This window comes from Durio zibethinus, chromosome 1 (assembly GCF_047325235.1).
Source record: "Durio zibethinus cultivar Kanyao isolate XHJ-2024 chromosome 1, ASM4732523v1, whole genome shotgun sequence".
NCBI lineage: Eukaryota > Viridiplantae > Streptophyta > Magnoliopsida > Malvales > Malvaceae > Durio > Durio zibethinus.
This window is the reverse complement of record NC_143162.1, coordinates 1,058,829-1,198,390: the sequence shown is the minus strand read 5'-3', so window position 1 is coordinate 1,198,390 and position 139,562 is coordinate 1,058,829. Positions and strand designations below refer to the sequence as shown.

General features: G+C 29.8%; 1 protein-coding gene across 8 annotated transcripts; it reads left to right on the top strand.

The window, feature by feature from the left end:
• The first annotated feature begins 46,494 nt into the window (after positions 1-46,494).
• Positions 46,495-99,603, top strand: LOC111311511 (insulin-degrading enzyme-like 1, peroxisomal). Of its 8 annotated transcripts, none has more exons than XM_022910941.2 (27): positions 46,495-46,717; positions 46,821-46,896; positions 48,451-48,518; positions 50,586-50,677; positions 50,787-50,860; positions 50,955-50,998; positions 56,480-56,531; positions 56,926-57,048; positions 58,000-58,112; positions 58,873-59,035; positions 60,523-60,612; positions 70,810-70,902; positions 71,074-71,159; positions 72,142-72,228; positions 72,508-72,611; positions 74,063-74,165; positions 74,325-74,420; positions 74,543-74,732; positions 74,882-74,943; positions 75,578-75,682; positions 77,888-78,089; positions 94,412-94,620; positions 95,683-95,807; positions 96,117-96,168; positions 97,397-97,483; positions 98,836-98,958; positions 99,065-99,603. In XM_022910941.2, exons 1-27 carry the CDS (start codon positions 46,589-46,591, stop codon positions 99,314-99,316), a joined length of 3,000 nt encoding a protein of 999 aa, XP_022766676.2. In that variant the 5' UTR covers positions 46,495-46,588; the 3' UTR covers positions 99,317-99,603. The 8 variants fall into 8 exon arrangements, with proteins under 8 accessions (XP_022766676.2, XP_089611759.1, XP_089611934.1 ...); XM_089755633.1 differs by having other exon boundaries at positions 46,495-46,738; XM_089755808.1 differs by lacking the exon at positions 48,451-48,518.
• The last annotated feature ends 39,959 nt before the right edge of the window (positions 99,604-139,562 follow it).

Below are 139,562 nucleotides of genomic sequence, written 5' to 3'. Positions count from 1 at the left end.
AAGAAGTAAAAAAGTAAAATATTTGGCAAAGAAAATAAAAATTAGAAATTAAATTGTAAACATTCTATTTTGTCGGAATATGTTTTTGAAATTCATTTGGTTTTGAATTTTGATTTTGATTGTACAATAGGGTTTTAATTGAAAAAAATGAGTTTTGGGCACAAAAATTAAACTCTAAATTTTATTTGTAATTTTTTTTTAGTTTAATTTTTTGTTTAATTTTTTTAGTTAAAAGAGTCAAAGTCAATTGGTATAAAAAATTTTAAAAAATGGTAAAAATAAAAAATGTGAGATTTTGCATGAAAAATTTTTGATTCAATTCAACTCTTGAATTTTATTTTAGATTTTAACTTTAATAGTTGAATAATTTTGAAAAAACTTGAGGCTCAATATATTGAAAAAAGAAAGATTACAATGATAATAAAATTTGAAGAGAAATATTAGATTCAGTTAAATTAATTTCTTTCAAATCAAAAGGGATTCAATTCCTATATAAAGACCTTAAATCTAAAATCAAAATGGAGGCATCATAGCAATTCACTTCAAAATCAAACAAAAGTCATTAAAAAAGAGAAAATTTAGGCAAGATTTTGAATCAATAAGGAAGAAACAATCAAGCAAAAAATTACAAGAAGTTTCAGATTGAGTTTTTGGAAAAAAAGCTAAGATTTATAATAAGAAGTATAAGTTTTTTAAAGGTTAAAAATTATTGGAACCTGTGATTCATTGAGGTAATATTTACTTTCATTTTTTTTTTTATTTTTACATAACTTTTATAATACTTAATTATTTAATTTTATTTTTATATTTATTACATGATATTAATTTTTGCATTACTAATATTATATTTATATGATTAATATTATATTTACATGATAATTTATTTGCCTAATATTTTATTTACATGATTAATATATTTGCATGACCATTAATATGTTTGCATGATTTTTAATTTATCTGCATGATTATTAATTTATCCGTATGATTATCAATTTATTTATTTGTGTGATTGCATGATTATTATTATTATATATTTAATTGGATGTGTATATTATTATTATTTGTATTATTATATATTTAATTACATGTTTATTTACATGATTTATATTATTATTTGCATGATTATATATTTAATTGCATGTCTATTTGCGTGGTTATTAATTTATTTATTTATGTGATTGTATGATTATTAATATATTTATTTGCATGGTTATTTATTTATTAATATTATTGTATGATTTTATATTTATTGTGTGATATGATATTATATGTTATTGCATGATTAATATTATATTTGAATGATATTTAATTGTATGTTTCTGTATTTATTGTGTGCATAATTGCATGATTATACATCATTACTATTATATTTGTGTGATTATATTTGATTGCATGGTTATATTTAATTGCACAATTCTTAATATATTTACATGATATTATATATTTATATGATTATTATTATTATTGCATGATAATTAATATATTTGCATGACATTCTTGCATGATCTAGGTATGATATTATTACATGATATTTGATATGATTTATAATATATTTGCATGATATTCTTGATAGAATTTTTGCATCACCGTGTTATGATTTGATTTGCATGATAAAAACCATCTTTGTTAAAACTTAGATAAGATAGCACATAATTAATTTGGTACTAATTTAAGGTATAAAGGGGTGCTAATACTTTCCCTGCATGTAACTAACTCTTAAACCTTAGTTCTAATAATGTAGACCAGAACCTATTCTTTTTAAAAACTCTTAATTTATACTTAGAACAACCTTAAAAATGATAGATTTATATAAGTGGTTAATCACACCTAAATAAAAAATATTTGTGGTAACTTCATAGTTTTTATGTCTAATGGGTAAGTTCTTTCAACCTATACGTTATGACATGAATAATTAGAAAATAAAACGATTTTAGGATTTTTTTAATGAAAAACAAAATAAATTTGACGATCTGAGTCTTTTTAAGAAAACAAACAAGTTTTCCTTAATAGCTTAAAGATGAAAAGTTTTCTAAGGTACTTTGCTAGAATGTTGGAGGAAAACTAAGAAAGTTTTCAATATTTAAATTATGAGATTTAATTAAGGATAAAAGATCATTCAATTATAATAATATTAGATTAACTGATACCTATTTGGATGAGCATTTATGTGGTTCTAATACTCTTTTCACATATAACAAATTCTTGAACCTAATTCTAAGATCCAAATTAGAAACTATTATTTTTAAGAAGGGTCAAATTATACAATTAGTCTATATACTTATATGGCATTTAAACTTCAGTTCTTATCTAATAATTTACAAAAATTAGATCCTCGTACTAATTTATCAAATAATGTTGGTCGAATTGATAACACCGCTACTTCATCTCCATTAAATAGTTGACATGGCCATTAAACCATGTTGATGTAGTTGTTGACCATGTTAACATGACCATTGACCATATTGACGTGTCATTGACTTATTGACGTGATAATTAGGATTGATGAAATCAGTAGTTAAATTATGCAAATGGTCCTTATACGAAATTTGATATTTAGTCTTTCTACTTACATCAAATTTAAAATTTGTCCCTATACTCACATGAAATTTGAAATTTAATCCCTCTAATATAAAAAATATTTTGAATTTTTTAGTTTTTTCAAAATATTAAAATTTAAAAATATTTTAGTTCCTCTAATATGTTAGTTTTTATTATATATAATTAATTATTAATAATATCATATTAATAATACTATTATCATTTATACTAATCAATTATAATATTAATAATTTAAATTAATATATCAAAGTTAATATTATTTTAATTAGTATAAATATATCATAATGAAAACTTTCAATGTTTTTGATCTTCACAAATAAAAAGTTATTTAAACAATTAAGTATGATCTAATTTAATAGTCTTTTAACAAGACTAATAATGTAAAATTAATATAGTAAAAATATATTTAAATAAGTAAAAATTTATAAAAAAAATAATGTAACTAAAATTTATATAATTTATAACTAAACACATCAAAAATTTATTGACAATAATTTTTAAAATAATTAAAAATATTTTCTTAATTATGAAATTTTGCATTTTGTGAATATTTGGTTTACTTTGAATCATAAAATATCTAGCATCTTATAGTGATAAAAGAAAGCACAAATTTAAAGTAAAAATGTCTATAACTTAGAATTTTATTTTGGCAAAAATGATTTCTAGAAATTTAAGTTTCGGAGGTCAAAACTTTATAAATCATCACAAACAGTACATATTAGTTTAGATTTTATTTTTGATGATTAGCAAAGTTTTGACCTTCAAAACTTAGACTTATGAAAATCATTTTTGTCGAAACAAAATCTAAATTGTAGTATTATATTTCTACTTTAAATATGTACTTTCTTTATCACTAGAAATTGTGGGATGTTTGAGATTTCATGGCTCAAAATAAATCAAATGCTCACAAAATGCGAAAATTTCAGAATTAAAAATTTTTTTAATTATTTTAAATTATTTTCAACAAATATTTAATGTATTTTTTTATAAATTATATAAATTTTAGTTATATTATTTTTAATAAAATTTTACTTATTTTAATATATTTTTACTATATTAATTTCATATTATTAGTATTATTAAAAGACTATTAAGTTAGATTTAAACTTAATTATTTAAATAAGCTTTTTTTTGTGAAGACCAAAAAATTTGAAAATTCTTATTATGATATATTTATACAATTAAAATAATATTAATTTTATATATTAATTTAAATTATTAATATTATAATTGATTAATATAAATGATAATAATATTATTAATATGATATTATTAATAATTAATTATGTAAAATAAAAACTAATATATTGTAAAAACTAAAATATTTTTAAAATTTAATATTTTAAAAAAATATTTAAAATTCAAAAAAAAATTTATATTAGAGGGATTAAATTTCAAATTTCACACAAAAACAGGAACTAAATTTCAAATTTCATACGAGTATAAGAACAATTTCAAATTTCGTATGAGTATAGATACCATTTGCATAATTTAACAACTGATTTCATCAGTCTTAATAGTCATGTCACTATGGTCAACAGCCACATTAACTATTTAACGAAAATAAAATAATGATGTTATCAATTGGAACAATATTATTAAATTAAACCAATACGAAAATCTAATTTTTGCAAATTATTATATAGGGACTAAAGTTCAAATTTCATATAAATATAGGGACTAATTGTATAATTTGGCCTTTAAAAAGTCTTATTCAAATTTCAAATTTTTTAAAAAAATGAATTCAATTAAGTAATCAATCTTACTTAAACAAAAAAATCGATGGTAGATCCTTGCATCTACTGATCAAGTTCTCAAGCTTACACATTATGATATATTTTATTTATATAATAAATTTTTTTAATTTATTGATTAATTTAAATTTTTAATGTGAAAATCTCATCACCAATTGAATTTAAGAAACTTAATCTTGCCCCTAGAGTAAATATTGAGTGGAAACATAAGATTAAATAAACTTAATTCTTGCCCGCAGAGTAATTAGGGTAGAAATAATGTAAAATTTTTTAGTTTCGTATTTTTTAATTAATTGATTTTAATAAATTTAAAAAATGAGATTAAATTATTTTTTATTTGTCTTTTTCGTTTTTTAGGTTTATTAAAATTCATATTTAAAAAAATATAAAATTAAAAATTTTACACTAATATAAAATGATCTTATATATATAGGGAATAATAAAAATGCCATAAAAAGCAAAGTATAAAAATAGTGTAACAAAAAAGCAGTGTAATAATATAGCTAAGAAATAAAGTTAGAAAAAATGCATCAATAATATGCAAAACATATCAATCATGCATGACACAGAAAAAAGATAAGAAAATTTTCAAGGATAGAAAGCCAAGTAACAAAGTCCAAAATGCTTTTGAAAAATTGAAAAGTATCAAAGATAATATGATCAAGACCATGCAAAATTAAATTATTGCTATGCGCCAAAAATAAAGTTAAATTATTGCTTATCTATTCTCGTGACGGGATCCAAGATAATCACATTTCTCATCATGAAAAGCCCACTATTAGTGGTCAAATTTCTTTATCCACATAAACCAGGGATATTTGGAAAATATTATATTAGTTCATTAAAACGAAAATAATTTCTAATATAGCTAGGCAATAAAGTTAGAAAAACTGGATCAATAATATCCAAAATATACCTATCATGCATGACAAAGAAAAAAGAGATAAGAATCTTTTTTAAAGATAAAAAGCCAAGTAACAAAGGACAAAGGTGCTTTTAAAAAGTTGAAAAGTATAAAAGATAATATGAACAAGACACATGCAAAATCAAATTATTGCTATGCGCCAAAAATGAAATCAAATTATTGCTTATCGATTCTCATGTTGGGGTCCAAAATAATGACATTTTCATCATTGAAAAACCCATTATTATTGGCCGAATTTCTTTATCCACGTAAATCAGGGATATTTGGAAAATATTATGTTCGTTCATTAAAATGAAAATAATTTCTAATATAGTTAGACAATAAAGTTAGAAAAACTGCATCAATAATATCCTAAATATAACAATCATGCATGTCATAGAAAAAGATATGAGAATCTTTTTTAAAGATAAAAAGCCAAGTAAACAAAAGACAAAGGTACTTTTAAAAAGTTGAAAAATATCAAAGATAATATGAACAAGACACATGCAAAATCAAATTATTGCTATGCGCCAAAAATGAAATCAAATTATTGCTTATCGATTCTCATGTTGGGGTCCAAAATAATGACATTTTTCATCGTTGAAAAACCCATTATTATTGGTCAAATTTCTTTATCCACATCAGGCATATTTTGAAAATATTATGTTCGTTCATTAAAATGAAAATAATTTCTAATAAGTGATGTGAGATATAGAGAGATATACACGACCTTGAAAGGAAAAACAAACACGTCCATAAAAAGCAAAAATATATATATATATATATGTAGTATTTATTCTGTTTCAAATTGTTGATTTTTTTATCAAATTAACTCAATTTTGATCGATATTTTTAATTAAATTAAAAAATTTAAAATTTTAAAATAAAATTTTAAATTTTTTAAAATTTTAATTTAATATAATATATGAATAAATGAAGGTTAAAGTTGAATTGATTTGAAAAATAAAAATAAAAAATAATTATTTTGGGGTTGAGGGATCGAGTAATAAATAAAATTTTTTTTTAAGTACGATTGATCACATACTAAAACATATCATTTTAATAAAGTTTTAAAATTAATTAAAATTTATTAAAAAGATAATTTTATGGTCTGCGAAACAGTCTGAGTTTATGAGTCGGTTACACGTGGGAAATGATTAGCATCTTTATAGCGCCCATTAAAAACGGTACCAATTAACAACATGTTATTCTTTGATTTTGATAAAAATAGTCCAATTTTTTATGTTCGAAAAATAATTTTCTTGATTTTTTATTTATTGAAAAAAATTATTCTCGAGAAAAATAAATTAAAACCTTTTTATTGAAATAATTCTTAAAATGTTTCAGTATATTGGTAACATTAGAAGAACTTTTTCTCATCGAAAGATTTCTTAAGCATTGCTTCTCGGAATACCTTAGAATCTCATCATTGGAGACTCAAATTTACTTTTCGAAAAAAAAGTTATGCACGCAATGCAAAATGTTACCATGTTGATGCATACATTTTATTCTCTTTTGTTAGAAATTTTATTAATTATTTTACTAATATTTATTTAAAATTTTGAATAAAAATGAAAATTTCATTATATTAAAGATTTTTAATAAATATTTCAATACACTGGTAATATTTTACAAAAAATCTTCTCACCTAGAGATTTCTTAAAGCATCTCTACTCGGAATACTTTTAGAATCTCATCATCGTATAAAATTTCTTTTCTTCTCATTTTTATTATTTATATTTTTAATATATTAATCAATTTTTATTTATTACTTTAAAAAGAAAATTTTTATTGTATTAAAATTTTTTTATAAATACTCCAATACACTGGTAGTATTTTAAAAAAAATCTTCTAACCTAGAGATTTTGTAGGCATCACTACTCAGAATACCTTTGAATCTCATTGTCGGATAAAAATTTCCTTTTCCTATATTTTTTATTAGTTTAGTATTATTATTAAATTTATTTTTATATTATTTTATTTTTAAAGTTTATTTTAAAAATTAACAAAATTATAAAAAAAATTAACCACATATTTCATCATTTAATTTAATAAATATAAATATTTTAATATGCATAAATATTAATAAAATAATATATAAAAAATAAGAAAAATTAAAAAAAAATTTTTACCTGAACCGGATCAGTCAACGGTCTGGTCAACGCGTGGTTCGGTTCGACAGTTCGGTCTGGCGGTTCGGGTGCAGTTCGACTTAGTCTGGTTGGTTCAACGGTTCTGTACCGGTTCGGTTCAGGTTTAGCAGTTCGGCTCCGGTCCAGTCAGACCGGTCAAAGACTGATGGAGAAATGGGTCGCGGGTCGGGTGCGCAGACCCCGGGTCAGATCGTGGGTTGACAATTGGATCCTAGGTGCTTAAAATGACGTCGTTTTCGGCATTTATTGAAACAACGTCGTTTTTGACGTTTATTGAAATGACGTCGTTTTCGGCGTTTATTGAAACGACGTCGTTTTCGACGTTTATTGAAACGACGTCGTTTTGGTTTTCACCATTTATATAAAAGGTTCAATTTTTTTTTCAATCAATTTTCCTTTCCTCTCCAAAAAAAATGCATGTTTTTTTCTCTTTTTTTTATTCGGTCGACCTGGGGCCGGTGGTCATCCATCGTGACGGTCGTCGTAGTCTTCACCAGCAATGAATTTTGACCACCGTCGACGGCGCCGAAAAATTTTAAAAAACACCCACAAACTCCTTTCGACCTCTTTAACACAGATTCGACCTCTTTTTCACCAAAAAGAGTCTCCACTTCCCTAGATCTGTTTTCAAAGTTTCGATGAAACTATGTTTTTTTTGTAACTGACTCTTTTTTTTTTAAACTGACATTTTTTTCTTCTTTGTACAGGAAGCTTGACGCTGCGTTCCTCTTTACGGGAAGGACTGTGTATTTTTTTTTACGGTGTTTTTTTCTTTTTTTTTACAGCGTCTCCTCTTTCTATATTTCTTTTTTGGTTTGTCTAAGAGCTCTATTTATAGAGCTCCGACTGTGCGTGTGCTTGAGGAAAGGGTATAGGGCTCGGCATGGGGTCTAAGCACGAGCCCCATGCCTCTTTTTTTTTTGGCAACATCTGCCAGTGGTAGGGTTAGGTGATCAAAGGGGTAGGGGTAGGGCATGGTGAGGGATGGGTGGTAGGGTATGGTGGCAATGGTGCCGGAGAAAGCACCACTGCCATCCCCCATTTTTTTTTATTTTTTTTGTATTTTTTTGGTATTTTATATTATTTAATTTTTTTTGTATTTAATAATAATAATATTATTATTATTATTTTTTGGGACAAATTTGATGTCCACAGCTACCTCTCTTTGTACATTACTGAAAATCATAATAGGTCAAAGACAAAGACAAAAATTTTGTCTGGAATCCAAATGGATCAAATAAAAAAATACTCCTCTCACTTGAGGCTCGACAACTTTAAAATCTCTTTTGAAAAAGCTTCTTTCAGCAGAGACTCAACAACTTTAAAAATCATCTTGAAAAAGGCTCCTCTCAGCAGAGGCTTAACAACTTTAAAAATTCTCATTTTGAAAAAACTTCTCTTAGCAAATACTCAATAACTTTAAAAATCTCATCTTGAAAAGGGCTCCTCTCAATAAAGGCTCAACGACTTTAAAATCTCATTTGGAAAAGGGCTCATCTCAGCAGAGGCTCAACAACTTTAAAAAAATTCTCATTTTGAAAAGGGCTCATATCAGCAGAAGCTCAACGACTTTAAAAATCATCTTAAAAAGGGCTCCTCTCAGTAGAAGCTCAACAACTTTAAAAATTATCTTGAAAAAGGCTCTTCTCAGCAGAGGCTTAACAACTTTAAAAATTCTCATCTTGAAAAAGCTCCTCTTAGTGAGACTCAACAATTTTAAAATCTCATATGTTTTTCAAATCGAGTTCTCATATTTGAACAAGTAAATTTCTCTCTTTTGAAATTCTTTGTTTGATATTATTTTTCATTAGGAAATAGAAAGTTTCTGTCCTTATTAAAACTGTTCATGGATGCATGTACTGAGTGCTCTAAATGCAATACATATAATGCAATCGAAATTTTTCATTGTAGTAAAATGGTTATCAAAATCTCTTATTTTTGGCTTCTTTTATCAGAATTCTTATACAACTAATATGTTCTTAACATCTGACCACAATATTTTTCTTCTTCAAAAGTCTGCAACATCAATGTCTTGTCATGCTTTTCTCATCCTTTTTCATTTGCCTTTGTTAACTTTTAAAAAGTAATGCTAAGATCTTTCATGTTTGTTTTTCTTTTCATCATTTAAGTCTAAGACCAATAAAATGCAATCACACATTTCTTCATTCATATGGTGGACAAAAATGAGAATAAAAGAATGGATAGGTGTTATTTCCAAAAGAAAGATAGCATATTTTATTAGACTGGTAACAAGTGCATGGCAAAGTATTTGAGTTAAAACAAAGGTGCCTAAATGATGATCATAAGATAATCATGAACAAAATATTCCCAGATTCTTTTTCTAAAACTAAATTAGATAACTTCCTTGATCCTTTAGAGTTCATCAAACTACACTTATCCCTGTAGTGTGGAATGATGTTTCTTCTTCACATCCAAGCTGCATTTTTTCAAGTTTTCAGTTTAGATGAGTCATTATTTTTTATTTTTTTCTTTTTTTTTTCAAGTAAAATATTTTTTCGCAGCATATAAGTTTATCGGAGTAAGTAAATCACTTCCGTCCATCTCTACCAAAATCAATGCCCCATAAGAAAAGGTTTTTTTCACCACACACGGGCCTTCCCAATTTGGTGTTTATTTTTCTCGATTATCATGTTAATTTGAAAGGATCTTTTTCAGCACTAAATCTCCTTCCCTAAAGCAACGAGGATGAATTTTGAACCCATTCTGCTTTTTTTAATTCTACCTCCATCAGGACTTTTAGCGAGGGAATTTCTACTTCGACCAGTAACACAACTTTCATTCCATATACTAAAGAGAATGGAGTGGCCCCAGTAGATGTTCGGACTGATGTTCTATAAGCATACAAATTAAAAGAGAACTTTTTATGCCAATCTTTATAAGTATCAGTCATTTTTTTCAAGATTCTTTTGATATTCTTATTTACAGCTTTTACTGCCTTATTCATCTTTGGATGATATGGTGCCGAATTACAGTGACGAATCTTGAACTGAGTGCAAACTTCATTCATCATCTTGTTATTTAAATTTTTGGCATTATCAAAAATAATTATCTCTGGAAGCCCATATCTGCATATTATCTCTCTTTTATGAATTTGTATACCATAGATTGGGTCACACTAGCATATGATGCAGTTTCTACCCATTTTGTAAAGTAATTAATCATCACAAAGATGAATTTATGTCCATTTAAAGCTTTTAGAGTGATGGAACCGATAACATCCATACCCCACATAGAGAATGGTCATGGAGGAGCCAAAACATACAATGCTATTGGAGGAGTATAGATCTTGTCAGCATAGATATGATATTTATGACATTTTTTGGTATAATCAATACAGTCACTCTCTATTGTCAACCAATAGTATCTAGCCCTCATAATTTGTCTAGCCATCATATAACCATTTACATGTGCCTCACAAACTCCATCATGCATTTCTTCAATAATCTTCTTCGCTTCAGCTGCACTCACACACCTTAAGAGTACTTGATCTCGACTTTTTTTGTAGAAGATGTCTTCATCAAGAAAGAAACTCATAGCCAACCTTCTAATAGTTCTCTTATAATTTTTTGTTACATGTTTTGGGTATTGCTAGCTTTTAATGTATTGTATGATGTCATGATACCATGGCTTCCCATTAACTTATTCTTCAACACTTGAACAATGTGCTGGTTCATCCTTCACATCCAGTTTGATGGGTTAAATTTTAGTATTTGCATCTATTTAAATCATTACAGCTAGAGTAACCAGTGTATCAACAATTTGGTTTTCCTCTCTAGGCAAATGCTTAAATTGAACTTCTTCGAATTGTTTGACCAACTGAGAGATGTACTTATGGTACCGTATCAACTTGGAATCTCTGATTTCTCATTCTCCTCGTAACTAATAGATGACTATAGCTGAATCTCTAAACACATCTAATACTTTGATTTTCTTTTCAATTGCTGCTTGCAAACCCATAACACAAGCCTCATACTCAGCCACATTATTTGTGCAATTAAAATTTAACCTGGCTGTAATAAGATAATAGTGCCTATCATGAGATATTAAAATTACCCCAATACCATGACCTAAAGCATTAGCAGCTCTATCAAAATACATCTTCAAAAACTCTTCAACAAGTTCATTTTCTTCAATGGCCATCACATCTTCATCAGGGAACTCCAGGTTCATTGGTTCATAATTTTTGACAGCACGATCAGCAAGGAACTTAGCTATGGCACTTTTTTTTATAGCTTTTTGAGTCACATAAATGATATCATATTCTGAAAGCATAACTTGCTATCACACTATTCTTCCTGTCAATGAGGGCTTTTCAAAGATATACTTAATAGGATCTAGCTTTGCTATGAGCCAAGTAGTGTGATAAAGTATATATTGTCTAAGCCTTCGAGTTGTCTAGTCTAATGCACAACATATCTTCTTTAATGGTGAATACTTGGACTCATAATCAGTGAATTTTTGCTCAAGTAGTATATTGCTCATTCTTTCCTATCAGTTTCATCTCTTTGCCCTATCACATATCCCTTTAAATTTTCATACACTGTTAAGTACAAGATCAAAGATTTTTTTGGGATTGGTGGTGCCAACACAGGTAGATTTGACAAGTATTCTTTGATTTTATCAAAAGCTTCTTCGCATTCATCATTCCATTCTCCTGGATCATGTTTTTTAAGAAGTTTAAAAATAAGATTGCACTTATAGGTGAGTTGAGATATGAAACAAGCAATATAGTTCAATCTCTCTAGAAAACCTCACACTTCTTTTGGGGTATGAAGAAGAGATAAGTTTTGGATCGCTTGTATCTTATCCGGGTCCACTTCGATTCCTCTTTCACTGACCACAAAGCCTAATAGTTTTCTTGACTTAGCACCAAATGTACATTTAGCGAGATTCAACTTCAGCTAAAATCTTCTCAACTTGTTAAATAGTTTTTTAAGATTAACTATATGATCTTCTCTTTCATAAGATTTCGTAATCATATCATCCACATATACCTCTATTTCTTTATACATCATGTCATGAAAGAGAGTTATCATTGCTCTTTGATAAGTGGCACTAGTATTTTTTAACCCAAAAGGCATGACTTTGTAATAGAATGTCCCTCACATGGTCACAAATATAATTTTTTTCATATCATCTTGAGCCATCTTGATCTGATTATAACCTAAGAAACCATTCATAAAGGAAAATATAGAATCCCTAACAGTATTATCCACTAGAGTATCGATGTGAGGTAGAGAAAAGTTATCCTTAGGGCTTGCCCTATTCAAATCTCGATAATCGACACACATTCTCACTTTTTTATCCTTATTAGAAACTGGCACTATGTTGGTTACCTATTCAGGATATTTTATCACTTTCAAAAATCTAGCATCGAATTGTTTCTTCACTTCTTCTTTAATTTTCAGTAGCATCTCTAGTTTCATGTGCCTTAGCTTTTGCTGCATCGGTTTACATTTTAGTTTTAAAGGTAACTTGTGCTCTATAATATCAGTGTTGAGTCCTAGCATATTGTGGTAAGTCCACGCGAACATATCTACATATTTTCGAATTAGCTTTTCTAGCTTCTGTCTTTCAGTTGGTAAAAGAGATATACCAACTTTAACTTCTTTTTTATTTTCACCATCTCTCAAATTCACTAATTCGATAATTTTTTGATGGGGTTTAATTGGCTTATCTTTATGTTCTATTAATTTTAACAAATCAAGAGGTAGTGTGTAGTTATCTAGATCTTCTTTATTATCAAGTTCATCGACAATAATTAAGTTTTCAAAATCAAATCCAAGATTATTGCTATAATTATCTTCGTGTTCATTATTTGGGACCCTGCAAAGGGTAAGATGAAGAGAATATTGGCACACAAAAATGGAACGGCAAGAAAATGATGAAAAAAAAAGAGAATGAAAAGTAAAATGAAGATGAAAACAATAGAAAAAATACGGATGCATCTTTTAAGTTTTTTATTAAAATGACAAACATAAACACACCATAAAAGATCTCCTAATACTCGTAGAAAGTAATTAGGGATTTAAAGTTTCACAGTACATTACTTTTCTAAAGTTTTAAAGATAACAAACAGCTCTGTAACTTTTTAATTATCTAGCTCAAAATTTGGAAGATAAGGGTACATGAACAACTCTTCACTTCGACTCTTCTTTTTTTCATCATTCACCATTTGAATGGCCAGCTCTAAAAATTCTTCCATGAATCCTGCACTTAGGGTTCCCGATAAATCTGGATAAATATATCCTCCTGAGTAAAAAAATCATAAAAGTATGGAATGACCATAGACTCTGACTTCGACTCATATCCCCTAAGATTAGCTATCCTCTTATCTCTTTTCTCATTCACCATTCTTATTCTGTCCCCTCTTGTTGGCTTATATCCCAAGCCAAATATGTCTCTCTTTTTATATATGACCGATGGCTTCGTGATTTCTTGCAGGTTCTTCTCAAGTTCGGCTTCAGGTCACCATCCCATCTTGGTAAGTTGTTTGATTATCATTTTAATTATCGTAGCCAAGTGTGGCAAATACAATTTAGATCCTTCAGCTATATATGTTGCATTGGCAGTCTCAAAGGATCTATAAGAACTTTCCAAAGCTTCATCTGTTGATTCCACATAAATAATATTTATTGGTTGAGTTACCAATAAATCTTATTTTCCTGCCACACATGTTAGCTTCTCTTCAACAATGAATTTGACTTTTTGATGTAATGAGGATGGAACAACACCTACCATATGGATCTACGACCTACCCAATAAATAACTGTATGAAAGAAAGATGTCCATAACTTAAAATTTCACGTTGAAAGTGCATGGGCCAATTTGTAATGACACTTTTATATCTCCCAGCACCTCTCTTCTGGTTCCATCAAAGGCTCTCACTATCATATTATTAGGTTTCATATAAGATCTATCAACAGAAAGTTTTATCAGAGTTGTCAGAGTTGTTACAGGCATAAAATTGATGGATGAGCCATTATCAATCAAAATTTTAGCCATTATATGACCTTTACATTTTACAGTAATGTGAAGAGCCTTGGTACTTCCTCTACCTTCAGGAGAAATCTCTTCATCATTGAAAGAGATATAGTTTGAAATCGTTAGATTACCAACAAGCTATTTCACATATTCAACAGAAGCATTGTGAGACACATATACTTAATTTAGCACCTTCAGTAAAATATTACGGTGTGACTCTGAACTGAACAATAATGATAATAGTGAAATTCTAGCTAACATCTTGTTAAGCTGTTCTACCACTATATACTCGCTATGTTTTATTAACTTTAAAAATTCACATGTTTCACTTTCAGATACTAACTTTTGACATTTTTTTTCTGGGGTTGCGTCAAGATCACTTTGACTTTCATTTTTTTCTCCTACCTTGGCTTTCTCTTTTTTAGTTTTTTTTAGAGCCTCTGGGGTATAACACTTGTCACTTTGAGTTATGCCTCCTACATCCATTATGTTGATAGTATCTGGGTTGACTACGACATCATAATCATACTTTCAAGATACTGCTTTATCATTCTGATATGAAAAAAGGTCAGAAACTTTAATTGTCATCACTGGTCGAGAGACGGGTTTTTCTAGCTTCGATTTTGGCTTCTCATCATAATAGATAGTTATCGATTTACGCATAAACTTATTATTTGAATCAATGATAGACACTTCAGCTTTCACCAACTCTTTTCTCTCTTGGTAAAACTCTATTCAACCCATTTCCATCAACTTTTGCACCTCTTAACAAAATTGGTGATAATTCTTGATAGAATGCCCCAGAAAACCTCTGTGATAATTGTAGCTTTCAGTTGAGTTAATCACTTCAGAGTAATTTTGAGGTTCTATTGGCTTCAATATGTCAGCTTTGACCAAGACTTTGAATACCTTAACCATCGAAATCTTAACTTCATTTATTTTTTTCTTCACGTGGCTTCTTTGCCCATCAATTAAGGCATTTATTAATGATTTGGTATGATTTGGTAAAGGGTTCCTATTAACATTTGGAGTCCCTTGTTGGTTGGTATCAAAGTTTAATATCCCTTCATTGATTAACCCTTGTACTTTACATTTCAAAACAGTACAATTCTCAGTGGAATGACCTAAATTCTTATAGTGATAATCACAATGTGTATTAGGGTTATATCATTTGAAAAATGAAGGTTTCAAGGGTTCAACGATAACAAAAGCAAGCAGATATTTCTCAATAAGTCGAGGATACAAATCTATGTATGTCATAAAAATATCATCAAAAGTGATTTTTTCTTAGGTATTTCTCGGGGTTTTCAAACCACTATTAGGATTGGATCTTCATTCTGGTTTGATAGGTACAGTAGGACGATTATAGGTGGGTGTCTGAAAAGATGACTGAAAACGAGATAGATAAACTAGTTGTGGTAATGATTGGTATGGTTAATATGAATGAGGGATGGATGTAACATGGTTTATAGAAGGGTAATGGGTTTGGTAGACTGGTGTAAGATAAGGTGTGAAACCTTTGAATTGTTACCCTATATAGTTCACTACTTGAGCTTCATTCTCTTTCTTTTAGGAGCTCCACCTTTTCTTGCTCTACTTGTCTCTTCTGCATCGAGCTTACCATTCTTTATGGCATTTTTAATGATCTCACCTGATATCACCATATCTGTAAAGTTTTTTGTTGCATTGTCTATCAATCTCTCATAGTACGGTACTTTCAAAGTGTTCACAAATAAAATAGTTATTTTTTTCTCAGTGAGAGAAGGTTAAATTTATGCAGCCACGTCTCTCCATCTCTGTGCATACTTCTTAAAGTTTTCAGTTACTTTCTTTTTCATACCTTGTAGAGATAGACGATCTAGAACCAGATCCGTGACATACTGATATTATGTAAGAAATGTCTTTGTAAGCTCTTGTCAAGAATAAATATGAGTCCTATCTAATTGAACATACCATTTAGTTACAGAACCCGTAAGATTATCTTGAAATATATGCATAACAACTTCTCATCATGAGCATGTGCTGCCATTTTTTTGATAATATATGGTGATATGGGTCATCGAACATTTTGTGCCATCATATTTTTTAAATTCAGAAACCTTGAATTTAGGTGAAATTACCACATCTGAAACTAAACAAAGGTCAGCCGTATCTGTTGAGCCATAAAAATTTATTTCTTCTACAACCCTAAGCTTTTCTTTCAATAACTTCATATTCTCTCGAGCACTGGTATCTTCTACTTTTTTAGGTGTCTGTATCTCTAACTTTTCTCTTTCCTTGGGATCATCCAAATCAGGAACTAAGATTGGCTCAGGTGATTTTTTCATCATAACAGAATTAACAAAATTTTAAAATTATCCTGGAACAAGTGTGGATGTTATTCCTAGATAAGGATTGAGATATCTACCGAAAGTAAGAATTGGTACTCTAGTTCTTTGAGAAGGTTAGGTCGATCGTGGCTTAAATCATGAAGGGTAAACAAGATCTACCATATTTGACGATTGCTCTTGAAAGCTAGGATTTTCTTCCACTACTTTTTTCTTATCAAGTTTTTTGAGCATATCCATTATTGTACTGAGATCCCCTATTAGTTTTTCTTAAACTTTTTTTATTCTCTCAAATCGACTGGCCTGCTTTTGCTTCATGATTCTTGTCTGAGTCTTGGTATTGTATGAATGACAAATAGGTTGGGTTAAAATTTTTGATGGCGAGCTATTTTTGAACCTTTATTACCATAAAGTTTTTTTTTAAAAAAGAAAAAAAAATTAGAATGCTATGTGTTGAAATTTTTATTTTTTATTTATTTTATGAAAAATGATGTATATGATGCATGAATGCAAGTGAAAGATATTTGCTTTTGGACGAACTTCAACATTAGAAATTTTTATTGATTCTATACAACTTTTATTACATAAGATTTACCATCCTAGAGTTATATCCATAGAAGCATTTGACTTGCTTATAATAGTCTTTTACCTCATCTAAAAAGTTCACTAGGTGCTATCAATATTCTCTTATGGGATTGACTTCTCTTCTTAATGCTTCTATCTTTTCAATCATCTCACATGCTTTTTTTACTGCTTTACAAACTTGATTAATCAAGTGCTCTATGTACTGTTGCCTCCCTAAACTTTCTGCTTTCCATCTTATGTGAGCATCCTTTTTTGAATCACATGTGAAGATCTAATCTTTTTTTCTTCTATGCCACTCATCTATTATTACTGAAATATGACTCTTGTGGTCTTGTAGTTGTATCTCTAACCTTTAGATCACCTGGTGAAGTGATTCTTTTTCATTCAATACTTTGAAGTGTTTTTTTCTCTCTTTTATGAGCATGACTTTCAACATTTTCTTTTCGTTTTGGCATTCCACCAATCTTGCTGAAGTTGTAGAGTATAATCCCTTCAAATTCTGACATTCTTGAGAAATTCTAGTGGTCTCCTCTTACTTTTCTTGAGCTTTGTTCTTCCATTGGTTTATTCTCTTTCGGAGCTCAACCATTTCACATTGTCGACTAAGGTAAGATTTGGTGACTTTTTCAGTTTTGAATTAAACTCATAACCTCTTATTTTCTTAGTGTAGATCTTTCAAATCACTATTAGCTAGATCTCATTCTTTTATATGTTTTCTAATCTGCTCTCTTGTATCTCTGCTTCATATTTCAGTTGCCTTACTTTCTCACGAAGTCTCAAATTTTCTCTTCTTATTTCTTTTTTTCAGCTTCTAATTCTTTCTTGACAAGCTCAACTTATGATAATTGCACCTCTTCTGAAAGATTAACTAATTGATATGAACTATCATCAGGAGAAAGTACTATGTCTCTAGGTCATCTTATTTTCCAAATCTGGTAATCAAAAGTGACTTTATCTATGAGAGGCCCTAACCTCATTCTTCGTGTTCTCTTCTATGCTTGGATCAACTGCTCTGAGGTTCTCGATGGATTTGGTTCCCCATAAATGAATTCTACTTGGACCAGGCCATGAGTAGCAGGAACAAACTATTTTACACCAAATTGCCTGAGCACCATTAATGGAGCATAACTTATAACGCCCCATAGCCCTAATAACGATATCCATGGCTCATTTTCTTCACGATACAACAAGGGCACATGAGGTATCCAAGGCGCCATCCATTCGATTTCATTCCTAGTAAGCCTTCGCAAGAAAAAGACCCATTCTTCCTTAGTCTTTAATGTTAGCCATTGACTTTTGCAAAACTCTTCGATTGGTGCCTTATTTCGAAGATATGGTTTCAAAAATGCACTCTTTCCACACTTGAAATGACTTTTAACCCATACGTATAATAGAGATGCACATCATATGAATCATTCTTTTATATTTCGTCGATAGAAATTCAATCGGTTAGGATTGCTGGAGCAGGATTAATTGTTTGAATTTTAATTTGCTCGAAAAAGTCTACTACAGTTATCTCAATGTAACCTAAAGTCTTCGAAAAGATTACCATGCCATACAATGCTAGAGCAAACACAGCCATACCTTGATCATCATTTAAATGCTCCAAAATGAAATTTCAGAGAAAGTCTCAATGAATGTTGAGATGTTCACCTTTAGACTTCGCAAAGGAATCAATGGTTTCTACTTTAACCCTCATAAGCTTGGCTAACTTTTTACGATAACCTGATTTTGGCTTTCGGGTAAATACTTTATCTGGACATTGTAGTTCTATCCTGAGTAAAATTGAATACTCCTCGATAGTTGGCACCAAATCTTTCTAATTAAAAATAAAGCATCTATAGGATGGATCTCAAAATTGTATAACTGCCTTGACCAACTGTTCATCGATCACTACTAAAATGAAAGATGCAATCTGCCCATACTTTTTACAAAAACTTTTTTTTCTTTCTTCACTTAACTGACCCCAGACAGCAGCTAACTCTTTTAAATCATTCTGTGTGAGATCTAAATGCACTTTTTTGGGTAATTCAGACACATAATCGGTAGGTAAATAATCTCTGTTCTTTTGTTGAGCTTCTTTCGACTAAACATGTACTTCATTATATGACTTACATGGTACACTGACTAAGGATGAACAAATTTATAGTTCTATGGGATCCATGAAAACTTCTTAGAAAAAATTTGTCCTAGAGCAAATATCTCGATGCAGAACTGTATGATATGATTAATGTAAAAAGAAAATGAAACAAAATTGAGTTAGTATGGTTTGAAAAAAATGTTTTATTTTTGTTTTGTTTTGTATTACACATAATTTTTCTTTTCAGGTACTTCTTACAATAAGGTGGACGGGGTTTTACCTAAGGCTGGTTTTCTAGGCTTATTATATGCTGAGTTTGGATTGACAAGGTCTAAAGGTTCCTAAATTGTTTTTCACTGTCGTCTATGTTGGACTAGTAAGGCACTCATATCCTCACCCATTATAGGCTACGAATAAAAAGGGTTCAATTCGAGTGAAAGTATTTCGCTTGCCATTGCGGAAGTTATCACCTCACGAGAGCATAGGTACTTTACTTCTTTCTATAAAAGATGAAGCCTGGGTATAGAGCTCATGCATGAGATGTATTGTACTATTATGTGCAATTATATCCTAATTTATTGAGAATAAATATATACAGAAAAATAAAACATAATAGGCATAATAAAAGAAATGTGTGTGAATTTTTTTACTTTTTATTTTTGACTTGTTTTGTTTTGTTTTTTTTACCTTTTTACTAAAAATGAAAAATAAAAATTTAAGAAATTGATTAAGACTGTTTAAATCAAAATTTGAGGATAATAAGTAGTTAATTTTGGCCTGACTCTTTAAAACAAAAGGCTTCTCCAGTGGAGTCGCCAAGCTGTCGTAATGATTTTGTGTCCATCCGACGAATTTGGAAACGAAATAAAAAATAACGGAGTGCCACCAATCTTTTTTTTGGCTAGGTGCGATTGGCCACCTACTAAAACATATCCTTTTAATAAAGTTTTAAAATTTATTAGAAAGATAACGGTCTGTAAAACAGTCTGAGTTCTGGAGTTGGTTATGCGTGGGAAATGATTAGTACCCCCACAGTGCCCGTTAAAAATGGTATCAATTAATAACGTGTTATCTTTTGATTTTGATAAAAATAATCCAAATTTCGGTGTTCAAAAAATAATTTTCTTGGTTTTTTATTTATTAAAAAAATTTTATTCTCGAGAAAAATAAATAAAAACTTTTTTATTAAAATAATTCTTAAAATGTTCCAGTACATTGGTAACATTAGAAGAACTTTTTTTCACATAGAGATTTCTTAGGCATCGCTTCTCGGAATACCGTAGAATCTTATCCTTGGAGGCTCAAATTTACTTTTCGTAAAAAATGTCATGCATGCAATGTAAAATGTTATCATGTTGATGCACACATTTTATTCTCCTTTGTTAGAAATTTTATTAATTATTTTACTAATATTTATTTAAAATTTTGAAGAAAAATGAAATTTTCATTATATTGAAGATTTTTTATAAATATTTCAATACATTGGTAATATTTTACAAAAAATCTTCTCACCTAGAGATTTTTTAAAGCATTTCTACTCGAAATACTTTTAGAATCCCATCATCGGATAATTTTTTTTTCTTCTCATTGTTATTATTTATATTTTTAATATATTAATCAATTTTTATTTATTACTTTAAAAAGAAAATTTTTATTGTATTGAAAATTTTTTATAAATACTCTAATATACTGGTAGTATTTAAAAAAAAATCTTCTCACCTAGAGATTTCGTAGGCATCACTATTCGAAATACCTTTAAATCTCATCATCGGATAAAAATTTCCTTTTCCTACATTTTTATTAGTTTAGTATTATTATTAAATTTATTTTTATATTATATTATTTTAAAGTTTATTTTAAAAATTAACAAAATTATAAAAAAATTAACCACATATTTCATCATTTAATCTAACAAATATAAATATTTTAATATGCATAAATATTAATAAAATAATATATAAAAAATTTAAAAAATTTAAAAAATTTTTTTTACTTGAATCGAACTGTTGACGAGCGGTTCGGTTCGGCGGTTCGATCCGACGGTTTGAGTGCGATTTCGGCTCGGTCTGGTTGGTTCAGTAGTTCGGTACTGGTTCGATATCGGTTCGGTTTGGGTTTAGCGGTTCAGCTCCGGTCCAGTCAGACCGGTCAGAGGTTGATGGAGGAACGGGTCGCGGGTCGGGTGTGCGAACTCCGAGTCAGGTCACGGGTTGACGCGTGGATCTTGGGTACTTAAAACGATATCGTTTTGGACGTTTATTGAAATGACGTCGTTTTGATTTTCACCGTTTATATAAAATGTTCAATTTTTTTCAGTCATTTTTCCTTTCCTCTAAAAAAAAATGCCTATTTTTTTTCTCTTTTCTTTGGCCGACCTGGGGCCGGTGGTGAACTCCGGCCACCGTCGATGGTGCCAAAAAATACCCATAAACTCCTTTCGACCTCCTTAACACAGATTCGACCTCTTTTTCACCAAAAAGAATCCTCACTTGCTTAGATCTGCTTTCAAAGTTTCGGTGAAACTATATTTTTTTTGTAAGTGACTTTTTTTTTTGAAACTGACTTTTTTTTTCTTCTTTATGCTGGAAGCTCAGCGTTGGGTTCCTTCCTACGGGAAGGACTGTGTATTTTTTTTGTTTTTTTTACAGTATTTTTTTTGTTCTTTTTGCAGCATCTTCTCCTCCTCTGTTTTTTTTTTGGTGCGTGTGCTTGAGAGAAGGGCACAGGGCTCGGCATGAGGTGTAAGCACGAGCCTCATGCCTCTTTTATTATTTTTTTGGCAACATTTGACAGTGATAGGGTTAAGTGATCAAAGGGGTAAGGGGTAGGGCATGGTGAGGGATAGGTGGTAGTGGTGCCAAAAAAGGCACCACTGCCATCCCCCATTTTTTCTTTTTTTTTGTTTTTGTTTTTTTTTGGTATTTTGTATTATTTGATATTTGTTTTGTATTTCGTATTTTGTATTTAATAATAATATTATTATTATTATTTGGGACAAATTTGATGTCCACAATTTAAATTTGACATGATTCCCATTTCAATTAATTTAAATTTAATATAATTAAAATTCAAAATAATTTATCTTTAAAATTAAAATTAATAATAAATATTTAAATATCATAAATAATGGTCAAACTATTATATTAGGATAAAAATATAATTATTTTTCAATAATACCGGGGTTACATCTTTTTGGGCCGAGTTAAACATAAATATTCAATTTTAGGATGCATTCATCTCTGTCTAACCATAAACAAAATTTTAAAAGAGCTAACCTAAAATTATTGTTATAACCAGTCAATTAAGTAATCAATACCAACAATACTTTTTTTTCTAACATTATCAAATTCTTTGATTATAATTCTATGTTGAGTCTTCTAAAAATTATCTAATTATTTATTCATTTTCATTTCATTATTAATAAGTAATTTAAACAAATATGATTATATGAAATATAAATATGAATTAATAATAATAAATTAGTAATTAATGTATGAAATATTAATAATAAATATTAAAAAACAATTAACAAAAATCATTAATAAATTTTTTATCATGAATAAAGTTAATGTTATATTTAACTCAACATAATTTGATTTTATTAGCAAATTACTTTTAAATTGTTTAATTTTAACATTTTAATCTTTATATATTTTTTATATTTATTTAATTTTAGAAATTTACAAATTAACACATGAATAACCTAAATGTTACATCAAATGATCCAGGAGTCAACTCCTAAAAATCTTAAACAAAAATTATTCAAAATTGAAATAACCTAAATTTAATTAATTCAAATTTAAAATAATTCAAATTTAAATTAATTTGAATCGAATTGACTTAACTTAAAATACTTAAAGCCCTTTTTTTCTTTAATGTGAATTCAATTTGACCTTAAACTAAAAACAACCAATTTTTTTCTTGATCAAGATTTATTTAAAATTCATTTGGATGAATAATGAGAGCGGTTCTAATGATATTGAAAATAGCATTGAGGTGAGATTTGTTATTTTAGTTGTGAGATTAAAATTAATTATGAGATATATGTTTAGATTAGGGATGGCAATGGGTCGGGTCGGGGCGGATTTTTGCTCGCCCCGAATTCGACCAGACCTGATAATTTTTTATTATTTTTATATCCGAATCCGATCCGATCCGATCCGATTGAATTAATAAAATATTATTTTTAATATAAATATAAAATTATATATATAAAAAATATAAAAATAATTATAAAATTAAAAAAATAATTAAAAAAATTATTTATATATATATCGGGTCGGGTATGCCTAAAACCCGACCCGACCCTGATTTTTTTTCATGCCATCTGATCCGACCCAACCCGATACCCGATTTAAAAAAAAATCGACCCTAAAAGGTTGGGTCGAAACCCGTCGATTTTGAATTTTTTTGCCTTCTCTAGTTTAGATGCATTAAAAAATAATGGTGATGATGAGATAAATTGTAGTGAAAAAAGAAAATGCTCATTAAAGCTATTAGACTAAAATTTATACATAATAAAAAATTTAAAAAATTTAATATTTATAAAATTCATAACTAATTAAAATATAATTTTTATGATAAATAATAAAAAATTAATAATAAGAATATATCAAATAACATTTTTATTATATTAAATTAAAAAATTATTTAAAAAGTTTTAAGTAAAAAAATAAAAGAAAATATAAAAAAGAAAAAAAATTAAATTGTAGGATATTTTTGTATTTATAATATGAATAAGGGGCAAAAAAGAGAAAAAAATAAAAGAAATGAATCTTCAATTAAGCACTGGACCAACAATGACCAGTGAGAAATCGACAGCAATCACGCTGCTCGATTAAAACCAAATGCACAGTGCGGTATAATGCAAAAATGCATTGTACCGCACTGTACGGTGTAAAACTTTGCATTTGGTTTTAATGTCAATTTCTCACTGGTTATTGTTGGTCCACTGTTTCACTAGAGATTCATTTCTTTTGTTTTTCTATTTTTTGCATCTTAATTCTTTTTACAAATACCAAAATATCCTACAATTTAATTCCTTTCTTTTTTATTTTTTCTTTATATTTTTTTATTTAAAAATTTTGAAATAATTTTTTAATTTAATATAATAAAAATACTATTTGATACATTATTAATAATTTTAAAATTATATATGAATTTTACAAATATTAAATAATTTAAAATTTTTATTATATACAAATTTTAATGTAATACATTTAATGGACATTTTTATTACAATTTATCTAATTGTTACCCCTATTTTTACATCTAAGCATATATCCCACTACTAATTTTAATCTCATCATTATAATAACAAATCTTACCTTCGTCATTATTTTTAATCTCATTAAAATCAATTTCATTACCTATTTAAATAGAACATTAATATAAATATGAATTAATCCTATCCAAATGCGACTAAAGCCCTATTTGGATATAACTATATCTCCAATGAGGTGCAATTAGCATCCAAAAAATCAATAATTGTATCCAAATCCTATTTCAGTGAGGCACGATGCAGCTAATCCACCGCACCATACCCATATTTTGCCACTGACCTTTTAGGTCCGATGGATACTTTTTGTCTCCATCATACTTTAATTTTCAAATTTACCCCTGTTTTTACTTTTTTTAAAAAAAAACTCTTGAAACAGAGACCACTTATTTTTCCTTTTGTTTTTTTTTATCCAAAAAATTTTAAATAACTAATCTTGATGGATAAAATAATTTAACAATTTTTTAATTATTTACTAATTTTATAAATATTAAATAATTAAATATTTTTATTGATACATATTTTAATGTAATGTTTGTAATGGTCATTTTATCATTTCAATGTAATTTTTTTCATTACAATTGTTGTTTTTATTTTTAAACACATTGTATTACTGATTTTAATTTTATTATTACGATAACTAATCTTACATTTATTATTATTTTTAATTTTATTAAAATTAATCTCAACGTCTATTTAAGTAAACCTTAAAATGTGCATTTGCTGCCTCACGGTACTCCGCTGAATTAGGGTATAAGATATGCAAAATCAAATTATTGCTTATCGTATCGATTCTCATGCTCCACTGAGGCTTCATTTAGATCCTAGTTGGCTGTGGTGCGGTGGGCAACCTTCAATAATGTTGGAATCTCATTTGGATCACTTTGACTATGGTGTGGTGAAGCTATTTTCACTATGCTGCTCTCGCAATTTTTCATTAGAGCTCAAAGGTCCAGTGAAGATTTTGAATCTTCAACTGCAGCTTCTATTTCCATTATATCCACGCTTTCTCTTTTTTTTTTTTTTAATTTAATTTTTGCCCTCATAACAATAGTGTAGAGACAAAAATGCATGTACCACATCTTTTTTTATTTTTATTTAACATTTTTTAAATAAATTTTTAATTTAATATAATAAAGAATTTTTTTATAATTATAGGATAAATTAATTAATAAAAAATAGAAATTAAATAAATATGTAAAATAAATAAATAATTTTAAGGATTTTCTATTACTTATTAAGTTAAAAAATATTAAATAATTTAAATTTTCTTTTATATAAAAATTTTAATATAATATCTTTAATAATTATTTTTTATCATTATTATTATATTTACGTTTAAATATATATCTCATTATTAATATTAATCTTTTTATTATAATACTCAATTTCATTATTATAATAATTAATTTCATCCTCATGCTATTTTTTATTTGATGAAAATTAATCTCACCTACCCTAAATTTGAAGCAAGACTTGCAAAATCAAATTATTACTTGTCGATTCTCATGGTTAGATCCAATTGGGGCATTCCTTGTCAGTGAAAAGGAAAAACATTTGCCTTTGTTTAAAAGAGAAAAGGCCCTTTTCTGCCATTATGGGTCAAATTCCTTTGTCCACGTACACGAGGGAAATTTGGGAAATATCATATTAGTTCATCAAAATGAAAATAATGTCTAATGAGTGGTGTGAGATAATTTATTGAGCGGTAATAGCCCTTCGCATAAAGATGAAAAGAAAGTTATCTCATTCATTCGAATTTTACCGGTAATTATTTATTGAGTTCATTTTTAATGCACGATCTGTAATTATTTATTTTAGATTGTCAAGTATAATATATCTTACCATAATATGAGAGATTAAACAATCTATCTACTTTCAAATTTTACGACCCAAAAAAAGTTATCTCATTCATGGTCAAAATAGTGATGGATTTAAGGTTTAATTTTGAGTAGATCAAAATAATAGTTTATAATAATAAATAATTTTATTTGTTTAATATAAAAGATTTATTAAAAAATAAAAGATATTTTAATGTAATATAAAATAAAATTTTTAATTATAAGTACATTAATATATGAATATATATAATAAAATAAATATATAAAACATATGATTTTATGATATTTAGTTATAAATCACTAGCAATATTCATAATTAAAATAAATTTATTATTTTTATGTTACTAACATATTATCTTATCATATTTAATATTTTAAGTATTAAAGTAAAAAATCATATATTTTATAAATAAAAAAATAAATTTTAGAATAATAGAGTAGAGTTTCTAATAGTATAAGTAAAAACCTTCTAATAATTTACATGATATTTTTAAATTTTGAAAAATTAGAAGGTACTTCAACTAATCATGTTAATTATTTTGACAAGTAATAATTTTTTTTTTTAAAAAATGTAGATATAGAAAAAAGCTTGATTGAAAAATAATCATAACTGGATATTTGTTAATTTGATTTTAATTATCATAATATATATATATATATATATTAAAGTAAATCCATATGTTTGTGAAAATATAATGATGACAAATTTATTTATTTCAAATTAAACATTATTTATAGTAAATAAATCTAAATTAAAAAATTCTAATGTTTAAATGCAGATAATTTTTTAAATATATATTCAATATATATAATAAAGAATAATATAAATAAACACAGTAAATTTAAGTTTGAAGAGTCTTAACTAATTTATTTATAAAAATTTTTGAAATTATTAAAAAGTAACATAGGTATAAAAATATTTTCAAAATTTTTGAGAAACCATAAACCCTAAGCTCTTATATAGATTTGTCAATGGGCCAAAGTTTGAAATTTTTGTTAATGGGATTTGAGGGTGATCACATATTTATTATAATATGTTAAAAATAATTTATATAAAAATCATAAAATGTGTGGTAATATTTTAATATTATTTATAAAAGTTAAAATTTGTTATTTATAATATTATTGCAAAGAAAGGTGTAGGATCAAATGGAATTTCGATTGAAATTTGGAAATATTTGGGTTAAACAAGGATAAGATGGTTGATAATCTTTTTAATAAAATTTAACGCACTCAAAAAAAGTTAAAAAATAGAAAAAGAGTACTTTTGTGCCTTTATACAAGATTAAACATGATATATAAAATTATTCAACTATCGAAGAATTAAACTTATGAGTCACACTATAAAACTTTGGAAAAGAGTAATTGAATATAGGTTGCAACGTGAGTTTATTATTTCCAAAAACTAATTTGGGTTTACACCAAGACGTTTTATAATAAAGGCAATTCACCTATTGAGGCTTTTGTTGGATGTTCACCTATTGAAAAAAATATTTATATTGATGTTTATTGACTTAGAAAAACATATGATAGAGTTACTTGAGAGGTGCTTTAGTGAGCTTTAATAAAGAAAGGAGTTTCTTTAAAATACACTAACATAGTTAAAGATATGTATGAAGGAGTTATAACTAATGTGAAGATGTTTGGGGGCATAACTGATAGCTTTCTCATTACATTGGGATTGCATTAAGGCTTAGCACGAAATCCATTTCTTTTTGCATTAGTTATAGATAAGCTTACTGGACATATCGAAGACAATGTGCTATAGTGTATGTAATTTACCAATGATATGTTTTAGTTGCTGAAACTAATGATGATCTTAATGAGAAATTGGAATTATGGAGGCATACATTAGAATCTTGAGACTTTAAATTTAGTGGATCTAAAATTGAACATATGGAATGTAAATTTAGAAATCACAAGAAAACGAGTGCTAATATGATTAAGTTGGATGGTAAGATAGTACAAAAAAGTAGTCATTTTTTATATTTGAGATTACTTTTTTAGAGTGATATTGAGATAAAAAGGGATATATATCATAGGATCCAAGCAAAATGGGTTAGGTGGTGAAGTATATCATATGTGTTGTGTGATCGAGACATGTCTTTAAAGTTAAAAGTGAAGCTGTATAAAATAACTGTAAGATCTGCATTGTTACATGAAATTAAATGTTAGATCATTTAAAAACAACACAAGAAAAAAATAAGTGTAGCTGAGATGAGGATTTTTATATAGATGTGTGGTAAGACTAAAAGAGGCAAAACAAGAAATGAAGAAATTTGAGAAAAAATAGGGAGCAATCTAACTTGAGGAAAAGATGAGAGAGGACCATTTGAGATAGTTTAGATCTATGAAACATATGCCTATCGTGCACTAGTTAAAAGAAATAAGGTTATAGATTTAAGAAAGACTAAAACTTTTAAAAGTAGACCATGAAAGACATAGATGCAAGTAATAAGTAAGATATAAGGGTTAAGAAAATAAATGAAAAGATTGTTGTTGATAGATGTTGTAATAGCTTTGGGATCGCCAGACATAAAAAATTTTAAAATCCAAAAAAATGAGAAGAGTCACTACTAATCTTTTTTAAGGTGTGATTGATCACCCAAAAATTTATCTTTTTAATAAAACTATAAAAGTGAGTTTAAATTTTATCAAAAAGATAAATATTGATCTACAAAAATAGATTTTGAGTTCAGAAGTCAATTACGTGTAAAAAAAGATTAACACTCCCACAATGCCCATAAATTAATACCAGTTAATTCTGCACTATTTTCAGTATTGGATGAAATGATTTTAATTTAAATTTAATAATAATTCTCTTCATTTAAAAAATAAAATTTTGCTAAAACTCTTTATTTAGGAATATTGAGAAAATCTTTAAGTTAAAAAATTATCTTTAAATTCTCCAACATTTAGGTAAAATTTAAAAATAACTATTTTCACTTAAGATTTAACACAATATTTCTTAAAATGAAATAACACTTTTTATAGAAGATAATTATTGGTGACTCTCCAACATCTAGGCAGAGTATCAAGAATTATTTCCTTCAGAATGTTATTTTTGTTTTATTTTATAATGTCATAATTTAAAAAAAAATGTATTACTTTTTTTTATAAAACATTTTATCATCAAGTAGTAAATTAAAGACAGAGAATGCAAACAATTGCTAACAGAACAAGATAATGTATGTATGCCAATGAATGTTATGTAAAGTGATGAAATGCAATTTTAAAGTTGGGTTCTTAAGTATAATGGACCACTCAGACTCTTTAACATTTAGGCAGAGCTTAGGTGCGACTGTTTATATTTAAGATTCTAACGTACTATTATTTTTTTTTATTTATTAATCCCATTATTAATGTGAATTAAGGATTCTTATGAAAATTTTAATGAAATAAAGTTTCCTAAATGCCCCATCGTCTAGGTAGTATTTGAGAACAAATTATTTCATGTAAAATTTTCACACGTATCCTTGAAGTTTGAAAATAAATTTGGGCATAGGTTTTGGTCGAGGTTTTAAAGTTTGGTGACTTTTTAATGATTTGGGATTGTATATCGAATTTGGGGTTTTAAGTTTTGAATTTTAGAATTTAGGGTTTTAGGTTTTGGATTTTAAGATTTAAGGTTTTTAGGGTTTGGAGGGCTTAAAGATTTTTATTCTAGGGTTTAAAAGGGTTTTTAAGGTTCGGGGTTTAAGGTAAGGTTCGGGGTTTAAGGTTTTGATTCTAGGTTTTAAAGCCTTTAGGGTTTTAGTTTTAGTGTTTGAAGGGTTTAGGGTTTCGATTTTAGAGTTAAAGGGTTTAGGGTTTTGATTTTAGGGTTTGAAAGGTTAGGGTTTTGATTTTAGGATTTCAAAGGTTTAAGGTTTTGATTTTAAAGTTTGAAGGGTTTAGGGTTTTAATTCTAGAATTAAAGGTTTAGAGTTTAGTTTTAATGTTTAGGGGTTTTAGGGTTTTGATTTTAGGGTTTGAGGTTTATGGTTTTGTTTTAAGGTTTAAATTTTTTTAAAAAAATTTATGGTTTAAATTTAAAAAAAAAACATGAATATCTCTAAAAATTTTCAACATTTAGGCAAACTTTCGAAACAAGTTCGATTTTTATAATTTTTTAAAATTAGTTAAAAAATCACACATATTTTCTTTTTATAATAACTTATTATTAATGAAATTACTAATTTATTTAGTGTTGTTATTTTTTTTATTTTTTTATCTAATAATAATTCTTCAACATCTAACAGAATTATCATTATTTAAAATATGATTAAGTTCCCTCTAATATCTAGGTAAGGAGAATTTTCTTATTACGAATTTATTTTATAATCATTTTATTATTATTATTTAATATTTGGGTTATTATTATTAAAAAAAATAAAATTTTGAAATCATTTTTTATTATTGTTGTCATTGTAATTTAATATTAATAATAATAATTATTATTGTAAAACAAAAAATGTTTATTCTAATAAATTTTAAAATTTTTAAAACATGCATAAATAACAATAATAATAAAGTTAAAAAGGATATAAATAATATATAAAAATAAAAAAATAAAAAATATTTTACTTGAATCGGATCGATAAATGATTCGATCAATGTTGGTTTGGTTGGACTAAAAAAATGGTCGATTCGGTGAGTGGTTTGGTTGAACCGGATAAGTGGCAGTTCAACGCGCGATTTAGTTGAACTAGTTCAGAATTGGTTAAAGGACGGGTCACTGGGTCGGGTCGCGCAGATTCCAGGTCAAGTTTGACCTAAAACAACATTGTTTTACTTCATAGTCTTCTATATAAAAGTCTCTTTTTTTAGCGCATTTTCTTCTTCCTTTAAAAAAAAAAACATTTTTTTTCGCTCAACTTTCGTCGGCCAAAAACTAATAAAACAGTCATGCGTTGCCGACTGTCGTTTACCACTGATGGTCGTTGGTGATCAAAAAATAGTGAAAGACCTCCAAAAATTTCTCCTCAACATCTTCTTTCCAGACCTGATCTCCTTTTTGTGAGAAACAACCTTGATAAGTGTAAATCAAGGTTTGGAGTTTTAAGTTCTTTTTTTAAAAAAACTTAAACTAATGATCTCTTTTTTTTTTTGTTGTAGGAGGGCTTTGGCGCTAAGGTTCCTCATTATAAGAAGGACTATTTGTTTTTTTTTTTTTATGTTTTTCGATAGGTATTGTGATATTTAGGTGTGTCATCTGAGGCTAAGCTAGGGTCGAGGGTACTTGGCAGAGTACATAGAGGCTTGGGTTTCTGGGCGTGCAAAGACTGGATTGTTTGGGCTGAGAGCTTAGGGTTTCTAGGCAAGGGAGACTTGGGGTTTTTAGGTATCTAAGAGCAAGGTATCTATGTATGTGTCTATGTTTTTTTATGTGTCTGAGAGAGCTAAAAAGGGAAGAAAATGGGTGCTTTATAAGGTTAAGTCTATGTTTGGGATAATGGGTGATCTATGGGGTGTAGAGGTGGCTGTAGGAGTAGCAGGAGCTATGGCTAGGGTAGGCTATAAGAGGTGGCTGGTCTAGGGTGCATGGTGGTGGTTAGAAGGCTACAATAGTGGCTGGACATGCTAGTGGCAGGGTGATTAGACATGGGGTGACAGTGGTGCCGTGTACGACATCCACTTACACCAACCCCTCTGTTTTCTTTCTTTTTGTATTTTTTTGTTTGTTTAATTATTATTTTTTGTTGTATTTTTTGTTTTAATTAATAAATTAATATATGAAGAATTAATATAAAAATAAAAATGAAACAAAAATAACGAACTTGGGCCCGAAAGAAAAATCAAACTTTGGCCTGTGAGTTTGATAAAACCCATAGAATTAAACCGAGACCCGAATAAATTTGGTATCTATAGCTGCCTTTCTTTGCCCATTGCTGAGAATCAGGAATAAAGGAAAGATAAAGATGCCAATTTTGTTTGAAGCTAACTCGATGATTTTTTTTTTTGTTTTTTTATCATGGGTTAGAAAATAAAGATGACCAAGATTAAACCGCAAGTTGGTAGATATGAGAGCGGGATTGAATTGTAAATCATAAAATAAAGAGATCAAAATTAAACCATGAGATAAAAAATAAAGAGATCAAGATTAAACCATGCATTGGAAAAACTAAAATGATTAGGATTTAATTGTAAGTCAAAAAATAAAGAGACCGAGATTGAATCTCAAGTCATAAAATAAAAATGACTAGAATTAAATCCCAAGTCAGAGAACAAAGAGACCGAGATTGAACTGCAAGTTAGAAAATAAAAATGAATAAGATTAAATAGTGAGTCAGAGAATAATGAGACTGAAATTGAACCGTAAGTCATAAAATAAAGATGACTGGGATTAAACCATGAGTTGGATAATAAAAAAATCGAGATTGAATCGCACGTCAGAGAATAAAGAGACCATGATTGAACAGTGAATCAAAAAATAAAGAGATCAGGATTAAACCATAAGTCATAAAATAAAGTGACTAGAATTGAACCACAGGTCAGAGAATAAAAACGATTGAGATTAAACTATGAATCAAAGAATAATAATGATGACTAGGATCGAATCGTAAGTTAACAACTAGGATTAAACCACGAGTCGAAGGATAAATATGACCAAGACCGAGCTGTGAGTCAAAAAAATAAAGGATTGGGTATTTTCCAAATTGATGTCTCGATTTTGAAAGTCATACTCAAGGTAATATTTCATCTTTATGACCATCATCCTTATTTCAAACATGTTGATTTTTCCTGACGTATCATAGAAAGACCTTCAATGCAACTTATTATAAGAGGTATGTGATGTATGCATGATTGTGATGAATGAAAAAATAAAGATGCAAAGATTATGATGAAGATACAATGAATTATATCATGCACATTCATTCATGTTAATTCAACTTTTAATTCGATCCTTTCAAACTTTAAAAGCTGTTTTCAGTATTCTCATCTTTCTGAATCTTTTGATTTTCATCTAGCTATTTTTTCCCTATTATTTTGGAATCTTCAACTTTTGATGGACCTGTTTGACTTTTGCTTACCCTACAATCTTCTCTGAATTTTTTTTATATTCTTTTCCTTTTTCTTTTTTCTTGTTTTTAGTGATCAATCAATTTTTTTTCATTTTTTATCTTGTATTATTATTTCTATCATCCTTACATTCTCTTTTTGAGTGATGCATTGGTCTATTATGAACTTTATTAGTCATTATCTTAATTTTAAATGACAAATGCAATGATTTTAGGTTCAATGTTAGATATGAAACATAGTCAACAATGAGGTATTTTGGGTTTAGAAAGATAAAGATAAACTTTTTGGGACACAAAAAACAATTAACTCAAAAGCATTTCAAGAATTAAATATCAATTCTCTAGATAATGAACATTTGAATGACCTTGACCTACTTAAACTAGGTTTTTTCCCAAACACTTATTACATTTGCAATCTTGTCACATTTGATTTCATATAACTAATCCTTGCCTCATATCCGTAACTAATGAAAACTTGCCCTTAAAAGTTCTATCTCTTAATTTTGGTGTCGATTGATTCAGTTTGTGCCACTCATTCATTCTTTGAAGGATTTTCTCTTAGCTTTACCTGTATTTAAATTGTTTTTTTAGGTTTTCAACTTAAACGATCCTCATTTTAGTTCAAACAACCCTTTTTAGGTTTTCAATATGAATCGTCTCTCTTTTTTCTTTTTTTTCTTTTTATTTGTATTTAGTTGTATTTTATTCCTTTTTTATCTTTTTTTAAGCAAAATATTTCTTAACAGTGTCTGAATTCACAAGGTTTGACAATTCATCACCATCTATTTTTGCAAAGATTAGAGCTCTATCAGAGATTGCCTTTTTTACCACGTATGGACCTTCTCAATTAGGTATCCATTTTCTTTTATTGTCATGCTAATATGGTAAAATCCTTCTCAAAACCAATTCATCTCCATGAAAGCATCGATGTTGTACTTTTTGTTACGTGCTCGCATAATTCTTCTTTAGTATATTTGCCCATGGTTAAGTGCTAAGAGCCTCTTCTCTTTAATAAAATTCAATTGCTCGAAATGTATCAAACCCATTCTGCTTCATCCAATTTTGCCTCTATCAAAACTTTCAAGGAAGGAATTTTCACTTTGATTGGTAGTACAACCTCTATCCCGTACACTAGCAAAAATGGGGTGGCCCTCATAGAGGTTCGAATTGATGTTCTATAGGCAAGTATAGTGAAGGGTAATTTTTTATGCTAGTCTCTATATGTATCAGTCATTTTTCTCAATATTCTTTTAATGTTCTTGTTTACAGCTTCTACAACATCATTTATTTTTGGACGATATGATGCTGAATGATTATGCTTTATCTTAAACTGTGCACAAAATTTTTTTATTATTTTATTAAAGTTGCTGGCATTATCAAAGATAATCTTTTTTGAGAGCCCTTACCGACATATTATCTCTTTTTTATGAATTTGCATACCATTGATCACATATACGAAGTTGCTATAACCACTTTATGAAGTAAGCAATTATTACAAAAATAAAATGATGCCCATTTGAAGCTTTTGAGGTTATAGGTCCAATCACATCCATTTTTTACATAGAGCAAGGCCATGGTAATGCCAAAACATGTAGTGGGACTGAAGGGGAATGAAATTTATCTGTATAAATTTGATATTTATGGTACTTTTTGGCATAACTTATGCAATCATTTTTCATTGTAAACCAATATTAACCTACTTTCATAATCTATTTGACCATCGTATACCTATTAGCATGTGTTCTACAAATTCCTTATGTACTTCTTCAAGTATCCTTCTTGCTTTAATGGTGTCTACACATCTTAGCAAGATCTGGTCTTGGCTCTTCTTATATAGGATTTTTCCATCAAGCATGAACCCTATTATTAATCTTCGAATGATCCTCTTATCATTTTTTGAGGCTTGCTCTGGATAGTTTTGACTATTGATATACTGTACAATGTCATAATACCACAATTATTGGTTTACCTCTGCTTTTACATTCGAACAGTAGGCTGATGAATCTTTTATTTGTACTCTGATGGGCTGAATTCCTATACTATCATTTAGCTTAAACATTGCTGCTAAAGTAGCCTAGGCATTAGCAATTTGATTTTCTTCTCAAGGAACATGCTAAAATTAGATCTCTTTAAACTGTTTTATCAAGCTAGTTATATATCTTTGGTATAACATTAATTTTAGTTCCCTAGTCTCCCATTCACCTTTTAGTTGATAAATTACCAAGGCTGAATCCTTATAAACTTTTAGTGTTTCAATCTTCTTTTCAATGGCCATTTGTAAACCCATGAAACATACTTCATATTCAGCGACATTGTTTATGCAATTGAAATCTAACATCGTAATACAGAAGTAATAATTTTCTTTTAGGGATATTAGCACTGCCCCAATGCCATACCCCATTATATTGATGCTCTATCAAAAAACATTTTCCACACTTTTCTTATGGGTTTTTCGTCTTCATCCTACAAGATTGCCATCAAATCTTCATCTGAAAACTTGAACTTCATTGACTCATAATCTTCTATAGTTCAATTAACAAGAAAATCATTTATTGCACTTTTTTTTTTATGAATTTTTATGTCACATACATAATATCATATTTTGAAAGCATGACCTACCATCTCACCATCCTGCCTGATAGAGACAATTTTTTAAAATGTACTTGATGGGATCTAACTTTGATATCAACCAAGCTGTATGATAGAGCATATACTACTGAGTCTGCAGGTAGTCCAAGCCAAGGCATAACATATTTTTTCTATTTGGGGGTACTTAGCCTCATACTCTGTAAACTTTTTACTCAAATAGTAGATAGCATGCTTTTTTTTTACCAATTTCATCTCTTTGTCCTAATACATATCCCATTAATTTTTCCTGTACTGTTAAATATAAAATTAATGGGCTTCCTATAACTAGTAGTACTAAACCTAATGGGTTTGTCAAATGCTCTTTAATCTTTTCAAAGGCATTTTGGCATTCTTCATCCCATTCATCAAGATTACTTTTTTGAAGCAACCTAAAGATTAAATCGTATTTCGTGGTCAATTGAAATATGAAGCAAAAAATATAATTCAATTACCCCAAAATGCCTCTGCTTCCTTCTACATATGTGGCACTAACAACTCTTGAATGGCATAAATCTTATCAAGGTCTACTTTTATACCTCTTTCACAACTATAAACCCTAACAATTTTTTAGATTTAACACCAAAGGTGCATTGGGTTGGATTCAACTTAAGTTATTATTTTTGCAACATTTCAAAGAGTTTTTTGAGAATAGCAACATGATTTTCACCTTCTTAAGATTTAGCTATCATATCGTTGACATACACCTCTATCTCCTTATGCATCATATTATGAAAAAGAATGACCATCACCTTTTGATATGTGACACTGACATTCTTTAGCCCAAAAGGCATGACTTTATAGCAAAATATGCCTCACATAGTTATAAATGTGATTTTTTCCATATCTTCACGAGCCATTTTGATTTGGTTATAGCTAAAAAATCTATCCATGAATAAAAAGATGGAGTGTTTAGTAGTATTATCCATAAGGGTATCAATATGTGACAATAAAAAATTATCTTTTGGGTTGGCCCTATTTAAATTTCGATAGTCTATACACATTCTAACTTTTTTATCTTTCTAAAAAACTATAACTATATTAGCTACCCATTCAAGGTACTTGGCTACTTCTAAAAACCCTATGTCAAATTACTTCTTCACTTTTTCTTTTATCTTCAATAACATTTTTGGCTTCATATGTCTTAAATTTTGCTATACTGGTTGACACTCTAGTTTTAACAGTAATCTGTGTTTAACTACATATGTGCTAAGTTCGAACATATCTTGATAGGATCATGTAAATACATCCATATATTCTTGTAGCAAATTCATCAATTTATGTTTCTCAATCGATGATAATGAAGTACCGATCCTAACTTTTTCTTATTCTTACCATCTTCTAAGTTCAACAAGTTAGTCAATTCTTTGTGGGGTTTTATGATTTTCTTTTCTTACTTTATCCCCTTTTAACGGATCATAAGGTAAATTATAGTCTTCTAAATCAACATTGTTATCAAGCTTGCTAATGTGAATTGAATTTTCAAAATCAAACTCGGTGTTATTACCTTGGTCATCCATAATATTCATTATTAGAAAACCTGAAAGTGGGTATAATCACAAAAAAATATATATACTGATCTTGGCAAAGGTAAAGAGGATAACAATAAAAAAGAAAAGAAAAAAAATGGAAAAATGGTATATGTGAAATGCATCGTATACCTCATTTTATTAAAACAATGAAAATAAGCCTATACATTTAACTTTCGCATGCTCTTGGGTAGAAGCAATTAGAATTTTTAGGTTATGAAGGTTCAAGGATAATAGAAATGGTACATCATTCTTGAGTTTTTTATCCTAAAAAGGAAAAAACATTTTCTCAGCTTGGATAACTTCATCATCTACTCCAATTTGAACTTGAGAAAAGGCTTCTTCCAATCCCATTAATGGTTCCCCTTGTTCGACCTCTGATGATCCAAGATAGACATGCCCTTATGAATAGAATGTTTCATACAAATAAAGGAACGCCATTTTTTTATCAACTGAAGCTTAACCTTTGAGGAATGCCATTCTCTTTTTTTTTTTTTCAGTATTATATTCTTTCTATCAGTAGTAGTAGGCTTATGGCCTAACCTTCATTTTTTTTTTTTTTCAACTGAGCTTGGTGCCTTTTTTATTCCTTATAAAGCTTTTCTTAAGTCTTGCTTGACTTGCTAACCCTTGCCAATAGTTTGTTTGATCGTCATATCTATAGTCTTTAATAATCGAAAGATTGGTATTCTTGACCCTTTTTCGATATAAGTAAATTTGCTACTTTAAAAACTCTAAATAAGCATTCAATCATCTTTTTTGTAGCTTCAACATAAAGAATAGTTATGGTTTTTGTTACTAATTAATCCTCCTCACCATCTATACAAACTTGTTTCCCTTTCACAATGAATTTTACCTTTTGGTACAAAGATGAAAGTACAACTTCAGTCGTATGAATCCAAGGTCTTTCAAGTAAACAACTATATGCTGAAGTTATATCCATCACCTGAAATAAGATATTGAAAGTACATGAACCAATCTGTAACTAAATTTTTATATTATCGGTCATCTCTTTTCGTGCTCCATCAAAGGCTTTTACAATCATATGACTATTTCACATGTGAGAGGCGTCTACTAGAAGTTTTGACAATGTCATTAAAGGCATGACATTAATAGATGATCCATTGTTAATCAATACTTTGATTATAGTATGGGTTTTGCACTTTATAATAATGTGCAAGGCCTTAACACTACCTTGTCTTTCTAGGAGTATTTCATCATCATTAAAAGTGATGAAATTTAGGACTATAATATTCCTGACCATGTGATCTACTTTTTCAATAGAAATATTGTACTTGACATAAGCTTGGTGAGCACTTTTAGCAAAGCATTCATATGTGACTCAAAATTCAACAATAGTGACAATAAAAAAATATGTGACTATACTCGGTATGCTTAATGATATTTAAAAACTCATAAGCTTTTTTTTCTAATATTGGTTTATTGATATGCACTTTTGAGCTTACTATCGGCTGAAAACCTTGACTTTCCCTTATGTTTTTTTCTTCTATTTTACCTTTCCTTTTTGTTGCCTTTTTTGACATTTGGGGAGTATAACACCGACCACTTCGAGTCATTCTTTCTATTCCTATTATGTTGGCAATATTCTCCATACCTAAATCATTCGAGGTCATATCAAGCTTTCGTATCACATCATCATAATCGTACTTTCATGGAACTACTTTATCGGTCCGATAAGAAAATGAACTAGGGACATAAATAGTCATTTGTGCCCTAGAAGAGGAAATGGCTTTCTCGACTACGAACTCTGATTTCTTATCATAATGGATCGTGAAAGGTTTGGGAATAAAAACTCACCAGAATGCTTATTGCCCATTGTATTCACAGTACTCTCATCATATTTATCATAAAACTTAATGGTGGCCACATCCATCAAGCTCTGCAATATTCGTCTAAATGCTTCACAACCTTGGATCGAATGTCCAACCATTCTTTTATGGTACTTACAAAATTGGTCGAGGTTTTCATGACTTTTACTGTCATCCAAAAATGGCAATTGAATCATGCTTGTTTTACATAAATAATCATATATCCATTCAAAAGGGGTTCTCACTTTAGCCACACATTTTTTGATCATCACACCTTTTTCATTACCCTCTATATTAATCTTCCCTTCGGTGTGATCTAGCAAAGGTTTTCCACTAGTTTGAACTTGGTATCAAACGTCAAAAGCCCATTATTTATTAGACCTTGCGCTTTATGTTTAAATGCTGTGCAATTTTTGATAGAGTGTCTTGTAACACCATAATAATAATCGCACTTGACATTAGGGTCATACCAACTTGGGTAAAGTGGCTTTAATGGTGTTACATAGGTAGGAACGATAAGGTGGCTTCTCAACAACTGAGGGTACTAATTGATGTAAGACATGAGAATTTGGTTAAAAAAAGTTCTTTCTTAATTGTTGTTATTTTAGGGATTTCTTTGGTTATTGTTTTGGTGAGTTGATTGGGCAAATGGTCAACTTGAAAGTACAAAGATATAATTGGATGGTTGAGGATTAAAGCTTGATCTGTGTGGTGGTTGTTAGGGTGTTTGGTAATAATATGATTACTGAAAAATTTAGTTGGTAGCAGGGTAATAGGGAGGGTATGGTGGGTTTGGATTATATGAAACAAAATGACGATGTTAGGGATTTTTGTGAGTGATAGCATGTGTCTCTTGTTGTTTCTTTTTTGAATTTGTTGTCTTATTTTCGAGCCCTTCAATTTTGTCACTTTTAATGGTGTTCTCTATCATTTCTCCTGAAATTACCATATCAGAAAAGTTTTTCATGGCATTCCCCACTAACTTGTCACAATATAGGGCTTTCAATGTGTTGACAAATAGCACAGTTATCTCTTTTTCAGTTAATGATAGTTGAACTTGGGCCAGTGTATCTTTCCATTGATGTGTATATTCCTTAAAGGTTTTCATTAATTTTTTCTTCATATTTTGTAATGATAAACTATTAGAGGCCGCATCAAGGACAGGCTTATACTAGGCGATGAAAGTTTTAGCCAAGTCTTTCTATAAATATATTCAACTTTGATCTAACTACACGTATTATCTTGCTACTGATCCAATTAATCTATCCTAAAAACAGTAAATTAAAAGTTTATCATTTTGGGTATGACTCACTATCTTTCGATAGAACATGGTAATATGAGCATAAAGACATTTTGTTTTATCATATTTCTTAAAATTTGAGGTTTTAAATTTGGTTGAGATAACTAAATTAGGTACTAGGCTTAGCTTATTAGCGTTAACAACCCTATAGATATCATTACCTTCTATTGTTTTTAGCCTTTCTTTAAGTTGATCATTCTTGTTTCGTATTTTTGAATTTATAATGGGCTCTGACATTTCACGAGATTTTTTTTATTTAGTTGGGTCATCAAGATTTGACACGATGGTGAGGTCAACTGGGATAGATCCTGAGTTAGTATTTAAATATATCAATTGTTGATTAGCAAAATGATTGACATAAAGGCATGTTTGTGCACTTGGTGGTCATATGTGTATTCCACGAAGAGCTTGAACTTGAGCTTGAGGCGGGGTGAATCTCATAAGGTATAATGGCTTCTTCATATTACCTTCTTCCCCTGTCCTTGATGTGCCAACGACTTTTTTATCTTTCAATGAACTAGATAACAATTGTCTTAATTCAGCCATCTGTGCTTTGATACTTTGTTGTATCTCTATCACTTTTTTTTTTTTAATTTTTTCTTTTACTTTTTTTACTATCTCAAATCTAGTTGCATTCTCTTCCTCCATAACTCAAACCTGAGAATGAGTACTATATCTATGCGAGATTGATTAACTTAAATTTTTAGCTTTGCTATCCTTGAACCTTAGTTTATTAACCATGAATTAGATCACATGATATAATATCATCATTATTGTTGTTAGTATTTGCCTTTAATACATGTATAGAATGAATGTTATACAAATTGAGGTATTGTTTTGGATCAATTGGAACAAAAAAAAACTTTTATTAACTATGAGAATCTTTAGACATCATCCGATTATCCTTACATTAAAACAATAAAAACATTTAATTTAAGCATATTGCTCCATAGCTTCACACAAAAAGTTTAACAATCTTTGACTGTGGCCTTGGGTTGGTATAATCTCTCGTTCCAATGCTTTTGCCTTTTCGATCATGTTGTCTGCTTTTCAGATAGCCTTGTAAATTTAAACAGTCAAATATTCTATATATTGCTGTGTCTCTAAACTTTTTACTCTTCACATTTCTCAAGTATCCACTTTCATGTTACAATTACGGGCTCAATAATCTTTTTTTCTTACCATTTAGTCAAAATCTTATCTATGTGGTTATGATTATTAGTCAACTGAAGCTTTAAGCTCATTAATTCCTACCACAAAGCTTTTTTCTCATTTTGTAAACTAGAGTTTTTATTTTGTTCTTTCCTTAGTTCAGTCTTTAGCTTCTCATTTTTCTTTTAGCATTTAGTTACCTTTTCAGAAGCTTCCGAAAGTTTTTCTTTTCATACGTGCTATTCTTTGATAAATGCAGAGATCACTTGTTTGTTTTCTTAATCTATATTCTTCCAATACTCCACCATCTCTTTTAATTCTTCTATATCCTTTCATAATATTATCTGTAAATCTAGTCGGGCTCATTCGGTTAACTTACTTTCATGCTTTGATAACTTTACAAATCTTTTTGATATAACCAAATGCCTCATAATCAAATTCAAGTGAATTAAGCCTATGAGTCACAGGGATGAATTGTCTTGATTTATATTGTCTTTGAACCATAAGAGGTGCATAACTTATTATCTTCCATCTTTCAATAAAAATTAAGTGATCTAATGATTTCTACTAAAATAGTTGGTAAAGGGTTCATACCTTTATCCAATTACTTAAAAAAGTCAACCACTGATGCTTCTGTATGTCCTAATATCATCAATCCATACACAACCAAAGTAAACACATCCAACCCCTGATCATTGTCAACATATTTCTTTATATACTAAAAAAAAAAAATTTGATAGAGTGGTTTCAACCCCGTTCTTTTCTTTATTGTGCTTATCTATCTCTTCAACCCCTATTTGTATAATCTTGGCTAGTTTTTTCCTATATCCAATAGTTTTCTGCTCTTTTCAATATATCTTATCTTAATTAATGGACTCTATTCGAAGTAAAGATGAATATTCTTCAATTGTTGGAGCCAAGTCTTCTTGGTTGAACATAATGCATCAATAAGATGGATCTCATAATTGTACTGCGACTCTAATAAGTTGTTCATCAATCTTTACCAACATAAGTAATGTCATATCTACATATTTCTTGAAAATAGATTTTTTTCTCTCTGTTCCTCATGTTTCCAAATGGTTTCTAATTCTGATATGTCATTTTAACTGAGATCAACATGCACTGATTGCAGTAGTATTGATATATGACCATTTACTAAATAGTTTTCTTCTTTCTCTTGAGTACTTTTTAATTAGCTCTTAACCTCTAAATAACCTAAAAGGGTATTGTCTTGGGTCAATCTTCCTAAAAAAAAATAGGAAGATTGACCCAAGACAAAATAGGAGACAATATTTCTTCAAATGAAATAACACTTTTTATAAATGATAATTGTTAGTGACTCTCCATCATCTAGGTAGAGTACCAAGAATTATTTCCTTCGAAATGTTATTTTTGTTTTATTTTATAATGTCACATTTTTAAAAAAAATGTATTGCCCTTTTTTATAAAACATTTTATCATCAAGTAGTAAACTAAAGACAAAGAATGCAAATGATTGCCAACAAAACATGATAACGTATGTATACTAATAAATGTTATGTAAAGCGATAAAATCCAATTTTAAAGTTGGGTTCTTAAGTACAACGAGACCACACTAATTCTCTAACATCTAGACAAATGTGAATTATCATTTTTTATTTATTAATCCCATTATTAATGTGAATTAAGGATTCGTATGAAAAACTTAATGAAATAAAAATTTCTAAATACCCTATCATCTAGGTGGCATTCGAGAAAAAATCATTTCATATAAAATTTTCACACTTATCCTTAGAGTTTTGAAATAATTTTGGGCATAAATTTAAGTTGAGGTTTTAAAATTTGGTGATTTTTTGATGATTTGGGATTGTGTACCAAATTTGGGATTTTAAGTTTTGAATTTTAAAATTTAGGGTTTTAGGTTTTGGATTTTAGGGTTTAAGATTTTTAGGTTTTGAAGGGTTTGAAGATTTTGATTCTAGGGTTTAAAAGTGTTTAGGGTTTAGATTTTAGGGTTTGGGGTTTAAGGCTTTGATTTTAGGTTTTAAAGGGTTTAGGGTTTTAGTTTTAGGTTTGAAAGGTTTGAAGGGTTTAGGGTTTCGATTTTAAGGTTAAAGAGTTTAGGGTTTTGATTTTAAGGTTTCAAGGGTTTGGGAATTTGATTTTGGGGTTTAAAGGGTCTAAGGTTTTAATTTTAGGGTTAAAGGGTTTATGGTTTAGTTTTAGGATTTAGGGGTTTTAGGGTTTTGATTTTAGAATTTAATGTTTAGGGTTTTGTTTTAAAGTTTGAACAGTTTTAGGGTTTAAATTTTTTTAAAAAAATGAACATTTATAAAAATTTTCAATATCTAGGTAGACTTTCGAAACAAGTTCAATTTTATAAATTTTGAAAATTAGTTAAAAAAATCGTATATATTTTCTTTTTATAATAACTTATTATTAATGAAACTACTAATTTATTTAGCATTGTTATTTTTTTTAATTTTTTTATATAATAATAATTCTTCAACATCTAGGCGAAATTATTATTATTTAAAACACAATTAAATTCCCTCTAACTTCTAGGCAGGGAGAATTTTCTTATTACGAATTTATTTTATAATCATTTTTGATATTATTATTATTATTATCGTTTAATATTTGGGTTATTATTATTAAGAAAAAGAAAGTTTTGAAATCATTTTTTATTATTTTGTCATTGTAATTTAATATTAATAATAATTATTATTGTAAAATAACAAATATTTGTTCTAATAAATTCTAAAAGTTTTAAAACATGCATAAATAATAATAATAATAATAATAATAATAATAATAATAATAATAATAATAATAAAGTTAAAAATGATATAAATAATATAAAAAAATAAAAAATTTACCTAAACCGGATTAGTCAACTGTTCAATCAACGTTGGTTCGATTGGACAAAAAAAAGGGTCAGTTCGATGAGTGGTTTGGTTGAATCGGAAGAGTGGCAGTTTGGTGCACAATTCAATTGAATTAGTTTAGGGCCAGTTGAAGGACGGGTCATCTGGTTAAGTCGCGCAGATCCCAAGTCAAGTTTAGGTCCACACGTGGATCCTCTTTGGCTTAAAACAGCATTGTTTTACTTTGTAGTCTTCTATATAAAAGTCTTTTTTTTTAGCTCATTTTCTTTTTCCTTTTAAAAAAAAAACTTTTTTTTGCTCTCAACTTTTGCCAACCAAAAACCAAAAAAACAATTGTGTGCCGTAAATCGCCGTTCACCGTCGATGGTCGTCGATGATCGAAAAATATCGACAGACCTCCAAAAATTTCTTCTCAACGTCTTTTTTCTAAACTCGATCTCTTTTTTGTGAGAAACAGCCCTAATCGATGTAGACCAGAGTTTGAAGTTTTTGAGAATTTTTTTTTTAGGAAAACTTAAATTGATGATCTCTTTTTTTTTTTTTTTGTAGTAGGGCTTTGGCATTGAGGTTCCTCCCTACATGGAGGACTATTTATTTTTTTTCTTTTTCGATTAGTGCTGAGGTCTTTGGGTGCGTCATTTAGGGCTAGGCTAAGGTTAAAGTACCTGGTGAAGTGCATGGAGGCTTGGGTTTCTAGGCATGCAGGGACTAGATTGTTTGGGTGTGAGAGCGTTAGGTTTCTAAACGAGGGAGACTTGGGGTTTCTAGGTATCTGAGAGCAAGGTATCTATGTATGTGTCTGTGTTTTTTTTTTTTTTGTGTCCAAAAGAGCTAAAAAGAGAGGAAGATGGGTGTTTTATAGGGTTGGGACTGTGTTCGAGATAATGGGTGATCTAAGGGTGTAAAAGGTGGTTGTAAGAGTGATTGGAAGTATGGCTAGGGTAGGCTACAAGGGGTGGCTGGTCTGGGGGCTGGTCGAGGGTGCATGGTAATGGTCAGGAGGCTGGCTGGACAAGCTGGTGGCAGGGTGGTTGGACAGGGGCCGATAGTGGTGCCGTGCACGACACCCACTGACACCAACCCCCTTATTTTTTTGTATTTTTTTGTTTTATTATTATTTTTGTTTGTTTTTTGTTGTATTTTTTTGTTTAATTAATAAATTAATATATGAAGAATTAATATAAAAATAAAAATGAAACAAAAATAATGGACTCGGGCCCAAAAGAGAAATTGGACTTTGGCTTGTGAGTTTCGTAAAACCCATAGACTTAAATCGAGATTCAGACAAATTTAATGTCTACAATAAAAATAAATGGTATAAAAAAATTCAAAATTACAATCTAACATTTTTTTTTTTGACATTTTATACAATCAATCTCAGAGTTATGAGAGATAAGATTTAATTTGTTACTATTATATAAAATTTAAAAACTCCAACTTATAATTTTTTTATAAAATTATAAATACAAGTTATAATCATAATCAAATATTAAATCTATGTAAAAATTCAGTGAGTAATTAAATAAATAAATTAATTAATAAATTATAATATAATTAAGAAATTTAACATAAAATTAAACCAAACATGCAGTGAAACTTAATCTAACTGGCTAGAACCTAAAAAATATAATGCCTTCTCCTTGCCACTCATTGGCCAAACCCCAACCTATAATTAAGATAACTTAAAGATGAAATTTTCCTCCTCAAAGTATTGAAAATCTACTTTGTTTTACATTTTATCTTTCAAGCGGCAGAAAGATAAAAAGAAATTGCTCTTTCTCTCTCGACCGAGCTGAAAAATGGCTAATGGGATAGAAAACGAGGAGGTAGTTATAGTAAAGCCTCAAACAGACAAGAGAAAATACAGGAGGATCGTCCTAGGAAACTCCCTCCAAGTTCTCCTGGTCAGCGATCCCGACACCGACAAGGCAAGCCAATCCCATGCCACGGTCCTTTCTTACTTCTTTTCTGTTCTATCAAAATTTTATTAATCTATCCCCTGTATTCTGATTTTCACTTTTCATGTTTCAGTCTGCTGCATGTATGCTTGTTAGCGTCGGCAACTTCTCCGATCCTGATGGCCTCGAGGGCCTTGCCTATTTTCTTAGTACGTCTATATCTATATCCTTCATTTTTCTTCTAAAAAGAATTGAGTTTGTGTAGATTTTTTTTTATCCGTGATTTTCTAGTTCTATAACAGGAGTTAGTCATCTTCTACCCTATAAATTTTACTCTCCTCTCTCAAGATTCAAATAGAATTTTCAATTGGAATTTCAAATTTTAACAATTAGGTGCCTTCTTACGCTGAAATAATTAAGAAGCGCAAAATTTAGAATATTGTATTTCGTTTAAAAATTTAAGAAAATTATTATAAAATATTACAAGTGAATTGCAGCAATATTGATCACTCAAGTTTATAGAAAATTTTGTTTTGATCACTCACATATTATGAGTTACAATTCTTTTTAATCTTTGTCGTTTATCACGCACGTGTTACGTTTCTACTGCTAAAGGGAAGGGCGCGTTGTGAGTTGTGATCCTTCTACTGATCTCTTGAATAGACTAGTCTTTGGGTTTGGGGTCCAGTTCAGTAATAAAAGATATCTGATAAGAGGTGAGCATAAATCTAGGCGAATCGAAATAGGATGGATAAATTCGATTTCGGATTTCATTTGATTTATTCGGTTTTTGTTCAAGTTTTTTATTTTTAAAATTGATATGTAAATGAATTGAATAGGAATAAATTTTATTATATTTGTGATCTATTGATTTAATTAATGAATTATAAAACATTTTTTATAATTATTTATTAAAATATAAATGAATATAAACTGAACATGTTCACATGTTCACTAATTATTTATCAAATGTTTTGTTAGTTTTGGATTGAATATAAATAAATTTTATTGTATTTGTGATTAGTTCATGTTAATGAACTAAGAAATATCTTTCGTAATTAAATATTAAATTTAATAAATGAATATAAATTGATCATGCTCACATGTTCATGAATTATTTATTGAATGCTTTGTTATTTACATTTAAACAAATTGAATATGAACAGAATTTGTTATTTTTTTTTATCTATTTGTTTAATTAACTAATTCTGAAATATTGTTCGTGATCCTATGTTAAACTTAAAAACAAATAGAAATAGAATCTGATCTGTTCTTCATTTTATTCGTTTATATTTTTAAATCGAATTGATTGAATTAACCTATATTAATTATAATACTTCTTATATTTAAAATATATTCTTCATATAAAATATATAATAAATATATATTTTTTATTTATAATTTTAAAGCAAATGGCAAATATGTACATACCCATTGAAATCTCTAATTAATGCAACGCTAAACCTAAAAAATATATTTTATGCACCAAATATGATTTAATATTTTTAAATAGAGACAACAACACAAGATCAAACCTAAGTTTTGCAAAACATGACTTAATTATAAATTTATCTGTAGATAATAAATATAGTAAACCTAACATATTTAGGTATTATTTAGGATTATGCTATATTTTCATAGTCAATTTTGATTTGATTTTCAGATTTGTTTTGGTATGAGAGGGAGTATTATGACTTCATTTGAGCAATTGAATAATTTTCTTTTCTATTGAATTTGTTTCTTTCTGTCTTGTTGTATTATAGTGTACGTGCTGCCTTATGCTAGTGAAAAACATCCTTCGGAGGATAGTTTCTCCAAGTACGTTAGTGAGGTATTATTCGTCTTAAATGTAGTATGTTCCTGTAGATGTTATTGTAGTCAAATTAGAGTGTTGTTGAGATACTTGCCGTCTTAGATTTTACGCTATACAAGTCAATGATCGTTGGTTATCTTAATAAAAATAACAATAATGGGCTTAGACTTAGTAAATAATTTTCATTTGGTTATGTTCTTGCTTTCTATCATAAAGTTAAAAAAGAAGAAGTTTTAAACTTACTAAAGGTTTAAACTGTTGGGCTAAAAGCCTCCAATCTACTCACACACAGCAGAACTAAAATCAAACAATAAATCAAACACACAAGAGACAACGATTTAACGTGGTTCGGTCCAACTGACCTACATCCACGGATGAGAAACAAGATCCACTAGTTGTAGAGAATTACAAACATACATCAAATCATCAACCTCACTCAACAATCAATACTCATAAGACACTCTCAATTTCTTCTAGTCCTATAAAGTATTTTCAACTAAAACAAACACAAACCCAAACCCTTGTGCACTCTTTCAACATAACCAAACACATACCCATATGCTCTCATACATCATACCTATGTGGACCCTCTTAGTCTCCTCTAGTCCACTCACAAACAAACATACACACCCATAAGACGTAGAGCCCCAATACTCCTATGGGGTATCTATCCCACAAAACCCTACAACTCTCTTATATCTTTTTCTCATACCTAACCCTGTAGAGACTTCACCTATTTATAACCATACAAACTTGCCCATTAAGAATCCCTCTCTTCTTAGAATTCTTCTATTGCAAGTCAAACTTACCAATTAAGAATTCTCTTTCTCTTTCTCTTGGAATTCTTCTTTTGCAAGTCTTCTTGTCCATCAAGCAATATCTGATAAATCCCAAACAAATCTCTAACAAATCTCTTATGGGATTTGAGTCAATATTCCCAACAATCTCCACCTTGACTCAAATTCCATCAATCATCTGTCTTCATGCTAGACATGCTTGGCTCCACCTGCAATGAAAGTCTCACAATCATTTTCTCTTCTCTTGTGTCTTCACGCTTTATACAAACCAATCCTCAATCTTCAAAACTCGAACTCGAACTTTTCTTTTTTTCATATCTCAAACTGTCAACTATTCCCATGTCTCGAACTATCGGCTCTTTCCACATCTTGAATCTTCAACTCTTCTCACGTTTCGAACCTTCAGCTCTAATACCACTTGTTGGGGAACATCACAACTCTGATACCATTTGTTGGGCTAAAAGCCTCCAATCTAATCACACACAGAAGAAGTAAAATCAAACAATAAATCAAACACACAAGAGACAACGATTTAACGTGGTTCGGTACAACTGACCTACATCCACGGATGAGAAACAAGATCCACTAGTTGTAGAGAATTACAAACATACATCAAATCATCAACCTCACTCAACAATCAATACTCATAAGACACTCTCAATTTCTTCTAGTCCTATAAAGTATTTTCAACCAAAACAAACACAAACCCAAACCCTTGTGCACTCTTTCAACATAACCAAACACATACCCATATGCTCCCATACATCATACCTATGTGGACCCTCTCAGTCTCCTCTAGTCCACTCACAAATAAACATACACACCCATAAGACGTAGAGCCCCAATACTCCTATAGGGTGTCTATCCCAAAAAACCCTATAACTCTCTTACATCTTTTTCTCATACCTAACCCTGTAGAGACTTCACCTATTTATAACCATACAAACTTGTCCATTAAAAATCTCTCTTCTCTTAAAATTCTTCTCTTGCAAGTCAAACTTACCAATTAAGAATTCTCTTTCTCTTGAAATTCTTCTTTTGCAAGTCTTCTTGTCCATCAAGCAATATCTGATAAATCTCAAACAAATCCCTAACAAATCTCTTATAGGATTTGAGTCAATATTCCCAACATAAACAAATAGAAAATAAAATGAAAATCTAAGAACATTAATATTTAATTATTTTATGTTAATGGTCCAAAATTCCGACTCGTACAATAAAATTGAAATAGATTAATTTAAAATACTCTTGGTAGATTTAAACTTAGTGTATTTTTTCTGCTATTTAGCATGGAGGGCACCGAAATGGCTCTATGGGTTGTGATTGGACCAGCTATTATTTTGACATCAACAATGACAGTTTTGAAGAAGCTTTGGAACGGTATGTGTTGTATTTTTTTTTTTTTTTTCAGTTTTCATAGATGTTATTTTCATTAAATGTTTATTTATTATACTATTGAGCTTTTTCTTTTTGGTACAATATTATTCAGGTTTTCCCAGTTCTTAATCAAACCATTAATGATATCTGAAGCTACCGTGAGGGAAATTAAAACTATCGAGTCTGGTGAGCTCGTTTGCTCTTCGTTTTTGGTTTAATTCAATGCTTTCTAGCTAGTATTTTTGGACCATAACTCATCTCTCTCTCTCTCTCTCCCCAGTATACCAACTTGGCTTGTTGTCTGACCCGCGTAGATTGAAACAGGTATTAGTTTTACTTTGTTCTTGAATCGTTTGTTGCCACCAATTAATGAATTAATGCCGAATGTCAATATACTAATTCAAAATTAGTGTTACACAGAATTTTTTTGTTGGTTTATTGCGTTTTAGATTCCATGTCTAGATTTGTTAAAGTTGGTGATAAGATAAATCTTATATTGGTTAAATTTGTAATGTTTTGCAATTTTAAATATAATAAAAATCTCTCTTTAATAGCAACTGATCATAAGTCGAATATCAAAAAATTCAATTGGGTTTAAGAGTAAGTTTTTATACGTAAATCAAGTTTACTCCATTTTGATTAAATTATTTTAGTAGTAAATAATATATTTTAATTTAATTTTAAAATATGTTTTAAAATATTAAATAATATTTTATTATTTTTAATAATAAAATGATAACAAAAATGGATTGATCAAGTCGCACTGGAACTTGACTTCTCAAAGGAAGACCAAGTAGGCTTGATTTAACCAATGGGCACCTTTAGTGTATAATTTTTTTACATAATTTATCCAATAAATTTTATCAATATATCAGTTTTAATTCTCAATTTGATTTAGTTTTCATATAACCGGTTTTCTTTAAAAACATTACTTGTATTTACTTTATTTATGAAAACTATAATAAAATGATTGAATTATTTCATTAAAAAGAACACAACATATTAAAAGTTTATGATTGTTATGTGAACATGTATCTTTTTAATTTTTAAGACAAAAAGAGATGCTGAACCAAATAAATTAAAAATTTACTTATTAGAGAGGCAAACTAAATTTATCTCTAAAATTTAAAATTTGACACTTAAACTATCATAAACATTATTCATGTATATTATTTTTGTTAGTATTGGGTAAACACTTTTAATGTGAGAATAGGTATCTATGTCTTAAGTCGGGTAGGTTTATCTGTACACTAGTTAAGAGAAATAAATTTTTGGATTTGGGAGAAATTAAACTTTTAGAGATAAATCATGAAAGATGTAGATGTAAATAATAAGAAATTATATAAAATTAAAAAAATAGATAAAAATGTTGTTTTTTTATAAAAATGAGTGGTGCAAAAAATTTGAAATTATGACCTAATATTATTCTTTTTCACCTTTTCAGCAATCCTAGAATCATAAGATATAAAACTTAATTTATTATTATTGTTGTATGCATTGGGTCGAGTCATTTGCTCCTCTAAATGTTAAGATTGTGCTCAGGTTTGGTCCACCCGAGCCCACCCATTTAGGCCCAGTACTATTTAAAAATATTAAAATAATAAAACATATGTTTATATTACTATTTTAGTATTTTTTAAATATATTTTAAAATTAAAATTAAATAAAAATAATTTTTATTAATTGAATAATGACTTAGACCTAACTAGATATGGGCTTGAAAATTTTTATCAAGAGTGAACCGTGTCGGGCTCGTGAGCTAACGGGCCGCTAGACCTATATGGGCAAGTCCAGTGCGAATCATGTGATCTACTTCTTCCCAGTACCTTGTTCTCTTTTATGCAATTTCTCCACTTCTAATGCATCCAAAATAGAGTACCAATGAAGTACAAAAGCTAATAAAGTGATTTAGCTGCAAATTTTGCTTCATAGTATCGTGCAATAAATTAAAATGAAGTTCTAACACCATAACAAAACACTCAAAAAAGGAAAAGAAACTTTTCACAATATTAAGAAATAGAAGAATTCGTAAGTGAACGTGGAACTTAACAAGGAAAGTTATTCAATTTAGGTAGAAAGTTTGAGTCTTGAGATTTATGTGATCAAAGATTAGGTTTTAAAGAGAAAATTGTTGTTTTCGGTGGGTGTAAGAACCAAATTAAGGAACAGAAATAGTTTTAAAGCATATATTGCAAATGCCACTTTCTTCTATACAATATTTAGATTGAAGGAGGGGAAGGAAAGGAAAAGAAATTGGGAAAAATGGGAAACCTTTCCCTTATTTGGATATTATTTAAATCAAAATAAAGGGGGAAATTGAGTACCCTTCATTTTTCCCCCAAATTCTTCAAATTTCAATTATCCCAAATTGGATGAAAAATAAGGAAAAGAAAGGGGTGAAAATTTTTTAAATGTACCTTTATTTTTTTATTAATTTTAACTAGTTAAACAAAAAGTATATGTATCTTTTCCTCTAAAAAACTTTGCTTTCTTTTTTTTCTTTACTAATGACTTTCCAAACATAGTGTTAGACTCATTTTTCTCTATTAAGGAGGCCGAGGCCTTAGAAAAATTGGAAAAAATGAATTTGAAGTGTTGGGGATTAAATCTTGATAGGCTTATTTTGCCCCATCAATAACGGTATATAAAGTGGTAAATCGAATAGTACTATAAGATATAATAAAATCTATGTTTGACAGTAATTTGCATTAATAAAATCAAAACCACTAAACACTTTGCTGTTGAGAAACAAAAATATCTTTCTTATATGAGGTTTTTTGTAATAAAAAATTGTATAAGTGACTTAAACTATTTAAAATAAAAAAAAAAAAAAAAGAAAAGAGAGGATTGTATTGGAGCTAGTTTGATGTGTTTTGCAATGATCTCCATCTTACATATTGATAGAGATCTTTCTCAAGAGATATATCTCTTCAAAGTGGTGGTAATTAACCGAACACTTTGCTTTTTTTTTTTGAACTTATTGAGGACACATCTTTTAAACCTCCATAGATGCCATAAGATGTCCTTTTAAAAAGGTTTAAACGCTTTTAAAGCAGAACTAGTGGTTGTATGCTTTGAAGTGGAAATTTCTCCTTTCTTTTATTCTATTTTTAAAATATTCCAACACAAAAGTAAGAAACTCATGTCATTGCATTATCTGTGAATTGAAACTTCTTACGCTTTATTTAAAAAAAATATTCCAACACAAGGGTGAGAAACCCATGTCATTATATTATCTGTGAAACTTCTTTCACTTTATTTGAAAAATATTTCAACACAAAAGTGAGAAACCCTTGTCATTGCATTATCTATGAAACTATATTAGTGAATCATATATCATATCATATATAATATTATATTACAGCATACATGCTTACCTAATAAATTTTGTTTACATGAAATTTTATGTGGACAATCTAAATTATTGACACATATAATAGTTTTTTAATTGTAGTTAATTACTAAATAACCTCATTATTTAAATTTAAAAGATATTTCAAATCTTAAAAAATAATTTTTATCCAATTTTTTTATGTTAAATAATTTATAATCTTTATCTTCATTTAAATGAGATAAGATTATTGGGATCATTCCAATGAAAAAACTAAAAATAAAATCTCATTTAAAATTAATTTGAGTATTTTTTATATAAAACATGTATATATTATTTATCTTGCATTTAAATAAATAAGCAAATTGTAAAACAATTTTGAAATTTTGAACTTCATTTATTTATTTATTATTATATGTTATGTAAATTAAGTATGGATATATGTAAGTATTGCGTTTTTATTATTATATCTGTAATATATGTTTTCAATATTTTTTTTATTTTAAATTAATTGATTTTGTATAATAGTCAGTAAAATTAAATGCATGCATGAAAGATGTGTATTGTTATAATTTCATCATGTAAATTAAATATATAACCAACTTTCACTTAATTATTTTTTAGTGTATAAATTAAGTGTTACAAAAAAAGACTTTCTTTAGTAAGTTAAATAAGATCATAGGTCAATAATAACATATAATAGTTATAGTTATTTTTTATTTGCATTACAATAATAATCTTTTAATGTTTTCATATGTCATATGATATATAAAATTCTTTCAAAAAATAGTTAAGACTAAAATAGATGAAAAAATATTTTTTACATAGATGGTGAATTTAAACTTTGGTGTGCGGTTGGATTCATATTACATAGGTAAGAAGATAATAATATATGACAAAACATTCATTAACCAAGTAATTAATTTTTAATTAAAATATTGATAAATTTAAAACCAAATTAAACTATTGATGTTTTTAACTATAAATATACAAAAATAAATAATTGAAACAAAAATATTCTCCCTAAATTTAAAATCACATATATCTCTTCTTTTTTAAAAAAAAAATTTTCAAATACTTTATTATTATTATTTTTTAATTCAAAAAACACATATCACTTTAAGTCTATTAATAATTAATAATATGTGCTACATCATTTTTTTAGTATTCAATTTTCCTTTAAGATTTATATTGTTTTCGTAATTTTATTGTTTATTTTATTTAGATGATTTCTTCTTTTGACATTATTTTTATTCATTTTTTTTGTTTGTCACACATTTCTTGAATGATTTTTTTTAGTATTTTGATCAAAATCATAATTTAGTAAAAGTATTCAAAACACTTCTTTTATTATTTAATTGATCATTCAATATTTATGTTGTCCTAAAAGACCAATATTATATTTATATTCAATTCTTTTTACTTTTTTTATTCATTTCCAATATCTCTTATTTTTCACATTTATTTTCAATGTTTTGATCAAGATAATAATAGTAAAGTTTAATTGTCTTATGATATGTTAATTGAATATATATTTATATTTTATATTTAACATAAAATTTTAAATTTAGATATAATTGTAAGAAAAATATAAATTTTACAGTGTAAACACATATTTAAATAAATAAAATAATCCATGCATTGCATGGGTCACAAACTAATTGAAATATATTTTGACATTTGGAGTGATGGGGAAAATGGGTTTAGATAAGGAATTGAGACATATTGAAAGAGGAAAACAAAAGAAAAAGGATAAAAAAAAAAAAAATACACGGTTAGTGTTGGACTTTGTTGGATAATGACTAATAACTAGGCATGAGTGTAGGAGATTGATGAAAAAAAAAAATGATTTCAAGGAATAAGGTAAAAATGGCACCAGTTGAACAAAATGAAAAATGAGTTAACGGTGTTAGTATTAAACTAATTGAAAAAAATTCACAAAGCAATTATGTATTAAATTTAAACTATTTGAAGTAAATGTCTGCTCAAACCATAGAATATTTTTTGTAATTTATCATATAATAAAACCCATAACTCATATTTTTCCTTGAATTGCTTTTCAACTTAAAGGTGGACATTTAAAATAGAGGGTGATGCCAATATAAAGAGTGACTTGGACCAAAAAGGACTCTAATCAACCCAAATTGGAATGAATCACATTCAAAGCATTGTTATCCATTCATATGTCATTTAAATAATTTAAAAAAAAACTTTTTTGACTTATCAAAAGATCACTTATTTTAATTATCCAAAAAAAAAAGAAGAAAAGATTACCTCTAATTTAAAGGCAAATTTTACGGTTTTTTACTTCCAAAAGCAATGGTCATAATAAAATGGAGTTGAATCTGAAGGTTTTTTTAATATGCAACGATGAGTTATTTAATTTCACAATTTATTTTTGATATTGTCACATATCCATTACTGTTTATATAAATTTATTCATAATTTTTTTTAACTTCTTTTTATCTAAGCAGCTTCAGAAACATTTCAGCATAGAAAGTCATCCTTATCATAAATTTAGTACAGGTAAAATCTGTGCAACTCTATCTTTCCGAATTTCCCTCATCTCCATTGGCCCTATCTTCGATTTTCTCTTATATATATTATTTATTTTTTATTTATTTTATTTTTGAATTCAAACTTAAAATAATTTTTTTAATTTTAACCATTTTGATCTAATAATTTAAAAAATATAATCCCTCCTTTTATATATATATATAATGTATGTGCACACATTATATATCATAATTTATATTAACTTGTAAAATATTGTTTATTTCTATCCATTAAATCTCGCAGCTTTCTCTCACAAATAAATCTTACAAATTAAAATTTGCGTGAACATTTCTATTATAAAAGCAACTTTAGTGGGCAGCTGATGTGAACACTAACACTTAACTTGCTACTTGCTAATATGTAGGGAATTGGTATACGTTGGAAGTTAGACCAAAAGCAAAAGGACTGGATATAAGACATGAGCTCCTAAAGTTCTATGACGAAAATTATTCTGCCAACCTCATGCATTTGGTTGTATACACAAAAGGTTAGTAGCATTTCATTTGGTTGTTACATTTGCTATATACATACTTACTTTGGTTGATTATTTTTGTTATTTGGTTTTCTGCTTTTAGAATAACAACAATAAAGTAATATCATAATAATTGATTTGAAATGACAAATAATTATAATATAACAGCAAATTCAATATTATTTGTCTTTAGAAGTAGTAACATACATTTTGTCATCTAAGAAAATTATATAATTTGTGAATAATTTTTTAAATAAAATTATTTACTTTTGTATTCAAACATGTTTTTAAGTGTTTCGATAAAAAAAATGAAAAAAGTAAATAGTAAAGCAGCAATTTCTTTCTTGCATTTTGAAATAGTTGTATGGTAAAATTAAAATTATAGAAAAAGAAAAAATATACTTGATTAAAAATGAGCATTCAGTAAAAATAAATATTGTTTCATATATAACTGCTTCTTTTTTAGTATATGTGACATTAGGCTACTATAAGAAGCAGATTTTCACATCTCATCATCTCATCCCGACCATTTTAAATATTCAAACTCAAGACCTTTTATATGGGATCTCAAACTTTACCTATTGAGCTGTCCCGTACAACCAAATTTAAAAATATCATATAGAAGTAAAGCCATGCATTTTATTACATTGCTTTTTCTTTTTTCTCTAAAATTCATTTTAATATCCATAAAAAGTTAAATCTTTATTGTTTTATCTCCTCAAAAACACTATAATTTTCACATCCAAATGTATCTTCTTTTTTTTGAAAGTAAAAAGAAGTAAGAAAAAATCAGCAACTAAAGTCTAAATTGCTTTTAATTGCCATATAGAGTTTTATTTTGCTATTCTCTTACCACAATACTCATAAAGACTTACAATTTTTTTTTCTCAAAAAGAAAGACTTATGGTTTAAATGGTTGATTGCTTAAATTTTCAATAAGATTAATTCTTTGTTATGAATTTGTAGAAAGCCTTGATAAAATCCAAAGCTCCGTGGAGAACAAGTTCCAAGACATTCGAAACTCCAACCAACGTGGTTTCCGCATTACCGGTCTGCCTTTCACGTCAGAACATCTAATGGTATAATGAAAATCAGCATGTTGCACCATCAATAATTACTATAAACATAATCGATCCTAACCAATGTCAAAAAATATTTAGCAGTCTTTTATTTTTAAAATTTTTTTCTTTTAAATTTAACAAAATAACAGGTAAATTCTTACATGCTCTATTAACCTTTTTATTCTAGTTTTATTTCAGTTTTTAATTTTCGAATTGTTTTATTTGAATTCTTGACATTTTAAAATATTCCATTATGATTTTTTTTTCATTATATTATTGTGTTAATAGTTGAGAAAAAAATATTCACATAAAATGCCAAGAGATCAATGTTGTGATGTGCATTGTGTATATGATAAATTATTCCTTTTGGATCCATAACTTTTCAACATTTCATTTTGATTCTTTTTTAAAATTATTTTCATTTTGATTCTTTTTTAAAATTATTTAGTTAAAATGATCAATGTGGATGGATATGACATCAGTTTTAACGGAATAGCTTCACAAAAGGATCAAAATGAAATCATTTTGAAAAATTGGGAATCCAAACGGAATAAATTAAAAATTGGGAATTAAAGTGAAACTGAATAAAAGATTAGAAACTAAAATGAAAATAAAATAAAAAGCTGAGAACCATAAACGAAATTTACACAGAAAATAACCTACATTAGTTAAATTCTAGAAATTTTCTTAAATGAAAGTACCTTAATCATGTTTTGGTTGAAAAGTTAAAGCTGGAAGAGTAATTTCATGTTGCTGTTCGCTTTTAATTTGATTTCAGATTCTTGTCAAGCTTGTTCCAATAAAAGAAGGGCACAAATTGAGAATTGAATGGCCAATAACCCCAAGCAGGCATCATTACAAGGAAGCGCCATGCAAGTATCTGGGTCATGTCATTCGCCATAAAGGAGAAGGATCCGTGTATCACATCTTGAAAACATTAGGTAAGTTTGCTACGTCTTTTAAAAAAAAAAAAGTATGCTTAAGTATATTTAACATTTTTGAACATATGCCTTTGCTAAGACTCGAGATAAGTCATGTTAGAATCCTATCAAATGTTTTCTTTCTAAACATATAATTTTGTTTTAGGTATTGTTTGATCGGAAGAGGTATCAGTTGTTTCAGTAAATTCTATTGGATTTTTTTATTTAGTATAAATACATTAATAAATATACATGAATTTGTACATAATAATATTATTAATAATCTATAAAAAAAAATACAATATATTCATAAATCATAGTTTTTTAAACGTTTAATCTGATTATTGTCATAACATATAGATCTGTAAATTTATAGCTAGACTTACCAAATGGAGTTGCCGTTAATCTTTTTTACCTAGGTGTGATTGGCCACCTAAAGAATCTATCATCTTAAGGAGCTCCTAAGTTTGACTAAGGGTCCATAAAAAAGTAGGTTCGGGTCTACAAACTATAATAAAGTCCGAGAGTTCGGTTACATGTGGAGAAGGTTATAGCAGCCCCCACATGCTCATCCGAAAGATAGTACCATATTATTTTAAATTCATCATAAGGTATTGATTCTAATGGTTTTAAATTTATTATATTGAAATATTGAAAATAATTCTTAAGATTTTTCATCAATCTGATAGAATTTTTAAAAATATTTCCTCATATCAAGAATATTCAAGAATCCTATTTGTTTTCTTGAAGAGGCTCCATCGTCGAAAAAAAGTTTATTTATTATTCTTTTTGTCAAAAATATATTTAATTATTTCACAATTTGGGCTAAATAAGAAATATTTTTTCTTTTTGAATTTTAAAAATTTTCACCATTTAGGCCTATTTAAAAATTCTTTCTTTTTTTATTTTTTTTAATTTCTAAAATTTTCACCTTTTAGGTCATTTTAGAAATATTTTTCTTTTTTAGGAATTTCTAAATTTTTCACCATTTGGGCCAATTTAGAAATTCTCTTTTTTTTTTTGTTTTTGGAAAGAAAATAGTATGACAATTATTTTTTATTGAAATTTTATTTAAATTCTTCCACCATTTGAGACAAATTTAAAGAAATTTCTCACCTAGAGATTTTTTAAAAAATTTATCATTTGAAATTTCTAATAATCTCATCATTAGATAACTATCAAATATTTTCAACCAAAAAATTTTATTTTTTCCTTTATTTTGGGTTTTTTTTATTGAGAATAAACATTAATTATTGTTGTTAAAACTCTATCTAAATTATTCCACCATTTGAGACAAATTTAAACAAAAATTTCTCACTTAAGAATTTTATAAAAATTTACCATTTAAAATTTCTATAAATTCCATCAGTGGATAATTATCATTTATTCTAAAAATTTTTTTTCTTTTTTTAAAATTTATTCATGTAAAAATATAATAAATAAAATAAATAAAAAAATACCAAATAGGGAAACGACTCAACTCGACGGCTTTGGTGGCTCGATTTCAGGTACAAAAAACGGCTTGGGGACGCAACTTGATGGCTCAGCTTCGCTTGAGGGATCGACTAATATACAGGTCAAACGCGGATCAAAAGCAGGTTAGCACTACGGATTGAGTCACTCGAATGAAAAACATAGGGATCCTGGGTCTTCTTAAACCCCAAAACAGTGTCGTTTTGGTGAGGCTATAAAAACCAAATTTCAGCTTTCTGCTTCAAATTTCCTTTGCCCCTTTTTTCTTTCTTTTTTTTTTTTTTTCTCTTCCTCTTTCTCTAACCCAAATGAACTCTGGTTGAATACTTCACCAAATTTTAGAAATCTCGTCAAAATCTGGATTGGTTCGTTGGAAGTTCGGTGAAAAATTCAATCAACACTAGAATCTTCAGTCAAATTCTAGGAAACCTGCCGAAAAATTTAATCAATGTCAAAAAATTCATCGAAAATTAAAAATTTTTCAAAAATCTGAGAATTTTCTAGATTTTTTTAAAAAAATTTCCTTTTTTTTTACACCAAAAATCTTCAAAAATTATTTTCTTACTGCTTTTTTCTTTTTTTTTTATGTTTTTTATTTTTGTGATTTTTTGTGTTACTTTTCTGTGTTCCTCCTCTAATCCACGGGCATATATTTATAGGGTTTTGAGCCTAAGAACCCTAAATAGAAAAACAATTCTACTTTCTCTTAAATCCAAACTTTAATCTCAAATTTATCACAAATTTGATAACCTAAAGAAACAATCCCAAATCAATCCAACCTCCAAGAATTTTTTTAATTTTTTAATTAAAAAAATAAAACACCCCAGACAGATTATGGTGTCTAGAGTTGCTCCTCTTTGCGCATTTTCTGTGCAACAAGAACTATGCATAGACGTAAACACCCTGTACATGATCATCCCAACATATTCACTTTTTTTTGTTTTTGTTTTTTAAATTAGATACTCAAACTAACTGAATGACACAAAATTTCCCCAAGTAGAGGCTCAACGACTTTGAACAAAATAAATATGGCTCCTCTAAATAGAGATTCAACAACTTTGAAAATGAAAAGCTTTTCTAAGTAGAGACTCAATGACTTTAACAAATAAAAGCTCTTCTAAACAGAGGCATAACAGCTTTTGAAAAAATAAAAGGCTCCTTTAAACAGAGGTACAATAACTTTGAAAAAATAAAAGGCTCTTATAAATAGAGGCACAATGACTTTGAAAACTAAAAAGCTCATCTAATCAGAGGCACAATAACTTTAAAAAATAAAAGACTCCTTTAAGTAGAGGCACAACAACTTTGAAAAATAAAAGGCTCCTCTAAACAGAGGCACAACAACTTTGAAAAATAAAAGCTCATCAACAATCATGTCCACAGGAGTCATAGATTAAGTCTAATGAAATTTGTAATGGAAACTTAAAGATTCACAATTTAAGTTCAAAATTCAAAGATTCAGATTCGCAAGAACCTTTCAATTTCATAAGAATTCACTGAAATTTAATTCTCAAAATTTTAGTTTCACAAAAATTTGATTTGTGAAATTTTAGATATGCGAGAATTCACATTTGTGAGATTTCAAGATTCGCATTTGTGAGATTCTCATCCAAAGTTTCAATTCAAGGATTCACATGCAAATTGCAAAGCTCACATCCAACATCTAAAGATTCTCATTCAAATTTTAAAGATTCACATCTAAAAGTTCAAAGCTTCATTTGAGTTTGAAGATTCACATTCGATAAATTTTAAGGTTTCACACCTCAAAGATTCTCATTTGAAACTCAAAACTCAAAGATTCTCATTTGAAAACTCAAAGATTCTTATTTGAAAATTCACAATCCTGTCTTAAAAGACTTTATCCAAAAATTCAAAAAAATTTTTTTTGATGACTTTCAAACTTTTACCAAAGTCAAAATTTTGTATGTAATGAATGTTATGATCAATGATACAAATTTTTTCTTATTGATGCAAATGCAACAATCTAGATTCTTATAATGCCCTATTTTAAGTTATAATTCCAATGTTTACTAGCTTATGCATGTCCAAACAAAGTTTTAATTCATCGAATTATGTGCATGTACCATTCAAACAACAATGCTAACATAATGCATGGAATGTGGATGTCAATAATGTCATGAAATCCTAAATAATTGTGGTAATATGATTTTAGCACTAGTCATCTCAGAATAAATTTTACCTTTTATCACTTGATCATCGCTCATAAGCTTCTCAGCACAAACCATTTCAAAATAAATTTCGTCCTTCATCACTTGGTCACCACTTATAGGTTTCTCAACATTAGTCATTTCAGAATAAATTTTACCCACTTATCCATATTATTTTCATCATTCAATCATAACTTACAAGTTATGTCGATTGATTTATCCCCATATCCATCACTTGGTTATATCACTTTTTTAAATTTTGCCTTCTTTTCATTTTGTTGAACAATACATCATCATATTCATCATTTGGTCACACCATGTATCTTCTCAAATCATCTTTTATAGGTTTCTACCATCTTTTTATTTTTTTACCCCCTATCATCCTGAATTTTTTTCAAAATAATGCAATAATCTTTTAAGCACATATTCATTCATCATTATCATTTCAAATCGTGACAAATACAATGTAATCACACATTCTCTCCATTTGCTTTGTGAATAAGAAAATATAAGGTGAATTGAGAGAAAGATAATTAATGAAGAGTGAGTCTAGTACAAAATAAATAAGCAAAGAAACAAATTCAAAGCATGTCATTAGGAATGGTATTGAACAAATGAAATAACAATATCCAAACAATGAATACCTAAACAATTCTTAGCATTAATCTAGAATCAATTTTTAAAAACTCATTCCATTGATTTCTAAGATCAATCTTGAACTTTGCCTCAATTTTGAAGAATCTTCAAACGTCTTTGACCATTTCTTCATGTGAATTGTTTATCTAATTCTCAACTAAGATATTTTTTACCCAAATTACCCTTTCAGGTTTTCAATTTGAGTCTTCCTTTTCTCTTTTTTTCCTCTTTTTTTCATTCTTATATTTTTTTTTATTTTTTTCTTTATTTATTTATTTATTTATTTATTTTTATCTTTCATCCATTAGTGATATCTCTCACCCATCAATCTTTAGAGCAATGTAGCTTGATTCTATTATTCCATCATGAGTATGCCTTAGTTCAACATATGATCATTCAGTTCGAGCATTTACATTTAATCCAAATGAACTTTTAAAGGTTATAATATAGGCTATAGTAAAGGGTCATAAAAGAAACAAATAAAGTAGGCTCAAAGCATATGTTTTAAAGGGTTCAGAACCAAATGATCATTTTTTATCATCTGATGCAGCTTGGTATCTTGCCCCACTTTACATTATTTTACTACTTTTTCTTCTTCCATTCATTTCATTCCTTACAAAAAGATTCTCATTATTTTACCCCAAATCATGTGTGGCATTTTTTTTTCTTTTTTTTCTTTACTTTTTTTTAGATCTTTAATGATCTTTTACCTCTTTTTCTTTCCCAAAAGTTATCCCACAATGTGGAGGGTGATCCTTGGTCGGGGTTCTTTAGAAAAAAAATTCATAATAGGCTCAAAAAGGTAGTAATGAATGGTTTTTCTAATGGTAAAAAAAAGATGACTATTTTTTATCTCAAATGTGAATGCTGTGTTTGAAAATCATCATTTGAACAAAAACAAGTTCATGGATCTTTATAAAAGACTACATATCTTCAAGACATATTTATTTCACATCTACTAACAGCTCACTTCTTTTGCTTAAACAATCTCTTCAGATCAATGTGAATGAGTTTTCAAAATTAAATTTCAAAATTATTGTTATCATTGTCTAAATATTCACCATCTAAAATTTAAGAATAAAAATGAAAAGTTATGAAAGGTAACAAAGCATGAAACACTAGTTGAATGAAAGAGAAAATGTAATGAAATGCATTATCCTTGTCTTTTATTAAAATGATAACAAATGAAATCCTATTGCATAAAAAAAATTATAACATTACTTTAAAAGAAAACCTAGAATGACAAGTAACATTTAACTAGCCTTAACATATTTTTTCTTTCCAAGATTATGCCCCACGCAATCAAGTAAAAGATTTTTATAGACATTTTGCCCTCTTGATTTGTTACAGCTCTCCAAGTCTTTTTAAATCACACTCGTTCTTGATCTTCACTTGAAACATTGATATTGTGATTGGACAATAGATTGCTGCTAACATTAGGCATTGTTATCCCTCTGTATTAAAATTTATCATCCCATCCTTAATCAATTGTTGCACCTTATGCTTTAAAACAGTGTAATTCTCTATGGAATGAGCGACAATCCCATAGTGATAGTCATAGTGGGCTGTAAGATCATACCACTTATGATAGGATGGCTGGAGTGGCTCCAAATTGCTAAAGGCAATCAAGTGGTTGTTATAAAGCTCTTGATATAATTTCATACAAGTCATAGGGATTGGATCAAATACGAGTTTTTCTCGAATAGTTTGTTGCTCTCGTGAATCACTTGTTGGGTTAGCAGAATGAATCTAGGGTCTTGTGAGAGGTTGAATATTAAGGCTATATATGGGAACTTAAGGGCTAAAAACAGGTTGGTATGTTGATGGATAAAATGGCAATGAGGTTGGTCGATATGGGTAGGATGAAGTATTGTTCACAACTGACAGTATAGGGAATAACCTTGGGGTGGATAAGGTTGATATCCCCTAAACTGTCTATCAAAACTCATGGCTTAAACTTCAATCTCTTTTTTCTTTGGCCCTTTCTCGGTTTTCCCTCCTTTCAACTTGTCATTTTTAATGGCATTCTCAATGATTTCGTCTGAGATCATCATGTCAGTGAAATTTTTTATGGCATTCCCTATCATCTTTTCATAATAGGAATATTTTGAAGTGCTAACAAATAACACCATGATTTTTTTTTTAGTTAAAAGAAGTTGTACCTGAGTAGCCATGTCCCTCTACCTTTGGGCATACTCTTTAAAGGATTTAGTTACCTTTTTTTTTCATATTTTGCAAAGATAAGTGATTAGAGGCTAAGTCTACAACATGTCGATACTGACAATGAAATCATGGATCATATCACTCTATGAATGAATGCAGATATTATCCAGCTAGATATATCATATAGTAGTAAAGTTAGTAAGACTATCTTAGAATACATACATTAATAGCTTCTTATTATTAACATGGGTAGTCATTTTTTGATAGTACATGATGATATGAATTTTTGAACACTTTGTACCATCATACTTTTCAAACTTTAAAACCTTGAATTTTAAAAGAAAAATGACATCTAGGACTAAACAGAGCCTTGCAGCATCTACGAAACCATAAAAATTAATTCCTTCCATAGCTCGTAAACTTTCTTCTAATAAGTTCATCTTCTGTTCAATTTTTTAGGCTTTCAAAGTCTCTTTTTCCTTAGGCCTCAATTTTCTTTTCTCTTTTAGATCATTTAAGTTGGGGATTGGTAGTAGTTTCATCATTTTTCTAGTAAAGATAAGATTTACATAACTTTGGTACTGCCTCAGATTCGAAGCAGATGGTATTTTAGGGTATGTATATCCTATAGGGTATGTGAACTATTGAGGTGATGCATCATGAGTGGATTGAGCTTGATGAAACTTAAAGCTAGAAAGGTATAGAAGGTCAGTCACCGCTTGTAATGGATGGTTTTGTTGGCTAGCTTTTTCTTTGACATTCTTCCCCTTGTTCAACTTATTCAAAGCCTCTAGAATCCTATTTAATTTCCTTCAAGCTCTTGGGCTTTCTCTATCCTCTCAAGATGGTTGAAATTTTCTTGTTTCATCTATCTGGCTTAAGCTCTTTTATTGTATTGGTAAGTGAGGTTCTTACTTGGTGGAGCTATCTTTGAACCTTGAGCACTATAATTATGATAAAAAATGCTATGCTATGCTTTATGTTTAGTATATTGATGCATAAATGAAATGCATACTTTCATAGATAAAATGAAAATGATGCAGATGCACAATGTTACATATAAAAATGAAAATGATGCATTGCATGATAATACAAATGCACAAAGTCAAACAAACAAAATAGTTATATCACAAACCATCACTTATCGTGTCCTAACTTCAGGTTACATCTATCAATGGGTAGGAATGGCTTTATCTTAAAGCTAGCCTCTTAAGGGTGAACTATATGTAAGGTTAAGTGATTTTAACCATTAAAAGTTCTCAAATTATTCTTTACATCATTGTCCATCACAGACTAGTAAGGTATTTCAATCTTCACCAATCATAGGCTACCAACGAAAATGATTCAATTTAAGTGGGAGTATTTCGTTAGCCATTATGGAGATTATCATTTCACGAGAGCGTAGATACTTTACTCCTTCTTAAGAGGGACAGAGCCAAGGTATAGAGCTCATATAATACAAATGTATGTGATAGTGTGTGAAGGAACATATAATGAAAGAACATATAGGTTTCATACCCTAAAAATAAAAGACAAAAAACACAAAAACGTTAGTAAACAAATCATTACAATTTAAAACCATTAGACCAAAGAATAGGAAAAATTTAAAAGTTTATGGCTTGACTCTCTATGGCTGTCCCTAGTAGAGTTATCAAACAGTCATAACATATAGATCCGTAAATCTATAGCTAGACTTAACAAATGAAGTTACTACCAATCTTTTTTATTTAGATATGATTAGCCACTTAAAGAATCTATCATTTTAAGGAGCTCCTAAGTTTGACTAAGGGTCCATAAAAGAATAGATTCAAGTCTACAAACTAGAACAAGATCCACGAGTTCGGTTACATGTGGGAAAGATTATAACACCGCCATAAGCCCATCCAAAAAATGATACCATATTATTTTAAATTCATCTTAAAGCTTGATTCAAATGGTTTTAAATTTTTTATGTCGAAATATTGAAAATAATTTTTAAGATTCTCCATCAATCTGGTAGAATTCTTAAAAATATTTTTTCACTTTAAGAATATTCAAGAATCCCATTTATTTTCTTGAAGAGGCTCCATTATCAAAAAAATATTTATTTATTATTCTTTTTGTTGAAAATATATATAATTATTTCACCATTTGGGCCAAATTACAAATATTTTCTCTTTTTGAATTTCTAAATTTTTTACCATTTAGGTCAATTTAGAAATATTTTCTTTTTTTAGAAATTTTTAAATTTTCCACCATTTGGGCCTATTTAGAAATTTTCTTTTTTTTTTTTCAGAAAGAAAATAATATGAAAATTATTTTTTATTGAAATTTCATTAAATTATTTCACCATTTGAGACAAATTTAAAGAAATTTCTCACATGGAGATTTCTTAGAAAATTTATCATTTGAAATTTCTAAGAATCTCATCATTGGATAATTATCAAATATTTTCAACCAAAAAATTTTATTTTTTCCTTTTTTTTTGGTTTTTTTATTGAGAATAAACATTAATTATTACTGTTGAAACTTTATCTAAATTATTCCACCACTTGGGACAAATTTAGACAAAAATTTCTCACCTAAGAATTTTATAAAAATTTACCATTTGAAATTTCTATAAATTTCATCATCGAATAATTATCATTTATTTTAAAAAATTTTATATTTTTTATATTTTTTTAAATTTATTCATGAAAAATATGTAAAAAATAAATTAAATTAAAAAAAACCAAAATAGGAAAACAGCTTGACTCAACGGCTTTGGTGGCTTGGCTCCAGGTAGAAAAAGCGACTTGGAGAACGTGACTTGGCAGCTTGACTCAGCTCAAGGGATTGGCTAATACGCGAGTCAAACGTTAGTCAGAAACGGGTCAGCACTACGAGTTGAATCACCTAAATGAAAAATGCGCAGATCTTGGTTCTTCTTAAACCCCAAAACGATGTCGTTTTGGTAAGGTTATAAAAGTCAAATTCCAGCTTTCTGCTTCAGGTTTCCTTTTCCCCCTCTCTTTCTTCCCTTTCTTTTCTCTTCCTTTCTCTATAACCTGAATGAACTCCAATTGAACACTTCACCAGATTCTGAAAATTTCATCAGAATCTGGGTTGGTTTTCTGAAAGTTCACCTTAAAATTCAATCGATGCTGGAATTTCAATCAGATTCTGGGAAACCTGCCAAAAAATTCAATCGGTGCCAAAAAATTCAATTAGCACTGAAAAATTCATTGAAAACTAGAAATTTTTTAGAAATCCAGGAATTTTCTAGATTTTTTTAGAAAAATCCATCTTTTTTTTTACACAAAAATCTTCGAAAATTATTTTCTTACTGCTTTCTGCTTTTTGTGTTTTTAATTTCTATGATTTTTTGTGTTCTTCCTCTAATCCATGGGCATGTATTTATAAGGTTTTGAGCCTAAAAACCCTAAACAAAATATGAATTTTACTTTCTTTTAAATCCAAACTTTCATCTCGAATTTATCCCAAATTCAATAACCCAAAGAAACAATCCCAAACCAATCCAACCTCCCTAGAATTTTTCTAATTTTTTAATTAAAAAAAACACCTTGGACAGATCAAAGTGTCTACAATTATTTGATATTTAAATAACTATTTTTATTTTTTCATGCAAAAAATTTATTAAGATAAAAACAAATAGACAAAAAAAAAATAACTTTGACATCAGAATTATTAAACTTTTGAGAGGAGCACAATCATTTTTTAAAAAATTGAAATATGGAAAAATTAAGTGTAAAAGAAAATAAGTTGTAAAAAATAGAGACACTTAATTTTAGAGAGATTTTATCCATTAATTTTATTTTTATTATGTTAAAAAATAATCAAACAACAAAAGATAAGTTAAAAATTACAAAATGTGTTTCACAATTACGTATCAACCGAAATAAGTTAATCTAATAAAATTTACCGAAACTAGTCGAAACTGATAAAAACAATTTGTATTATTTGATACCAAGTCTGATACAAAAAACTACTCTTAATAATACCTTTTTTGTATAACTAAAGTCTACCGGCCGCTACGATTGGTACCAAAACAAAATTAACAACATTAATGGGAACCTTTCGATGTATGGATATTTGATGTATGAGTAGGTTAAATTGCAAGTAGTATCTAAAAAATCCTCTTAGGGGTGTTTGGTTAGCAAATTTTAATTTTCTCTTTTGAAATTTTACTTTTCGTAATCTGATTCCTTTGGTTTAGGGTGCTGTCAATGGAGTACAAAAATGTTGAATTCCAACAATGTCAAAGAGGGAAGAATAAGAGAATCTAAAACTCTAATCTTCCTAAAGTTTTTTTGCATTTCACCTAGAATTTAAATTTTTTCCATCTTTTGCCCAAAAAAAAAATGGTTTTTAAGATCTATTTTACTCTTCAATATCCAAAAAGTTAAATAATTAATTGAGATTCAATCATATACGCAAGTTTTATAGTTTCAACAAGATTTCATTTTTAAGATAAAAAAATGTAGTTTTAATGTAGTTTTTGTTAAAAATATATTATATATGAAAATTATTTTTTAAAAATTTTTTAGTTTCAATAAAAGACTATGATTTTAAGATTAAAAATGTAGTCTTTATTAAAAACATATTATGAGAAATTTTATTTTAAAAATTCTATAGTTTCAACAAAATTATGTTTTTAATTTTAAAAACATAGTTTTTGTTGAAAATATATTATGAGACAAAGACAAAAAAATGCTACTCATAGGATATGAGTAGAATCAACATAAACTACATTTTTAAGATAAAAATATAATCTATTATGAAAAGAAACCACGTTTTTAGATGAAAAACATAGTCTATTATAAAAATATATTATGAAAATAATTATAATATATTTTCATAATATTTTTCTTAATTTATATGTTAAATAAGTAAATAATTTACATATTATGTACACAATAAAACCAAAAATAATTTAGCACACCTTTCAACCCCACATTGATCTTATCGTAAAAATCAATTCTTATATTTACTCTGCTTAAGAATAATCAAAGTTAGAATAACAATTATGCTCTATGCAACTTAAGAAAATATACATACAAACTTCAACTAATAATGTAACTAAAGGCAATACAGTAATAAATGATGTGATTAAAATATCGCAACTCCAACACATAAATCTAATATCCTTCAGAATTAGTCAAGCAAGATCATTTAAGGGAGAATTACTTTCCCTTTTAAGAATATTAGATTTCGCAAACAAAACGTTCTTTAATAGTTTTTATCATTTTGTTTGTTCTATGATTAGAAGGCCTTAAAAAAGGGTGCCAGTTATCATAGCTGATAAAATCTCTTTATATAGTTGGTATGACAAATAAACTTCGAAAATTAATGAAATTGTTGAAAAAAAATTTGCAGGATGGGCTATGCAATTGTTTGCTCATGAAAATGAGATAACATCGGAGCTCTCTTTTTTTACAGTAACAGTTGATCTTACTGAAGATGGTCATGGTTAGCATTTATGTTTATTTGATTTCTGCCAAAGATCCTGGACATAGTATATCATATCATATTATATTATATTATATTACATGATTAATGTAAGAATCCATTATGTATGTCTTTTAACAAAGATTTCTTTGATTTTATCACTGATATAGCTTTCCCTGACTGAATTTTCAGAGCATATGCAGGATGTTGTAGGGTTGCTCTTTAAATACATCAAATTCTTGAGGGAGTCTGGTATTTGTAAACGGGTATTTGAGGAGGTATGTGACTCTGTATGAGCACTAAGAATATAAGAATGAATTGTAACTATCAATAGGCTGAACCTAGGTATGCTATTGACAAATTTAATGATGGTTTAGCTATCTGTCCTGGTTTTCACTTTTCTTATATTGTGATATGCCCTGAATTTTTGCTATTCGCAGTTGCATACCTTGAATTCTTGCTATTCACTGTTGGGTATTTGTTTAAGTTGATTTGCAACAAAAAAGTAGAATCACGCTGGTTTGTACGTATGTTAATGGATAGTCTCACATGAAAAAATTCGTTAGAAACATGGTATTTACCTTCAAGTTTTATGTTTAAGTTTCATTATTTGATTAAAAGCAGAAAAGCATTAGGTGAATTATATACTTAAATAACATCATTTATTGCTTCTCTACGTCGAATTTTGTAATCTCATCTAGATATATTATTGTGTGAATAAGTTTCCTTTTCCATTGAAAAAAATCCATCCTAAATTTTTCTTTTAATTTCATACTTCGCACTTATATTAATTTTTTCTTTTTTCTTTTTTACTTTTTGACTTTAAAATCCACTAAACCTCAATACATTATATAAAATTTAAAATTTTAGTATAAAATGTAATGAAGTACTCAAATTTTTTCTCATTAAAAAGCTTTAATAAGAAAAGTATGCATTCAAATTGTTCTTATAATAACTGTTGCACTATATTTTTCACCCAAAAAAAAAGTATGCATTGAAATTGTTGCAAAAATACTTTTTGCAGTGTGAGATGTTGTGATCAACTTTGAGCTAGGTTCGTCGTGCATTAGTTAGGAAAAATGACGAATTTCAATATTGAGAATTAGATCTAAAGCTAAATTTAATGTTTATCAATTCTGTCATCCTAGCTAGCTATGCTTCAATTTGAACAGCAGTGAAGCTGGAGATGCGGTAAGAACTCTGTCTTGCTGGTTCTATTTATCGGAGAGTCGTATAAGACATTTTTATTTTTGTCTGAAGCTTTCAGCCGTTTGTGAGATAGAATTTCACTATCAAGACAAGATCCCACCCTTTAATTATGTTGTGAAAATCGCATCAAGAATGCAGGTAATTCCTTTTATATAGTCCCTTATTTAATAGTAATTGGTTTTTACTGTAAAGCATTTTGATACATTTTTCTCATAAAACTTCTATATACTTGATCAGTCTATCCTGGGCTCCTTAAGTAGTGTTTGTTGTGGAATGATTTCTCGAAAATCTAAAGTGATTCGTTCTAATAAGCATAGAGCTATCGTATTGAGGATCTTGTGTTGCAAAATCAACTAGCTTTTTTTTTTTTTTTTTTGATGACAAGCTAGTTTGATTCCTTTGAAATTCTATTCTCAGAAATATCCTCCCAAAGATTGGTTGGTAGGCTCATTGTTGCCTTCAAATTTCAGTCCTGAGCTTGTACAGATGATTCTGAGAGAGTTGTCACCAAAGAATGTCCGGTATGTATTTGAATATAAGTTTTTAACTTTTAATTAATCAAATTATTTTGAGAGAGTTCTCACAAAAGAATGTTCGGTATGCATTTGAATCCTAAATCCAAAACCTGCATTAAAAATTTTAAATTTGAACCTGCCAAATTGTGGATTGACCAAGAAAGTTAGAGACCGAACTCAGACAAAACGTGAATCCAAAAGAATCTGAACCCAAAAAAAAAAATCCTATCTCTTTTTCTTCATTGTACCATCGTCGATTGTAATGAAGCTACCTCATTCATTACCATTTTTTTTTTTTTGGAAAAAATCATAGCACGGATGTTTTTTACCTTCAACCAGACGAATTTGTCGTAAAATATCAACTCCATATTCCATGGTTTGGTCCAGAAGAACCATTCAGTCAGCCGTGTTTTTCCATCCTTCAACATACCTAACATTTCCTCCCTAGATTCGAATCTTAACAATATCATGCTGCCTCCCATTACAGTAACTGAGAATTTGTCGTAACATGTGAGACCCCCTGGCTGAAGATATGCTGTTGCAGCATGTGGATTGATTGAGGGTTTTTCACCTCAGCCACTGCACAATTTTTTAGCCATTGCATATCTAATTGACTAATTCTTCCTCCTTCATGACTGTCGGCTTATCATCATCAGGCTGCACATCAGCGATCTGTAAGGGTTCTTCGACCATTTATTCTTTCCTATTGATGGAACATCAAAGGCATTGGTTGTCTGATTTGATAGATTTCTTCTGACCACTTCCGTATACGATGGTCTATCATCTCCCGTTGTTGTCAAGCGAGGCCGTGAAGCACTACTGACATTTCTAACAACTGGTTTTTTTCCTGCAGCACCTACATATCCCTCTCATACTTTGCTAGTCCCACCCTTAAGAACCATCCATTCCAGCTTGTGCCATCCAGTGCTCTTATGACTGACAAAGCCTTTCTCAGGTCTTTGAACCTAAAGAAGCCAAATTTTCCGTGTCTTGAATTTCTTCTATCGAGAGGAATGTAGAAATCCAAAACCCTGCCATACTCCATTACCAAGTCCGGCAACTCACTTCCCCTACCCTTAAGATGGATGTTATCAACATAAACAGTAATAAGTTTCCTCTTCCAGTGCTCCAAATCTGACATGCTGCGTCTGTGATTCCCATTTGGATTGTGGCGTTGCTTCCCGTCGTACCATCACTCTCTCTCTCATTTTATTTGTAGCTTGTCGGTTTAAAATAATAATCCGATTAATTTACGATTCAACCAGCTTTATTATTATTATAATTATTTTACTTCATGCCAAACAATTTAGAAGAAAAAACCTTTCTTTCTGGTATTTCTTTTCCTTTTCCCTTCCCTCATTTTTTTTTCTTTCATTTGAACAAAAAATCCTAGATATAAATATGTTGGTGTTTGTGCTATGTTTTTTTCCTCTAATAAGTGCTCTCTGTTTTAACAGAATCTTCTGGGCGTCAAAGAAATTTGAAGGGAAGACGGATAAGGTTGAACCGTGGTATTGTACTGCTTATTCTGTTGAGCGGGTCACTACCTCGATGATTGAGGTTGCCTTTGATCTTTCCCATCATATTGTTATATAATAAATTCGTAGAATTCCATTCTTTTGCTATACTCTCTAGTTTATAAGTGTATGGTAAGTGGTAACTAATTTAATTACATCAAGAGAAAAAGGTACTTGATGGAACCTTTTACTTTGATTGCAGAAATGGATGTCATCAGCTCCTATTGATAATTTGCAGCTACCAGCAGCTAATATGTTCATACCTAAAAATTTTTCTCTCAAGGATGCCCGAGAAAAGTTAAGTTGTTCAATCAAGTTTATTTGTAGTAATTGTCTTTATCGATTGATCCCAAGTCCCAACTCTAGTTAGTAGTTACTTTGATTTAATGAATTAAGCTTCGGATATATTCGATCAAGCAGGTCAAGTTTCCAGTTTTGTTAAGAAAGTCATCCTATTCAAAATTGTGGTACAAACCTGATACAATGTTCTCCATACCCAAGGCATTTGTTAAAATTGAATTCAACTGTCCCCATGCTAGAATCTCTCCTGAAGCTGAAGTTCTTAGAAACATTTTTCTACGGTTGTTGAGGGATTACTTGAATGAACACGGTAAATTAATTGTCTTAGCAGTTAATTCTTTGTTAATCGCAATTAATTTTCTGCTCTGTTCCCCCTTTTTTCTTGCTCTTTACTCAAAATTCAAAAGCTCCGCTCCCCACCTTCTTGACAAAACCCGCGTTTTATCTTCTATCCTTCAGTTTACTACGCTCAAGTTGCTGGCCTTCATTGTTATATACGGCACACAGACAGAGGTTTTGAGGTAAATGCTCCTCTCATTTCTTATTTGGCATCAACTTGAGTGGCTATTGGTATTTGGTAGAGCCTCGATTTATTTCTATGAAATCTTTTAAACCCACTATTACATGACATCATGATATGGTATCAAACATGGATACACTATGTTTTTGTTTTTTTTAATAATTTTTTATATTAATTTTGAGGAGCAGAGTGTTATACCTACATGAATAATTAAGTGTTCAAGAAATGTCAGACACGGATACTCTAAGATAAAATGAAGAGTTCATATAACAAAATTTGAAAAAAAAAAATTATGCTGATATATATGCAAGGTTTTGAAAAAGCAAGATTAATAAGATTAAATAAAGAAATTGATAGAATAATTATATGATATAATCAAATCATACATCCTACATGTAAGTAAATATGCAAAATTATGACCTGGATAGGATGCTCAAAAGAGGAAGCATTTCCTGATTTTAAAATTATGATCTAAGACTATTTTGTTATTAAAAATTAATTTAAGTAAATTATTTTCTTGCTCGTTCTCTAGGTGGGTTTGTGGATCCAGGGATTGTAGAATCAGCCTGCATCATTCCTTATATTCTTTATTATTTAAGTTGTGTTCCTAACTTAGTATGGTTTTTCTTCTATAGGTGACACTCTCTGGTTATAACGACAAGGTGAACATTTTGCTGGAAACAGTAATTGATAAGATTGCAAATTTTGATGTGAAACCCGATAGGTTCTCTATTATCAAGGTAATGCATTCCATTAACTTATGATTTTTCACCCTTTTTCATCACCAGTCAATACTATCTATCATCAATATCTATAGTCAGTGCTCAGTACTACTATACAATTAAAACAAAATGTGAAATTTTGGACGGGTTTAAGATGTTGATGGAGGTGGTCAATTTGTTATGTTATTTTTATGATTATTCAAGAAAATCTGTTTTGAATTCTTGGTGGCTAACTGGGAATGGTTCTTATTTACTTGGAAGTTTTGTTTGATTTGTTCCCCATGATGAATTCTCTGTATTCTTCTTTTATTGATATTCGGTGGAGCAAGGAATTTTAGTTTTGAATTTACGGTTGGTTTGATTTGTTTCTTGTTTGCTAGTTGTATGTTCTTAAGATGCTCTATACACTTGTAACAAAACTATTATTTTGTTCTTTATAAAATCTATTTGGTTGAGAGAGAGGGAGAATGCTGTGGCGTGGAGGCAGCTTTTGAAAGGGAAGAAAGCTTAGAAGAATCCGGGTACCCAATGTTGTTTTGTTCATAAGCATAAATCAAGGAGGTGAGTTGTGTACGTGTCGTTTGCTAATCATAGCTTCTGTCAGGTTTCATGACATGTGAAATGTGTTTTTTTGGGTGATTCTGGTTGTTAATGGGAAGGTTGTCATTGCTTATTAGAATGTATTTGGATAAGCTAACGGCAGGGTTGATTCTTTGGCAAAGAATGATGTGGAAGGGATGGATGATTTTGAAAGTTGATGATAAGGCTGGCCATTGATTATATCAGTATATATTTTCAGAAGCTAATGGCATGGTTGGTTCTTTGGCAAAGGAAGATGTGGCTTGAGGAAATACGTGTATACATGATTGTGGGATTGGTGTTTGCTTGGTTGTCATATGCACCTCCTAATGGCTTTATAAAGTGGAGCTTAACAAGTACTTTAAATACATTTTAATGAATTGTCATTGGCTATGGGATTTTCAAACTCTCAGCTTGATTGTCGTTTTTTAATGCGACTGGTGTAATGGAATTTCAAAAATGAAGTTTCAATGATTTTGGTTTGGCTTTGCTGATGATTAGAGAAGCTAATGGTCTGACAGATTGATTGGCAAAGTCAGGTATGTCTTGAGCTGATTTGGTTTTGGCAAGGTGGTGAGATGTGATCCTTTTCCATTGAGTGCTGAATTTTTTTTTCATCAAGAACAAGTGGTAACCTCCTAATATTTTTTCTGATTTCATTATATGAGCTTATCTGTTAGAGTTGCATCAGTTGATTGGATTCTAGCTATATCTTATATTATGTTTTGTTCTTTTTAGTTTAGGAAGTTTGGTTTTTTGGGGAGTACTCAGTATTTTGTTGTTGAGGCTCCTTTGTTTTGGATGTATTTTGGACAAGTGAGAGATTTTTTATGTCTCTCTCCTTGTTTCTTTAACTTTCAAGAAACTTCATTGGCTTAGGGAAAAAAAAAGTTTAGTTGCAGCCAGAATCGTTGGGGATTTCCACTGGGTACATGACAGGCAAGGCTTGGATGCGGGTAGCGTGGTGTCCGATACTGTGTGGCCTTTACGCCACCAGGGGTGATCAAGATCAATGTTGATGCAGCTGTCAGGTTGGAGGCTGGTAGTACAGTTTGCTTGGGAGTAGTGGCAAGAGATTCTGAAGGTAGGGTTTTGTTTGTTGTCATTTCTGAAGTCGATAAGTTCCTTCAAGCAGAGGTCAAGGCAACTTTGTTTGGTTTGCAATTGGGTCAGGACAATGTTATTGCTTCTCTACAGATGAAATCTCAAAAAAGGATGAGAGTTTTTGGGAGCGGGAAGACTTAATGAAGATACTGTGGACCTTGCTTTCGAGTGTAACTCATGCCAATTTCTTCATGCGAGGAGGGATGCTAATTTCTTTGCTCATAATTTAGCTAGATTAGATTGTGATTTGGGTGGTTTAAGGTTTTGTGGAGATCTCTCTAATGTTTTTTGTAATCCAAATTCTAGCTTATATTAAAGAAATTCAATTTCTAATAAAATTCTATAGTTCTCTCCACCTTGGAAGGGAAAGTTAAGAAAAATGGAAACTTATTGGCTCAGTATCTAATAAAACATCTAATATGAAAGTTACTTCAATAAGTCAAGTGTATTGCTTCCATGTGTTAATTTAATAACCTTTTGTTTTAAGTTTATCTTTTTTTTTTTTTTGCCACAATTTCATCTTTTGCTCTTTATCATCAGGAAATGATAACAAAGGACATTCACAACAACAAATTTCAAGAACCCTCTGAGCTGGCTAAGGTCTACTGCTCATTAATATTGAAGGATAAACAATGGCCTTGGAAGGACAGACTTGAAGTTTTACCTCCTTTGAAAGTAGAAGACCTTGTCAAATTTATTCCCATGATGTTCTCAAGCACCTTTTTGGAGTGTTTCATAGCAGGTTCGTTCTATGTTTCTTCTCCTTCTCTTTGCATCAACCAAAAATAAAATAAAATAAAATAAAAACAGAAAATCTACAAATATATATATATTTATATATAAAGAGTAATCTATACCAGTGTAAAATTAATTAAATTTTACAACCAACTTCATGACTTAATATTTTTTCAGCCAAATAAAGCAGTAATTTATTAAAAATTGGAATTAGAAAAGCAAATCTGGATTTGAAAGATATTCCAAGAATACAGAAAATTTAATTTTAAGATTTTGGCAAGACCAATAATGGGCTAGCTGAAATTATTTATATTTTAGAATATATTCGCAGAAAGGCTGATTTTACTGGAAAAATGAAGGTACAATATAGCAAGGTAAAGGCATAACCAAAATTTTACTTCACCTTTTTTTGTCAAAAAGAATACAAAAATATATATATATATATATATATATATATATATTACAACTCAAAAGTATAACAGTAAAAGGTTAAAACTCTACAAAAATTCACTTGTCATAACATATAGATCCGAAAATTTATAACTAGACTTAATAAATGAAATTGTCACCAATTTTTTTTATCTATGTATGATTGATCACTTAAGGAATCTATCTTTTTAAGGAGTTCTTAAGTTTGACTAAGGGTCCTTAAAAGAATAAGTTTGAGTCTACAAATTAAAATAGAGTTCGAGAGTTCGATTACATATGAAGAAGGTTATAGCACCCCCACATGCCCATCCGAAGGATGGTACCGCTTTATTTTAAATTTATCATAGGGTCTCGATTCTAATGGTTTTAAAATTTAATGTTCAAATATTGAAAATAATTTTTAAGACTCTCCATCAATCTAATAAAATTTTTAAAAATATTTTCTCACCTCAAGAGTATTCAAGAATTTCATTTGATTTCTTGAAGAGGCTCCATCGTCAGAAAGATTTTTTTTAGTCTTATTTTTATTGAAAATATATCTAATTATTACATCATTTGGACCAAATTAAAAATATTTTCTTTTTCAAAATTTTTAAATTTTCTACCATTTGGACCTATTTAGAAATTCTTTTTATTTTTTGTTAGATTTCTAAATTTGCCACCAATTGGGTCAATTTAGAATTTTTTTTTTTGAATTTCTAAATTGTTCACAATTTGGGCCTATTTAGAATTTTTTTTTTTCTTTTTTGTTTTAATTTTTGAAAAGAAAACAATATGACAATTATTTTTTTATTGAAATTTCATTTAAATTCTTTCATCATTTGAGACAAATTTAAAAAAATTTCTCACCTAAAAACTTCTTAAGAATTTATCATTTGAAAATTTTAAGATTCTCGTCCTTTGATACTTGTCAAATACTTTCAACAAAAAAATTTTATTTTTTCTTTTTTTATTTGAAAATAAATATTAATTATTGTTATTGAAATTTTATCTAAATCATTTCACAATTTGGGATAAATTTTGATAAAAGTTCTGACCTAAGAATTTTATAGAAATTTACCATTTGAAATTTTTAAAAATTCTATCATTAGATAATTAATACACATTCTAAAAGAAAATTTATTTTTTATATATATTTTATATTTTTTCCCAAAATTTATTCATGCAAAAATACTAAGAAAAAAAAAAACAAACACATAAAAACAAAAAATATCAAAAAATGAAACAGCTTGGCTCGGTGGCTGCGAAATGGCTCGGTATAAGGCACAGAATGTGGCTTGGGGGGATGCGGCTCGGGGGGATACGGCTTGGCAGCTCAATATGGCTCGGCTCCGCTTGACTAGAGCCTAGGACCGGACCACGGGTAAAAAAATAGGTCAATGCTCAGGTCGAATCACCCATTAGCAAAACGCGTGGATCTTAGATTCTTTTAAACACCAAAATGATGTCATTTTTGGGTGATCTAAAAGGTAAAGGTTTTCGATTTTCCCTTCAAATTTCTCTTCCCCTTCTCTTTCTTCTTTCTTTTTCTCTCTCCCTCTCTCTACCAACCTAAAAATTCGGTTGAATATTTCACCGAAAACTGAAAAAAAAATTGCTGGAAATTAAAAAATTCCACTAAAAATTTGATCGAAATCTAAAAAATTTCCAAAAAAAAATTGCCCAAAAATTTTGAAAAAAATTCCTAAAATTTCTAAGATTGCTTCTGCTCTTTTAAACACCTTTTTTTTTCTTGCTTCTGTTTTTCATGTATTCAGTGTGATTTAGGTATGGTATTTATAGGATTTTCAAATCACAGAATCCAAATCCGAATAGAAATCCCAATTTTCTTCGAACTTTAACCCCATTCAACCTTTTTCAATCTATCTCAAACTTCTTGACCCAATTTTACACAAATTCAACCACTTTTTTCATTTTTTATTTTTATTATTTTTTATTTTATTTTCTAATTAACAAAATTATCCTAATAGACCCTCAGCCAGATTGGGGTATTTACAGTTATCCTTCTTTGCATATTTTCTATGAAACAGAAATTGTGCAAAGACGTAGACAATCCAATCAACTCAACACACTTTTTTTTTTTACTTAGACTCTTGAATAACATAAAAAACTCCTCTAAACAAAGGCACCACGACTTTGAACAAAGCTCTTTTAAACAGAGACTCAACAACTTTGAAAAATAAATAATGCTCCTCTAAATAGAGGCTCAACAACTTTGAAAAATAAATGCTCCTTTAAACAAAGGCACAACAACTTTTGGAAAAATAAATGGCTCCTTTAAACAGAGGCACAACAACTTTTAAAAAAATAAAAAGTTCCTCTAAACAAAGACATGATAACTTTTGAAAAAATAAAAGGCTCCTTCAAACAGAGGCACAACAACTTTGAAAAAATAAAAGGAAAGGGGCACAACAATTTTTGAAAAAATAAAAGGCTCCTATAAACAGAGGCACAACAACTTTTAAAAAAATAAAAGGCTTCTTTAAACAGAGGCACAATAACTTTTGAAAAAATAAAAGGCTCATCTACAATCATGTCCAGAGGAGTTATAGATTTTGTCTTGAAGAAATTTTAGGAGATTTTGCCCGAAGGTCTTACAAATCGTTCCTAACATTGAGAAATATCCTCTTAAAAAGATTAGAATCTTACCTTATAAGTTTTTTCTCAAACGATAATTTAAAACTTTTTCATCAAAAAGTCTTTACATCTATCTTTTCCATGTATGATCTTAGATTACCCCTACTTCCTGCATTAGACATGTAATACATGCCATGCACTCAACATTTAGAAATGCAATCCACGTTATGCAAATGCTAATTAACTTCTTTTCAATTGTGGTACTCAAGTTTCTCAAGTTCTTTCCTTGAACTCTGAACCCTTCAATCTTCATGTACTAATCATCATTCTCATTTAACTCCTATTTTTCTATTTCAAGAAATTTTTTTTCTTTTTTTCTTTTTTTTTTTTAACCATTATCCTTATTAAGAGTTGAACATTTCATATTTGCCTTTATCACATTAACCTTTCCAAGATAATGTAGAAATCTTTCATGCTATTATTCATTTATCCATCATTATTTCAATATCAAAAGTAAGAATGTAATCACACATTTCTTTCATTGTAAGGTAGTAAAGAGAAAAAAGTAAGAATGGTTGGGAAATAATCAACAAAAAGAGAAACACAAAAAATGAAATTGAATGTCTTTTACTAGCAAAAATGATAGCACAACTTTGGCCAGTGTGACAAGAAAAGAATTACAAAGATGGGTATAGAGAGACAATGCCTATAATAAACAATCAAATAATCATGATAACATATCTCGAAGTCTTTTTCAAAAAACTCAACCACCTGATGCCTTTAACAACTTAGAGCTCATCAGAACATGCTAGCCTCTTTATGCTAATGAATTTTTAAATTCAATACTATAACATCCTTATCTAACTCATCTTTTTAGATTTTCAACTTAGATAATCCCCCTTTGACTCAAATTGTTCTTTTGGGGTTTTCAATTTAAGTCTTCCTTTTTTATTTTTCTCTCTTTTTTTTTTATTTTTTTAAATTTTTTTATTTTTTTCTTTTTTTTAAGCATAGTACTTCTTCACAGCATCAAAATTTATAGGATGAGGTAGATCATCTCTATCCATCTCAACTAATATCAATGCTCCACTCGAGAAAGCTCGTTTTACAACATATGGTCCTTCCAATTCGGAGTCCACTTTTCTTTATTATCGTGCTAGTTTGGAAGAATTCTTTTTAAGACTAACTCTCATTTCCCTAAAGCAACAAGGTCAAACTTTTTTATCATGAGCCCTCATCATTCTTTTTTGATATAACTGATCATGACACAGCACTGTCAATCTTTTTTTTCAATGAAATTCAACTGTTCATAGCGCTCTCAAATCCATTTAGCCTCTTCCAGTTCAACTTCTTTTAGAACCCTCAAAGATGGGATTTTCACTTCTACTGGTAATACAACTTTCATCTTATAAACCAAAAAAAAAAGGGTTGCCCTAGTAGAACTAGTATCGATGTCTAATAAGCATACAACGTAAATGATAACTTCTTATGCCAGTCTTTATAGGTCTCAGTTATCTTCTCTAAAATTTTTTTAATATTCTTATTTATTACCTCAATTACCCCATTTATTTTCGGATGATATGTGTTGAATTATGATACTTAATCTTATACTGGGCATATATTTTTTGTAACATCTTACTATTTAGATTATTGGTATTATCTAAAATGATTCTCTCTAAAAGTTCGTATCTACAAATAATTTTTTCTTTATGAACTTGCAGACCATAAATTGTATCACACTTTCAAATAATGCTGCTTTCACCCATTTCGAGAAATAATCTATCATTACAAAAATGAACTTATACCCATTAGAAGCCTTTGGGGTTATAGGACTAATGACATACATGCTTCACATTAAGAATAGCCAGAGTAGTGCCAAAACATATAAAGTAGATGACGAAGCATGAATCTTATTAGCATAAATCTAGCATTTGTGATATTTTTGAGCTTAGTCAATGCAATCGCTCTCCATTGTCAACTAATAATACCCTGCTCTCATGATCTATCTTGTCATCATATGCCCATTGACATGTGCCCCACATATTTTGTCACGCACTTCTTCTATAATTTTTTTTGCCTCAATTGTTTTCATGCATCTCAACAATATTTGATCACGACTTTTTTTTATACAAAACATCTCTATTCAAAAAAAAGCTCATAGTTAATCTTCGGATGACTCTTTTATCATTCTTTATTGTGTGGATGGGGTATTACTAGTTCTTAATGTATTACAAGATATCATAATACCAAGGCTTCCCATCCTCTTCCTTTTTCATATTAGAGCAATGAGCTGACATATCCTTGACATCTAGCTTAATGGACTGAGTATCAATATTATCACTAATTCGAATTATTACTGTCAAAGTAGTCAAAGCATCAGCAATCAGATTCTCTTCTCGAGGTAAATAATCAAATTGAATATCTTCAAATTGCTTGATCAATTCTAGGATATACTTATGATATGGAATTAGTTTCAAATCTCTCGTCTCCCATCCTCCTTTCAATTGACATATAACTAGAGTTGAGTCTCCAAAACTTTTAATGCTCTAATTTTTCTATTTATAATAGCTTGTGAACCCATGACACATACCTCATATTCAGCAATGTTATTTGTGTAATTGAAATTCAACCTCGCTGTTATAGGATAGTATTGTTCTTTTGGAGAAATCAAGATTGCCCTAATTTCGTGTCCCAAGGCATTGGTAGCTCCATTAAAATACATTTTTCAATACTTCCCTTCATGATCTTTCAGTTGGAAAATAGTTATCAAATCTTCATCAAGAAATTTTAATCTCATTGGCTCATAAACCTCAACAGCACGATCTGCGAGAAATTCAGCTATAGCATTTTCTTTAATTACTTTATGGCTCACATATACGATATCATATTTTGAGAGCATTATTTTTCATCTACCAATTCTTTCAGATAAAGAGGGTCTTTTGGAGATGTATTTAATTGGATCTAATTTTGCTATAAGTCAAGTGGTATGATAGAGCATATACTATCTAAGTCTTTTAGCCGTCCAAGCTAATTCGCAACATAATTTCTCCAAAAAAAAACTTGGACTCATATTTTGTGAATTTTTTACTCAGATAGTAAATAGTCTTTTTTTTCGACTAGACTCATCCTACTGTCCTAGCACACATCTTATTAAATTCTCGCACATCGTTAGCTATAAAATCAAGGGTCTCCCTGGAACAAGTGGTACCAGTACTGAAGGATTTGATAAGTACTGTTTAATTTTATTAAAAGTCATTTGGCATTCCTCATTCCATTCTTCAGGTTTATTCTTGTAAAGAAGCTTAAATATGGGATCACACTTGTAAGTAAACTGAGATATGAATAAAGAAATGTAGTTCAATCTACCCAAAAAATCTCAAACTTCTTTTGGTGTGCTTAGAGGTGACAAATTTTGAATAGCTTGTATTTTATCAAGATCAACTTTAATCCCTCTTTCACTGACTACAAAGCCTAGTAACTTTTTTGACGTTACATCAAATGTGCACTTAGTTGAGTTCAACTTAAGTTGAAACTTTCTCAACCTCTCAAATAGCTTTTTAAGGTTGGTGACATGATTATCGTCTTCTCGAGATTTAGCAATCATATCATCTATATACACTTCAATCTCTTTATGCATCATGTCATGAAAGAGCGTCACTATGGCTCTTTGGTATATTGTCCCAGCATTCTTCAAACTAAAGGGCATGACTTTGTAGCAAAAGGTTTTCCACATGATCACGAAAGTGGTTTTTTCCATGTTGTAGTAGCTATCTTTATTTGGTTATATCTTGAGAACCCATCCATAAAGGAAAACATAGAATGCTTAGTCGTGTTGTCTACCAGTGTATCAATATGAGGTAAAAGAAAGCTATCATTTAGGCTAGCCTTATTCAAATCACGATAATCTATGCACATTTACAACTTTCCATCATTTTTGGGGACTAGTACTATGTTGGCTACCCATTCTGGATACTTGGCCACTTGCAAAAAAGCTGCATCAAATTATTTTTTCACCTTTTCTTTAATCTTTAGCAACATTTTAGGTTTCATTCACCTTAATTTCTACTGGACTGGTTTACATTCTGGCTTCAAGGGTAGTCTATGTTTTACTATTTTTGTACTGAGCACAAGCATATCTTAGTAAGACCAGGCAAACACATCTATGAATTTTTGAAATAGATTTTTCAACCGTTGCTTATCTCCTGATAACAGTAAAGTGCCAACTCTAACTTCTCTATTATTTTTCTTATCTCTTAAATTCACCAATTTAGTTATCTCTTGATAAGACTTAATTGGTTTACTTTCTTGCTTAATCAATCTCATTAGGTCCAGAGGGATAACATACTCTTCAGAATCTTTTTCATTGTCAAGTTCATTAGTGTTAATTGAATTCTCAAAATTAACTTTTTGATCGTTATTATGATTATCTTTCTATTCATTTAAGGACCTAAAATTGAATAAAATGGAATATGTTGGCAAAATATATTTATTGAAAAATGAAGGCACTAGAAAAAATAAATGAAAATGCATCCTTCCTAATTTTATTAAGATAATAATAGATAAATGGCCCAAACAAGAAAGACCACCTTAAGGCCCTAGGCATAAGCTATTGGGATGTACAATTATATTGAATCGAACTTAAGGATAGTAGGCATTTTGATAATGCTTTAATTATTTAGCTCGTAATCTGACGGACCAAGGTGTACCCATACTTCTTACTCATACCTATTTTCATCTCCAATCGTATGGATAGACAACTCAGCGAAAGCATTCTACATACTTTGTTCTAAATCTTCTTCTATAGTTGGGTACATAAACCCTCAAGGCCTGAAGGTCTCATACAAGTGTGGGATGATCATTAGTCTTGTTGTCTTATTGGCTTGTCTTCCCTTGATTTATCAATCTTCTACTTCATAGTCGAGACCCAGCCTCTCACTATTGTCCATTATTATTAGGAGCTCTTTTATCCCCTGTAAATTTTTGCCCAGCCCTACTCTAGTATACCAGCCCTTATTGATGACTTGGCTTATCACTATTTTTGAAAAGTGTTAGTTTTTAGGTCTTTCACCCATAAAATTGACTAATTCAAAGGACCAATAAGAGCATTCCATCACTTCTTCAGTAGCTTTCACATATAGAGCATTCAATAGTCAGGTTACCAGCATGTCTTTCTCCTCAAATATTACAACCAATTGACCTTTCACATTGAATTTGATTCTTTGGTGTCGGGTAGAGGGAACGGCACCTACCATGTGAATCCATGGCTTTCGTAACAAGCAGCTATAAGAAAGAGAAATATCCATCACTTGAAATTTTACATTGAAAGTGCATGGCCTAATTTGTTAGAGCATCTCTAAATCTCTCAAGACTTCTCATCCAGTCTTATCGAAAGCTCGAACAACCATTTAGCTATCTTTCATATGTGAGTAGTCAATAGATAACCTTGCCAAAGTTGACATAGGCGTGACATTAATAGCAAAACTATTATCGATGAAGACCTTAGCTATAATATGGCTCTTACACTTGACAATGATATGCAAAGCCTTAGTGCTTTCTTTTCTTTTTGGAGAAATCTCATCATCACTAAATGATATGTAATTTGGCATGATCAAGTTTTTAGCTAAGTGGTTCACATATTTGACAGATACATTATATGCCATATATGCCTAGCTTAGCACCTTTAACAAGGTATTTCAGTATGGTTCTGAATTCAATAATAGTGATGATAATGAGATCCATGCTGGCATCTTATTTACCTACTCAACCATTAAGTATTCACTATGTTTCACCAACTTTAAAAATTCACAAACTTCTTTTTTTTATACTAGCTTTTGACATTCTTCTTCATATACCATTTTTAGATCATTCTATTCCTTTTTTATCTTGGCTTTCTCTTTTTTTACCTTTTTCAGCATTTTTAGAGTGTAATATCTTCCACTTTGGTTATGCCCCCCACACCAGTTATATTGGCAGCATCAGATTTAATGACATTTTTCTTTTACCCTTGGACCACCATATTATAGCCATATTTCCATGGCATAGATCTATTGTTCTTGTAAAGGAATGAAGTAGGACTTTAAAGGTTACTGACTTGGGAATGTGCTTGTCCATGGTCAACTTTGGCTTATCCCCACAATAAATTATTACCGGCCTTAGAAATAATTTCGATGGTTGGTCGATCATAGACACTTTAACATTATTTGAATCCTTCCCTTCTTCATAAAGTTCAATTTGGTATGAATTTATGAGCTTTTGTACCTCATGGTAAAACTATTCACAGGTCTTAATAGAGTGACCAGTTGCTTCACTATGATATTTATAACTTTCACTTGCTATATATGCTCCATGATAACTATATGAACTCACTGGTTATATCATGTCAGCTTTTTATAAGATATCAAATAGCTGACTGAGAGGAGTCTTAATTTTTTCCACTTTCTTTTTTAAGTGACGCTTATGTTCCTCACTCAGAACACTCACGTTGTGATTAGGTAAAGGAATACCATTAACGTTTAGTGCAGTTACCTTTTCTTATATCAAAATTGATCTTTTCATCCTTGATTAATCGTTGCACTTTGTGTTTCAAGACAGTGCAATTCTCAGTGGAATGGCCAACAATCCCATAATGATAGTCACAATAGGCTATAGGATCATACCATTTAGGATAAGGTAACTTGAGAGACTCTATTCGACTAGAAGTAATTAAATGATTATTGTATAACTCTCGATACAACTCCATATATGTCATGAAAATTGGATCGAATACGAGTTTTCACGAGTAGTTCATTACTCTTGTGAACCAATCATGAGGCTAGCTGAACGGGTTTGAAGTCTTGGAGAAGGTTGAGCATTAGGACCATATGTGGTAATCTGAGGTCTAAAAGGGGGTTGATAGGTCGAAGGGTAAGATAGTTACGGGTTTGGCTAGTACTGATAAGGAAAAGCATTATTCACAGTGGGATAATATGTAGAATAACCTTATGGTGTGTAAGGTTAATAACTCTTGAACTGTTATCTATCGAAGCTCACAGCTTAAGATTCAGTCTTCTTCTTCTTTAAGGCTCTTTTAGTGGATGCTTCCCTTCTTTCTAACTTACCATTCTTGATGGTGCTCTTAATGATTTCATCAGAGATCACCATGTTAGTAAAATTTTTTGTTGCATTTCCTATCATCTTTTCATAATATAGAGATTTCAGTGTGCTGACAAATAACACTGTAATTTTTTTCAATTAGAAGAGGTTACACTTGAAAAGCTACATCCCTTCACATTTGGGCATATTCCTTAAATGACTCATTTGCCTTTTTTTTCATGTTCTACAAAGACCAACGATCAGAAGCCAAATCCATGATAATTCGATAATGACTAATGAAGTCATAGGCCATATCGCTCAAAGAACGGATGTAAGTCCTGTCCAACTAGACATACCCCCTAGCAGTGGAGCCCGTAAAGCTATCTTGAAAAATATGTATTAATAGTTTTTCATTATAAACATGAGCTACCATCTTTCAACAGTACATGGTAATATGGGTCTTCAGGTATTTCATACCATCATATTTTTCAAATTTTGATACTTTAAACTTTGATGGTACAACAACATCTAGGACTAAACAAAGCTTGACAACATCTACAGAACCATAAAAACTAATTTCTTCCACAACCCATAACCTCTCTTTCAGTATACTAATATTTGAATCTTCTAGAGATTTAACCACTTTTGCTTTCTCTTTCTCTTTTTCTTTTAAATCATCTAGATCAAGAACTTGGATTAGTTTTACTGCATTTTTAGTAAAGATAGAATTCACATAGCCATGGTAATACCCTGGGTTTGAAGTTGATGGCATTCCAGGATATGTAAGATATATGAATTGTTGTGGTGAAACCTCTTGTGTAAACTGGGCTTGGGGTAAATCAAAACCAGGTGGATATAGGAGGTCAACCACCTCTTATGATAGATGGTCTTATTGGTTGGTATTCTCCTCTATTTTCTTCTCTTTTTTTAACTTGTTTAGAGCATCTAGAATCTTACTTAACTCATTTTCAAGCTTATCTTGAGCTTTTTCTATATTCTCAAGACGATGAGAGTTTTTTTACTCCATTTGTCTAGCTCGGGCCCTTATGTTGTATCAATGAGTGGGATTTCTACTAGATGGAGCTATCATTGAACCTTGAGTACCATAATTATATGATTATTAAAAATTATATATTTGATACTTGATATGTTAATACATGAATGAAATGTACTAATACTTGTCACATCACCATTATTGATAAAAAAAATCTTAATTTGAAACTTTATTTAGTAAAATTTTAAAATTACATCATAATAAAGCCAAAGCAATATTCTAAAGTCCTAAGCATCATCTTTTATTTCTAATGCCTTTTTATAAATTTCCTAGCTTGCTAGTAATGATTTTGTGCCTCATCTAGGAATTCAAATTTTTCATTTTTTTTTCCATTTTGACGTTTTATCGACAGCAATGCATAGCTGATCTAACAAATGCCTTAGATGTTTTTATTTTTCTGTGTACATGTCTTTCCATAGCTCACACTGTTTAGCTTGTCTTCTGCATTCATCAGACAAGGTTTTTACTTGTGCTATGCACCTATCTACTATATTTTGTAGCATCTGGCTATGTTTATATGCCCTAGCGGTGGCCTTTTGTCATTCTTCCACCCTTGCTTTCAATAATTTATTTTCTTTTAAAAGTCAAACAAGCTCGGGTGTAACCGACGAATGTGTCATAACTAGATCATTGAACAAGGCTTTCCACTTATCTTTTTACTCTGTAAGGCTTTGGATTTTCAGTTCTTGGAGCCTTAAACTTTCTTCCATTTCTAACTTCAATCATTTATTTTCTTATTCGAGCTCATCTTTCTCGGTTTGGAGTTTTGTTTTGGTTGTTTCTATTTTAAGCAAAAGATCTTGAAAAATGGGCTTTAAGGAATGGCCAAATATTTGTTCTTGATGAAGCATAATGTCTTTACCCCTCCTTGCATGCCACACTATATTCTAAGGTAACGTCATAAGTAAGCCTCCTTTGATTAACTCGGATGGTTTACTTCCATACTTTTTTTATTTTTTCAATCATTTCATATGCCCCTTTATCATTGAAAGAGAACTTTTACTGGTTAAGTCTATAGGTTTCTGGAATGAATTGCTCACATCCGAATTGTCTTCTCACCAAAGTTGGAGCATAAGTACTAGCGCCCCATAAGCCTAATAGAAACACCTATGGTTGATTTCTACAACTATACAATATTGTGTCGTAACGCATCTAAGGTGCTCTTCAAACTATTCTTTGACTATCAAGGACCAAAAGTATGAAGCTCATTCTTCTTTTGACCTTGCTTTAGGCCATATACTATAACAAAACTCCTTGATTAAGGCATTGAAATGTAGGTATGTTTACGAAACTGGCTTTTTCACACTCCATGTGACCTTTATCTATACATAAAGTTACTGTAACCACCCATTAAACCAACCCTTACCATTTTGACGATAAAAATTCAAAGAACAAATGGTTTTTGCTAAAATGGTTGGTGCTGCATTGATTTGGTATGCTAACTGATTGACGAAGTCTATCACTGCGACATCAATATACCCGATGACTTTTAGGAAGATCACCAGTCCATATAGAGCTACAGCCATTGCCACTAACCTGTGATCATCATCCAAATGCCCTTGAATGAAGTCTCACAGAAACCTTTATGGGATAGCCTTACTTTCACCTTTTGTTTTGATACATGCATCAACTTGAGACGAACGAAGTCCAAGCATTTGCATTAGTTTTTTTTTACAGCCCACCTTATTTGACCAGTAAATCTTGTTCGGGTTTGGCAAATCAAAGTGAAATAAGACTATGTACTCTTCAATTATGGGCATCATGTCTGCTCATTGAAGATGAAACACCTGTAAGAAGGATCCCAAAACTGAATGATAACTCTAATCAGATTATTGTCCACATCCACTTAGAGCACTGAAGCTATGCCCTCATATTTGCTCCCAAATGCCTCCTACCTTATTCTACTCATGCATCCTCAGACACTGCTTAGGTCAGCCAAGTCATTTTGTTAGAGATCGAGATAAACTCTCTCGGGCAATAAAGAGATAAAACCTTTAGGCAAGCAATTTTCTTTTTTTTTTTTTACCTTCTTTGGACTTGATTTTCAATTGATAAGCAGATTCATGATGAACTGATATAAGCTTTGATTGCATTTGACTTTCCATGGATTAAGTGTGAGATCTGGTTTATCAATAACTGATATGTGACAAATATTCCCTATATGAGAATGATGCAAATGCTAATATTAAATATGACAATGAAAATGATCCATAGAATGAAATGATATGAAAATGATGCAGTTGCACAAAATCAAACAAACAAAATGGTTAGATAAGCAATATAAAAATTATTCCTTCTTGTGTCCTAATTCTAAGTTATATCTATCAACATGTGGGAATAGCTTTATCTTAAGGCTAGTCTCTTAAGTGCAAACTATATGCAAGGTTAGGTGACTTTGACCACTAAAGGTTCTCAAATTGTTCCTTATATCATTTTATCATTATCCATCACAAACTAATAAGCCAGTCCAATCCTCATCCATCACAGGCTACCAATGAAAAGGATTCAATTTGAATAGGAGTATTTCGCTAGCAATTATAGAGATTATCATCTCATAAGAGCGTAGGACTTTACTTTCTCCTAAGAGGGACGGAGCCCAGGTATAGAGCTCATGTATTGTAATGCATGTGATAGTGTGTGTGAAGGAACATATAATTATCAACTCCATAAATAAAATACAAGACAAAAAGAAAAAAGCGTTAGTACATAAATAATTACAATTTAAAAACATTAGATCAAAGGATAGGATAAACTTAAAATGTTATAGCCTGACACTCTATAGCATCCCCAACAGAGTCGTCAAACTGTCATAACATATAGATCCAAAAATTTATAGCTAGACTTAATAAATAGAGTTGCCACCAATCTTTTTTATCTAGGTATATTGGTCACCTAGGGAATCTATCTTTTTAAGGAACTCTTAAGCTTGACTAAGAGTCCCTAAAAGAATAAGTTTAGGTCTATAAACCAGAACAGGGTTTGGGAGTTCGATTATATATAGGAAAGGTTATAGCACCCCCACATGTCCATCCGAATGATGGTACCATTTTATTTTAAATTTATCATAGGGTCTTGGTTTTAATGGTCTTAAAATTTAATGTTCAAATATTGAAAATAATTCTTAAAACTCTCCATCAATCTGGTAAAATTCTTAAAAATATTTTTTCACCTCAAGAGTATTCAAAAATCTCATTTGATTTCTTGAAGAGACTCCGTCGTCGGAAATATTTTTTTTAGTCTTATTTTTATTGAAAATATATCTAATTATTCCACTATTTATGCCAAATTAGAAATATTTTCTTTTTTGAAATTTCTAAATTCTCCACCATTTAGGCCTATTTAGAAATTCTTTTTATTTTTTCTTAGATTTCTAAATTTTTCACCATTTGGGTCAATTTAGAATTTTTTTTTGAATTTCTAAATTCTTCACCATTTGAGCCTATTTAGAAATTTTTTTTCTTTAAACTTCTTTTTTTTTTGTTTTTATTTTTAGAAAGAAAACAATATGACAATTATTTTTCATTGAAATTTCATTTAAATTCTTTCACTATGTGAGATAAATTAAAAAAAATTTCTCACCTAGAGATTTTTTAGGAATTTACCATTTGAAATTTCTAAGATTCTCATCATTGGATAATTGTCAAATATTTTCAACCAAAAAATTTTATTTTTTTCTTTTTCTATTTGAAAATAAATATTAATTATTGTTATTAAAATTTTATCTAAATCATTTCACCATTTGGGACAAATTTAGACAAAATTTTCTATCTAGGAATTTTATACAAATTCACTATTTGAAATGTCTAAAATTCCATCATTAGATATTTAATACTCTTTTTCAAAAAAGTTTTTATTTTTTATATATTTTTTATTTTTTCCAAAATTTGTTCATGTAAAAATACTAAGAAAACAAAACAAACACATAAATAAATAATATCAAAAAATACCAAAAAACGAAATGGTTTGGCTCGGTGGCTGCGAAACGACGCGACTTAAAGCACAAAATGTGGCTTGGGAGGATGCGGCTTGGTGGCTTAGTGTGGCTCAGCTCGGCTAGAGCTTAGGATCGGACCACGGGTCAAAAAGCAGGTTAGCACTCGGGTTAGATCACCCATTGACAAATTACACGAATCTTGGATTCTTTTAAACGTCAAAATGATGTCATTTTTGGGCAATATAAAAGGCAAAGGTTTTCGTTTTTCCCTTCAGATTTTCCCTCCCCTTCTCACTCCTCTTTCTTTTTCTCTCTCTCTCTACCAACCTAGAAATCCAATTGAATATTGCACCAAAAATTAGAAAAAATCATCGAAAACTAGAAAATTCCGCCGAAAAAAATGAATTTCGCTAAAAAATTTATCGGAATCTGAAAATTTTTCAAAAACTTTCCAGGAAAAAATTGCCCAAAATTTTCAAAAAAAATATCTTAAAATTTCTAAGCTTGCTTCTACACTTCTAAACACCTTTTTTTTTTTTCTTGCTTTTGTTTTTTGTGTATTCTATGTGATATAGGTCTAGTATTTATAGGATTTTCAAATCACAAAATCCAAATCTAAATAGAAACATCAATTTCCTTCGAACTTTAACCCCATTCAACCTCTTTCAATCCATCTCAAACTCTCTAACCCAATCTTACACAAATTCAACCACTTTTTCTATTTTTTATTTTTATTATTTTTATTTTATTTTCTAATTATCAAAATTATCTTAATAGACCTCCAGTGGGATTGAGTTGTCTACATTACTAATTAAACACCTCTTTAAAAAAAAAGTTACAATCAAATCAAGATAATCTCTTATCTATCAAACCCTAGCTACCTGATACATAAGCTTAAATATGGTTGACATTTGGTTTAATTAAGAGATGTGCCTACACCAAGTCTTTATTTGGTTGACATTTTACTATTATACTTTTTGTAACTGAAAAAAAATATTATTTGCATACAAAAGCAAAAAAGAAAAAAACTTGAAGGTTTTTACAGAAAATATATATTTTTTATTATTAATTGTACTGCTATATAAACTAACCATTATAAATTAATTATGGTATTACTTTTTACCTTTTTTTTTTTGCTTTATAGCATTTTTTTCAAAAAGTAAAAAAAAATTTTAAAAAAAGATTGTAAAAACATTGATCAAATGAATCAATCACATTAATTAATGTTGGTTTTTACATATTAATTTTTTTTCTTTTTAATTAGGAAATATGAAATGTGAGGAAGCGACTTCAATAATTGAAACTATCGAAGACATATTCTTTAAGGGTTCAAACCCTATATGCCAACCATTCTTTCCATCCTTACATCTCACTAATGAAGTTGTTAAACTTCAAAGAGGCATGAATTATTTATACTCTGAAGAAGACCTGAATCCAATCAATGAGAATTCCGCCCTGCTTCATTATATTCAGGTAATTATATGTGTATTTTGGAGAACTAAAAATGTTTGAGTTTGTCATGGATGATCCCCTTCTGAAATGTGTGCATCAATGCTTCTTTATAAGTTATGGTTAAATAATAAATATTTTGGAAGAATTGCAGCTTGAAACTGCTCTGAGATCGAACATCTTAATAGAATTCAAGTTAATTAATTTAATCCATTATTTTGCCGCCGAAATCAAAAGTTTAACATTTCCTATGCCACTTTATTTTTAGCTCTCGTAGTTGCAATTTAGCTTCAAGCAACTTTAGTTCTTAGGGATGATTACTTTGACACTTTTTTACTTACTCAATTTATTTAAAGCACACGTATATAAATTTATATATATATATATATAAAGTAAGGATCCAGTTGTATTTATGTAACTCATGCTTTTTTTTGGATTTTTGGATAAAAATTAAATTAGTGATTCATTTGAATCAAAATAATATTTTTTAATTTACTAATTTTGATTCAATGGTCAAAAAAATGTAAAAGTTATATTAATGTAAGTGAATTTCTCCTCATATATATATATATATATATTACTTTCTTCATTGAATAATGCTATATATGAGACAAGACATAAATATTTTAAATATGGGAGAGTTAGGGTGTGTGAGTATGAGTTATATAAGATTTTATGTTTGTTACAATTATCACGATTTTAACAAGTGGTGTGTTTTATCTCAAATTAAAAGAAACATATAACATAGATATTTATGTTTCTTTATATCTATACAAAATATATAAAATTTAAAAAATCATCAATTCTACATAAAAAAAAATTACCCAAGTAACTTCTCTTTTCAAACTTTATTAAAAAAAAAAAAAAAAAACTCATATAGTGGGTATACCAAATTCTGGTATATAAAATGCAACGTTACAATATTTGTGTTAGAATATATTATTAAATCATTATCTTCACCCTTCCATACCCTCATTACTCTTATTCAATCTCCTATCATATAAGTGCTTTTGTTATTCTAAGATAATTAAGGTTACATTTTGATCTGATTTTTTTATGCAATTCTAATGTGTTTGAATATTATAGGTTCATCGAGATGATTTTGTATTGAACGTAAAACTTCGGCTTTTTCGCCTTATTGCAAAGGAAGCAGCCTATCATCAGCTTAGATCAGTTGAGCAACTTGGGTACATTAATGACTTCTATTTAAGGTATAAGAAAAAACTTATTATATACATGAATGCTATATATAATCTTGATTTGACTTTAATGTTTTTCTTTCACTGTATTAAAAGTTTATATTTTTTACACTAGTGTTGTTCAATAGTTACTATTATCGAAAAGAGAGCATAAAAATAAAAGTTAATATACAATAAAAAGTAATGAAGTTATATGCACATAAAAAAAGGAAAACAAAAGCTTATAATTTTAGGATATATAAAAAAAAATACATGGATATTCAATTTGATAAGCAGGGAAGCATATTTTTTGTTTTACTAATTTTCTCCTATTATAATTAGAAATGATTTTGGAATTCACGGAGTGGTATTCCTCATTCAGTCGACAGTGAAGGTACGCAATGTGGTTTCTTTTCAATTCTGATTTTTGATACAAATGACTTCGAGTACACAGTAAAAACTGTACACAATGAAAAGTGGAGTTTAAAATCTTCATCAACAATATTAGAATGTAGATTTGTACATGATTTAGATCGAGTCATACCCAATCGATTTTGTAAAAGTCCAGTCCAATACCGCTCGTCGGGTTTTAAAGGTTTGAAGATTTTAAAATATATTTAAATAAAAATATTTTAATATTTTAAAATTTAATTTTTTAATTAAATAATATCTCGAATGAATCAAGTTAAACTTGAGTTTGAAAATGTTTGTCTAAGATATTAAGATATATTTAAAAAATAAAAAATTTGTTTTCTATACAAATATAAAGTTTTTAAATTTTATGAGTGGAATTAAAAAATTATCATATGTATTTTTTAATTATCTTAATAATTTTAATTCTCAATAATATACCTTAAAGGTATATGTGGAAACCATCTAATTCCATTGTTGGAATTAAAAAAATCCACCAACAATGATATACTTTTTAAAAAACTAAATTCATGCTATAAAAAATAATGGGATGTGGCAACATTCTAAGTACAAAATTTAAAAACTCTATTCACAATGTATAGAAATTCAAATTCCTTTTTGTCCAATAATCTGTATTTTTTCTATCTAAGTTAACTATTGTTGCACGTTTTAATTGATAGTTAGATAGAAAAATGAAAAGATAAAAAAATGAGAAGAGAAAAGTGAAAATATGGAAAAACATTTTTTTCATTAATGTTTTTGATAGGAAATATGAAAAAATTGAATTATCTAAAAACAATAGAAATACGTAAAAATTAAAGGAAAATAAATAAATAAATAAAAAACAAAACAAAACCACATTAAAAAGCAAAATAAAAAGAATGATAGATAATATTGTAAATATGAACAATTATTCACACTTTTTTCATTTTCTCTCCTCTTATCTTTTTAATTTCGAATTATTTGTTATTTTAATAAAAGTGAAAAATAATTATTTTCTTATTTTCTTTCCTTTTTTTTTTCTCTTACGGAACATTAATGAAAATTATTTTCATTCCACATTTCCCCTTACTCATTTTCATCTTCTCACTTTGCTGTCCTATCAAGCAAAGAAACAAATGAAGGGGGACCCTTGTAATCAATTAACTTATTGCCTAACATATATTGCTTTGTTTACTTCATCTTCTAAAGAGTTTGGGCATTTTTAACAGAGTCCAAGAGAGATTGATTTGAGAGTGGAGGAATTCCTCAAGAAGTTTGAGAATAAAATTTATGAAATGACCAGCGATGAATTTAAGGTAAGGTGGAAAATTTATTTGCACATTATGATTATTTGGCTTTTTACTAATATTAGTAATAGCTATGTTTTTAGCCTGTATAACAAAGGTCTAACGCACAATTTAGCCTACATCATAGAAGTTTGAGCTAATAATATCTTTTATCAGAAAAAAAAAAAAAAAACAGGTTTTTATTTTGTTTTCTGATATCTTAAAAGTCTTGCGTCATGCCAATATCTAGTAAATGAAAATACCTGAATATTGTTGATCAGGAGTACACTTAAATGTGTTCTTCTTTTTGGTTTTGTAATCATGTTTGATCATCTGTTTTTATTATATTTCTTAATCTTTCTCTTTTTAAATTATGGTATTTTTACAATTGCGAAGTAAATTAAATTAATATTTAAAAGTAAAACCAATTCATATAAAATCTTTGCATAAATATGAAGGAAAATCATTCTCTTTTTTTTTTTTGGTCTATTCCTAAAATTCGAACACTCTGTTTTCTGTTCATCTATTTGTATTTCATTTGCTTGGTTTGTGAGTTTTGCTTTTCACCTGTTGCTTTCTATTTGGACGTTCATTGGATTACTTTTTTTTAGTCTTTGAGGTATAGATACGAGTTAGATTGGTGGAGTTTTGGTTGTGATTGGATTATTATAAGTGAGTTATATGGATTTTAGTTTGGGTGGCTGAAGCTAATATTGAGGATTATAGATTATTTCCAATAGAGATTTGTTTTTTTGGCTCTTGAGTTTAAATGGAAGAGGAAAGTTTGGGCTGATTGTGGATTTGGACTTCATATTTGTTGTTAAATGGGTGAAGAAAGTGGAGGATGAACCTTTGGAATGTATATGTGATGAATTCCTTTTTTGGCGTGGTCGATGTTTGGAAATGGTCTAGTGTTGTAAATGGCTTGGAAACTTCTTTGGCCAATTGGGTGTTTATTTATTGGTCGACTGTTTCGTAGAAATTTGAGTTATGCTATGAACTGTCCAACACGATGTTAGAGGTTGTGATGCTTGATTCGGAATCAAATGGGATGGCAGATGCATTGGCCAATGGTGGTTCTGAGTGTAATTCTGATGCATTGGCTGTTGGCGCTTTTCTTTGCTACAGCAGTGCCCTAGTGGCAGCTGGTAATCTTGGCGTTTGAGTTTCAGTTGATGTTGTTCTGGTTTTTTTGTGTTGAACTGTTTTGAAATTTTGTCTCCTATTATGAGTGTGTATCTCACTCCCATTATTAATGAAATTTGACTTAAAAAAAGTAGAAAACAAATTACAAGTAAATGAAACATTGATTAATGCATCAATATTTCTCTCAAATTTTGATGATTTTAGATTAATTACTAACTGTTGAAGTTGTTGTATAGAGTAATGTAAATGCATTGATTGATACGTATATGGAGAAGCACAAAAACTTATGGGAAGAATCTAGTTATTACTGGTGGGAGATCGTCAGTGGCACCCTCAAGTTTGATAGGAAAGAAGCCCAGGTATGTACCTCTTTTATTATTATTATTAGTATTTAAAGCCAGCAACTCTTTTGATAGTTATTATTAGTTTGTGTTTTACCATCTGTATTTGTATTTTGAGCTACAGGTTGAAATATTAAGACAGCTTACACAACAGGAATTCATAGATTTTTTTGATGAATATATAAAAGTTGGTTCACCCCGAAAGAAGACTCTAAGTGTGCGAATCTACGGGAAGAAACATCTAACAGAATACAAATCAGAGAAAAATGAACCACTTCAACTGCAGTACGTTCGCATCCATGATATCCTGAATTTTAGAACTTCACAACCTCATTACGGTTCGTCTAAAGGAAGCTTTATCCACATGAAGCTGTAAAAAAATTAAAGAAAAGGGGCTGATATGGAGTAGCAGCCAGCCGACACCCTTCTCCTCAGTCGGTAAGCTTTGTCTAATTGGAAGACTAGTGTTCAAAACGCCACATTAAATAGAGCTTTATCCAGTTGTTGGATGTATTCCCTCTCTTATTTCTCTTTATTGTCGATTTATGTATTTTTTTTTCTTTTTTTTTTATAAGATTCTTCTTCACTAATAAAATGGATGTAATTAGGCTTGTAAAAATGATAGTATACAACTCCGTTATAATTTCAATTTCCTTTGTTTAATTTTGTAGGATATTTTATCATCAATGATCCATATATATACATACATATACATATATATATATATATGTATGATTCGTCACAATGGAGTAGATTTACAAAATTAAAGTGTATTGTTTGGCATTTTAAGACATTGAGTTTGTACAAAACCCAACATATAAATATATTGAATCATGATTAATTACTAACTTATATAATATAAGCATTTCATTCTCAAAATTATGTAATAAATTTAAACGAAATCTACTCTTAAAATTTTATATTTTTAAATATAAATTATTGTCAAATATTAGAGAATTAGTTTTTGAAAGTCTAATTTTAACACAACACAAAGTTTAAGAGGTCAAAATAAAATAATTGAAGAAAAAGAAAGCTGGAACGCAACTACACGGAAGGATAATAAATTCGGAAAAAATTAACATGAAATTTTTTAAAATTTATGATTTTAAAAAAAAAAATGATTTAAAAAAATTTTTAATAAAAAAATTTAAATATATAGATTGATAGAATTTAATTTAAAAATCAATAATATGTAAAAAATATTAAAAATATTATTTATAATTTAAATTTGATTGATATTTATTTAATAATAAAAATTTTATCAATATTTTTACTAAAAGATTTATTTTAAAATATATATCAAAATTTATTAAAATGTTGTCAAAATTTACACAATTGATTTATGTAACTAGACTTTTTAATCTACTGATTTTAATTTTTTATTTTAACTTTTATTTAATTTTTTTAGTTAAAAACTTCACAAATTTCACTTAAAAAATTTTATTTTTAAGTCTTTCCTATTTTTAAGCCAACAAAACAAAATAAGTACCAAAAAAAAATAAAGAATGGTAAGGTTACAAAAAAAAAATTAAGAAAATTAAAATTAATTTAAAATTATAGCATTTAATTTGATTTGGATTATTTTTTATTTCGTTTGATTTTGAATTTAATATTAAATATTTTAATTCAGTCAAAATTATTTTTCAAATCATGAAATGAAAAATTGAAAATATTTAAATTGAATAAAAATATTTTTTATTATTTTTATAAAAATTTCAAATTTTATAAAATAAAATTTATTTTATTAAAATAATATAAAATTAAACCAAACCGAATTAACCCATAAAATTTTATTCCATTTTAAAAAAAAATTTGCTTGAATTTCAATCAATTTTTTAAAATTTAAAATACTATACATCAAGTTAAATAATGGAACCAAATCGATTCGAACCAATCCCTTATCACCTCTAACGAATGGTCTCCTTTCTCTCTTTATTGAAGCATCTACCGGGCCCCAACACAAACCAAAAACTCATCTCTCCAACTCTCTAAAACCAAACATAAAAATCTGACAGGACTGCTCATTTATCCGTCAGAACTGAAAAGATGGCGGTCGGGAGAGAAGATGCGGAGATTATAAAGCCTAGAACGGACAAAAGAGATTATCGGAGGATCATCTTGGGAATTCCTTTCAAGTCCTCCTCATCAACGATCCCGACACCGATAAGGAAAATTAATCTTACAATTCGTTCATTAGTTCTTATAAAAGTTTTTTTTTTTTTTAACAAATTGAAACCCATGCAATTAATCATGCATCAACAATTCTAGCAAAAATCATCCGATTATTGAATTTCTTCGACAAAATAGAAAGGGATAGTTCATAAAATGTGTACCGTTATTATATGTATGAGTTAGAAGTCATTTTAAGTACGAAAAAAGTGTATTTTCAAAACCGTATCTACGAAATAAAGCATCAATTGAAGAGTTATGCAAAAGCTAATAGTTAACATTGAAGACTAAATAAAAGTGAGTCATTTTCTTACGAAGGCTTACCAGGGATGAAATTAAATGGATGACGCCTTAAATATATCAGGTGCCTTTATTGTATCGTGGAGTAAATAAGCCATAGATACTGTTATTAAGGCTATGGGGCATTGTAAGTTATGTTCCATTAATTGTGCTTAAGTAATTTGATGCAAAGCAGTCTGTTCTTACCACTCATGGCCTAATATAGACACCGATTTTATCCGAGTCTATTATTTTTAATTCTTATTAATAATAATAAATTTAATAATAATACTAATAATGGTTTAAATATAAATAATATTAATTAATTAAAAATTATTTTAAAAAATATTAATAATAAAAAAAAACAAAAAGAAAAAAAAAAACAGAAAGTAGGGTGGCTGGAGTATGGCGTCGCTGCCGCCCCCAACCAGCCACCCTACAACCCGTCTCCACCAGACTAGCCGTCCTACCTACCTCTAGTAGACTCCTCACCAGCCCTCGACCAGCCAACCCATAAACTACCCCTACAGCCACCACCTACATCCTAGACACTCAATCTGCTATAAAGCCCCAGCTTCTTCCCCATTCAGCTCTGGTTCCCATCGGGCATACCTTCTGCAACCAGAAGAACCAAACCTTTCAACAACCTGAAACTCTAGAAACTCTTATACCCATAAACCCATCTAACCTCACACGTTCAAAGAAACCTAAGCTCCAATATCCCATAACCAAAGCTCTCCTCCATCCCTACCTACCAGAACTAAAAATCCGAGACAAATCCACACCAAAAAAAACAAAAAAAAAAAATGGTCCTCCCCGCAGGGAGGATCCTAAAGCCAAGCTCTTTGCAAAAACAAAGAAAACAGATCAGTTTTAGTCCAAAATACAAAAAAATGGGAAGAAACCAAAACTTTAAACCCCAATCTACGATGATTGAGGTTGTTTCTTGTGAAAGTGACACCGGATCTGAAAAGGGGATGAAGAAAGAAAAGTTTTTGGATATTTTTGAAAGTTTTTCGACACTGGTGACCAACGGTCGGTTGTGACCCATGGCAGTCGGCATGAACGTTGATGATTGACTCCTGGCAGTTAACCGACCTTCTGTTTTTTGGGTTGAGAGAAAAAAAAATTTTTTCTTTTTTTTTCTGAAGCAGGTGAAGAAATGAGCAAAAAAAAATCTTTTGAGCTTATATAGAAAAATTTAAAGCCTAAAACAACACAGTTTTAAGTAAAGACGATCTGCGCATGGACCTGAACTCAACCAGGGATCCGCACGACTTGACCCGAAGACCATCCTTCAGCTAGCCCCCAATCGATTTAACTGAACCGCTCGTCAAATCACCCTCATTCGGTTCAACAAGATCGAACTGTAGAACCAGTCCGATCGGTCTAGATCAGTGGTGATTGGATTGTTAACAATTCGGTTCAGGTAAAATTATTTTTTTAAAATTTTTTTAATTTTTTTAATTTTTATTATATATTATTATATTTATTATTTTGAGTATTTTCTTTATATTTATGCATGATAAATTTTTAAATTTGTTAGGATGAATATTTAATTATTTTAATAATAATAAAAATGAAAAAAAATAAGATAATAATTAAAAAAATACATATTAAAAATGTTTAAAATAATAATAATAATCTAAAAAATAATTTTTATTATTTTTCCTACCCAGATATTGGAGGGAATAAAAATATATTCTTAAAAATAATTTCGCCTAGATGTTGGAGAATTATTATTAATAAATTTTCATAAAAAATAAAAATAAAAAAAATAAAATATGAGAAATTCTTGATTAATTTTCAAAAATCACTAAAATCGAACTTACTCCGAAAATTTGCCTAGATGTTGAAAATTTTTAGAGATGTTCACATTTTCTTAAAAATGAAATCTTAAATACTAAATCTTAAAATTCAAAACCCCTAAAATCCAAACCCTTAAAATCCAAAACCCTAAAATCTGAAACCCCTAAAATTCAAAATCCCTTAAATCCAAACCCCCTAAAATTCGAAACCCTAAAATCTTTAGACTCTTAAATCCAAACCCCTAAAATCCAAACCCTTAAATCAAAACCTCAAATCTCAAATTTCAAAACTAAAACCCTAAAATCTCCAAACTTTAAAATCAAAACCCTAAACCTTCCATACCTCAAAATTCAAGCCTTAAGACCCTCTAAACCTCAAAACCAAACCCTAAAACCATCAAAACTCAAACCAAAACCCTAAAATCCGAATCTTCGAAATCTTGAAACTCTAACCTTTAAAACCTCTACTCAAGCCCTTACTTAAAACATTCTGAAAATCCTAAAGACACGTGTGAGAATCTCATTTGAAGTGATTTGTTTCCGAATGCCACCTAGATGATAAGGTATTTAGGAAACTTTATTTCATTAAGTTTTTCATACAAGTTCTTAATTCGCATTAATAATAAGATTAATAAATAAAAAGTATAATAGTAAATTGGGATATTAAATATAGACAGTTGCACCTAAGCTTTGCCTAGATGTTGGAGAGTCAGGGTAGTCTTATTATACTTAAGAATCCAACTTTAAAATTGCATCTCATCCTACATAACATCCATTGGCATACATACGTTAACGTGTTATCATTGGTAATTATTTGCATTATTCTGTCTTTAATTTTTATTTACTATTTGATGATAAAAAAATTTATAATAAAAAAATAATACATTTAAAAAAAATTGTGATATTATAAAATAAAATAAAAATAACATTCCGAAAGAAATAATTCTTGGTACTCTGCCTAGATATTAGAGAGTCACTAACAATTATCTTCTATAAAGATTGTTATTTCATTTTAAGGATTATCGTGTTAAGTCTTAACCGAAAAGAGTTATTTTAAATTCTACTTAGATGTTGGAGAATTTTAAAATAATTCTTTAACTTTAAGATTTTCTCAATATTCCTAAATAAAGAGCGTTAGCAAAATTTTATTTTTTCAAATGAAGGAAATTAGTGTTAAATTTCAAATTGAAACCATTTTTATCCAACATCAAAAATAGTGCGTAATTAAATTGTACCAATTTATGGGCGTTATGGGGGTGTTAATCCTTCCCCACACATAACCGACTCTCGGACCCAACCTGATTTTTCGTAGATCAAAATTTATTTTTTTGATAAACTTTAAACCCGTTTTTATAGTTTTATTAAAAAGATAAACTTTTGGGTGACCAATCACACCCTAACAAAGATTGGTGGTGACTCTCCCATTTATTTCGATTTTAAAACTCTTTTACGTCTGACAGTCTCAAAATCATTACGACACCTAGCCCAAGTAGAATTCATTTATGGGGAACCGAATCCATCAAGAACCTTAGAACAGTTGATACAAGCATGGAAAAGAACATGAAAAAAATGAGGTTAGGGCCTTTCATCAACAAAGTCACCCCTGATTATCAAATTTGAAAGGCAAAGTGGCTTAGAGACGTAATACACCTTCTTGATGACAGCTCATATCAATTGGTTAATTTTTTAAAAGAGGTGTAATTATTAGAAGTTGATCTTATCAAGAAAGAATTAGAAGCTAAAAAAAAAATAAGAAGAAAAAATTTGAGACTTCGTGAGAAAGTAGGACAATTGAAATATGAAACAGAAATACAAAAGAGCAGATTAGAAAAAGTCATAAAAGAACGAGATGTGGCCAATAGTAATTTGAAAGATCTACACCAGGAAAACAAGAGGTTATGAGTCCAATTCAAAATCGAAAAAGTCACCAAGTCTTACCTTAGTCGACAACGCGAAATGGATAAGCTCCGAGAGAAAATGAATAAATGAAAGAGTAAAGCTCAAGAAAAGCAAGAAGATATGACCAAAATTTCTCAAGAATGTCAGAATTGGAAGGAATTATACTCTACAACCTCAGCAAGATTGGTGAAATACCAAAAAGAAAAGGAAATTGAAAGTCATGCTCACAAAATAGAGAATAAAGCACTTTGAAGTACTGAATGAAAAAAAATTACTTCATTAAGTGATCCAAGGGTTAGACACATAACTGCAAGATCACAAGAGCCATATTTCAGTAATAATAGATGAGTGGCATAGAAGAGAAAAAGATTGGATCTTCACATGTAATTCAAAAAGGAATGTTCGCATAAGGTGGAAAGCAGAAAGCTTAGGGAGACAATAATACATAGAGCACCTGACTAATTAAGTTTGCAAGGCAGTAAAGAAAGCACGGGAGATGGTTGAAAAGGTAGAAGTGTTAAGAAGCGAAGTCAATCCCATAAGAGAATGTAGACAACGCCTAGTGAACTTTTCAGACGAGATGAATGACCATTATGAACAAATCAAACGCTTATATGGATATAACTCTAGGATGGTAAATCTCATGTAATAAAAGTTGTATGAAATCAATAAAATTTTCTAATGTTAAAATTCATCCAAAAGCAAATATCTCCCACTTGCATTCATGCATCATGTACATCATTTTTCATAAAATAAAATTTTCAACACATAGCATTTTTTTTTCTTTCTTTTTTTTTCAAACAAAAAATTTTGTGGTAATAAAGGTTCAAGAATAGCTCACTCATAAAAAATTTTGACCCAACCTACTCGTTATTCATACAATATCAGAACTCAAACAAGAATTATGAAACAAGAACAGGCCAATCGATTTGAGAGAATTGAGAAAGCTCAAGAAGAACTAAAAGAAGATCCCAGTACAATAATGGATATGTTTAAAAAATTGGACAAGGAAAAAGTAGTGGAAAAAATACTAACTTTCAAGAGCAATTGCTAGATATGGTAGATCCTGTTTATCCTTCAGGGTTTGAGCCACGACCAATCCAACCTTTTCAAAAAATTAGAGTATCAATTCCTACTCCTGGTGGATATCCCAATCTTTATCTAAGAATGACATCCACACCTGCTCCAAAACAATTTTAAAATTTTGTTAATCCTGTCATAATGGAAAAACCACCTGAGCTGATCTTAGTTCCTGATTTAAATGATCCTAAAGAGAGAGAAAAGTTCGGGATAAATACACCTAAGAAAGTGAAAGATACCAATGCCTAGGAGAAGATGAAGTTATTGGAAGAAAAGCTTAGGGCCATAGAGGGAATGAATTTTTATAGCTCCACAGATGCAATTGACTTTTGTTTAATCTCAAATGTGGTCATTCCACCAAAATTTAAAGTCTCTGAATTTAAAAATATGATGGCATGAAATGTCCAATGACTCACATCATCATGTATTATCGTAAGATGGTAGCACATGCTCATGATGAAAAGTTATTGATGCACGTATTTTAAGATAACCTTATGAGATCTGTAGTCAGATGGTATGTTCAACTAGATAAGACTCGTATTCATTCCTGACGAGAGCTCACAAGAGCATTTCTTACAAAATATCAACATATCAGAGATTTAGCTCCAGATCGTCTAGCTTTACAAAGTATGAAAAAAAATAACTGAAAGCTTTAAAGAATATGTGCAAAGATGAAAAGACGTGGCTGTACAAGTTTAACCTCTCATCATTGAGAAAGAAATAACTGTTTTATTTGTGAACACCCTGAAAGTACCATACTATGAGAGATTGATAGGCAATGCAATCAAAAACTTTACAGATATAGTGATATCGAGTGAGAACATTGAAAACGTCATAAAAAATGGTAAGCTCGATGCAGGAGCGACAAGTGGAGTAAAAAAAATAAAGCTCCTAAAAAGAAAAAGAATGAGGCTCAAGCAGTGAACTATGTGAGGTAACAGTTCAAAGGTTTTACACCCTACATGCACCAATCTACCAAACTCATTACCCTTCCATAAATAATATTACATCCACACCTTATCCATATCAGTCATACTAGCCATTATCACAACTAGCTTATCCACCTCATTTTCAGCTATTCTTTCAAACGCCCACCTACAACCATCATGCTACACCTATCAGATCAAAATGGAGACCTAATCCTAATAATGTTTTGAGAGCTCGAAAACTAAACAAGAAAAAATCACTTTCGATCTCATACCCGTGACATACATAGATTTGTACCCTCAATTTATCGAGAAACATTACTTGCTCCTGTTATTATTGAGCCTTTGAAACTTTCATTTCTCAAATGGTATGATCCTAATGCATATTATGATTATCACTATTAGAATCCATGTCATTCTACTGAGAATTGTACTATTTTAAAGCTCAAAGTGCAAAGGTTAATCAATGAATAGGTGTTACACTTTGATACTAGCCAATGAGGAACTCTAAATATTAATGGAAACCCTTTGCCAAATCATACTAAACCATCAATAAATGCTTTGATTGATGGGCAAGCAAGCTATGTGAAGAAGGGGTAGAAGAAGTTAAAACTTCGATAGCTAAAGTATTTGAAGCCTTGGTCAAAGCTGACATATTAAAACTAGTAAAGCTTCAAAATCATTCCAAAACAATTAACTCAATTGAAATATACTTTTTCAAAAAAGTGCTTTGAGACACTCTATCGAGTGTTGTGATCAATTTTATCAAAAAGTGCAGAAGTTGATAGATATGGGTCGAATAGAGTTTTATGAAGAAAAAGAAAAGTTGAGAAAAACTGAAGTGTCTATCATTGATTCAAAGAATAAATTTATGCGTAGACCAGTAATAATTTATTATGATGAAAAGTCAACACCGAGGCCAAAAAAACCTATCTCTCCACCGATAGTGATAATTAAAGTTTCTGGCTTTTTTTCATATCAAAATGATAAAGTAGTACCATGAAAGTATGATTGTGATGTCGTAGTCAATCCAGATACTATGAACATAATGGGCATAGGGGATATAACTCGAAGTAAAAGGTGTTATACTCCAGAAGCTTTAGGAAAAGCCAAAAAAGAGAAAATAAAGGTCACAGAAGAAGAAAAAAGTCAGAATAATTTTGTTACAGTCCCAGAAAAAGAATATCAAAAGCCAATATTTGAGCATGATGCTTGTGAATTCTTAAAATTGATAAAACATAACGAGTATAGCGTGATAGAACAGCTCAACAAGATGCCAGTTAGAATTTCACTATTGTCATTATTGCTCAATTTAGAGTCACACCGTAATGCTTTATTAAAAGTGCTAAATCAAGCATATGTATCTCACGATGCTTTTATTGAATATGTGAAACAGCTTATTGGTAATCCGATAATTTTAAACTATATCTCTTTCAGTGATGAAGAGATTCCTCCTAAAGGTCAAAAAAGTACCAAGGTTTTCCATATTACTATTAAATATAAAAGTCATATAATGGCTAAAGTTTTGATTGATAATGGCTCATCCATCAATGTTATGCCTGTGACTACTTTGAAAAAACTTTTTATTGATGCATCTTATATGAAGCCTAGTCATATAATAGTTTGAACCTTTGATGAAACCAGAAGAAAGGTGATAAAAGATATAGAAATGCCATTACAGATTGGTTCGTACACTTTTAACATAAAATTTTAAGTTATGGATATCTCTTATTTATACAATTATTTATTAGGTAGGCCATGGATCCATATGACAGGTGTTGTTCCATCATCATTGCATTAGAAAGTCAAATTCATCATTGAAAAAAAGTTAACATGTGTGGTAGGAGAAAAAGATTTACTGATAACTCAGTTAGTAAATACTCTCTATGCGAAATCAACAGATGAAGCACTAAAATGCTCATATAGGTCTTTCAAGATAGCTAATGTAACCTATATAGCTGAAAGATCTAAATTGTATGCATCACACTTGTCTACGACAACTAAAATGATTGTCAAACAGCTTACCAAAATGGGATGACGATCTGAAACTGGACTAGGAAAGAATCTACAAAAAACCATAGAGCCATCAATAGTATATAACAAGAAAGATAGATTTGGGTTGGGATATAAACCAATAAAAGGGGATAAAATGAAAATGGTAAATGAAAAGAAAAACAAAATTATGGCTAATCTTGGGGGATATGAGCCGGAGTCAAAGCCTATGATCATTTTATACCTCTATAATTCATTTCATTCATGAGGATATATTTTTTTAGATTTTCCTAGAGCCCTAAGTGCAGGATTCGTGGAAGAATTTTCATAGCTGACCATTTAAATAGTGGATGATGAAGAAAAGAAGAGGTGAGATGAAGGGCTATTCGTGCACCCTTGTCCTTCAGATTTTGAGCTAGATAATTAAAAAGTTATAGAACTGCCTGTTGTCTTTAAAACTTTTGAAAAGTAATATATTATGGAACTTTAAATCCCTAATTACTTTTATGAACATTGGGTGATCTTTTATGGTGTCTTTATATTTGTTGTTTTAATAAACGACTTAGAAGATGCATCTACATTTCTTATATTGTTTTCATATTCATTTTGCTTTCCATTTTTTTCCATCATTTTCTTGTCATTCTATTTTTGTGTGCTAATATTCTCTTCATCTTACCCTTTGCAGGGTCCCAAATAATGAACCCGAAGATAATCATGGTAATAATCTCAGATTTGATTTCAAAAAATTAATTCATGTTGATGAACTTAATAATGAAAAAGATTCAGATAGCTATACATTGCCTCTTGATTTGTTAAAATTAATAAAACATGAAGATAAGTCAATTGAACCCCATCAAAAAATTATCTAATTAGTGAATTTGGGAGATGGTGAAAACAAAAAAGAGGTCAAAGTTGGTAAATCTCTTTTACCAGTTGAAAGGCAGAAGCTAGAAGAACTACTCTGAGAATATGTGGATTGTCATAACGTCTAGATCCGGGGATCTATCGCTAGGCATTGACTTTTAGGGAGTCGCCACCAATCTTTTTTATCTAGGTGCGATTGACCACCTAAGGAATCTGTCCTTTCAGGGAACACCTAAGTTTAAGGGTCCCTAAAAGAATAGGTTCAGGTCTTCTAACCAGAATAGGGTTCGAGAGTTCGGTTACGTGTGAGGAAGGTTATAGTACCCTCACAACGCCCATCAAAAGATGGTAGCAGCTTAAATTTGTGTTATCGAAAAACCTTAAAATTTTATCAAGTAATTAATTATTGGAAAATTTTTTCAATTGACTCTAATACTTTTAGTAGAAAATTGAGAAAATTCCCTCACCTCAAGAGTATGCAAGAAAAACTACCGTTTCACTTGCAGAGGCTCTGTCGTCGGATTAATCAAAGAAAAATCAAAATCAAAATCAAAATAGAAAGGAAGGAAAGAATGATTGTTCTCGTGTAGGGAAAATTGATACTTTCAACTTTTCCCCAAAAATACTTTTTTGAAATTTTGATTTTCAAGGAAAATTGATACTTTCAACTTTTCCTCAAAAACCCTTTTTTTGAAAATTTATTTTTAAGGAAAATTGATACTTTCAACTTTTCCCCAAAAATATTTTTTTGGAAATTTTGATTTTCAAGAAAAATTGATACTTTCAACTTTTCCTCAAAAACCCTTTTTTTGAAAATTTACTTTTAAAGAAAATTGACACTTTCAACTTTTCCCAAAAAATATTTTTTGGAAATTTATTTTTTAAGGAAAATTGATACTTTCAACTTTTCCCTAAAAATATTTTTTTGGAAATTTTGATTTTTAAGGAAAATTGATACTTTCAACTTTTCCCTAAAAATATTTTTTTTTTGGAAATTTTGATTTTTATTTAAAGAAAATAGAATAATAAAAAAAATAAATAAAAATAAAAAAATAAAGAAAAGTAAAACAAAAATAAAAATAAAATAAAGATAAAAAAAATATTAAATAAACCTAATCTAATAAATAAAAAATAAAAAAAACAAATAAGCAAAGAAATGAAAAAAATTCAAAAAAAAAAAAAACCTAGAGCGGCTCGGATCACGGCTCGGCTCAAGGAAGAAGAAAACGGCTTGGAGAAGCGGCTTTGGAGCTCGGCTCGGCTCGACTTGGAGGGGGACGGACACGCGCGGGTCAGGAAACGGGTCGACGCTCGGGTCGAGTCGAATCACGACAAAACGCGCGGATCTTTTGGGTCACTTAACGCCAAAACGACGTCGTTTTAAGAGGGTATAAAAGGCACTTTCCTTTGTTTTTCGGCACAACGCTCCTCCCCTCTCTCTCTCTTCTTCCTTTTTCCTCTCCCTTTCTCTTTAAAAGCTGAAGAACACCGGTGGAATTTTCGTCAGATTCTGGAAAATGTTGCCAAAATCTGGAAATTTCGTCGGAGGTTCACCGGAAGTTGATCGAAAGATCACAGGTTTCTGGGATTCTTCGTCGAAAACTGGGCAGGTCGCCAAAAACTTCAATGTTGGTCAAAATTTTCGTCGAAAAATTCAAACTTCGTCAAAAAATTCACCGGAATCTGGAATTTTCCAGAAATTCCCAGAAAAAAAAATCACCAAAAATTCTCAAAAAATTTCTTCTCACTCCCAGAACACTCCTAAACCTTTTCTTAGCTCTCTATACGTCCCTATTCTTTCAATCAGTAGCTTTTGCTTACTGTTTTCTGTCTTCAGCAATCTGTTATAGGAGGTCCCTTTTATAAGGATTGATTAAGAGTTCCTGATCAATCTTAATTCCTCCTTGGACGGGGATTCAATCTTTGAATCCAATCTGAACTCTCTTGATTGAATTCCCCTTCACAGTGGGATCTTCAACTTTCAATCCCAGCCCTCCAAAATCAAATAAAAAAAATAGATAATTAGAAAAGATAGGATAAATAAAAAATAATAATAATAATATCATATATACAAAAAATCAGATAAACGGAACAAAACAGAAAAAAAAATTATTAACAGATAATACAATAAGATAAATAAAAAAATATTACAAGAAAAAAAAATAATAATAAAATAATAAATAAATTATAATATATAATAAATATAGAGCTATATAAATAAAATACATATAAATATTAACAAAAATAAATAAATAAATAAGTAAAAATATACATATAATAATAATAAATAATAAAATTCATAAAATATAAAAGAAAAGAGAAGAAAAAAAAATAATATAGGGTAAAAATTGAATTGGGCCTTACCCATTTGGGCCAAGCCCAATTGATCTGGGCCTGGACCTAATTGGGTGTCTACAGCTGCCCATTTTTGCACATTTTCTGTGAAACAGAAATTGCGCAAAGACTTAGATACCCAATCAAGACTCAACTCAACATTGTCATTTTTTGTTTTTTTTTTTGTTTTCTGTGTTTTTTTTTGTTTTTTTATTTTTTTTATTTTTTTTACCAAAGCTCCTCTAAACAGAGGCTCAACGACTTTGAGAAATACAAATTGCTCCTCTAAACAGAGGCACCACAACTTTTGAAAATAAATTGCTCTTCTAAACAGAGGCACCACGACTTTGAAAAATAAATTGCTCCTCTAAACAGAGGCAACGGAACTTTGGAAAGTAAATTGCTCCTCTAAACAGAGGCACCACAACTTTTGAAAAGTAAATTGCTCCTCTAAACAGAGGTACCACGACTTTGGAAAAGTAAATTGCTCATCTAAACAGAGGCACCACGACTTTTGAAAGTAAATTGCTCCTCTAAACAGAGGTAACGAAACTTTGGAAAAGTAAAATTGCTCCTTGACAATCATGTCCACAGGAGTTGAAAGTTGTGTTTGGAGGAATTTCAGGAGATTATGCCCCAAAGGTCTTATAAATCAACCCTGATACCAAAAGACATCCTATTTCAAGGATTGGGAACTTACCTGACAAGTTGTTTTTTTTCAATCTTGCAAAATATCTTCATATCTGTCTTCTCCATGTGGGGTGTTGAAACACCCTTGCTTCTTGAATTTATACACTATACTTTCCTAAAAGTAGTGGATGCTACGCAAATGCATATGAATTTCAATGCATGCTATGCAAGTGTTGGCCAATTAATTCGTGTTCAATGTATGTTACTCAAGTTTCTCAAGCTCTTTTTCCTTTCTTGGGTGTCAAGCCCTTTGATTCTTCAAGGATCCAATTGCACTGCTCTTCTAAGATCGAACCAGTGTAGCTCTTAATTATTTCTTCCATTCATATTCTTCTTGTAACAAAAAATCTCTTCCCAAATTCAATGTCCTAATCAAGAGCTGAACATCTTGATTCTGCCTTTATCACTCTTGATTTATTCAATGTAATGTAAAGATCTTTTTATGTTGTTATTCATTCATCAATCATTATTTCAAACTCAAAAAGTGAGAATGCATTTGCACATTTCTTTCATGCTGGGGTACTAAGAAGAAAGGGATATGAATGGTTGGGAAACAGTCATCAGAAAAAGGCACAAATAATGAAATAAAATGTTTCTTTATTAGCAAATGTTGGCAAACTTTGGTCAAGAAAGAATTACAGGGATAGGTATGGGGACAAAGCCCAAAATGAACAATCAGATAATCATGATAACATATCTCAAAGTTTTTTTTCTGAAAACCCAACCCCCTGATGTATTCAACAACTTGAAACTCTTTCGAATTTGCTAACCTCCATATCAGTAGACTTTCAAATTCGATGCTGTATTCTCCTTATCTAAGCCACTTTTTTAGGTTTTCAACTTAGACAAACCCCCTATGACTCAAACCGCCCTTTTAGGGTTTTCGCCTTGAGTCCTCCTTTTTCATTCACTTTTTTTTTTCATTTTTTCACTTTTTTTTTTCATTTTCAAGCATAGTATTTCTTCACAGCATCAGAATTTATAGGATGGGATAAATCATTTCCATCCATCTCAGTCAGTATCAATGTTCCACCCGAAAAAGCCCGTTTCACCACATACGGCCCTTCCTAATTCGGAGTCCATTTTCCTCTACTATCGTGCTGGATTGGGAAAATTCTTTTCAAAACCAACTCTCCTTCTCGAAAACAACGAGGTCAAATCTTCTTATCATAAGCCCTCATCATTCTCCTTTGATATAGCTGACCATGACACAGTGCAGTCAATCTTTTCTCTTCTATGAAATTTAACTGCTCATAACGTTCTCGAATCCATTCAGCTTCTTCCAACTCAACTTCTTTTAAGACTCTCAAAGAGGGGATCTCTACTTCCATCGGTAGTATAGCTTTCATCCCATAAACCAAAAAAAATGGGGTTGCCCCAGTAGAGGTACGAACTGACGTTCGATATGCATGTAATGTAAATGGCAACTTCTCATGCCAATCTTTGTAAGTCTCGGTCATCCTTTCCAAAATCCTCTTTATGTTCTTATTGGCTGCCTCAACTGCCCCATTCATTTTTGGACGATAGGGTGCTGAGTTATGATGCTTGATCTTATATTGAGCACATATTTCTTGCATCATCTTACTATTTAAATTCTTGGCATTGTCTGAAATGATTCTCTCCGGAAGTTCATATCTACAGATGATCTCTTTTTTTATGAACTTATAAACCACGGAACGTGTCACATTTGCATACGATGCTGCCTCTACCCATTTTGTGAAGTAATCTATCATCATAAAAATGAATCTGTACCTGTTAGAAGCCTTTGGGGTGATTGGACCAATGACATCCATGCCCCACATTGAAAATGGCCATGGTGGTGCCATAACATGTAAAGCAGATGGCGGAGCATGGATCTTATCAGCATATACTTGACATTTATGGCATTTACGAGCATAATCAATGCAATCACTCTCTATCGTTAACCAGTAATATCCTGCTCTCATGATCTGCCTTACCATCATATGTCCACTAATATGTACCCCGCATATTCTATCATGCACCTCTTTAATGATTTTCTTCGCTTCAATCTCATTTACACACCTCAATAATACTTGATCCTTGCTTCTTTTGTAAAAGACATCTCCATCCAGGAAAAAACTCATAGCCAATCTTCGGATGACCCTTTTATCATTTTTTGTTGCTTGAATTGGATATTACTGATCCTTGACATACTGTAAGATGTCACAATACCAGGGTTTTCCATATTCTTCTCCTTCTACATTAGAACAATACACTGGTATATTCTTAACATCTAACTTGATGGGCTGAATGTCGATATTATCATTAATTTGAATCATCGTAGCCAGAGTAGCCAACACGTCAGCAATCACATTCTCTTCCCAGGGTAAGTGATCAAACTGGACATCTTTAAATTGTTTCGTCAGCTCTAGAATATACTTATGATATGGAATGAGTTTTGAGTCTCTCGTCTCCTATTCTCCTTTCAACTGATATATGACTAGAGCTGAGTCCCTAAACACTTTTAGTACTTTCACTTTTTTATCTATAGCAACTTGCAGGCCCATGACACATGCCTCATACTCAGTGATATTATTTGTGCAATTAAAATTTAACCTCGCTGTTACAAGATAGTATTGTTCTTCTGGAGAAATCAAAATTACCCCAATTCCATGCCCCAAGGCACTAGCAGCTCCATCAAAGTACATTCTCCAACATTTTTCTCCATGCTCCCTTTCTTCTAGTTGGGACACAGTCATTAAGTCTTCATCAGGGAATTCCAGCTTCATCGGCTCATACTCTTCAGTAGCATGATCTGTAAGAAATTCTACTATAGCGCCCCCTTTTATTGCTTTTTGGCTTATGTATATAATATCGTATTCCGAAAGCATTACTTGCCATCTAGCGATTCTCCCAGATAAAGAAGGCTTTTCGAAGATATACTTAATGGGATCCAGTTTCGCTATGAGCCACGTAGTATGGTAGAGCATGTACTGTCTGAGTCTTTTAGTAGTCCACGTTAATGCACAACACATTTTCTCCAATGAAAAATACTTGGATTTATATTCCGTGAACTTTTTACTCAGATAGTAAATAGCTCTCTCTTTTCGACTAGCCTCGTCTTGTTGACCCAGCACACATCCCATTGAATTTTCACATACAATTAGGTATAAAATTAAAGGTTTCCCTGGAACAAGTGGCACTAATACTGGAGGGTTCGATAAATATTGCTTGATTTTATCAGATGCCTCTTAACATTTTTCATTCCATTTCCCAGGATTATCTTTACGGAGAAGCTTAAATATGGGATCACATTTGTAAGTAAGTTGAGAGATAAATCGAGAAATGTAGTTTAATCTCTCCAGAAAACCTCGAACTTTTTTTGGTGTGTTGGGAGGTGACAAATTTTGGATGACCCGTATCTTATCGGGATCGACTTCGATTCCTCTTTCACTGACCACAAAGCCTAGTAGCTTCCCTAATTTTATCCCGAAGGTGCACTTGGCTGGGTTTAATTTGAGCTAAAATTTTTTCAACCTTTCAAATAACTTTCTAAGGCTAGTAACATGATCTTCATCCTCACCAGACTTTGCAATCATATCATCTACATACACCTCAATCTCTTTGTGCATCATGTCATAAAAGAGTGTTACCATGGCTATTTGATAGGTTGCTCCAGCATTCTTTAACCCAAAAGGTATGACTTTGTAACAGAAGGTTCTTCATATGGTCACAAAAGTAGTCTTTTCCATATCATCTGTAGCCATCTTTATCTGATTATATCCTGAGAAATCATCCATAAAAGAGGAAATCGAATGCTTAGCTGTGTTATCTACCAGTGTGTCGATATGAGGTAAAAGAAAGTTATCCTTTGGGCTAGCCTTATTCAAGTCTCGATGTTTACACACATTCGTACTTTTTCATCTTTCTTGTGAACTGGGACTATATTGGTTACCCATTCTGGATACTTGGTCGCTTGTAGAAAACCTGCATCAAATTGTTTCTTCACCTCTTCTTTAATCTTTAGCAGCATTTCGGGCTTCATCCGTCTCAATTTTTGTTGAACTGGCTTACATTCTGGCTTTAGGGGTAATCTGTGTTCCACTATCTCTGTGCTCAGTCTTGGCATATCCCGGTAAGACCAAGAAAATATATCTATAAATTCTCGAAGTAGGTCTGCCAATCGTTGTCTATCCCCTGATGAAAGTGAAGTGCCCATTCTGACCTCTTTCTTATTCTCTTCATCTCCCAGATTCACTAAGTCCACTACCTCCTGATGAGGCTCAATTAGCTTGTTCTCTTGTTCAATCATTCTCATTAGGTCTAGAGGCATAACATATTCTTCATAATTCTCTTCATTGTCAAGTTCATCAGTGTTAATTAAATTCTCAAAGCTAACCTCTTTATTGTTATCATGATTAACTTCATGTTCATTTAAAGATCTGAAATTGAATGAAATGGGATATGTTGGCAAGATGTGCTTGGGAAGATGAAAATAATGAAGACACAAGAAGAAATGAATAAAAATGCATACTCCCTAATTTTTATTAAAAATAATAAATGATGACTGGCCCAAACAAAAAAAGATCACCCCATGGCCTTGGGCAAAAACTATTGAGATGTTACAATTACATTGTGTCAAAATCAAAAGTCAAAGGTATTTTGATGGCACTCCAATTGTTCAGCTCATAATCTGGTGGACAAAGGTGAACCCACTCCTCTTGATTAACCCTCACTTCATCTTCAACAGCATTAATGGCTAATTGGGCAAAATTGTCTTCCACACTTTTTTTTGCATCTGGGTACATGAATCCTCAAAGTCTGAAGGTTTCATACAAGTGTGGGATAAACATCAGTCTTGTTGTCTTTCTTGATGGCCTTCTTTTGACTTCCCACTCTGCCATCTCATAGCCTAGGCCTGCCCTGTCGCTATTGTCCACTATTGTTGGAGATTCTTTAATTCCCTGTAAATTTTTGCCTAGCCCAAGTCCTGGACACCAGCCTTTGTTGATGACTTGGCTCACCACTATCTTTGAAAAAGGTTGACTTTAAAATCTTTCACCTACAGTATTGACCAATTCAAAAGATCGATAGGAGCATTCCAATGCTTCTTTAGCAGCCTCTACGTATGGAGTGTTCAATGGTTGGGTCACCAGCATGTCTTCCTCCCCAACTACCACTACCAATTGACTTTCTACATTGAACTTGATCTTCTGGTGCAAAGTAGAGGGCACAGCTCCTGCCATGTGAATCCATGGCCTTCCTAATAGACAGCTGTAGGATGGAGAGATATCCATCACTTGAAATTTTATATTGAAGGTGCATGGCCCAATTTGTAAGGGCATCTTAATATCCTTCAGGACTTCTTTTTTGGTTCCATCAAAGGTTCTCACAATCATCTGACTGTCCTTCATATGAGAGTAATCAATGGGTAACCTTGCTAAAGTTGACATAGGCATGACATTGATGACAAAACCATTACCGATAAGGACTTTGGCTATGATATGGCTCTTGCACTTGACTGTGATATGCAGAGCCTTGGCATTTCTTTTTCCCTCCAAAGGAATCTCATCATCACTGAATGAAATGTGATTTAGCATAACTAGATTTCCAGCCAAGTGGTTCACATATTCGACAGACACGTTATGTGCCACGTATGCCTGATTCAACACTTTCAGCAAGGTATTTCAGTGTGGCTCTGAGTTCAGCAACAGTGATAATAATGAGATTTGAGCTGGCATTTTATTCAACTATTCCACAACTAAATACTTACTGTGTTTTACCAGCTTCAGGAATTCACAAACCTCTCTTTCTGATACTGGCTTTGGCTGATCTTCTTCAGGCTCTATCTTCGAATTATTTCGTCTTTATCTTTCTTTAGCCTTCTCCCTTCTAACCTTCTCTAGCATTTCTAGGGTTTAACATCTCCCACTTCGAGTAATACCTCATACACCAGTAATATTGGAAGCATCAGCTTTGGAGACCCCTTTTTTCTGTCTTTAAACTATAGTGTCACAGCCATATCTCCAGGGTACAGCTTTATTATCTTTATATGGGAAAAGAGTTGGGACTTTAAAAGTTACTGACCTGTAAAGGAGTTTGTCTATGACTGACTTTGGTTTGTTCCCATACTGAATTGTCACTGGTTTAGGAAATAACTTTTCAGGCCTATCAGTCATGCACACCTCAGCATTTTTCAAGTCTTTTTTTTTCTTCATAAACCTCCATCTGATATGAATCCAAGAGTTTTTGCACCTCTTGGTGAAACTGCTCATAGGTCTCAATGGAATGGCCCATTGCCCCACTATGATACTTACAACTAGTACCAGCTATATATGCTTCATGATAGCTGTGTGGACTTACCAGTTGTATCATGTCTATTTTTTGTAAAATATCGAACAGTTGGCCGAGAGGTGTCTTAATATCTGTCACTTTCTTTTTCACATGGCGCTTTTGTTCTTCACCTATAGCATTCACATTATGATTTGGCAAAGGATTACCACTAACATTTGTCGCAGTTATCCCTTCAGTATCAAAACAGATCATCCCATCTTTGATCAACCGTTGCACTTTATGTTTCAAGATAGTATAATTTTTGATTGAGTGACCAGCAATCCCATAATGGTAGTCACAGTGGGCGATGGGATCATACCACTTAGGGTAAGGTGACTTGAGAGGTTCCAATTTACTCGGAGCAATCAAATGACTGTTGTAGAGCTCCTTATATAATTTCGAATAGGTCATGGGAATAGGGTCAAAAATAGGTTTCTCACGAGTGGTTCGTTGCTCTCGCGAGCCACCAATGGGGTTAGTTGGGCAATTTTGGGGTCTTGGGGTAGGTTGAATTTTAGAACTGTACATGGTATTTTGGGGTCTATTAGAGGTTTGATATGTTTGGAGGTATGGTGGTTGTGTAAATGGTTGGTATGGGTGAAAGGAAGCGTTACTTACAGTGGGGTAATATGGCAAATATTCTGGTGGGGGGTAGGGTGAATAACTTCTAAACTGTTGTCTATCAAAGCTCACAGCCTGAGCTTCCGTTTCTCTCTTCTTCAGGAACCTTTTGCTAGATGTTTCGTTTCCTTCTAGCTTGCCATTCTTGATGGTGCTTTCAATGATTTCTCTCGAGATTACTATATCGGTAAAATTTTTTGTTACATTCCTTATCAACTTTTCATAATAGGGAGATTTTAAAGTGTTAACAAATAGCACTGTAGTTTCTTTCTCGGTCAGAGGAGGCTGTACTTGAGAAGTAATATCCCTCAACCTCTGGGCATACTCTTTAAAAGACTCGTTCGACTTTTTTTCCAAATTTTGCAAAGACAAACGATCTGGGGTCAAATCAATGATATGTCGATATTGACTGATAAAGTCATGTGCCATATCGCTCCAAGAACGATTACGAGTCCTGTCCAACTGAACATACCATCTGGCCGCAGAGCCAGTAAGACTGTCCTGAAAAACATGCATCAAGAGTTTTTCATCATGAGCATGAGCTACCATCTTCCTGTAATACATGGTGATGTGGGTTTTGGGGCACTTTGTACCATTATATTTTTCAAATTTTGGTACTTTAAACTTATAGGGGATAACCACATTAGGAACTAGACAGAGCCCAACAGCATCAACTGACCCATAAAAGCTAAATCCTTCCACAGCCCTTAGCCTTTACTCTAGCATGCTAATCTTGGAATTTTCTTCAGCTTCCACTCTCATCTTTTCCTTCTTCTTCTCTTTTAAATCATCTAGATCAGAAATTGGTTATGCTATCTTTTCAGTGAAGACAAGATTTATATAGCTATTATACTGCCCTGGGTTAAAAGCTGATGGCATTCTAGGATATGTTGGATATGCGAAGTATTGTGGCGGGACCTCTTGAGCAGACTGGGCTTAAGGTGGGCCAAAACCTGAAAGGTACAAAGGGTCAGCCACTTCTTACTGGCTTGTACCTCCTTCAACTCCTTTTCTTTTATTCATGTTATTAAGAGCTTCCAGAATCTTGCTTAGCTCACTTTCAATCTTCTCCTGGGCTTTTTTTATCTTTTCAAATCTTTGGAAATTTTTCTGCTCCATTTGCCTTACTCTGAATCTTGTGTGGAATCGATGGGTAGGGTTTTCACTAGATGGAGCTATCCTGAAACCTTGAGTACCATATCTCAGAATTAGTAAATTTGCATGATCATCACATGGATGCATTGTTAAGTGTAATGAATGAGAATGCAATGAATGAAAAATGCATGTATGCAAAAAATATTTGCCTTAAAATGGTATTCAACTAAAAAAATTTTTATTTATTCCAAAAACTTTGATCTACATTGAGTTTATTATCCTAGAATTATAGCCATAAAATTGCTTGATCTGTTCGTATTGGGCCTTGGCTTCTTCTATGAAGTTCAAGAGACGCTGTCCATATTCTCCTACTGGGGCCACCACTTGTCTTAATGCCTCTACCTCTTCCACCATCTCTCTTGCCTTACACACCCCTTTATGAATTTGGGTTGTTAAGTGCTCAATGTATTTCTGCCTTCTTAGGTTCTCTCTTTTACCACACCAGACTTGGTATGATAATTCTCTATGTTCTCTAACCAATGCAGCAATGTGGTCTCCTTGTTCTTCCAACCTTTGACTTAGCCTACTCAAATAACTGTTTAGCATTTTAATTTCTGCCTGTGCTTCAGTACTTTCTTCTTCCAACTCGGCATACTCTTGTTTCAATCTTGTGTTTTCCTCAGTCAGCTCGACAATGGTTATCTCTTTGGCCCTTTCTCTCACACATAGCCTCTTATGCTCCTGGTGTAACCTTGCTAGATCTTCAGTAGCTGTATCTCGTTCTCTAGCAATCTTGTGAACTTTAACTTCATAATTTTCGGCTCTACCTTTCCACTGGGCTTTTTCTTCTTAAAGTTCTTAAATCTCTTTCTTCAACTTGATCTTTTCAAACTCAAATTCTTTTGTTGCCAGCTCTAACTCTGATGGTGTCTCTTCAAGTTTTTCTTTTGTTGGTGGTTGAGAGATTTCATAAGTGAATACCATTTTTTGTCTTCTTTTTGTTCTCCAAACCAAATAACCTGGGGTGACTTTTTCAATGAATGGTCCATGACTCACTTTTTGAGGATTTTTCCATACTTTGATCATCTCATTCATCCTCTGAAATGCTTTAGGCTCACTGTAAGAGAAATCTAACTGATGAAGCCCATAAGTCATAGGAATGAACTATTCTCCTCCCAATTGCCTTCTTACTAGGAGTGGTGCATAATTCGTCACTCCCCATAAACCCAGAAGTGGAACCACTGTACTATCCTCGCATTGGTATAACATAGGCTCACGATTCATCCATGAGGCTAACCATCTCACCCTGGCACTTTCTAATTTTTGTAAGAAAGTTATCCATTCTTGTTTAGACTTTCGCTTTGACCACCCACTTTCGCAGAACTCTTTGATCGAAAAATGATTACGAATATAAATCTTTGAGAAAGCATCATTTTCTTATTCAAAATGGCTTTTCATCCACACGTACAATAACTGTATGCATCCTATGAAGCGCCCTCTATTTCGACGATAATAACTCAAAGATTTGATAGTCTCTGCTAATATCACCGTTGAAGGATTACAGCCATTGATCACACTTTCGAAGAAATCGACCACCGTTATCTCAATATGTCCCAAAACCTTTGAAAAGATTACCAGTCTGTATATAGCCAAGGCAAATATGTCTAACCCCCGTTCTTCATTGACGTGTTGCATCAGAAACTCATAAAAGAACTTCCAAGGTAGGCAAACCTATTCTTGTTTCTTCTTTGTATGAAAATCCACAACTTCTTTATCTATCCCCATGAGTTGAGCCAGACTTTTACGAAATTCTGACTTATGCTTTTTGACATATATCTTATCAGGAGTCTTGAGATGCAAACTTACCAAGACTGAATATTCTTCTATGGTGAGAGTCATATCAGCTTCGTTAAAGATGAAACATTTGTATACAGGATCCCAGAATTGTGATGCAGCTCTGATTAGTTGATCATCAACAACCATTACTAGAAGGTGTGCTATATGCCCATGTTTCTGACAAAACTGCTCTTGTCTTGACGGACTCATCTTTTCCAGATATCAACCAAATCTTCTAAATTGTTCTGTTTGAGGAGGATAGATGTTTCTTGAGACAGAGTAGACTCATACCCGATTGGCAAGCAATCTCTCATCTTCAGTTGAGTCTTTTCTGACAGGGCCTTTACTTCATTAGGTGTCCCACAAGGTGCTAATACTGATGAAGAACAAACTAAGCATTCATTGGTGTCCATGAAAAAAATTTGTTAAAGATCATTTTTCAGGCAAATGTTCTTTATGTAACTTTATGATATGTACATGAACCAATGCAAAAGAAAAAAAAAGGTTAGTATACCCAGAAAAAGAATAAATGACCTAGTAAATTTAAACATCACACGAAGTAAAAGGGATGAATCCTATGCTTTTGGTCAATTCTAGCAGGGAAGAGTGATGGCTCTATCTATGGGTTAGGCACTCTTAAGGTTCACTATATGTGGTTTTAAGGGTCAAAGTCTAAAGGTCCTCAAATTGTTCCTTACATCCTTGTCCATCACAGACTAGTAAGGCACCCTAATCCTCACCCATTACAGGCTACAAGCGGAAAAGGTTCAATTTGAGTGGGAGTATTTCGCTAGCCACTGCGGAGGTATTAGACCTCACGAAAGCAATAGGTACTTTACTCCCTCCTAGAGGGACGGAGCTCGGGTGTAGAGCTCATGTTATGCACATGCATATGAATGACATAATTAACAAAGTAAATAAACATGAATGAATAATAACACATATATACAAAAGGGTTCAATTTTATTAGGCTTTTGGATAACACAAATTATTTGCTGGCCTGACTCTCAAAGTCCCCAGCGGAGTCGCCAAGCTGTCATAATGTCTAGATCTAGGGATCTATCGCTAGACATTGACTTTTAGGGAGTCGCCACCAATCTTTTTTATCTAGGTGCGATTGGCCACCTAAGGAATCTGTCCTTTCAGGGAACACCTAAGTTTAAGGGTCCCTAAAAGAATAGGTTCAGGTCTTCTAACCAGAACAGGGTTCGGGAGTTCGGTTACGTGTGAAGAAGGTTATAGCACCCTCACAACGCCCATCAAAAGATGGTACCAGCTTAAATTTGTGTTATCCAAAAACCTTAAAATTTTATCAAGTAATTAATTATTGGAAAATTTTCTCAATTGACTCTAATACTTTTAGCAAAAAATTGAGAAAATTCCCTCACCTCAAGAGTATGCAAGAAAAACTACTGTTTCACTTGCAGAGGCTCCATCGTGGATTAATCAAAGAAGAATCAAAATCAAAATCAAAATATAAAGGAAGGAAAGAATGATTGTTCTCGTGTAGGGAAAATTGATACTTTCAACTTTTCTCCAAAAATATTTTTTTGGCAATTTATTTTTAAGGAAAATTGATACTTTCAACTTTTCTTCAAAAACCCTTTTTTTGAAAATTTATTTTTAAGGAAAATTGATACTTTCAATTTTTCCCCAAAAATATTTTTTTGGAAATTTTGATTTTCAAGAAAAATTGATACTTTCAACTTTTCCTCAAAAACCCTTTTTTTGAAAATTTACTTTTAAAGAAAATTGATACTTTCAACTTTTCCTCAAAAACCCTTTTTGAAATTTATTTTTAAGGAAAATTGATACTTTCAACTTTCCCCTAAAAATATTTTTTTTTTAGAAATTTTGATTTTTATTTAAAGAAAATAAAATAATAAATAAAAATAAAGAAAATAAAGAAAAGTAAAACAAAAATAAAAATAAAATAAAGATAAAAAGAATATTAAATAAACATAATCTAATAAATAAAAAATAAAAAAAAAACAAATAAGCAAAGAAATGAAAAAAAATTCAAAAAAAAAAAACCTGGAGCGGCTTGGATCACGGCTCGGCTTGGCTCAAGGAAGAAAAAAACGGCTCGGAGAAGCGGCTTTGGAGCTCGGCTCAGCTCGGCTCGGCTTGGAGGGAGACGGACACGCGCGGGTCAGGAAGCGGGTCGACGCTCGGGTCGGGTCGGGTCACAACAAAACGCACAGATCCTCTGGGTCACTTAAGGCCAAAACGACGTCGTTTTGAGAGGGTATAAAAGGCACTTTCCTCTGTTTTTTGACAGAGCGCTCATCCCCCCTCTTTCTCTTCTTCTTTTTTCCTCTCTCTTCTCTCTAAAAACTGAAGAACACCGGTGGAATTTTCGTCAGATTTTGGAAAATGTCACCGGAATCTAGAAATTTCGTCGGAGGTTCACCGAAAGTTGGCCAGAAGATCATCGGTTTCTGGGATTCTTCGTCGAAAACTGGGCAAGTCACCGAAAACTTCAATGTTGGCCGGAATTTCTGTCAAAAAATTCAAACTTCGCCGAAAAATTCACCGAAATCTGGAATTTTCCAGAAATTCCCAGAAAAAAAATCGTCAAAAATTCTCAAAAATTTTCTTCTCACTCCCAGAACACTCCTAAACCTTTTCTTAGCTCTCTATACGTCCATGTTCTTTCAATCAGTAGCTTTTGCTTACTGTTTTCTGTCTTCAGCAATCTGTTCCAGGAGGTCCCTTTTATAGGGATTGATCAGGAGTTCCTGATCAATCCCAATTCCTCTTTGGACGGGAATTCAATCTTTGAATCTAATCTGGACTCTCTTGATTGAATTCCCCTTCACAGTGGGATTCTTCAACTTTCAATCCTAGCCCTCTAAAATCAAATAAAAAAAATAATAAATAATTAGAAAAGATAGGATAAATAAAAATAATAATAATATCAGATATACAAAAAATCAGATAAATGGAACAAGAGAGAAAAAAATTATTAACAGATAATACAATAAGATAAATAAAAAAATATTACAAGAAAAAATAATAATAATAAATAAATTATAATATATAATAAATATAGAGCTATATAAATAAAATACATATAAATATTAACAAAAATAAATAAATAAATAAATAAGTAAAAATATACATATAATAATAAATAATAAAATTCATAAAATACAAAAGAAAAGAAAAGAAAAGAGAAGAAAAAAATAATACAGGGTAAAAATTGAATTGAGCCTTACCCATTTGGGCCAGGCCCAATTGATCTGGGCCTGGACCCAATTGGGTGTCTACATGGATGTGTTCGTGTGAATTTACCAGGATATGCCAGGACTTAACATTGATATTATAAAGCATAAGTTACCTTTAAAATCAGAATGTAAGTCAGTGCAGCAAAAGCTAAGGCGTATAAAACCAGAGATGCTGTTAAAAATTAAAGAAAAAATGAAGAAACAATTTAATGCTATATTTTTGGAGGTGGAAAAATATCCCAAATGGGTAGCTAACATAGTACCAGTTTCCCAAAAGAATGAAAAAGTGAGAATGTGTTTCGATTATCGAGATCTGAATAGGACAAGCCCTAAGGATAATTTTCCTCTACCTTATATCGATACCCTAGTGGATAATACTGCTAGGCATTTCATATTTTTTTTTATAGATGGCTTCTCAGACTACAATCAAATCAAGATGGCTCGAGATGATACGGAGAAAACTACATTTGTGAGCATGTGAGGAACATTCTATTGCAAAGTCAAGCCTTTTGGGTTGAAAAATGTTTGTGCCATTTATCAAAGAGCAATGGTGACTTTTTTTCATGATATGATGCATAAAAAAATAGAGGTATATGTAAACGACATGATCGTAAAATTTCATGAAGAAGAAGATCATGTAGTTAACCTCAAAAAGCTATTTGACAGATTGAGAAAATTTTAGCTGAAGTTGAATCCTACTAAATGTACATTCGATGCCAAATCAGGAAAACTATTAGGCTTTTGTGGTTAGTGAAAGAGGAATCAAGGTAGACTCGGATAAGATACAAGCCATCCAGAACTTATCTCTCCCTCATATCCCAAAAGAAGTGCGAGGTTTCTTAGGGAGATTTAATTACATTGCTCACTCCATCTCTCAACTCACCTACAAGTGCGATCCTATTTTCAAGCTTATTAGAAAACATGATCTAAGAGAATGGAAAGATAAATGTTAAGAGGCTTTTGATAAGATCAAAGAATACTTGTCAAATCCACCTACGTTGGAGTAACCAATCCTAAGAAAACTTTTGATTTTGTACTTAACAATGCATGAAAATTCAATAAGATGTGTGCTAGGGCAAAAAAATGAAACTGACAGAAAAGAATGAACGATTTACTACTTAAGCAAGAAATTCACTCATTATGAGTCCAAGTATTCACCATTAGAGAATATGTGTTGTGCATTAGCCTGGACAGCTAGAAAACTCAGACAATACATATTTTATCACACTACTTGGCTCATAGCAAAGTTGGATCCTATTAAGTACATCTTCGAGAAGCCTTCATTGACAAGAAGTATAACACAGTGGCAAGTTATGCTTTCAAAATATTATATTATTTATGTGACTTAAAAGGCTATTAAAGAAAGTACGATAGTCGAGTTTTTTACCGATCATGCAATCAAAGATTATGAGCCAATGAAACTGAATTTTCCTGATGCAAATGTGATGGTCATTGAAGAAAATGAACCTGTTGAAAAGTTTTTGAGGATGTATTTTGATGGAGCCATAAATGCTTTAGGCCATGGTATTGGGGCAATTTTAATATCTCTCAATGAACATTATTATCCAATCATAGCTAGGTTGAATTTCAATTGCACAAACAATATGACTAAATACGAGGCCTATGTTATGGGTCTACAAGCAACGATTGAAAAAAATATCAAAATGTTAAATGTGTTTAGAGATTCAGCTCTAATTAACTATCAATTACAAGGAGAATGGAAAATGAAAGATTTCAAGTTGCTATAGTACCATAAATACATCTTTAAATTGGTTAAACAATTTGAAGAAGTTCAGTTTGAGAATATGCCTAGAGAGAAAAACCAAATTGTTGATGCATTGGCTACTATAGTTGTAATGACTAAAATAGATGCAAATACTGAAATCCAACCTATCAAGCTGGATATGAAGGATGAACCAACATATTGTTCAAGTGTTGAAAAAAAAATTAATGGGAAGCCATGGTATCATGACATTATGCAATACATTAAAAGCCAACAATACCCAAAACATGCAACAAAAAATGATAAAAGGACTATTATAAGGTTGGCTATGAGTTTCTTCTTTGATGGAGATGTTTTTATAAAAAAGATCGAGATCAAGTACTCTTAAGATGTGTGAATGCAGCTAAAGCAAAGAGGATTATTAAAAAAATGCATCATAGGGTTTATGGGGCACATACAAATGGTCATATGATGGCTAGCCAAATTATAAGGATTGGCTATTATTGGTTGACAATGGAGAATGATTATATTAATTATGCTAGAAAATGCTATAAGTGTCAGATTTATGCTGACAAGATCCACGCTCCTCTAATAACATTGTATGTTTTGGCTCTTCCATGGCCATTCTCTATGTAGGGCATGGATGTCATTGGTCCTATCACTCCAAAAGCTTCCAATGATATAGATTCATCTTTATGATGATTGATTACTTCACTAAGTAGGTAGAAGTTGCATCATATGCTAGTGTGACCCGGTCTGCGGTATGTAAGTTCATAAAAAAAGAGATAATATACAGATATAAATTTTCAGAGACAATTATTTTTGATAGTGCCAAAAACTTGAATAGCAAAATAATGAATGAAGTGTGCACTCAATTCAAGATCCATCATCATAATTCGGTACCATATCGTCCAAAGATAAATAAGGTAGTGGAGGCTGCAAACAAGAATATCAAAAGAATCTTAGAAAAAATAACTGATACTTATAAAGATTGACATGAGAAGTTGACTTTTGCTTTACATGCTTATAAAACATCAGTCCGAACATCTATTGGGGCCATTCCATTCTCTTTGGTATATAGAATAGAAGCTGTGTTACTAGTCAAAGTAAAAATTCTCTCGCTGAGAGTCCTGATAGAGGTAGAGTTAGAGGAAGCAGAATGGGTTCGAAATCGCTACGAGCAATTGAACCTCATTGAAGAGAAAAGACTTACAGTATTTTGTCATAGTCAATTATATCAAAAGAGGATGATGGGAGCACATGACAAGAAAATCCATCCCCATTGCTTTAGGGAAGGAGACTTAGTGTTGAAAAAGATCCTTCCAAATTAACATGATAATCGAGAAAAATGAACACCAAATTGAGAGGGCTCGTACGTGGTGAAAAAGACCTTTTCTGGTGGGATATTGATTTTGACAGAGATGGATAGAGGTGATTTGCCTACTACAATAAATTCAGATGTTGTAAAAAAATATTTTGCTTAAAAAAAAATGATGACTTATCTAGGTTGAAAACCTAAAAAAAGTAGCTTGGATATGAAGAAGAAACATTATCAAAAGAAGATCTCATAACACTAGGGCAAGTGTAGTTTGACGAATTTTAAAGAATAAAAAAAATCATCTGATTTAGTTTTAGAAAAAAAATCTAGGAATATTTTGCTCATGATTATCTTGTGATCATTACTTAGGCACCTTTGTTTTGACTCAAATACTTTTGTTGCCATGCACTTATTGTTAGTCTAATGAAATATGCTATCTTTTTTTTTGGAAATAATGCCTATCCATTCTTTTATTCTCATTTGATATATTCGTTCACCATACAAATAGGAGAAATGTGTGATTATATTTTATTTGTCTTGAACTTAAAATGATGAAAAAAAATGAACACAAAAGATCTCAGCATTACTTTTTAAAAGTTGACAAAGGCAAATAAAAAGGGATGAGAAAAGCATGACAAGTCACTAATGTTGCAGGCATTCAAAGAAAAGTATTGTTAAGGAAGAATACAATGGTCAAATGTTAAGAACATATTGGTCATGTGACAATTCTGATAAAAGAAACTAAAAGCAAGAGATTTCGAGAACCTTTTTACCACAATAATTTTGATTGCATTACATGCATTACATTTAGAGCACTCAGTATATGCATCCATGAGCAGTTATAATAAAGACAGAGACTTTTCATTTCCTAATGAAGAACAAGATCAAACAAAAGATTTCAAAATAGAGAAATTTAGTTGTTCAAAGATAAGAACTCAATTTCGAGAACAGATGAATTTTTAAAGTTGTTGAGCCTCTGCTGAGAGAAACTTTTCTAAATAAATTTTTAAAGTTGTTGAGCCTCTTCTGAGAGGAGCTTTTCGAGATGAGATTTTAAAGTTGTTGAGCATCTGATGAGATAAGCTTTTTCAAATGAATTTTTAAAGTTGTTGAGCCTCTACTGAGAAGAGCTTTTCGAGATGAGAGTTTAAAGTTGTTGAACCTTTACTGAGAGGAGCTTTTCAAGATGAGATTTTAAAATTATTGAGCCTCTGCTGAGAAGAATTTTTCCAAATATATTTTTAAATTTGTTAAGCCTCTGCTGAGAAGAGCTTTTCCAAATAGATTTTTAAAGTTGATGAGCCTCTATTGAGATGAGCTTTTTCTAAGATGAGATTTTAAAATTGATGAACCTCTGTTGAGAGGAGCTTTTTCCAAATAAATATTTAAAGTTATTGAACCTCTGCTGAGATAAGCTTTTTTTTTGTTCAGATTTTAAATTTTTAAAAGCTGTCGAACCTTGAGTAAGAAGGGCATTTCGATTTGATGACAAAAGCCTTTTGATTAGTTTAAAAAAACAAAACTCTTTGGATTTCAGACAAAATTGTTATCTTTGTCTTTATCCTATTCTTGATTCTCAACAATGTGCAAAGAGGGGCAGTTGTAGACATCAAATTTGTCTACCCTTGATCAAATTTGTTATTTTTATTAAATAATAAATAAGATAATGATAATATTATTAAATATACTAATAAAAATTAAACAAAAAATATAAAAATACAAAAATAAAATAAAAATTAATAAAAAAAAGACTGGTGGCAGTGGTGCCTGGCACGGCACCACTGGCCATCTTTCCCTACCACCCATACCCTGTTCACCACTGCCACCCCTTGTTCACTACCTTCGCCTAAGCTCTTAACTATCATGCCCTACCACTATCAAATAAGACAAAAAAAAATAAAAGCAGCATAGGGGTCGTGCTTGCACCCTCATGTCGAGCCTTGTGCCACTCCATTGTCGAAGCTTTATAAATAGAGCTCCTGGCCGAACCTAGGATAAAAAAATAGAGAAAAGGGAAACCCTGCAAAAAATAGAAAAAGCTTTATGCTAGAAAAACACTAAAAAATATAACTCAGTCCCTGGAATGGGGAACCCAATGCCGAGAGTTTTTGCACAAAGAAAAAAAACAAAGTCAATTTTAAAAAAAAGAGTAAAAAAAAAGTAAGGGTTTGACCGAAACTTCAATAGCAGATCTAAGAAATTTGAGACTTTTTTGGTGAAAAGAAACTTGGATCTATATTTAGGGGATCGAGGGGAGCATTTTGGGAGATTTTAAAATTTTTCGACACGGGGGACGACGGTCGGAGCTCATCGTTGGCAAGGACCACGGCGATCGTCACAGCGGACGGCCACCGGCCCTAGATTGATCAAAAAAAAAAAGAGGGAGTTCTTTTCGGGTAGAGAAGAGGAAATGAAATGAAAATTTTTTTTGACTTTTATAAAGCTACCAATAGCCAAAACGACGTCATTTCATTTAAATGCAAAAATGATGTCGTTTTAAGCCCAAGGATCCGCGCGTCAACCCGCTACCCGATCAGGGATCCACGCACCCAACCCACAATCTGCTTCTCCATCAACCTCTGACTGATTCGACTGAACTAAAATCAAACCGCTGAAAGTGATTAAACCGTCGGATTAAACCGCACATTGACTGGACTGTTGACTGGTCCAGTTTAGGTAAAAAAATATTTTTTTTAGAATTTTTTTAGATTTTTTTAAATATTATTTTTGTTATTTTAATTATTATTCATAATATTTATACATGTTTAAATGTTTAAATTTAATAGAATAAATTTTTGTTATTTTATAATAATAATTAATAAAAAACATATAATAAAAGTTTTTGATAATTATATTAATTTTAGAATAAATCTTATAAAATAATAAAAAAATTTTATCCTATGATGAGATTCAAAGGTACTCCGAACAGTGATACCTATGAAATCTTTAGGTAAGAAGTTTTTTTTAAATACTACCAGTGTATTGGAGTATTTATAAAAAAATTTTTGATACAATAAAAATTTTCTTTTTTTTCTTATTAAATAATAAATAAAAATTAATCAATATATTAAAAAATAATAATATAAATAGGGAAAAAGAAAATTTTATCTAATGATGGGATTCCAAAAGTATTTCGAATAGTAATGCTTTACGAAATCCCTAAGTAAGAAGGTTTTTTTTTAATATTACCAGTGTATTGAAATATTTATAGAAAATCTTCAATATAATAAAATTCTTTTTTCTTCAAAATTTCAATTGAAAATAAAAAAAATCAAATAAAATTAATTAATAAAATTTCTAAACACAAATAAAATGTGTGCATTAACTTATTATCATTTGCATTGCATGCATGGCATAATTTTTTACAAAAAATAAGCTTGAGCCTCCAATGATAAGATTCTAAGGTATTTTGAAAAGTGATGCCTAAAAAATCTCTAAATGAGAAAAAGTTCTTCTGATGTTACCAATGTACTGGAATATTTTAAGAATTATTTTGATAAAAAAGATTCTAATTTATTTTTTTGAATAAAAAATGAAACAATAATTAATAAAAAATAATTTTTAATAAATAAAAAATCAAGAAAATTATTTTTCAAACACAAAAAAGGACTGTTTTTATCAAAATCAAAAGATAATACATAGTTAATTGGTACCATTTTTAAACGGGCTCTGGGGGTGCTAATCCTTCCTTTACGCGTAACCGACTCTCAAACTCAGACTGTTATCTAGACTCTAAAATTATCCTTTTAATAAATTTTAATTAATTTTAAGATTTCATTAAAATGATATGTTTTAATAGGTAGCCAATCGCATCTAGCCAACAAAGATTAGTGGTGACTCCATTTTTCGTTCTTTTATTTTCGTTTCCAAATTCAACGGGCGAACACAAAACCATTATGACAATATGCATTTAATAAAAAGTAATTAAATAATAGTCTTTCCAATGATGAAAATTTTTGATGAATGATTTTTTAAAAAATTTTTAGATGGGAAAACCTTCTTAACTTTTACCATAACCATGAAATTTTTCAAAAAGAGATTTGAATGTCAATGATCATACTTATTTTCAAGTCAAAAACAAAAAAGAAATAAAAAGTAAAATATTTGGCAACGAAAATAAAAATTAAAAATTGAATTGTAGACACTTTATTTTATCTAAAGATTTTTTTTAAAGTAATTGGGTTTCAAATTTTGATTTTGATTGTACAATTAGGTTTTAATTGAAAAAGTGAGTTTTAGGCATAAAGATTAAGCTCTAAATTTTATTTGTAATTTTTTTAGTTTAATTTTTATTTTTTTAGTCAAAAAAGTCAAAGTCAATTTATATAAAAAATTTTTTAAAAAAAGCTAAAAATAAAAAACAAATGTGGGGTTTTGCATGAAAAATTTTGATTTAATTCAACTATTAGATTTTATCTTAAAATTTAACTTTAATGGTTAAAAAATTTTGAAAAGACTTGGGGCTCAATATATTAAAAAATGAAACATTACATAAAGAATAAAATTTAAAGAGAAATTTTAGATTTAGTTAAATTAATTTCTTCTAAATTGAAGGGATTTAATTTCTGTATAAGGACCTTAAATCTAAGATCAAAAGGGAGGCCTCATAACAATTCACTTCAAGATTAAACAAAGGTCATTAAAAAGAAAGAAAATTTGATCAAGATTTTGAATCAATAAGGAAGAAACAATTAAGCAAAAAATTGCAAGAAAATTTAGTTTGAGTTTTTGAAAGAAGGGCTAAGATTTATAATAAGTTCTAGTTTTTGAAAGGTGAAAATTGTTGGAATTCGTGATCCATTGAGGTAATGTTTACTTTTTTTTTGTGATTTTTGCATAACTTTTATAATATATAATTGCTTAATTTTATTTTTATATTTATTACATTATATTTATTTTTGCAAGACTAATATTATATTTATATGATTAATATTATATTTGTATGATAATTTATTTGCCTAATATTTTACTTACATGATTAATATATTCGCATCATTATTAATTTATTTGCATGATTAGTAATTTATTTGCATGATTATTAATTTATTTATTTATGTGATTGCATAATTATTATTATATATTTAATTGGATGTGTATATTATTATTTGTGTTATTATATATTTAAGTGCATTTTTATTTACATGATTTATATTATTATTTGCATGATTATATATTTAATTATATGTTTTACATTGTTAATTGCTTGATTATATATTTAATTGCTTGTCTATTTTCATGATTATTAATTTATATATTTATGTGATTGTATGATTATTAATATATTTATTTGCATGGTTATTTATTTATTAATATTATTGCATGATTTTATATTTATTACATGATATTATATTATATGTTATTGCATGATTAATATTATATTTGAATGATATTTAATTGTATGTTTCTATATTTATTGTGTGCATAATTGCATGATTATACATCATTACTATTATATTTGTACTATTATATTTTTGTGATTATATTTGATTGCATGATTATATTTAATTGCTTAATTATTAATATATTTGCATGATATTATATATTTATATGATTATTATTATTATTGCATGATAATTAATATATTTGCATGACATTCTTGCATAAATATTTTAGCATGATCTAGGCATAATACTATTATTACATGATATTTGATATGAATTATAATATATTTGCATGATAATTTTAGTATGATATAATTTAATATTTATCATGATTACTTGATATTCTTGATAGAATTTTTGCATCACCATGTTATGATTTTGATTTGCATGATAAAAATCATCTTTGATAAGGCTTAGACAATATAATACATAATTAATTTGGTACTAATTTTGAGCGTAAATGGGTGCTAATACCATCCATACACTTAACCGACTCTTGAATCTTAGTTTTGATAATGTATACAAGAATTTATTTTTTTTAGGGACTTTTAATTAGTTTACACTTAGAACAACCTTAAAAATGATAGATTCATATAGGTAGCCAATCACACCTAAAAAAAAAAAGATATTGGTGGTGACTCTATAGTTTTTATGTCTAATGGGTAGGTTTTCTCAACCTAAACGTTATGACATGAATAATTAGAAAATAGACAATTTTAGGATTTTTTTAATGAAAAATAAAATAAATTTGACAATCATGTCTCTTTAAGAAAACAAACAAGTTTTCTTTAATAGTCTAAAGATGAAAAGTTTATAAGGTACTTTGCTAGAATGTTGGAGAAAAACTAAGAAAGTTTTCAATATTTAAATTATAAGATTTAACTAAGGATAAAAGATCATTTTAGTTAAGATCAATTAGAATAATATTAGATTAATTGATACCTATTTGGATGAGCATAATATGGTTCTAATAATCTTTTCACATATACCAAATTCTTGAACCTAATTCTAAGATCCAAATTAGAAACTATTATTTTTTAGAAAAGGTCAAATTATACAATTAGTTACTTTTCGTATATGGCATTTGAACTTTAGTTCTTATATAATAATTCACAGAAATTAGATCCTCGTACTAATTTAGCTAATAATGTTGGTCCAATTGATGACACCACTACTTCATCTTCATTAAATAGCTGACATGGTAGTTAACTATGTTGACGTAGTTGTTAACCATGTTAATATGGCCGTTGATCATATTGACGTGACATTGACTTGTTGACATTATAATTATGATTGATGAAATTAGTGATTAAATTATACAAATGATTTTTATACGAAATTTGAAATTTAGTCTTTATACTCACATGAAATTTAAAATTTAATAAAAATATTTTGAATTTTTACAGTTTTTTCAAAATATTAAAATTTAAAAATATTTTAGTTCCTCTAATATATTAGTTTTTATTATATATAATTAATTATTAATAATATCATATTAATAATATTATTATCATTTATATTAATCAATTATAATATTAATAATTTAAATTAATATATCAAAGTTAATATTATTTTAATTAGTATAAATACATCATAATAAGAACTTTCAATGTTTTTGGTCTTCATCAAAATAGTTATTTAAATAATTAAGTTTGATCTAATTTAATAGTCTTTTAACAAGACTAATAACATGAAATTAATATAGTAAAAATATATTAAAATAATTAAAAATTTATAAAAAATATATAACTAAAATTTATATAATTTATAACTAAACACATCAAATATTTTTTCAAAATAATTTTTAAAATAATTAAAAATATTTTATTAAATATGAAAATTTCATATTTTGTAAACATTTGATTTACTTTGAGTTACAAAATATCTAACATTCCACAATTTCTAATGATAAAGAAAAGTAAGAATTTAAAGTAGAAATATAATACTATAACTAAGAATTTTGTTTTGGCAAAAATGATTTCCAAAAATTTAAGTTTCGGAAATTAAAACTTTGTAAATCATCACAAATAGCACAAATTAGTTTAGACTTGTTTGTGATGATTGACAAAGTTTTCACCTTCAAAACTTAAATTTTTGAAAATCATTTTTGTCGAAACAAAATCTTAAATTGTAGAATTATATTTCTAAATTAAATTTGTACTTTCTTTTGTTACTAGAGATTATGGATGTTTGAGATTTTATGGCTCAAAATAAATCAAATGCTTATAAAATGCGAAAATTTCAGAATTAAGAAAATTTTTTTAATCATTTTTAATTATTTTCAGCAAATATTTAATGTATTTATTTGTAAATTATATAAATTTTAGTTATATTACTTTTAATAAAATTTTACTTATTTTAATATATTTTTACTATATTAATTTCATGTTATTAGTATTATTAAAAGACTATTAAGTTAGATTTAAACTTAATTATTTAAATAAGTTTGTTTTGTGAAGACCAAAAAAATTGAAAATTCTTATTATGATATATTTAAATTATTTAATATTTATAAAATTCATAAATAATTAAAAAATTATTTTTATGATAAATAATAAAAATTAATAATAAGAATATATCAAATAATATTTTTATTATATTAAATTAAAAAATTATTTCAAATAGTTTAAGTAAAAAATATAAAATATAAAAAAGAAACAAAATTAAATTGTAGGATACTTTTGTATTTATAATAAAAAATAAAAGAAATGAATCTTCAATTAAGCACTGGACCAACAATGACCAGTGAGAAATCGACATCAATCACGCTGCTCGATTAAAACCAAATGCAAAGTTTTACACCGCACAGTGCGGTATAATGCATTTGCATTTGGTTTTAATCGCTAGATTAATGTCAATTTCTCACTGGTTATTGTTGGTTATATATATATATATATATAGATGGCCTTGAAGGTAATAATAAAACGTCCTTAAAAAGCAAAGTATAAAAATAAAGTGTAACAAAAAGCAGCGTAATAATATAGCTAAGCAATAAAGTTAGAAAAAGTGCATCAATAACATGCAAAACATACAAATCATGTACGACAGAAAAAAGACAAAAAATTTTTTAACGCTAAAAAACTAAGTAACAAGGTCTAAAGATGCTTTTAAAAAATTGAAAAATAACAAAGATAATATAAAATAAGATAAATGCAAAATCAAATTATTACTATGCACAAAAAATAAAATAAAATTATTACTTATCGTGCTAGAATCTAAGATAATCACATTTTTCATCATGAAAAATCCATTATTATTTATCAAAATTTTCTATCTACGTAAACCATGGATATTTGAGAAATATTATATTAATTCATTAAAATGAAAATAATTTCAAATATAGCCAGGTAATAAAATTAAAAAAAGTGCATCAATAACGCGCAAAACATTCCAACTATGCATGACATAAAAAATCATATATATAAGAATCTTTTTTAAGATAAAAAGCCAAGCAACAAAGTCCAAAGATACTTTTAAAAAATTAAAAAGTAGCAAAGATCATATAAACAAGACAAATGCAAAATCAAATTATTGATAATCAAATTATTGCGTATCGTGCAGGAATCCAAGACACCACTCATGCATGGAATATTATAAAGATAAGGAATTCTTAAAGATAAAAAGCTACAAAGTCCGAAGATGCTTTTTAAAAGTTGAAAATTAAGAAACAAACAGATTAATAGCAAAATATTAATTAGGCATTTTTAAAAGTGTCAAAAGCTGGATCGGTGCGAAAAACTCACTTCCTTTGTCTGAATTCAAATTCAATAGCTTGATTTGATTAAATCATCTACAATTTGATTTTCACATGATTCCCATTTGAATTGATTTAAATTCAAAATAATTTATTGTTAAATTTAAAACTAATAATAAATAGTTAAATATCATAATTATTGATCAAACTATTATATTATGATAAAAATATAATTAATTTTCAATAATACAAGGGTTACATCTTTTTGGGCCGAGTTAAACTTAAATATTTATTTTTACGATGCATTCATCTTCGTCTAACCATAAACAAAATTTTGAAAGAGTCAACATAAAATTATTGTAATAACTAATCGATTAATCAATATCAATAATTTTTTTTAACATTATCGTATTCTTTGGTAATAATTTTATGTTAAATCTTCTTAAAATTATTTAATTATTTGTTTATTGTCTATATTATTAATAAGTGATTTGGATGAATATTATTATATAAAATATAAAAAATTTATAATAATAAATTAGTAATTAATGTATGAAATATTAATAACAAATATTAAATATCAATTAATAAAAATAATTTATTTATCATGAATAAAATTAATTTTATATTTCACTCTATTTTATTATAAATTATTTTGTTTGATTTTAATATTTTAATTATATTTATTTAATTTTATAAGTTTACAAATAATCCAACGACCTAACTATTAAATTAAATAATCCAAAATTCAAAAATTTAAATTTTAAATTAAAATATTCGTAATTGAAATGATTGGAATCTAATTAATTCAAATATAAAATAATTTTAATTTAATTTAATTTAATTTAATTTAAATTCGAATTAATCTGACTTAAAATAGCCAAAACCCGTTTTTCTTTAACCCAAATTCAATGTGACCTAAATTGAAATGAATCAAATTTTTTCTTGTCAGAACCTACTAAATCCAAATCTGAAATTATTCTTTCCAAGTGCGACTAAAACGCACATTTGCCACCTCACAGCATTCAGCTGCGACAGGGTACAGGTAATGAAAAATCAAATTATTGCTTATCGTATCGATTCTCGTGCTCCACTCAGACATGGAAAAGACTTGTAAAATCAACATATGCTTACCGATTCTCGTGCTCCGCTCCATTCAGAATGAAAAGACGTGCAAAATCAAATACTTGCTTATCAATTATCATGCTGAGATCCAATTGGGGCATATCTCGTCAGTGAAAAAAAAAAGGAAAACTTTTGCCTTTATTTAAAGAGGAAAGAGCTGTTCCCTTTTCTACTATTATGAGTCAAATTCCTTTGTCAACGCGCACCAGGGAAATTTGGGTAATATCGTATTAATTCATCAAAATGAAAATAATGTCTAATGAG

Coding starts and splice junctions, on each gene's coding strand:
- LOC111311511 (XM_089755633.1), top strand. CDS start 46,589: ATGGCTAATGGGATAGAAAACGAGGAGGTAGTTATAGTAAAGCCTCAA. Junction 46,739..46,820: donor CAAGCCAATCCCATGCCACG/GTCCTTTCTTAC, acceptor TTCATGTTTCAG/TCTGCTGCATGTATGCTTGT. Junction 50,678..50,786: donor TTTGAAGAAGCTTTGGAACG/GTATGTGTTGTA, acceptor AATATTATTCAG/GTTTTCCCAGTTCTTAATCA.